At 45.5% G+C, this 134,934-nt stretch overlaps 6 protein-coding genes across 8 annotated transcripts; 5 read left to right on the top strand and 1 right to left on the bottom strand.

Moving 5' to 3' along the window:
* Positions 1 to 31,799: 31,799 nt before the first annotated feature.
* Positions 31,800 to 33,597, top strand: Nupr1 (nuclear protein 1, transcriptional regulator). The gene is made up of 3 exons (XM_004670186.2): positions 31,800 to 32,010; positions 32,329 to 32,468; positions 33,282 to 33,597. The coding sequence occupies exons 1-2, from the start codon at positions 31,899 to 31,901 to the stop codon at positions 32,457 to 32,459; spliced, it is 243 nt and encodes an 80-aa protein (XP_004670243.1). The 5' UTR covers positions 31,800 to 31,898; the 3' UTR covers positions 32,460 to 32,468; positions 33,282 to 33,597.
* A 17,675-nt stretch (positions 33,598 to 51,272) lies between these two features.
* Positions 51,273 to 51,576, top strand: LOC123453626 (TP53-regulated inhibitor of apoptosis 1-like). The gene has a single exon (XM_045130656.1). The coding sequence runs from the start codon at positions 51,273 to 51,275 to the stop codon at positions 51,501 to 51,503; it is 231 nt and encodes a 76-aa protein (XP_044986591.1). The 3' UTR covers positions 51,504 to 51,576.
* Positions 51,577 to 62,712: 11,136 nt separating this feature from the next.
* On the top strand, positions 62,713 to 68,600 carry Il27 (interleukin 27). The gene is made up of 5 exons (XM_004670185.2): positions 62,713 to 62,743; positions 64,613 to 64,776; positions 64,861 to 64,959; positions 66,419 to 66,577; positions 68,334 to 68,600. The coding sequence occupies exons 1-5, from the start codon at positions 62,713 to 62,715 to the stop codon at positions 68,598 to 68,600; spliced, it is 720 nt and encodes a 239-aa protein (XP_004670242.2).
* Positions 68,601 to 68,750: 150 nt separating this feature from the next.
* Apobr (apolipoprotein B receptor) lies at positions 68,751 to 72,957 on the bottom strand. The gene is made up of 4 exons (XM_004670184.2): positions 72,851 to 72,957; positions 70,031 to 72,427; positions 69,677 to 69,945; positions 68,751 to 69,585 (listed from the first exon to the last, which is right to left on the bottom strand). The coding sequence occupies exons 1-4, from the start codon at positions 72,905 to 72,907 to the stop codon at positions 69,516 to 69,518; spliced, it is 2,793 nt and encodes a 930-aa protein (XP_004670241.2). The 5' UTR covers positions 72,908 to 72,957; the 3' UTR covers positions 68,751 to 69,515.
* A 1,878-nt stretch (positions 72,958 to 74,835) lies between these two features.
* Cln3 (CLN3 lysosomal/endosomal transmembrane protein, battenin) lies at positions 74,836 to 92,861 on the top strand. Of its 2 annotated transcripts, none has more exons than XM_045131104.1 (16): positions 74,836 to 75,059; positions 75,230 to 75,347; positions 75,475 to 75,565; positions 78,638 to 78,734; positions 79,784 to 79,855; positions 80,739 to 80,818; positions 80,954 to 81,039; positions 82,538 to 82,610; positions 82,692 to 82,835; positions 84,566 to 84,678; positions 86,125 to 86,171; positions 86,254 to 86,322; positions 86,415 to 86,470; positions 86,598 to 86,691; positions 92,276 to 92,416; positions 92,513 to 92,861. In XM_045131104.1, exons 1-16 carry the CDS (start codon positions 74,982 to 74,984, stop codon positions 92,630 to 92,632), a joined length of 1,479 nt encoding a protein of 492 aa, XP_044987039.1. In that variant the 5' UTR covers positions 74,836 to 74,981; the 3' UTR covers positions 92,633 to 92,861. The 2 variants fall into 2 exon arrangements, with proteins under 2 accessions (XP_044987039.1, XP_004670295.1); XM_004670238.2 differs by having other exon boundaries at positions 74,899 to 75,059; positions 75,230 to 75,343.
* A 13,918-nt stretch (positions 92,862 to 106,779) lies between these two features.
* On the top strand, positions 106,780 to 129,889 carry LOC101612135 (eukaryotic translation initiation factor 3 subunit C). 2 transcript variants are annotated; one of them, XM_045131216.1, is made up of 21 exons: positions 106,780 to 106,855; positions 106,990 to 107,130; positions 108,301 to 108,366; positions 108,465 to 108,654; positions 109,271 to 109,396; positions 109,575 to 109,629; positions 109,755 to 109,864; positions 110,396 to 110,523; positions 114,877 to 115,036; positions 115,551 to 115,651; positions 117,188 to 117,329; positions 117,478 to 117,603; positions 117,737 to 117,830; positions 120,354 to 120,544; positions 120,787 to 121,011; positions 125,048 to 125,411; positions 128,879 to 129,038; positions 129,131 to 129,196; positions 129,281 to 129,368; positions 129,467 to 129,629; positions 129,726 to 129,889. In XM_045131216.1, exons 2-21 carry the CDS (start codon positions 107,030 to 107,032, stop codon positions 129,806 to 129,808), a joined length of 2,739 nt encoding a protein of 912 aa, XP_044987151.1. In that variant the 5' UTR covers positions 106,780 to 106,855; positions 106,990 to 107,029; the 3' UTR covers positions 129,809 to 129,889. The 2 variants fall into 2 exon arrangements, with proteins under 2 accessions (XP_044987151.1, XP_004670293.1); XM_004670236.3 differs by having other exon boundaries at positions 115,548 to 115,651.
* The last annotated feature ends 5,045 nt before the right edge of the window (positions 129,890 to 134,934 follow it).

The following is a 134,934-nucleotide window of genomic DNA, read 5'->3' as shown; positions in this document are numbered from 1 at the left end:
TGCTTTAGTTGTGTTTAACAGATGGATCCTCTAATGGCAAAGCAGCATATGTTATTCAAGAACAGTCTTATTCATTTTCTACTCCCCCAACATCAGCTCAAGTAATGGAACTTAGAGCTGTAGCTACAGTATTTAATGTTTTAGCTGCAACTCCATTTAATTTGTATACTGATAGTCAATATATTGCTAGAGCTTTACAGGTGCTTGAGACCGTGTCTTATATTGAAACTGCTAATAGTCAAGTGCAAGATTTGCTTAGTCAAATACAAAGATGCATGCATGCTCGCTCCCTTCCTTGTTTTGTAGGTCACATACGAGCTCATTCAGGCTTGCCATGTCCTTTAGCATTGGGAAATGATATGGCAGATAAAGCCACACAGATCATAAGTATATCTCAATTGGAATTAGCTCAAAGATCTCATAATTTACATTATCAAAATAGTCAGTTTAAGAAAATAGTTTCAAATTACTAGAGAAGCTGCTAGGCAAATTGTGCGACAATGTAATACCTGTCCTGAATATCACTCAATTCCTCAGTGTGGAATAAACACTAGAAGATTAAAACCAAATCATCTGTGGCAGATGGATGTAACTCATATTCCTGAATTTGGAAAATTAAAATATGTTCATGCATCCATTGATACTCAGGATTTCTGATGGCTACAGCACAGACTGGGGAAGCTACTATAGCACATTGCATCAAATGTTTTGCTGTAGCAGGTATGCCATTAATTATAAAGACAGATGATGGTACAGGTTACACTAGTCAATCTTTTCAATGCTTTTGTGCTCAATTATCAATTGTTCATAAAACAGGCATACCTTATAACCCTCAGGGAAAAGGAATTGTTGAACGTGCTCATGGAGCTTTAAAGAATCAATTACAAAAAATAAAAAGGGGGAGTTATATCCTTGGTCACCACAAAATGCTTTAAATCATGGACTCTTATTTTAACTTTTAAATGTGGATGCATCCAGTCATTCTGCTGCAGACAGATTATGGCATCCTAGGACATTGGACACTTATGCTCAGGTTAAATGGAAGGACCCCATTGATGGACAATGGCATGGCCCTGACATGGCATTAATATGGGGACGAGGGCATGTTTGTGTTTTCCCACAGGACACTGACAATGCCAGGTGGCTGCCAGAGAGGTTGGCCTGGTTCGCAGGGACTGAACATCAGAAGAATGATGTCTCTGCTCCTGATGATGTGGATTCAACTCCCAATGATCCACAGTGAGCTGTATTGGGCTTATGTTCCTGACCCACCCATCTTACACCCAGCAACTTGGGAAGATAGAGAAATTATAGTCTTGGTATGAGGGACTTCTTACATCATGTGTAACATCTCTGGAACTAAAAGGCACATTAAGGACTGGTCAGGAAATCCTGGAGCAGAAGGGAGTGGTAAATAGAACAATGACTGGACTGGTGGACTCTCTGCTGGACTTTGGTGGTCTGATGAGGGCTTCCAACAGACTTACTTATGGAAAGTTGCTGCAGCCATGGGAGGAGTGAGCGTCACCTCCCCCAGGAGCAACAGTTCTTCCCTCCCAAAGGGAAGGGTCATGGCTTGTGTTACTCCACCCTATGCAATGTTAATGGAAGATACAAATATTACATGGACTGAGGAAATGTTCAATGTTACATGTAACAATTGTACTTTGTCTAATTGTGTTTCAGAATTGTCCTTGATAGAGTTATGATTTTTAAGCAACCAACATTTGTTATGATTCTTGTTAATGTAATGAGGCCTTGGTATTCTGACAAGAGAATACAAGTGTTACAGGAAGTAAAGAATACTTTAAGTAGACCAAAAAGAGTGATAGGATTAGCAATTGCAGGCACCCTAGCTTTTATTACATTATTAGCTACTGCTACTACTGCAGCTGCTGCTTTGTCACAAGAAGTTCAAACTGCACATTTTGTTAATGATTTATCCAAAAATGTTTCTATTTCTCTAGGAACTCAAGTAGATATAGATAGAAAATTGGAAGAAAAAATACATGCTCTGTATGATGAGGTTATGTATTTGGGCGAAGAGATACTAAGGTTGAAAGTTAGAGCTCGTTTGGAGTGTCATGTAGATTTTCAATGGATTTGTGTTACTTCTAAAAAAATATAATGACAGTCAACAGCATTGGGAAAAGATAAAAATGTGTTTCAGAGGTGTTTGGCATAATGATAATATTTCCTTGGGTCTGATTCAGTTGCATTCAGAGATTTTGCCTTTGCAAAATAATCATCTTACTTTTGATGCCACTAAAGCTGCTGATGACTTAATATCTGTTTTTAAGTTGGCCTTGCCTGGATGGAATTCTCTCACTTCTTGGATAGGAAGCTTTGCTGCTACAGGTGTTTGTCTTTTGTTCACTCTATGTCTGCTGCCCATACTTGTTAAATGCCTTTTGAGAGCCATTATGGATATCCATGCAGAAATACATGGGATATAGCTACGGACCTGACCTCAGCTCCCTGAGACATTATCTTAAAGCCCCTGTGCCCCAGTCAGTGGGGAGTTGAACGAGGACTCAAGGAGAAGCTAACCTGGGTGAAAGACAAACAGACACAAGAAGGAGACCATGCTAGGTGTTTGTCACGGCCTCGAGAGTTTATTCTTACATGTAGGTTTATATAGGGTTGTAGGAGGAAGAGGACATGGTCAGGGCAAGGAGTTGTAGGGGGAAGGGGATGTGGTCAGGGCAAGGAGTTGTAGGGGGAAGGGTACATAGTTAGGGCAAAGATCACAGAGTTACTGGTTAAACCGCAATGCCTTTGTTTCTTCATTAGCTACTGGCAGGATGGGGGAATGTTTGGCCAGGTGTACAATCCCATTGTTTCTGGTAGTTGAATATTAGGTGAGGAAGTAGAAACTTAACTTGCTATATAGCAGTCTTTGTTTGTGGTAGTTGAGTATTAGGTGAGGAAGTAAAAACTTAACTTGCTATATGGCAGTCTCTGTTAACATGGCTGAGGCTTGGTTCATAGCTCCTAACACTCCTGAAGAGTCTGGTAGTCAAAGATGGGTAAGATTCGCTTGAGTTAGGTCAACCTAAGACATGGCATGAATGATGGAATTCATGTACTGATGAAAGGTAAGGCCTAAATATTGTAGAGGACAACCTAAGACAGGCACAGTCTTTCTGCATGGAGGCCCAGAGGGGCCCAGTTCATAAAAATAATAAATAAAAAAGGGGGAATTGTTGGGAGCCATTTTGCCTGGACTTGTATGCATAGCTCTGGGCCTTTGGCAACAACACTTTAGCAAAACTATAGCAGCCTACATATAAGCAAGATTATGTATATTCAGTGTTGGGAAGCTGTTTGGAAGCAAGACATTAGCACCTACATGTAAGCAAGATTATGTATATTCAGTGTCGGAAGCCATTTGGCTGGCCTTAATAGTCTTTTGTACTGAGAAGTGATTGAAGTGCAAAAACTCTGTAACAGGAAGGTTTTCTTTGATAGAAACTTGTGTGAGACTCATGGAACTTTTGTCCATGGAAAAACTGTTTGTAGGAAGATATAAAAAGGAATGCTGTGAAATAAACCTTGCTTCAGTCCTTGCTTCAGTCCTGGACTGGAGTCCTTGCTTTCAGTCTTTCTCCTGTCTTTCTTTTATCGTCACTCCCATCAGGCTCAAACCCTTTCATCCGGCAGGCTCCGGCAATGGATGGATGGATGGATGGCCAGGCATGTTGATGCACACCTTTAACCCCAGCACTCGGGAGGCAGAGGTAGGAGGATCGCCATGAGTTTGAGGCCACCCTGAGACTACATAGTGAGTTCCAGGCCTGGGCTAGTGTGAAACCCTATCTCGGGGGGAAAAAAAAAAAAAAAAGAAAGAAAGAAAGAAGGAAAGAAAGAAAGAAAGAAAGAAAGAAAGAAAGAAAGAAAGAAAGAAAGAAAGAAAGAAAGAAAGAAAGATAAAAGATAAAATAAAAGGTTAAAAAGTTGAGGAGCATAGTTTCCTGAAATCTTTCAAATCCATCTCTGCTGGATTCCACTGCCAAGGGCAAAACTCACAGTTCTTCCTCTGCTTTTTTCCCCCTCAAGGTCTTATGTCTGGGGACTGCAGGCACCTTCTAGGTAAAAGCCAGCTGCTCATCTCTTGGTCTATGCCTGTTCATGACACCCCAATACCCACTTTAGCAAAACAAAAGGCTGCATCCTGTGACAGGCAGATGGGGTAAATTCTCTTAACTGTTCCTGAGTTAAAGAGTTTGGGATGGAGATGATTGCTCAGTGGTTAAAGTGCTTGCCTACATGTTGGGAGCTGTAGCTGCTCTTTGACCATAGGAACTGCAGCTGGTCTTAGATCTCTGGGCACAGAGGCCTTATCATATGATCTTGATCAAGCAGACTTCAGACACAGAGGCTCTGATGGCCTTGGTGGAGCAGACTTTAGGCATGTAGGCATTTGTTGAGAAAGTTTTATTTTCTGTATATAAGCTTGTGCTTGCTTGAATAAGTTTGAGACCTTGATCAGACTCTAGACTTGGTCTCCTTCTTTGTGTCTGTCTTGTCTCTCATCCAGGTTAATTTCCCCTCGGGTCCTTGTTTAACTCCCCGCTGGCCGGGGCAAGTGGCTCCCAAACATGGGGCTCGAGGTACGAAGTGTGACCTGGATATCGCTTGAGTGGACAGCCATCCCCCCACGCCATTGGGTAGCCACCTCACTGGTGAGTGAAGATCCACAAGCAGATTGCCGCAGGAGTGCCTACCTGTGATACAGATCCGGAAAGGTAATAAAAGCAACACAATTATAGGACAAGCATTAAGTAAGCATAAATTGTTTGTTGAAGGGCTTAAAACTTCTCTCAAGACACAAGGACCACAGGTTAAGAAAAAAGATTTAGTGAAATTATTTGTCTTTTTAGAACATATCTGTCCTTGGTTCCCCCAGGAAAGTACTATAGATGAGAAGTGGTGGTGCTGTGTTGGTGACTGCCTAAATGATTACTACCACTCTCTTGGTCCTGAAAAGGTTCCAGTGCAGGCATTTTCTTATTGGAATCTCATAAATGATGTATTACAGGTCTGCCACTATCACCCTGATGTTTCAAAAGTAGTTACAGATAGTGAGAAATTCCTTAAAAATAAATTCACCAGCAGTCAGACCTCCCTCCATAAGAAGGAGGTCCCAGAGAAACTCCTTAAAGATAAGTTCACTGGCAGTCAGACCTCCCTCCATAAGAATGAAGTCCCAGAGAATCCCTACCCCGCCTGCCCCAGCTCTCGCTCCAGCTGCACTACGGGCCAACAACCTGCCCCTTCTCCCCAGGTTCTAATTGTCCCCCTATGCCAGAAAATGCTGATAATCCGCCACCTAGTAGCCCACCCCCGCCTAGTAACCCTCTCCCGCAATCTACCTATCCAGTTCTGTCTGACTTAAAAACCACCAATCCTGATGATGACTCCTTTTCCCCTGAGGAAGAGGCTAAATTGGAGGACAAAGCTACCATATATCATAACCCTGATTGGCCCCCCCAGGCACTTTTGAGTACATGGTCACCACCCTATAACATAGCACCCCCTTTTTGTGCCCCAGCGCTTGACACTCCCTCTGATTTAGAAGAAATAGCTAGACAAGCCACTATTAAACTTTCCCAGGAGGCACAGTCTCTTAAGACTCTCCTCCAAGCCAAAAAGGAAAAGACACAACTGCTCAAGCAGTTATGTGACCTTGATTTAGAAATACACTCCCCCTCTACTCACCCTGTTCAGAAAACTAAAACCAAAAGTAAAACTCTCCACACCTTTCCTGTAACTCACTCCCAAGTTAAACCTATCGAAGGAAAATCTAATGAGGCTGAGCCACAGGATCCAGAAAGCCCAGAAGAGGGGGAGGGAGAATCTGAAACAAAGGAACCTGCTGGGTCAGAAAGCACTGAGAATGAGGAAGGGGATGAAACTTTACTTATTAAAGCCCAGTGATATCACCATATTAAATTTAAACATATAAAAGTGTTAAAAGATGCAGTTTCTTCATATGATCCTATTGTTCCTTTCACTAGCTCACTGTTAGAATCTCTAAATGAAGACTTATTTACTGTTAATGATTGGGTTATGTTAACTAAAGCTACTTTAATTAGGGGTGACTTTCTTCTATGGAAAGCTGATTACACTGAGAGGTGCCAGGATGCTGCCCACTGTAATTTGGCCACTGATGGCTCCTCCAAATCCTGGACACTAGATAAACTTTTGGGCAACCATCCCTAAACTACGAACAAAAAACAAACCAAATTTCCTCCAGGATTACTTACACAAATTCAACATGCAGGTCTCAAAGCCTGGAAGAGCCTTCCCTCTAAAGGGTCAGCTGTCACCTCTCTTGCTAAACTCAGACAGAGTCCACAAGAGCTTTATAGTGATTTTATCAGCCGCCTTACAGAGGCCATTGAATGCCTCATGGGAAAGGAGAAAACAGACAATAAATTTGTTAAACATCTTGCCTTTGAGAATGCTAACTCAGCCTGCCAAGCAGCTATACGCCCCCATCACCGTGGCAAAAAATATTTCTGACTTTATCAAACTCTGTGCTGATGTAGACCCTATGTCCCACAGCATTGGATTAGCCATAGGAGTGGCCCTTAAAGATTTTACCCAGGGGGACAAGCTCAGAACTTGTTTTAATTGCAAACAACCAGGTCATTTTTCCAGAGGATGCATAGCCCCTAAGGCTGAGTGGCCACTCCCATCCTCTCTGTGCCCATGATGCAAGCCGGGCAAGCATTGGGCCTCTGAATGCCACTCCAAAACTGATATACAGGGCAATCCTCTACCCCAGAGGCAGAGAAACTTCTTACGGGGCCCACCCCAGGGCCGCAAGACCCATACCAGACAAAACCCTGGGGTTGTCAGGTTCATCCCTCAATAGGCCCAAAATGTGACATCACTGCCCTCTCCCAGGCAACCACCAGTAGTACAGGATTGGGCCTCTGTTCCACCTCCCAATCAATATTAACACCAGAGATGGGAACTCAAATCCTCTCTATGGGAGTCTTTGGCCTCCTACATCAGGGCACTTTTGGCCTTATCTTGGTACATGCCAGTTCAACCATTCAGGGCCTCACCATTTCTCCAGGGGTCATTGATAATGACTATACTAGAGAAATTAAACTCATGGCTACTGCCCTGCAGGGGCCTATTACCATTATTCCTGGCCAACAATTTGCTCAGTTAATACTAGTGCCCTCCAATGATAAGGTGCCTTGACAGAAACAAAAGAGAGGCCCCCATGGATTTGGGTCATCAGATATTTATTGGGCACAAGAGGTCACTCAAACAAGACCCCTTCTTAAATTAAAATTTAACAAAAAACTTTTAAAGGTCTTATAGATACTGCAGATGCCACAATTATTTCCAGTAAAGACTGGCCTACATCTTGGCCTCTCACCACTTCCATGACCCATCTCAAGGAAATTGTACAGGCCTCTAACCACTTACAAAGTTCTAAAGTTATTCAATGGAAAAATGAGGAGGGGGAGGTAATATGATGGAGAATGGAATTTCAAAGGGGAAAGTGTGGGGGGAGGGAGGGAATTACCATGGGATTTTTTTTATAATCATGGAAAACGCTAATAAAAATTTAAAAAAGAAAAATGAGGAGGGCCATCAAGGCACCGTTCAAACTTATGAGGTCACAGGTCTGCCCATTAATCTCTGGGGCCAAGACAACCTCTCTCAAATAAAACTCATTATGTGCAGCCCTAATGAGTTGGTAGCTCACTAAATGCTTAATCAAGGCTTCTGCCCAGGACAAGGATTGGGCAGACATTCTCAGGGAGCAAAGGAGCCAATCCCAGTTACTATAAAGACTGATCGTTGGGCTGGAGAGATGGCTTAGGAGTTAAGCGCTTGCCTGTGAAGCCTAAGGACCTCGGTTCGAGGCTTGGTTCCCCAGGTCCCACGTTAGCCAGATGCACAAGGGGGTGCACGCATCTGGAGTTCGTTTGCAGAGGCTGGAAGCCCTGGCGCACCCATGCTCTCTCTCTCCCTCTATCTGTCTTTCTCTCTGTGTCTGTTGCTCTCAAATAAATAAATAAATAAATAAATAATTTAAAAAAAAAAAAAAGACTGATTGTGCTGAACTAGGCTACAAAAATTTATCCTAATGGCTGTTGACATGCCTGTACCCCATGCAGATAAGATATCCTGGAAAACAACAAAACCTGTGTGGGTTGATCAGTGGCCCTTAACTTCTGAAAAATTAGCTGCAGCCACGATGTTAGTGCAGGAACAACTTGCTGCAGTCCATATTGAACCTACCACCTCTCCTTGGAATACTCCTATCTTTGTTATAAAGAAAAGGTCTGGAAAATGGAGATTGTTCCAGGACCTTAGAGAAATTAATAAGGCCATGGTACCTATGGCAGCCCGACAACCAGGCCTCCCCACCCCAGTAGCAATTCCTGCAGGATATTGTAAAATCATTATTGACCTAATGGATTGCTTTTTTTAAAATTCCCTTGCACCCTGAGGATCATCAACATTTTGCATTTAGTTTACCTGTGGTAAATTTTAGAGGCCCTATGCCAAGATTCCAATGGAAAATCTTGCCCCAAGGGATGGCCAACAGCCCTACGCTGTGTCAAAAATTTGTGGCCCAAGTTATACATCCATTTAGACATAGATGGCCTTCCTTGTATATCATTCATTATATGGATGACATGCTCTTGGCCAGACCTGATCCCACTGAACTCCTTACTTGCTCTCAAGAGCTTTCTAGGGCCCTTACCAGAGCTAGTCTTCAGATAGCTCCTGATAAAATTCAATTAAAACCCCCTTACTTATTCTTAGGCTTTAAACTTTTTCATAACAAAATTCTTTCACAAATGATTCAACTTAGAACTGATCATCTAAAAACTTTAAATAATTTTCAAAAACTCATTGGAGATATCAATTGGCTCAGGCTTATCTCAAGCTAACTACTAGAGAGCTTAAACCCTTGTTTGATATCCTCAAAGGAGACCCATACCCTGCCTCTGGCCACTCACTAATGGCCCTCACCCTAGAGGCTCTGAAGATAGTGGAGGCCACAGTTCTGAGCCAAAGGGTCACTTTCATCTGTTATGAGGAGTCTCTTTTCCTGGTCATTTGTGCCACTGACTTTACACCCACCGGGTGTTCTGGCAGGAGGGACCCCTCTTCTGGGTCCATTTACCCACCTTACCACCCAAAGTCCTTACCCCTTACACCTCATGGGTGGCAGAATTAATAAAAATTAGACGTAACCAAAGCAAAAAAAAAATTTGGTAAGGACCCTAATAAAATCATTCTACTCTATTCCATTACCCAAATCTAGTGGTCAATACAGAATAATGATGACTACGCAATATCTTACACCTCTTTTCAGGGATTCCCTTGATAATCATTACCTTGCTAACAAGCTTCTCCACTTTCTGAGAATTCAACCATTTGTTTTTCCTACATTGACCTCTCCCCGACCCCTTCCCCATGTCCCCCTAGTTTTCACTGATGGTTCCTCTAACAAAATGACAGCCTTCACTGTAGACAATCAAACCACTTCCCTTCAATCCCCATTCCACTCTGCTCAACTGGTAGAGCTTTTTGCTGTTTTACAGATTTTTCAACAACTTCCAAATACTTCCTTTAATCTGTATACTGATAGTGCTTATATTGCTCAATCTATCCCCCTGTTAGAAACTGTGCCATACATAAAACCCACTACAAACGCCACCCCTCTGTTTTTCTCCATTCAGCAATGCATACATTCTAGGCAACACCCTTTTTATATAGGCCACATTTGTGCTCATTCTGGACTCCCTGGGCCTCTAGCCACAGGCAATGCCATGACTAATAGAGCCACCCAGTTTCCCTTCCTTGTTGAGCTCGATCCTGTGGACCAGGCTAACGCAGCTCACTCTGTACATCACCTTAACACTCAAACCTTGTGTCTTCTTTTTAAAATCACTAGGGGACAAGCCCACCAGATAGTCAAACAATGCAAAACTGTGTCACCCTCCTACCTGTCCTCCACTTGGGCATAAACCCTAGGGGTCTGATTCCCAATGAGATCTGGAAAATGGATGTAACACACATTCCCTCATTTGGTAATCTTAAGTACCTCCATGTCACTGTGGATACCTTTAGTGGACTCATCTTTGCCAGCCTACATGCTGGAAAAGCTTCAAAAAATGTCATTACTCATATATTCGATTGCCTTGGTGTCATGGAAAAGCCCCAAATTATTAAAACTAATAATGGTCCTAGATATACTAAAAAAAATTCCAAAATTTCTGCCATCAACTACAAATTAAACATATTACAAGCATACCATGTAATCCCCAGGGTCAAGAAATTGTTGAGCAAGCCCATCAAACTATTAAACATACCCTACAAAAATTAAAAGTGGGGGATTTATATCCCATAAAAGGCTGCCCCCCAAAATATCCTTCATCATGCCCTGTTTGTCCTAAACTTTTTAACCCTTGATGCTCAAGGAAAGTCAGCTGCTGATCGCTTTTGGCACACAAATACAAAAAACACCTTTGCTAAAGTAATGTGGAAAGATCCATTGACTAACAAATGGAGTGGACCCGACCCTGTGTTAATATGGGGATGAGGATCTGTTTGTATTTTTTCACAGAAAGAAAATGGAGCCAGATGGTTGCCAGAACGTTTGGTGCAGCATGCAGGCCACAAGATCAAACAAGAGGGCACTGCTGACCCTGATAATATGGAGTCATCTACATCTTGCTTACAGTGACCTTTACGGGACCTATGTTCCTGATCCTCCTATATTACATCCAGTGACTTGGGAGAAAAAAGAAATCATAGTTCCAGTCAATAACACTTGGTTGCTAAGTACACCATCTAGTAAAAAATTAGAATTACATCAAATAATTATGAGTTCATATTCAGGGCATGGTCTAGGTATTCCACTATGCTTTTCTAAGACTAGCATAGTGGGATGATTTGAAATAAAGGAAAGAAACATTACTGCAAAGCATGTACAAGAGCATGTACAAGGTACGAAGAAGATAAAACAGGTTCAAACAAGCAGAATTTCTATTTGGCTTCCCTATGGAAATCAAGTTACAGGGGATAGTCCACCAGAGTACTTTATTCCTTGTGAAGGAAATACACTTTGGTTCAATAAATCTATACATTTGAGCAAATGTGTAGGGGAAAAATTTATCAGGTATAATGTTTCTGGATCTACTAGATATGTTAAGGATTGGTCAGGATCAGCAGGCTCTATAGAGAGTAAAACTGAATGGGTTAATGATTGGGCTACTGGACTGTCCTCAGGATTGTGGTGGTCAGACAATGGACATCAGCAAACTTACATGTGGAAAATTTCTGCTGCTATGGGAGGTATCAAGGTTACATCTGACAGCAATGATTCAAATAGCCTTCTGAAGGGAACTGTTATGGCCTGTGTTACACCACCTTATGCCCTGATGTTAGGGAATATAAATATTACTTGGTATCACGGGTCTGAGGAAATGTTTATTGTTACCTGTGATAATTATAGTCTGTCCATTTGTATTTCTCATGATTCTGGAACTGTAATGATTGTCAAACAACCTGCATTTGTTACAATTCCTGTTAATCTTTCAAAGCCTTGGTATTCTGACAAGGGTATTCAAATTCTAGAGGAGGTTAAAAATAGTTTAAGTAGACAAAGGAGAGTTGTAGGTTTAGTTATTGCTGGGATTGTTGTATTCATTACATTACTAGCTTCTATTACTACTGCTGCAGTTGCTCTTACACAAGAAGTTCATACTGCACACTTTGTCAATAATCTAGTTAAGAATATTTCTGCTGCTCTGCGGGAACTCAAGTTACCATAGTGTTGCGAGCACTCTCTAGATTATCACTACACAGAGAGGATTCCGCCGATGAAGGCACAAGAGACGCTGGTAAATTTGCAAGAGAGTTTACTGATGTTGTTATAACACACAAGCAAGACCATATCATGCAAAAGGCAACTAAAGCCAAAAACACATAAATCCAAATACTCATCCTAACATAACAATATCTTGATTAGGTCTAACATCATACGACCTGATTCCGAGTGAGGTTCGAGCTGCGATGTTCACTTTCGATTTCACCGTAGTGATGCCTCCGGTGACTGGATCAGCTGTGGTCTTGATCCGCCGGCGTAAGTCTTTGGATTGACTTACGGACGATCTGGAGTTTGCGTTGGTGAGCATTCCGGATTGGCTCGCTGATGTTGTTCTCAGTCTCGGACTAATGAGCTGCATGTCTCAGTCAGTCATCGTGGCGAGAGAGAGAGAATGCTTTCGGTTCTTCAGGTCTCTTTTTATACACTTTAAGACTTATCAATCTTAATGCACACATGTCTGTTTATCTATCATTACGTCACTGCAAATCGTCACTCTTAATTTCTAACTTATCTACTCTGGACAGGCAAGCCTGTCCTTACATGCTCATGACACATAGACAAGGAGTTAGAAGAAAAAATAGATGCTTTGTTTGATGTAGTGACCTATTTAGGAGAGCAAATTCAAGGAATGAAGATTAGAGCTCGATTGGAATGCCATGCAGATTATCAATGGATCTGCATCACCTCTAAAACTTACAATGCTAGTTATGAAGATTGGGTAAAGGCCAAACTGCACTTAGAAGGAATTTGGCACCATGATAACATTTCGTTAGGTTTGGTTAGTTTACATTCAGAAATTCTAGCTATACAGAACAGTCATCTTGATTTTGATGCCACTAAGGCTGCTAATGATTTACTTGCTGCAATTAAGTCTGTGTTTCCTGGTTGGGACTCTCTAAGTTCCTGGATAGTCAGCTTTGCAGCTGTGGGAGTTTGTCTTCTGCTTCTCTTATGCCTATTGCCTATTTTCTTCAAGTGTCTAATGAAGTCTATTGTGAATGTTCACGCAGAGGTCCAAGGTATGCACTATAGAACACGTCCTTGGCTCCCTCAGACTTTATCCTAATTCTCCCTGAATTTTGTCCGGCTGGTAGCCAGAGATGGGTAAGATCAGGGGAGGAGGCATCCAACCTAAGACAGGGCATGTATTGAAGGATAATACGTTTGTCCAGTGACAGGTAAGGATGTTCTGCCTCTGACAACTTAAGACAGGCACAGTTGCTTCTTTTAATAAATAAAAAAGGGGGAGATGTTGGGAGCTGTAGCTGCTCTTTGACCATGGGAACTGCAGCTGATCTTGGATCTCTGGGCACAGAGGCCTTATCATAAGGCCTTGATAAAGCAGAGGCATTGATGGCCTTGGTGGAGCAGACTTTAGTCACATAGGCATTGTCGAGAAAGTTTTATTTTTTGTATATAAGCTTGTGCTTGCCTGAATAAATTTGAGACCTTGGTCAGACTCTAGACTTGGTCTCCTTCTTTGTGTCTGTCTTGTCTTTCATCCAGGTTAATTTTCCCTAGGGTCCTTGTTTAACTCCCCGCTGGCCAGGGCACCTGCAAAGCCTAAAGACTTGAGTTCAATTCCCCAGTACCCACATAAAGCCAGATGCACAAAAAGATGCATGCATGTGGAATCCATTTGCAGTGGCTGGAGGCTGTACAGCACCCATTCTTTCTGTCTGTCTCTCTTCTATCTCTGTCTCCTTGCAAATAAATAAATAATTACTTTTTTTTTAGGGCTGGAGGAATGGCTTAGTGGTTAAGGCATTTGCCTGCAAAGCCAAAAGACCCAGGACCCACGTTAGCCAGATGCAAAAGGGGGTGCACGCATCTGGAGTTTGTTTGCAGTGGCTGGTGGCCCTGGTGCACCCATTCTCTCTCTCTCCCTCTTTCTCTGTCAAATAAATAATTTTTTTTCAAGGTTGGGTCTCATGCTGGTCCAGGCTGACCTGGAATTAACTCTTTAGTCTCAGGGTAACCTTGAACTTTCAGTGATCCTCCTACCTCTGCCTCCCAAGTGCTGGGATTAAAGACATACGCCACCATGCCTGGTAAAAATAAAATATTTTTTTAAAAAGAGCTTGTGCCAGGCATGGTGGCACATGCCTTTAATCCCAGCACTTGGGAGGCAAAGGAAGGAGGATTGTCATGAGTTTGAGGCCACCCTGAGACTACAGAGTGAATTCTAGGTCATTCTGGGCTAGAATGAGACCCTCCCTCGAAAAACCAAAAAGAAAAAAGATCTTGTACTTGGTGCATATACAAAAAGCCACATTGTGGCCAGAAGGTGGCGTAGTATGCATAGAATTCAATAAAGCAAGCATGGGAAATACACTCACTCATAAAAATTGACTTTATGTTTGCTTATAAATTACACAAAGTGAATGAGTCTGGAATCTACACTCTATAATGAAGAATAAAATTCTTTTTTTTTCAAATTTTTATTAACAACTTCCATGATTATAAAAACATGGTTGGGGCTGGAGAGATGGCTTAGCAGTTAAGCGCTTGCCTGTGAAACCTAAGGACCTCGGTTCGAGGCTCGCTTTCCCAGGACCCACGTTAGCCGGATACACAAGGGAGCGCATGTGTCCAGTTCGTTTGCAGTGGCTGGAAGCCCTGGCGCGCCCATTCTTTCCCTCCCCCCCCCCCCCCCCGCTCTCTCTCTCTCTCTCTCTCTGCCTTTCTCTCTCGGTCTGTTGCTCTCAAATAAATAAATAAAAATAAAAAACAAAAGTTAAAAAAAATATATATCCCATGGTAATACCCTCCCTCCCCCACTTTCCTCTTTGAAACTCCATTCTCCATCATATCCCTTCCCCATCTCAGTCTCTCATTTATTTTTATGTCATGATCTTTTCCTCCTCTTCTGATGGTCTTATATAGGTAGTGTCGGGCACTGTGAGGTCACGGATATCCAGGCCATTTTGTGTGCCCATTCTCTCTCTCTCTCTCTCTCTCTCTCTCTCTCTCTCTGCCTCTTTCTCTGTCTGTCACTTTCAAATAAATAAACAAAAACAAATAAATGGCATTACATATGCATGTAAGTGTGCCACAGAGATATGCTGGGGTCAAGAGTGCCCTTAGCGAAAAAATCTTCGCCAGCTATATATCTGATAGAGGATTAATATCTAGGATATACAAAGAACTCAAAAAGTTAACTAATAAGGAATCAAACAGGCCAATCAAAAAATGGGCTAAGGAGCTAAATAGAGAGTTCTCAAAGGAAGAAATACGAATGGCATATAAGCACCTAAAAAAATGTTCTACGTCACTAGTCATCAGGGAAATGCAGATTAAAACTACATTGAGATTCCATCTCACTCCTGTCAGATTGGCCACCATCATGAAAACAAATGATCATAAATGTTGGCGGGGATGTGGAAAAAAAGGAACCCTTCTGCACTGCTGGTGGGAATGCAATCTGGTCCAGCCATTGTGGAAAACAGTGTGGAGGTTCCTAAAGCAGCTAGAGATTGATCTACCATATGACCCAGCTATAGCACTCCTAGGCATATATCCAAAGGACTCATCTCATTTCCTTAGAAGTACATGCTCAACCATGTTTATTGCTGCTCAATTTATAATAGCTGGGAAATGGAACCAGCCTAGATGTCCCTCAACAGATGAGTGGATAATGAAGATGTGGTACATTTATACAATGGAGTTCTACTCAGCGGTAAAGAAAAATGAAGTTATGAAATTTGCAGAAAAATGGATGGACCTGGAAAGTATTATACTAAGTCAGGTAACCCAGGCCCAGAAAGCCAAGCGCCACATGTTCTCCCTCATATGGGGATCCTAGCTACAGATGACTGGGCTTCTGTGTGAGAATGAAAATACTTAGTAGCAGAGGCCAGTAAGTTGAAAAGGAGACATAAAGGGTGGAGAAAGGAAGGGAGGAGGATACTTAATAGGTTGATATTGTATATATGTAATTACAATGATTGTAATGGGGAGGTAATATGATTGAGAATGGAATTTCAAACGGGAAAGTGTGGGGGTGGGGAGGGTGGGAATTACCATGGGATATATTTTATAATCATGGAAAATGTTAATAAAAATTAAAAAAAAAAACAAATAAATGGCATTACATATGCATGTAAGTGTGCCACAGAGATATGCTGGGGTCAAGAGTGCCCTTAGCGAAAAAATCTTCGCCAGCTATATATCTGATAGAGGATTAATATCTAGGATATACAAAGAACTCAAAAAGTTAAATAATAAGGAATCAAACAAGCCAATCAAAAAATGGGCTATGGAGCTAAATAGAGAGTTCTCAAAGGAAGAAATATGAATGGCATATAAGCATCTAAAAGAATGTTCTACGTCACTAGTCATCAGGGAAATGCAGATTAAAACTACATTGAGATTCCATCTCACTCCTGTCAGATTGGCCACCATCATGAAAACAAATGATCATAAATGTTGGCGGGGATGTGGAAAAAAAGGAACCCTTCTACACTGCTGGTGGGAATGCAATCTGGTCCAGCCATTGTGGAAAACAGTGTGGAGGTTCCTAAAACAGCTAAACATTGATCTACCATATGACCCAGCTATAGCACTCCTAGGCATATATCCAAAGGACTCATCTCATTTCCTTAGAAGTACGTACTCAACCATGTTTATTGCTGCTCAATTTATAATAGCTGGGAAATGGAACCAGCCTAGATGTCCCTCAACTGATGAGTGGATAATGAAGATGTGGCACATTTATACAATGGAGTTCTACTCAACGGTAAAGAAAAATGAAGTTATGAAATTTGCAGAAAAATGGATGGACCTGGAAAGTATTATACTAAGTGAGGTAACCCAGGCCCAGAAAGCCAAGCGCCACATGTTCTCTCTCATATGTGGATCCTAGCTACAGATGATTGGGCTTCTGCGAGAGAATGAAAATACTTAGTAGCAGAGGCCAGTAAGGTAAAAAGGAGACATAAAGGGTAGAGAAAGGAAGGGAGGAGGATACTTAATAGGTTGATATTGTATATATGTAATTACAATGATTGTAATGGGGAGGTAATATGATGGAGAATGGAATTTAAAATGGGAAAGTGTGGGGGTGGGGAGGGAGGGAATTACCATGGGATATATTTTATAGTCATGGAAAATGTTAATAAAAATTAAAAAAAAAAAAGAGTGCCCTTAGCGGTATCAGGGTACACATACTCTTCTCCATGTCCTGAGGTGACCAGGCACAGTAGCAGTGACCCCAGAAGATTCTGCAGCACAGCATTGGGAAGCACTAACCTACAACCGTGGGCACTAGCCTATTGCCCATTCACCCTGTGTGTTGGGCTCTGAAAGGCCCAGGCGTGAGGTCTAGTGGAACTTCCTGAGCTAAAGTTTGGCGACCTGTCTCTGGCCAGCTAGGACTCAGCAAGACCCTAATGGCTTCTGGCCTGCCACCTCCACATGGCAATTGTAATTACCATTTCAATAGTTACAGTTTACTATTGGTTCTTACCTCTTCCCCCATCCTAAAATCCCCGCCTTCGTCCCCAACATTATATAGGCAATGGCTCATAGCAATAAAGTGAGTTCCCGCGAGTTCCTGCTTCGAAAAGACTCCCGACTCAGTGTGGTTTTTCTCGGTGGCCAGGAGAGGTTCTGAGTCGTCCGACGCTCATCTTCCTCCTCAACCCTTTGGGAACAACCAGCAGGCCTGGTCCTTCCTCAGCACTATCTGCCCGGGGAGGAGCCCAGCACCTGTGCAAGCAGGAGTGATCTTAGGAGCTTATAATTATACCTGAATAATTATCCTATTCAAGAAGCCTTCACCAAAAATTACAATTACAGTGTCATGTCACCCACATGCTTCCCTCCCCACACAGCCGGGCGTCACGGAGCCCTCTAGATGGACAGCAAGCAAAGGACTGTAATCACATTACTCAGGAGGCCAAGGCTTGGTCTACACAGTGAGTTCAAGGCAGCCTGGGCTAGAATGAGCCCCTGCTTAATAAAAATAAAATTTAAAAAAAGCTGGGTGTGGTAGTTCATGCCTGCAATTCTAATCCCAGCATTCCCAGAGGCTAAGAGCAGGCAGACAGTGAGTTTGAGGCCAGACTGGACTACAAAATAAATTCAAGTCAGCCTGGGCTAGACTAAGACCTGTTGTAAAAAGAAAGAAAAGCTGGCTATGGTGGTGCACGTCTTTAATCCCAGCACTTTTACTTGGGTACTGGGGCATTGAACCAGGTCCTTAGGTTTTGCAGGTAAGTGCCTTGACTGCTAAGCCATTTCTCCAGACCTACTTTCTTATTAAAAAAAAAAAATTATCACCCATTCTCTCTTTCCCTCTCTCTCTCTCTCTCTGTCTCTGCCTCCTTCTCTCTGTCTGTCACTTTCAAATAAATAAATAAAAATAAACAGAAATACATTTTTTAAAAAGGGCTGGAGTGATGGCTTAGTGGTTAAGCGCTTGCCTGTGAAGTCTAAGGACCCAGGTTCAAGGCTTGATTCCCCAGGACTCACATTAGCCACATGCACAAGAGGGGCGCACTCCTCTGGAGTTTGTTTGCAGTGGCTGGAAGCCCTGGTGCGCCCGTTTTCTCTCTCTCTGCCTCCTTCTCTCTGTCTGTCACTCTCAAATAAATAAATAAAAATAAACAAAAAACATTTTAAAAAATTATGCCAAGCATGGTGGCACCCAGAGTTCGAAGCCTCCCTAACACTACATAGTGAATTCTAGGTCAGCCTGGGCTAGAATAAGACCCCACCTCAAAAAACAAAAACAGCGGGTTGAAGAAATGGCTCAGTGGTTAAGGTGCTTGCCTGTGAAGCCCAATGACCTGAGTTTAATTCCCCAGTTCCCATGTAAAGCAGCTGCACAAAGTGACGCATGCATCTGGAGTCTGTTTGCAAAGGCTGGAGGCCCTGGAGCGCCCATTCTCTCTGTCTCTCTTCTATCTCTCTCTGCAAATAAATAAACAAAAATACTTAAAAATAACACAGGAGTGGAGAGATAGTTTAGTGGTTAAGGCACTTGCCTGCAAAGCCTAAAGAACCCAAGTTCAATTCCCCACTTAAGCCAGACACACAAGGTGATGCAAAGGTGCAAAGTCGCACATGCACACAAGATGGCACATGTGTCTGGAGTTCAATTGCAGTGACTGGTGGCCCTGGCACGCCAATTCTCTCTTTCTCTTGCTTTTGCTCTATCACTCACTCTCTCATAAAAAATTGTGTGGGGGGGGGCATGCAAGTGTGCACTTGTATTGCACATATGTGCAGATGCATGCACCACTGTGTGCATGCATCTTATGTGAGTGACTTATATTCCTGAGCCAAGGCTGGCAAGCTTTTCAAGCAAGCACCTTTATGCACAGAGCTATGTTCCCAGCTCTATTATTTGTTTATTTATTTTTGTGTTTTGCTTTTTGAGGTAGGGTCTTGCTCTAGCCCAGACTAAGCTGGAATTCACTGTGTAGTCTCAGAGTGGTCTTGAACTCACAGAAATCCTCCTACCCTTCTTCCCAAATGCTGGGATTAAAGACCTGCACCACCACGCCCAGCCTCTGTTTTCTTATTTTGTCTTCTTCTTCTTCTTTTTATAATCTTCAGCACCAAAGCAAGTGCCTGGCACATGGCTAGTGCCCAAGCAATTTGAGAATGGAGAGTGATAGTCTTTGGTCCTCAGTCTCTTTCTCTCTTTTTGTATTGTCTTTCCTTGCAGTGCTGGTGATACACCCTACTTTTTTCATGTGCTAAGTACATGCTGTACCACTGGGCTGCACCCCAGACCTGCTCCTTACTGTCTATTGTTAAATGGGTTTTCTCATCTGTTAAGTGGGGTTGGGATTGCCGAGCTCTGAGGAAATGTCCAGTACTAGAACTTGTCATTCTAGATTCTTCCATGATGACGTTTTTGGTTTTTTTTGTTTTTTTTTTTTTTATTTTTAGAGAGAATGAAATAGAGACAGGAGAAACAGAGAATTGGGGGGCCAGGGCCTCAACCTCTAGGATGGAACTCCAGACGCTTGCGATGATGGTACAGCCTTGCGCTTGCCTCACCTTTGTGCATCTGGCTAATGTGGGATCTGCAGAGTAGAACATGGGTCCTTAGGCTTCACAGACAAGTAGCTTAACCACTAAGCCATCTCTCCAGACTTTTTTTTTTTTTTTTTTTTTTGGAGTTAGGGTCTCACTCTATCCCAGGCTAATCTGGAATTCACTATGTAGTCTCAGGGTAGCCTTGAATTCATGGCTATCCTCCTACCTCTGCCTCCTGAGTGCTGGGATTAAAGGCATGTGCCACCACACCCAGTTTAACTATGACATTCTTTTTTAATATTTTTTGTTTATTTTTATTTATTTATTTGAAAGTGACAGACAGGCAGAGAAAGAAAGAGGCAGAGAGAGAGAGAGAAAAAAAATGGGCGGCCTTCAGCCACTGCAAACGAACTCCAGATGCATGTCCACCTTGTATATCTGGCTTACGTAGGTCCTGAGGAATCAAGCCTCAAACCAGGGTCCTTAGGCTTCACAGGCAAGCACTTAACTGCTAAACCATCTCTCAAGCCTGACATTCTTTTTTTAATTTTTATTTATTTTTGAGAGAGAGAGAGAGAGAGAATGGATGCACCAGGGCCCTCAGCCACTGCAAATAAACTCCAGACATGTGCCACCTTGGGCATCTGCCTTATGTGGATCCTGGTGAATGGAACCTGGGTCCTTAGGCTTTACAGGCAAGTGCCTTAACTGCTAAGCCATTTCTCCAGCCCCAACTATGACATTCTAGCCTATCTTTTTCAGTTATCAGGAAAAATGTGTGACACATATATTACACTAAACACAATGTATTACTCATAAACAGCTATGTCATTACAACAAATTATTTGCCAAAACTAGGATTATTATGTACATAACATTCTGCAACTTGCTTTTTTCATTTAACAATGTATTAAGACATCTTTCTATAAAATGCCCACAGAGTACCTCACAGGTTACCTGTACCTCACCTACAAATACACACTGAGATAATAGACAAGGATCTATGCAGTAAACTTCCTTGTTCCCACCTCCCTCTCCCTCCCTCCCTCCCTCCCCCCCCCCTTTCTTTTTTTGTTTGTTTGGTTGGTTGGTTTTTCAAGGTAGGGTCTCACTCTAGCTCAGGATGACCTGGAATTCACTACGCAGTCTCAGGGTGGCCTCCAACTCACAGTGATCCTCCTACCTCTGCTTCCCAAGGGCTTGGATTAAAGGCATGTGCCACAATGCCTGGCCTGTTTGTTTTTTGAGGTAGGGTTTCACTCTAGCCTAGGCTGACCTGGAATTAATTTTGTTGTCTCTGGATGGCCTTGAATTCATGGCAGTTCTCCTACGTCTGCCTCCCAAGAGCTGGCTTGCCCTCTCTCTTTCTCCAGATAGATAGATAGACAGATTTTTTTTTTTTTGCTTTTCGAGGTCCGGTTTCACTCTAGTCAAGGCTGACCGCCTCCCGAGTGCTGGGATTAAAGGTGTGCCCCACCGCACCTGGTTTATAAAATGTTTTTGAGGTAGGGTCTTGCTCTAGCTCAGACTCTCTTTGAATAGATGCTCTCCTACTTCAGCCTCCAAGTGCTGGGATTAAAGGTGTATACCAACATGCCCTGCCCCAAAAGATACATCTTTCACTTCATTTAGGCTTCTTTTTTTTTTAAAGGTTTGATAGACTTTATTAGGTTAAGAGGAGGAAAGAGAAAAGAAAGTACAGAGCTCCTGGTGTGGAAGGCAGGAAAGGGTAGAGAGCACTCGTGGGGTAGGCCCCCTCTAAATCCAAGCGGGCTGAGTCCAGGGGCTTACCAGAGCAGAGACCTGGAAGTTCAAGAAAAGCCAAAAAGGGCTCATTTAGGCTTCTTGCACCCCTTGGTACACAGTGATATCACCATCCATCATGCTGAACACATCGTGCCTTCTAGCCAGGGAAGTTTCTGGATGCTTTGGGCCAGTGACTTCTGCTCAGTCCTCAGGGCTTTTCTGATTTGGATGGTTAAGTTTCTGGAAACTGGTGGGCCTGCTGCCTTTCTCACATCACATCCCCGGCTCCTCAGTACCCCCAGATTTGCCCCAGACTGACTCTACTGGGTTATAATGGGTGTTCCTGGCAACTTGCTAGAAAAATCATGAAGGTAAAATGAGAAAGAACAAAAATAATAACAACAATAACAGACTTCCTGTGGTTGACTATGCATACTGCCTGGGGGCTGCAGGATGAGAAAACAGACCTCTTGACTTTTCCCAATGAGTCACAGAGAGCAACTTTGTGGGCATTTCTCAGAAGTTCCTTCAGTCTTAGCTACCCTCCCTTTACCCAGCCTTCTCCCAGGCAGGGTTCAGGTTTCTTTTCTCCCCACCCTTGCAAGATCTCGCAGCCAGGAGAATCTACCTTGGCTACATCATAGATGATCACTAGGATGAGGCCACTGGGATCCTTCACAGCAGTGAATCTGGAGACACACCAGTCCTCTGCTGAGCTCTGTGTGCTCCATATGGAGGAAACCACTGGAGAGGCAAAACACCTGCCCCAGTGAATAATGCCACTGACAGGGAAAACATTTAAGGAACAATTAAGCCAGGCGTCCTTATCTTTTTTAAAAAATATTCTATTTACTTATTTATTTGAGAGAGAGAAAAGGAGGCAGAGAGAGAGAGAATGGGCATGCCAGGGCCTTTCTAGTCACTGTGACTCCATATGCATGCGCCACATTGTACATATGGTTTATACAGACACAGGGGAATCAAAGCTGGGTCCTTAGGCTTCGTAGGCAAGCACCTTAACCACTAGGCAATCTCTCTAGTCCTCCTCCCCACCCCTCTTTTATTTTTTTTGGAACAAAGTCTCACTATGTGATCCAGGCTGGCCTCAAACTTGAGATTGTTCTGCCTTGGCTTCCCAGGATTATAAACCTATACCACCAAGCCTAACGTACACGTGTTATCTGTCTATCTGAGAGAGAGAAAAGAGAGAGAGAATGGGTGTGTCAGGACTTCCTACCACTGCAAACCAACTCAAGACACATGCACCACTTCATGTATCTGGCTTTGCATGGCTAATGGGAAATTGAACCTGGAGCCATTAGCCTTTGCAAGCAAGAGCCTTTAACAGTTGAATCATTTTTCTAGCCCACATGTGGTATTTTGATAATAGTATGCAATGATGTGCTGAAAACCCAATTCCTCCATTGCACCAAGATTTTTTAAATTTATTTTTAATATATTTTATTTATTTATTTATTTAATAGAGAGGCAGAGAGAGAGAGGGAGGGAGGAAAAGAATGGGCACGCCAGGGCCTCCAGCCACTGGAAACAAGCTCCAGATGCATGCACTGCCCCCTCACCCCACCTGTGGATCTGGCTTATGTGGGTCCTGGAGAATCAAATCCTTTGACTTTGCAGGCAAATGCCTTAACTGCTAAGCTATCTCTCTAGCCTCCAAATTAAAAAAAATATATTTTATTTATTTATTTGAGAGAGAAAGAGGAAGATAGAGAAAGAATGGGCATGCCAAGGCATCCAACCACTGCAAATGAACTCCAGATGCATGTGCCACCTTGCACAACTGGCTTACATGGGTACTAGGGAATTGAACTTGGGTCCTTTTTGGGCAAACACTTTAACCACTAAACTACCTCTTTAGTCCCTAATTTATTTTATTTTATTTTTTTAAATTTCTATTAGCATTTTCCATGATTATTAAAAAAATTCCGTGTTAATTCCCTCCCTCCCCCCCCCACTATCTCCTTCGAAATTCCATTCTCCATCATATTACTTTCCCATAACAATCATTGTACTTACATATATACAATATCAACCTATTAAGTACCCTCCTCCCTTCCTTTCTCTTCCCTTTATGTCTCCTTTTTAACTTACTGGCCTCTGCTACTAAGTATTTTCCTTCTCACGCATAAGCCCAGTCATCTGTAGCTAGGATCCACATATGAGAGAGAACATGTGGCGTTTGGCTTTCTGGGCCTGGGTTACCTCACTAATTTATTTTTTATTGACAATTTCCATAATTATAGCCAATAACCCATGGTAATTCCCTCCCCCCACTTTCCCTTTTGCAACTCCACTCTCCATCATAACCCTTCCCCCTCTCAATCAGTCTTTCTTTTATTTTGATATCATTATCTTTTCCTCCTATTATGATGGTCTTGTCAGGCACTGTGAGGTCATGGATGTCCAGGCTATTTTGTGTCTGGAGGAGCACATTGTAAGGAGTCCTACCCTTCCTTTGGCTCTTACATTCTTTTTGCCACCTCTTCTGCAATGAAGCCTGAGCCCTGGAAGGTGTGATAGAGATGTTTCAGTGATGATCACACCTCTGTCACTTCTTCTCAGCACCGTGGTGCTTTCTGAATCATCCCAAGGTCACTGCCATGTAAAAAGAGAAGGTTCTCTAACCAAAAGTGAGAGTAGCATTAATATATGGGTATGAACATTAAGAGAAGTGCTTACTTGGGCAGTTTGGGAAGCATACTATATACATTTAGCCAGACTCCAGCAGACACTACACCCCTAGAGCTCATGACTACCCCTGTTGTAGGTTTTCAGTATCAGGGATGTATTCCCTCCCATGGAGTAGGCCTCCATTCCAATTAGAGAGCAGTTGGTTTTTCCCGTAACAGGCATGCCACTATTGCACCCATTCATTCATTTGCCCTGGCTGGTCAAATTTAAGGCTCACAGTGTCCACTGTTGTTTATCACCACTGGGGATTTCTCTCTCTCCAATTGAACTGCATGCAGCATAGCTTTTTCCCACTTTCTGGCAGCTGGTCTACATCGGGGAGGTTTTCAGCTCAGCCCCAGCAGGATTTCTCAGTGGCCTTGCAGCCCAAGTATGTGGAGTCTTCATCAATAGGGTCTGGCCATCTATTTCCTGGTGGGAAACCAAGAGCCTTGACAATGGCCTGTAATGTTTTGAGAGCATCAGGGACCTCCCTGGCCAACAAGTCACTGGAAGGTATTTCATCCCTGGCACTGAAAGTTTTCTAGTAACAATCTATGGATTTTGGGTACACCATTGTCCAAAAAGTAGGTTTCCATATGACTTATTCATACCCTGTTGGATTTTGATTAGCCCTCCCTCCACCTTTCCCTCACTCAATCTCTTCCCCTGACCTCAGTTAGGCCTTTTCACCCCCATTAATCTGTTCTACTTAGATATATACAATACCATCCTATTTAGTCACCCCTCCCTTCCTTTCTATTCCTTTTATATTGCTTTTCTAGCTTACTGGCCTCTGCTACTGAGTTTTATTCCTACTCACATAGACATCCAATCATTTGTACATAGGATCCACATATGACAGAGAACATGTGAAGTTTGGCTTTCTGGCCTGGGTTACCTCACTAAGTATAATCCTTTCCAGATCCATCCATTTTTCTGCAAGTTTCATTTTTCTTTATCACTGAGTAGAACTCCATTGTATAAATGTGCCACATATTCATTATCCAGTCATCAGTTGAGGGACATCTAGGCTGGTTCTATTTCCCAGCTATTGTGAATAGAGTGGCAATCAACATGGTTGAGCAAGTATCTCTAAGGTAGTGAGATGAGTCCTTAGGATATATGGCTAGGAGTGCTATAGCTGGCTCATATGGTAGATCTATTTTTAACTGTCTCAGGAACCTCCACACTGATTTCCACAATTGCTGGACCAGATTGCATTCCCACCAATAAGGTAGAAAAGTTCCTCTTTTTTCCACATCCTCGCCAGCATTTATTGTCATTTATTTTCATGATGGTAGCCATTCTGACAGGAGTGATATGGAATCTCAAAGTAGTTTTAATTTTCACTTCCCTGATGGGCACCATACTTTTAGAAGACAGCTGAAGTAAAACTGAGCCCTACGCCTGCTTTGAGGCACACAAATAACTGTTTAGTATGGAAGAGAAGAGGGAGAGAGAAAACCAACAGGTGGCTCCACACATACAGTACAAGCCCTTGCTAACGTATGCCCAGCTGGGGTCAGCAGGGAGACTGTGGGTGGAACCACTCACCAGCAGTATGACCTTGAGCAAGTCCCCATCAGAGCCCCAGTTTTCCTCCTTTAAACAATGGGTTTGAGTCTGGGCATGGTGGCGCACACCATTAATCCCAGCACTCGGGAGGCAGACGTAGGAGGATCACCGTGAGTTTGAGGCCACCCTGAGATTACATAGTGAATTCCAGGTCAGCCTGAGCTAGAGCAAGACCCTGCCTCAAAAAAAAAAAGAAAGAAAGAAAGAAAGAAAGAAAGAAAGAAAGAAAGAAAGAAAGAAAGAAAGAGAAAGAAAGAAGGGTTTGAGGACTGGAGGGATGGCTTAGCTGTTAAGGCATTTGCCTGCAAAGCTAAAAGATCATCATGGTTTGACTCTCCAGGGCCCATGTAAGCCAGATGCACTAGGGGGTGCACGCATCTGGAGTTTCTTTTCAGTGGCTGGAGGCCCTGGGGCACCCATTCTCTCTCCCTCCCTCTCTCTCTATCTCTCAAATATTAAATAAAATATACTTTTAAAAGTTTTTAAAGTGGGTTTGAGCACTACAGCCTCATGCACCACCTTGTCCATATGGCTTATGTGGGTCCTTTGGCTTTGCAGGCAAGATCCTTAACCGCTAAACCATCTCTCCAGCCCATGGGTTTAATCCTAGCACTTGGGAGGCCAAAATAGGAGGATCACTGTGAGTTTGAGGCCACCCTGAGACTACAAAGAATACCAGGTCAGCCTGGGCAAGAGGAAGACCCCACCTTGAAAAGACAAAAAAAAAAAAAAAAAGAAAAAAAGAAAAAGAAAAGAAAGAAGGGAAAAAAAGGATGGGAACTAGGGCACATGCATCTGGAGTTCATTTTCAGTGGCTGCGGGACCCTGGTGCACCCATTCTCTTTCTCTCCCCTCTCTGTCTCACTGCTTGCAAGTAAATAAATAAAAATATGAAAAAGAGCAGGGTGTGGTGGTGGTGCATGCCTTCCTTTAATCCCAGCACTCAGGAGGCAGAGGTAGGAGGATTGCTGAGAGTTCGAGGCCACATAGTGAATTCCAGGTCAGCCTGGGCTAGAGTGAGACCCTACCTCGAAAAAAAGAAGAAGGAGAAGAAAGAAAGAAAAATATGAAAAAGAATAGGAATAATAATAATAATAAAAGCTGGGCATGGTGACATATGCCTTTAATCCCAGCATGTTGGAGGCAGAGGTAGGAGGAGGATCATTGTGAGTTTGAGGTCACCCTGAGACTACATAGTGAATGCCAGGTCAGCCTGGGCTAGAGCAAGACCCTACCTTGAAAAAAACAAAAACAAAAACAAAACAAGGAAAAAGAATTGGGAAATAAAACTGGAGAGATGGCTCAGCCGCTAAGGCACTTGCTTGCAATGCCTAATGACCCAGGTCTGATTCCCCAGTAAAGCCAGGTGCATAAAGTGGTGCATGCATCTGGAGCTTGTTTACAGTGGATAGAAACCTGGCTCTCTTCCTCCCCCCACCCCTTGCAAATAAATATTAAGACAAAAAGAAAGGAGAAATCACAGTGCGTCACGTGCTGGCTCCTGTTAAGGGGTGGCATGCGTGCTCAGGTGTTCTCAATGTCCTCGTTTCACAGAGGAACAAGTTGAAACCGGAAGCGCGCTGGTGGGGAGCCCAGTGGTAAAGATGCCTGGCTGCTCAGAGACCATGGGCTTGGTGCCCACAGGATCCTGCTAGTCTCGAGGGAGGCTGGTAGCAGAAGTCAAGTGAAACATCTGCCTCCCAGGGGGATTCCTAGGACCCTATGGGGTGATTTGGGTTGTCATAAAAAAGGGAGACACAAGAAAACTGCAAAGGGGTTGTTGCAGTCAGGTTCTCATTGCTGGCAGAAAACACTCAACCAAGGGCAACTTGTGGGGGGAAGAAGAGGTTTATTTTGGTTTGCAGATGCAAGGATAAGCTTCATGATTCAGAGGAAAATGATGGCATGAGCAGAGGGTGGAGATCACCTCCTGGCCAGCATCAGGTAGACAACAGCAACAGGAGAGTGTGCCAAACACTGGCAAGAAGCTGGCTGTAACACCCATAAGCACACCCCAACAATACACTGCCTCCAGGCTTTAATTCCCAAATTGCCATCAGCTGAGGACCTAGCAGTCAGAACGCCTAAGTTTATGGGGGGCACCTGAATCAAACCACCACAGGGGTCTAGCTCAGTGGTAGAGTGTTTGCCTAGTATGTACAAAGCCCCATGTTCCACCCCTAACACCATAAAGAAAGGGCGGACAGGGCTGGGGGAGGAGCTGGAGAGATGGTTTAGCAGTTGAGGCACATGCCTACGAAGTCTAAGGTTTGATTCCCCAGGACCCATATAAGCCAGATGCACATGGTGCATGAGTCTGGAGTTTGTTTGCAGTGGCTAGAGGCCCTGGCTCCCATTCTCTCTCTCTAACACACACACACACACAAAAAAAAAGAAAAAAAAAAGAAAAAAGAAAAAAGAAAGAAGGAAAAGAAAAGAAAGAAAGGGATAATGGATGCCTTTAATCCCAGCACTTTGGAGGCAGAGGTAAGAGGATCACCAGAGGTAAGAGGCCACCCTGAGACTACATAGTAAATTCCAGTCAGCCTAGGCTAGAGTGAGACCCTCCCTCGAGAAAAGAAAAGGGCAGAAGAGGAAGAAGAAAACAACAGTAGTGTGCCCAATACCCTGATCAGCGTTTAGCTGCTCTGCTAGACATTCATGAAAGCAATAAGATTATTATTTCTAATAACCTGCCCCATGCCGTACTGCTACCACTGTGATCAAGCCCACCACGCTCCAAGAACACTGCTTTCTACACTGCCCTTTATCTCAGAACAATTAGCTTTAAAGGTGGTTTTTGTTGTTGTTGTCTGCTTGCTCCTTTTATGTTTTGTTTTATCGTTGCTCTTGAGACAGAGACTCACTACATAACACAGGCTGACCTTGTCCTTGACCTTGAAAACCTTCAGCCCCAGTTTTCCAAAGTGCTGGGATTATAGGCATGCATCAACATGCCCGGCAGCTTTGTTTAAAATTCATTTTTTTTAAATTCATTTTTTATTTATTTATTTGAGAGTGACAGACACAGGGAGAAAGACAGATAGAGGGAGAGAGAGAGAATGGGCGCGCCAGGGCTTCCAGCCTCTGCAAACAAACTCCAGACGTGTGCGCCCCTTGTGCATCTGGCTAACGTGGAACCTGGGTAACCGAGACTCGAACCGGGGTCCTTAGGCTTCACAGGCAAGCACTTAACCGCTAAGCCATCTCTCCAGCCCATGCTTTGTTTAAATTATTGTTTTGTTTTTTCCATATGGCAGATTGAACTCCAGGTCTTGAGTGTACTAGGTAAGCTCTCTCTCTCTTTTGCTTTCTTTTTTCTTTGTTTATTTGTTTGTTTTTCAAGGTAGTTTCGCTCTAGCCCAGGCTGATCTGGAATGTAGTAGGGTGGCCTTGGACCCAGGGCAATCCTACCTTTGCTTTCTGAATGCTGGGATTAAAGGTGTGTGCCACCAAGCCCAGCTCTCTTTTTCTTTTTCTTTTTTCAAGATAGGATCTCTCTCTAGCTCAGGATGATCTGGAAGTCAGTGATCTATCTACCTCTGCCTCCCAAGTGCTGGGATTAAAGACATGTGCCACTATGCCTGGCTCTTAAACTTTATTTTGCAATAAGCATTTACTAAGTTACCCAGGCTGATCTTGAACTCGCTCTGTAGTTCACACAGGTCTTAAATTTACCATCCTCCTGCCTCAGCTACAGAATAGCTGAAATTATAGAACTGAGCCAACAGACATGGTGGCTCCTTCTTCCTTCTGATGTGGTCTGTTCCCATGCCAGCTCTGTGACTCACGCGCTATCTTTACTTTTGTATCCTGGGCTTCAAAGAACACACATCACCCAGATCTGGTAAACAAAAGCTCATTTTAATTTTTTTTTTTTTTTTTTTTTTTTTAGGTAAGATCTAACTCTAGCCCAGGCACACCTGGCGCTCACTCTGTGGTGAACCTCCTCCCCCTGTCTCCTGAGTGCTGTGATCGAAGATGTATGCCACCACCTCACACAGTTTTATTTTAATTTGTTTGTTTGTTTGTTTTAAACAAACTCCAGATGCATGTACCACCCTGTGCATCTGGCTTATGTGGGTCCTAGGGAATCGAACCTGGGTCCTTTGGCTTTGCAGGCAAACACCTTAACCGCTAAGTCATCTCTCCAGCCCATCGTTTTAATTTTTGTCTAGGCAGGAGGCAGAAGCAGGAGCCCTGCCTCTTGTGAGACTGGTGACTCAGGTAACACAAATGAGGCGGCGGTCAAAATGTTCACAGATGAGAGAAACGTGGACAGAACATGTACATCTGGTCTGGGTTGAGAAGTTCATGTTTTGTTGGAAGCCAGTGTTTTTTGTTTTGTTTTGTTTTGTTTTTAATGTGGAATGTTTTGCCTGCCCACTCCCTACCATAGATAAAATTGGTCTGGGCACACTCTCTTTGGCCCAACATGACTCACAGGTTTGGATTTTTCAGGCAAGAGTGGAAAATTTCATTTCCACATTTTTCCTGTTTTGTTTTGTTTTGTTTTGTTTTTAAGGCAGGGTCTCACTTTAGCCCAGGCTGGCCTCAAATTCATGGTAAACCTCTTATCTTAGCCTCTCAAGTGCTGGGATTGAAGACATGTGCTACTATGCCCAACTATAAATGAGCTTTCTTTTCTGAGTCCTTTATATTACAGTAAGGGCTTGGAAACTATTGAAGCCTGTGCAATTTAACTTTTTTGTTTGTTTGTTTTTTCAAGGTAGAGTCTCACTCTAGACCTGGCTGACCTGGTATTTACTATGTAGTTTCAGAGTGGCCTGTAACCCTGGCAATCCACCTACCTCTGCCTCCGGAGTGCTGGGGTTAAAGGTGTGTGCCACCATGCCCGGCTGCAATTAACTCTTATACTGCTTCTAGCACTGCTGAAAGGGTCTTTCCATGCTGGATCCCTGTTATCATCTTCTTCTTACAGAGGAGGAAACTGAGGTAAAGTGACAGGTCCAAGGTCACATGGGAAATGGTGGATCAGTGCCAACATTGATGAGTTTATAACCTAGCAGGCAGGGTGCTGAGGCTGGAGAGTTGCAAGTTCAAGGCCAGGCCAGGCTACATCTCAAGAGTGAGCAAGAAAGAGAAACAGAATGAAAAAATGTCTACCAGAGGGCTGGAGGGATGGCTTAGCGGTTAAGGTGTTTGCGTGCAAAGCCAAAGGACCAAGGTTTGATTCCCCAGGACCCACGTTAGCCAGATGCACAAGGGGGCTCAGGCATCTGGAGTTCATTTGCAGTGGCTGCAGGTCCTGGGATACCCATTCATTCTCTCTCTCTCCCTCTTTGTCACATAAATAAATAAATATATATTTTTTAAATGTCTACCAGAGATGGGAGACACGGGTTGAACCCTGCCCACCTCTGTCTAGGTAAGGGGGCGTCTCTGGGCATTCTGTTGCTGGATATTAGGAAGACGTTCCATAAACACAGAAGTGGCCCTAGGTGGGCAAGGGTGGGAACCACAGACCTTGCCCAGTGCATTTGCGTCCATATTCTGCCACTCTGTTCTGAGTTGGAGCCAGACAAGGGTGCAGGGTAGGAGCAACTGCGTGGCTATGACCCAGGCCCAGGAGGGACATGTGGCAGAGGGCGGAGAAGGAAGAACAAGGAGTGGCCTGAGGCCCTCTGGTCACCCTGGCCAAGATCCCAAGGACAGTTTGTGACCAAACCCTGCTGTTCCACCGCCCTCCCCCCAGCCCCAGGTGGGAGTCTTCTGTGTGGAAAAACACCGCTGAGCTCGGGTGGGTCAGTGAGGGAGGAGGTAAGACAGGGCTCTCGGCTGGCATCGAAGGGCTGAGTTTCTGGGGACAAGCCAGATTGCATCAGACAGCCTGCAGGGCGGGAGCCAGCCTGTGGTCTGGGGAGGAGACTCAGCCTTATAAGTAAGGGGAGGGAATTGGGAGAGGAGAGGCAGAGACGCCTGGTCTGGAGACCAGACACAAACAAAACTGGAAGAAGACGGGAGAGCCAGCACGAGCAGGCCGCGCACGATGGCCGCCTTGCCACGAGCAGCCAGCCCCTCCCAGCAGCCCCCAGGCCCAGAGGAGGAAGACGCCAGCCTGGATGAGTGCGACCTGTACAGCCTGGCCCATCCTTGCCTGGGTAATGCCCTTCTCCGGCCAGCCCTGCCATTTTCCACTCTCCAAGACTCCTGCCACGGGCTTCTCCAGCCAACCTGTTCCCCTGGTCCCTCAAGTTGCCCCCTTCTAGTCCTTCGTTCCCCGGAGCTGTCTCACTCAGCACTGGGGCTTCACCCATCTGGGCACCCTCCATTCTATACGCCGGGAAACAGCTGGCAGGGGTTGTGAGGACCCCCAAATGTACACGGTGACTAGCCACCGTGCCCCCTGAGCCCCACTATCTGTTCTCTGAAGCCTCATGTCACTGCTCAGCCCCATTCTCTAACTCCTGCTCTGCCAGGCGGAGGAGGCAGGAAAGGTCGCAGCAAGAGAGAAGCTGCTGCCAACACCAACCGTCCAAGCCCTGCTGGGCATGAGAGGAAGCTGCTGACCAAGTTCCAGAACTCCGAGAGGAAAAAGGCCGGGCGCTGAGCCATGGAGGTAAGGAATCCAGAGCCAGAGAGCCATGGAGGTGGCTCTGCCCCACGATGCAGTTGAGTGGTGGGGCGGGGGGTGAAAATTGGTGTCTAAACTGGGCGTGGTGGTGCACGCCTTTAATCCCAGCACTTGGGAGGCAGAGGTAGGAGGATCTCCGAGAGTTCGAGGCCACCCTGAGACTACATAGTGAATTCCAGGTCAGCCTGAGCCAGAGTGAGACCCTACCTCGGAAAAAAAAAAAAAAAAGCACATAAGCAAAAGTTGTTGTCTGCACCTAGAATAAAATGAGACACACATTTGACACTGAGTTCCCAGTGACCAGACCAGAAAGGGAACATAGAGCTCTTCCAATTACAGGGAAATTTGGCTTACAGGGGCATTTGCTTGCAGAAAGGGAAACTGAGGCCAAAGAATTTGGTACTTCTTGGGAGCTATAGAAAGAGTAACAGAACCAAAATTTGAGCTCAGGTCTTTATCCCTTTCTTTAAAAAAAAAATATTTTATTTATTTATTTGAGAGAGAGAGAGAAAGAGAGAGAGAGAGAGAGACACACACAGAAGCAAATAGAGAGAGGGAGGGAAAGAATTGGCATACCAGGGCCTCCAGCTACTGCAAACAAACTCCAGACACATGCACCATCTTTTGTATCTGGCTTATCTTGGGCCTGGGGAATAGAACCTGGCTCCTTTGGCTTTGCAGGCAAGCACCTTAACCACTAAGCCATCTCTCCAGCCTTTAAAAAAAAAAAAAACTATTTTATTTTATTTTAGTTTAGTTTTTTTTATCTCTTTTACCATCTTCTTTCCTCCCTCCCAGATGAGGCCAGACCACACCCAGCAATGGAGACAGGACACCACACCCAACAATGAAGACAGGCCTCAGAGGAACCAGGACCTGGAGACAGAATCCAGTCCTGTTTGCCTCCCACCCCACCCCCAGGACATACCCCGACTGAGTGAGGCTCTGGAGGGGGGCACCAAAGAAGACCCTCCAGGCCCAGCAAAGGACAAGATAGGAGCAAGAGGCAGGGGGGTTGGACAATAAAGGCAGCCAGGCCCCTCAAAAAGAGAAATGCTGAAGAAACAAGCCTCCCACCCAAGTGGTGGCAACAATAAACAGTACGGGAGCCTCAGCTTCTGTGTGTGCCTTTCATGCTGGCTTGGGGGGTGTTTTTGCTTGGGCGTCTTCCTGCATGTGCCCGCACTGGGTGTGTGCATCTGGAGCAGGGAGTCTTGTTCCTGTCTCAGCCTAGGCTGTGAGCAGGTCTTTCATTGCTGCTTTTTTATTTTTATTTTTCATTTTTTAATATTTATTTATTTACTTGTTTATTTATTTGAGAGAGAGAATGGATGTGTCAGGGCATCTAGCTGCTGCAAACAAACTCTAGACACATGTGCCACCTTGTAAATCTGGCTTTACGTGGGTTCTGGGGAATTGAACCTGGGTCGTTAGGTTTTGCAGGTAAGTGCCATAACCACGAAGCCATCTCTCCAGACCCATTAAAAAAAAAAAAAAAATATATATATATATATATATATATATATATATATGAGAGAGAGAGAGATGGCAAGAGAGAATTGGCATGCCAGGGCCTCCAGCTACTGCAGTTGAATTCCAGATGCATGTGCGACCTTGTGTCACCTTGTGCATCTGGCTCACATGGGACCTGGATTGATGAACATGGGTCTTTAGGCTTTTTAGGCAAGCACCCTAATCATTAAGCCATCTCTCTAGCCCTGAAAAAGAAAATTTGGAAGCTGGGCTGGGGGTGCATGCCTTTAATCCAGCACTTGAGAGGCAGAGAGAGATAGGAGGATTGTCAAGAGTTCAAGACCACCTGAGACTACATAGTGAATTCCAGGTCAGCCTGAGCTACAACAAAACTCTATTTCAAGGGGTTCTTGGCTCCCTTTCTTCCCTGGGAAAGAGGCCCACCTGGCTTCCTTCTCTCATGTTCTAGGCTTAACCCCCGTACCTTTGTCTTCCTAAAGCTTTTAACCTATAATAAAATCTTTCTGAATATTACCCTCTGGTCCGTGGATTTGATTCTTCAAATTCATAGGACAAGGATCTAGGAACACCCCAAATTACTGGCTCATTGGCATACAAGGAACCCAAATTCCTGTATCATTTTTATTCACCCCATATAACCCTCTCTTATTGTTGCAGTCCGGTTCGCATTGCTGGTAGAAATCCCCCAACCAAGAGTAGCTTCTGGGAAAAAGATTTATTTTGGCTTACAGGCTCGAGGGGAAGCTCCACGATGGCAGGGGAAAATGATGGCATGAGCAGAGGGTGGACATCACCCCTTGGCCAACATAAGGTAGACCACAGCAACAGGAGGGTGTGCCAAACACTGGCATGGGAAAACTGGCTATAATACCCATAAGCCCGCCCCCAACAATACACTCCCTCCAGGAGGCACTAATCCCCAAATATCCATCAGCTGGGAACCTAGCATTCAGAACATCTAAGTTTATGGGGGACACCCGAATCAAACCACCACACTTATCTACATCCTACTTCCACGGATCCCCTTTCTCTTCCCAACAATCCCTTCATTGTGATTTCCTTCCTTCCTTCATTCTTTTCTTTTTTTAAATATTTTTTATTTTTATTTATTTGACAGAGAAGGAGAGAGAGAGAGACAGAGAGAGAAGGACCTCCAGCCATTGCAAACAAACTCCAGACACATGCACCACCTTGTGCATCTGACTAACGTGGGTCCTGGGGAATTGAACCTGGGTCCTTTGGCTTTGCAGGCAAATGCCTTAACAGCTAAGCCATCCTCCCAGCCCCCTTCTTTTCTTTTTTATTTTTTGGTGACCCAGTAAGTTTTAAGGTTGCTTACAGGAACATGAGTGAGGGGCTGCTTAATTTATATGCACATGGACACCTTGCCAGAGGCTATGCCACTGAAGAAAGTGTCTCTCGCTTCCCCGGCCCCCAGCAACCATTAACTGCCTATAGATCCTCAGGGAGGGTTGTAATCTTGTATGACCCACCTCTTCCCACTATCCTAACCTGCCTATAAATTCTCTGGGAGGAATAGGACCTTATGAGCCCTTCCCCTCTAGTACAGAATCGTTTTTAAATATTTTTTTTTAATTTTTTTGAGGTAGCATTTCACTCAAGCCCAGGCTGACCTGGTATTCACTAAGTAGTCTCAGGGTGGCCTTGAACTCACAGTGATCCTCCTACATTTGCCACCTAAGTGCTAGGATTAAAGGTGTGCATCACCACAACTGGCTCCAACTCCTCTTTCCATGCAAATTTCCCTTTTTAAAAACTTATTTATTCATGACAGAGAGAAATAATGGGCACACTAGGGCCTCTAGCCACTGCAAATGAACTCCAGATGCATGTGCATCTATCTGGTTTACATGGGTTCTGGGGAATTGAACCTGGGTCCTTAGGCTCTGCAGGCACATGCCTTAACTGCTAAGCCATCTCTCCATCCCCCAAATTTGCCCTTGTTGAAAAAATTTTAGGCCAGGTGTGATGGTGCACACCCTTAATCCCAGCACTCAGGAGGCAGAGGTAGGTGAATCACAGAGTTGGAGGCCACCCTGAGAATACATAGTGAATTCCAGGTCAGCCTGGGCTAGAGTGAGACCCTACCTTGAAAAAAAAAATTAATATATTTTATTTATTTATTTGAGAGAGAGAAAGGGGGGAGAGAGAGAGAATGGGTGTGCCAGGGCCTTTAGCCACTGCAAATGAACTCCAGATGCATGTGCCCTCTTGTGCATCTGGCTTACATGGGTCCAGGAGAGTTGAACCAGGATCCTTTGGTTTTGCAGGCTATTCACCAGTACCCAGCTAAAGCCAGATGAACATGGTGGGATATATATCTGGAGTCTGTTGACAGCAGCTAGAGGCCCTGGCATGCCCATTCTCTCTACCTGTCTCTCTTCTATCTCTCTCTGCTTGAAAATAAATCAATAATAAATAAGTTTTATTTGGGGCTGGTGAGATGGCTTAACAGTTAAATGTGCTTTTTAAAAAAATATTTTATTCTTGTTATTGTTTTTTGTTATTTCAAGATAGGGTCTCACTCTAGCCCAGGCTGACCTGGAATTCACTATGTAGTCTCAGGGTGGCCTCAAACTCACAGTGATCCACCTACCTCTGCCTCCCGATGCTGGGATTAAATGGGTGTGCCACCATGCCTGGCTTTAACTGTGCTTCTTGTGAAAACATGAAGGCCTGAAAATGATCAGTTTATATCTACAGATCTCTTGTAAAACAGGTAGGTGTGACCATGCACACCTATAACCCCAGTCCTACAAGGGAACACAGACCTCAAGCTTTGGAAACAGTAAAAGAAGACTCTGGCTCAATACCAAGACTAGGTGGAAGAGCAATGGAAAGGTTCACCCCACAAGCAGGAGAGCATTTGGAGTGCACAAGGGCACATACATGTGCAAACATCCCACCACACACACCCCATCTCTCTCACACACAAACACACACACACAAACAAAAGTATTGGTTGGGCAGGGTGGCACACACCTTAATCCCAGTCATCGTGAGCCCAAAGCCAATCCTGGAACTACAGAGTGAGTTGTTCCAGGTCAGCCTGAGCTGAAGTGAGACCCTACCTTGAAAAAATGAAATCATGTACACACACTTGTGTGCACACGCACATATATTTGGATGCACCAGGGTTTCTTGCTGCTGCAAATAAATGCCAGACACGTGTGCCACTTTGCCTGACTTTACACGAATGCTGAGGAATCGAACTGCAGGCTGGCAGGCTATATAAACTAGTGCTTATAATTTAATTGCTGAGCCATCTCTTCAGCCCCAGCAGTTTTCAATGCTTCAGGGTTTGCTGGTTGCCTACTATCTTACCACGGTAGAGCTGAAGTGAGGAAGGACTACGAGGTGGGACAAATGGTGCTCTTCTTGTCAGCTCTAGACCCAGGGGCATAATAGTAGCCACACTGCTCAGCAGTGTGCTCCCAGCCCTACAAACCTACCTGGGTGTCAGCTTGAGGAGATCACAGCAATAGCCCCCAGGTTTGGGGTTCTTGCCCTGATTGTTTTTTTTAATCTTTGGAGGTAGGGTATTACACTAGCCCAGGCTTACCTGGAATGTACTCTGTGGTCCCAGGCTGCCCTCGAACTCACAACAATCCTCCAACCTCTGCCTCCCCCATGCTGGGATTAAAAGCATGTGCCACCATGCCCAGCCCCTGTGACTTTTTATTATTTATATTTATTTATCTTGGCGCTAGGGATTAAACTGACATTCCCTCAGCCTTGTAGCAGATGGTTCACAGGAGTTATTTAATTTAATCTTTACAGTAACACAGTAGGGTTTGTTATTGTTCTCATTTTTCGGGCCCGAAAACCAAGGTTTGGTGAAGTTGTACTTAATTTTGTAAATACCTATTGTATTATAATAAGTTATAATATCCTTTGCAATTTTCCCAAAGTCACGCAACCTCAACCTGTAGGACATGGGACTAAGAACTCAGGTCTGCCTGGTTTTTCACTTTCAGTACAGGGCCGAGGAAAAGGACAGGTCCCAGACTGGTCATTTGCTAGGCACTGACTACTCTGGGCCGTGGGGGGAACAGCATCCCACCTGACAAAGGAGAACACAATGTGTCCCTGGCTTTTTTGATCACTCCCAGCTACTGGGTCCAATGACACTTGTTTGGAGGTTCCATACACCATTCCTCACTCTTGGCTTCTGATTGGCCATCCCCAACCTCACCCATTCCTGGCACAGCCTCTGCCTGGGAGGCCTTTCTAAGCTGTTCCGGGAGCTGTTGCAACAGCTGTTGGAATCACAGGACTTTTGGATCAGGAAGGACCCTGTGCAGAATCTCATCTTTTGTCTCAGCCTCTCTCTCTCTCTCTCTCTTTTTTTTTTTTTTTTTTTTTTTCGGTGGTGGTGGGTGGATTTGAGGTAGGGTCTCATTCTAGCCCAGGCTGACATGGAATTCACTCTGTAGTCTCAGGGTGGCCTTGAACTCACAGTGATCCTCCTACCTCTGCCTCCCGAGTGTCAGAGTTTAGCCTCTCTTTTCTACTCCTGTTGCAGTCCTGTTCGCATTGCTGGTAGAAATCACCCAACCAAGAGCAGCTTGTGGGAAAAAAGGCTCGAAGGAGAAGCTCCACAATGGCAGGGAAAACAATGACATGAGCAGAGGATGGACATCACCCCCTGGCCAACATAAGGTAGACCATAGCAACAGGAGAGTGTACCAAATACTGGCACGGGGAAACTGAAGATGTTAATTCTCAAATCTCCATCATCTGGGAACCTAGCATTCAGAACACCTAAATTTATAGGGGGGACGCCTGAATCAAACCACCACAACTCCCTTTTTTTCCCCTCTGCTGATTACATAGAATGTCTGTTTCCTCTTTTTTTTTTTTTTTTTTGCTTTTTCAAGTGTAGGGTCTCACTCTAGCCCAGGCTACCCTAGAACTCACTCTGTAGTCCTAGGCTGGCCTCAAATTCACAGTGATCCTCCCACCTCTGCCTCCTGAGTGCTGGGATTAAAGTCCACCACACCTGGCTCATGCTTTGACTTTTGTTGACCACCATAGTCACCACAGCCAATTTTTGGGCTGAGAGAGAGGCAGGAGGATTGCTGTGAGTCCAAGGCCACCCTGAAACTATATAGTGAATTCCAGCTCAGCCTTGGCTAGAGCAAGTCCTTATCTCAAAGAACTAAACAAATAAATAAGTAACAAATAAATAAAATAGCCAGGCATGGTGGTGCACGTCTTTAATGCCAGCACTCTGGAGCCAGAGATAAGAAGATTGCTATGAGTTCCAGGTCAGCCTGGGCTAGTGTGAGACCCTACCTCAAAATAATAATAATAATAATAATAATAATAATAATAATAATCAAAATAAAATTTTAAAAAAAAGAAGGGCAACCGGGATTGGTGGTGCACACTTTTAATCCCAGCACTCAGGAGGCAGAGGTAGGAGGATTGCCATGCATTCAGGGACACCTTGAGACTCCATAGTGAATTTCAGGTCACTCTGAGGTAGAGTAAGACCCTACCTAGAAAAACCAAAATATATATTTGTTTTGTTTTAAATTTTTTTGTTTATTTTTATTTATTTATTTGAGAGTGACAGAGAGAGAAAGAGGCAGAGAGAGAGAGAGAAAGTGTGTGTGTGTGTTATGGCCTTACATGTGCTAGGTGTGATAGTTGATATTGTCACTATGACAGGACCTAGGATCCCCTGTGAGGTATTATTTGGATTAGGTTAATTCACATTGGAATACCTACCTTAACCCTGGGTGGCACCATCCCATAGGCTTGGGTCCTGTATTTCATTAAAAAAAAAAAAAAAGAAGAAGAACAAGAAAAGAGAGAGAGAAGCTGGGTGTGGTGGCGCACACCTTTAATCCCAGCACTTGGGAAGCAGAGGTAGGAGGATCACCCTGAGTTCAAGGCCTCTCTGAGACAACATAGTGAATCCCATGTCAGCCTGGGCAAGAGTGAGGTCCTACCTCAAAAGGCCCAGAGAGAGAGAGGGAGAGGGAGCTGATTAAGCAGCAGCATTCATTCTCTCCTTCCTCAGTGTGGGTTTAATGTGACCAGCTGTTTCAAGCTTCTGCCACCATGCCTTTTCCACCATGATGAACAGTAACCTACTCTAAGCTGAAATAAACACCTCCTCCCTTAAACTAATTTTCTTCTTTTATTAATTTTTTTTATTAACAACTTCCATGATTGTAAACTATATCCCATGGTAATTCCTTCCCTCCCCCCAACTTTCCCCTTTGAAACTCCACTCTCCATTATATCCCCTCCTCTGCTCAATCAGTCTCTCTTTTATTTTGATGTCTTTATCTTTTCCTCCTATTATGATGGTCTTATGTAGGTAGTGTCAGGCACTGTGAGGTCATGGATATCCAGGCCATTTTGTGTCTGGAGGAGCACGTTGTAAGAAGTCCTACCATTTCTTTGGCTCTTACATTCTTTCTGCTACCTCTTCGGCAGTGGAACCTGAGCCGTGGAAGGTGTGATAGAGATATTGCAGTGTTGAGCACTCCTGTCACTTCTTCCCATGATGCCTTCTGAGTCCTCCCAAGGTCACTGCCATCTGAAAAGAGGTTTTCTACCAAAAGTGAGAGTAACATTAATATATAGGTATGAATATTAAGAGAAGTGCTTACTGGACAGTTTGATAAGTATAGTATATACATTTAGCCAGACAGCAGCAGATGTTACACCCCTAAGGCTCATGACTACCCCTGTTTTAGGTTTTCAGTAACAGGGATATATTCTCTCCCATGGAGTAGGCCTGTAGTCCAATTAGAGGAAAGTTGGTTTCCAACATGACAAACATGCCACTATTGCACCCATTGGCTCATTTGGCCTGGCTGGCAAAATAGATTTGCAATGTCCACTGTTGAGTATCTTCACTGGTGATTTTTCTCTCTTCCATTGAACTGCATGCAGAATGGTTTCTTCCAGCTTTCTATCAGCTGGTCTACATGGAGGAGCTTATCAGCTCAGTTCCAGCAAGATTTCTCAGTGACCTTCCAGCCCAAGAATGTGGAGTCTTCAGCAGTAGGGTCTTACCATGTATTCCTGGTGGGAAACCAAAGGCCTTGGCAATGGCCTGTAATGTTTTGGAGGCATCAGAGAGCTTCCTGGCCAACAACTCACTGGAAGGTGTTCCATCCCTGACACTGAAAATTTTCTAGTAACAATCTATGGCTCCTGAGTGTTCCATTGTCCAAAAAGTTTGGTTTCCATATGATTTATTTATATCCTCTTAGATTTTGATTAGTCCTCCTTCCACCTTTCCTTTATTCAATCTCTTCCCCTGACCTCACTTGGGCCTTTTCACCCCCATTAATCTATTTTTCTACTTACATATATGCAATACCATCCTATTAAGTAACCCCCCTTCCTTTCTCTTCCATTTATATCTCTTTTCTAGGTTACTGGCCTTTGCTACTGAGTTTTCTTCCTACACACACAGAAGTCCAATCATCTGTAGCTAGGATCCACATATGAGGGAGAACATGTGGCGCTTGACTTTCTGGGCCTGGGCTACCTCACTTAATATAATCCTGTCCAGATCCATCCATTTTCCTGCAAATTTCATAACTTCATTTTCCTTTACTGCTGAGTAGAACTCCATTGTGTAAATGTGCCACATCTTCATTATCCACTCATCAGTTGAGGGACATCTAGGCTATTTCCATTTCCCAGCTATTGTGAATTGAGTGGCAATAAACATGGTTGAGCAAGTATCTCTAAGGTAAAGAGATGACTCTTTAGGATATATGCCTAGGAGTGCTATAGCTGGGTCATGTGGTAGATCTATTTTTAGCTGTCTTAGGAACCTCCACACTGATTTCCACAATGGCTGAACCAGAGTGCATTCCCACCAACAGTGTAGAAGGGTTCCTCTTTTTCTGCATCCTCGCCAGAATTTATGGTCATTTGTTTTCATGATTTTTTTTATTGGTTTTTCTGAGGTAAGGTTTCACTCTAGCTCAGGCTGACCTGGAATTCACTCTCAAGGTGGCCTTGAACTCATGGCAATCCTCTTACCTCTGCCTCCTGAGTGCTGGGATTAAAGGTGTGAGCCACTAGGCCTGGCTTCTTAAACTAATTTTTGTCATGTGTTTTGTCCTAGCAATGAGAAGGTAACTAGTACACTAAGCCTATATCACTGAGCCATACTACAGGTCCAATTCTAAATGTTTTGAGTGCTGACATGATGCCACAGTGGAAAATTCCACACATGACTTCATGTGACTCCAAGCAAAACACAGAAGCATTAAAATTTTATCACATTACCATTGGGCTACATGTATAAAGTATTTATGAAGCACAAATGAATTTTGTATTTACACCAGGATCCAATGCCCAAGATAGTTCATATATATGTGGAAAGATTCCAAAATCTGAAGAAAAAATAATCACAAACATTTCTGCCCCCCCCAACCAAACATTTTATATAAGGGACATGCAGTTCATGCCAATAGCCATTTCTAGAGGAGCAGATTCCATGCCTCTGTACTCTCTTCTCCTATGGGAAGGAGGTGTTGCTGAGCCTTGTTCTCTAGGGGAAGAAATGAGACCAGAAAGTGACTTTAAAGGGTCTCTCTGAAAGCTACAAACCACATGCTTTGCCTTGCTCTTTCTGGTTTCAAATTAATGGTGACTAATATTTCTTGAGAATTTCCTTTTGTTCAGGTATGAACAACTAAAAACAATTAACCCCAGTCTCACCGCATGCTGGGTCTGTGCTAAGTGCTTCACACACAGCAGTGTGGTGGACCTCCAAACAGTCTTATTTTCTTATTAATTTAAAGAGAAAGAGACAGACAGACAGACACACACACACACACACACACACACACACACACACACACACAATGAGAGGGAGTCAGGTAGCTTTGTTAAGCAGTTAGGATGACTGGGACCCTGAAAGTAAAATGCAGGAATATCTTTGGTCTTTGCTAGAGATCAGAAAGGAAACTGGCTTCTCTTGCCTAAAGGAGTTCTCTAGATTTGTTTTTCCACAATCAGAGCCCATCCTGCGAGAGAGGTCCCCTTTCCTAGAAATGAAATACTTTTTCATTTATTTATTTTTGTTTATTTTTATTTATTTATTTAAAGCAACAGATAGAGAAGGAAAGAGGCAGAGAGAGAGAGAATGGGTGAACCAGGGCCTCCAACCACTGCAAATGAAATCCAGACACGTGCGCCCCCTTCTGCATCTGGCTAACTTGGGTCCTGGGGAATCAAGCTTTGAACCGGGGTCCTTAGGGTTCACAGGCAAGCACTTAACCACTAAGCCATCTCTCCAGCCCTATTTATTTATTTTTAAATATTTTATTTTTTTTAAACAGAGAATGGGCATACTAGGGCTGCTGCAAATGAACTGCAAATGCATGTGTCACCTTGTGCATCTGGCTTACATAGGTTCTGGGGAATCAAACCTGGGTCCTTTGAGTTTGCAGGCAAATGCCTTAACTGCTAAGTCATCTCTCCAGCCCCTTTCCTTTTTTCGAGGTAGAGTCTCACCGTAGCCCAGGCTGACCTGAAATTCACTGTATAGTCTCACAGTAGCCTTGAACTCACAGTGATCCTCCTACCTCTGCCTCCTGAGTGCTGGGATTAAAGGTGTGCCACAGCATGCCTGGCCTTCCCTAGAATTTAAATCTAGTCCTGACATTATGGTTGGTCAATTTCAGCGTCCAGAATTTGGCATCATGGCTAACCTCTTCCTGAGCCAGCTTCTAGCCCAGCTGTCTCTTTGGCTCACCTGAGCCAGAAAGTAGGGCCCACCACCATAAGGTTATAAATATGTTTACAAGGGAAGGGAAAGTTCTCCTAGTGGCCCGTTCATCACTTGTGAACCTCCAGGTTCTGGTGAATTGAGGGGAAAACCCCTTGACCCTTACTCCCACATGGGTTGTTTCTTAATTTTCTCCTGCCCTGCACATGGAAGGAGCTCTTTGTTCCTTCTTTCTTTTCTTTCTTTCTTTTTTTTTTTTTTTCATTTTATGAGTTAAGAGTCTTGCTCTAACCAGGCTGACCTGGAATTCACTATTTAGTCTCAGGCTGGCCTCTAACTCACTGTGATCCTCCTAGCTCTGCCTCCTAAGTGCTAGAATTTGTGCCACCATACCTGGCTGCAATTTCTTTTTAAAATTTGTTCATTGACAACTTCCATAATTACAGACAATAAACCATGATAATTCCCTCCCCTCCCCCACTTTCCCCTTTGCAACTCCATCATATCCCCTCCCTCTCTCTGTTAGTCTCTCTTTTATTTTTATTTTATTTTTGTTTTCCAAGGTAGACTCTTGCTCTAACCCAGGCTGACCTGGAATTCACTATGTAGTCTCAGGATGGCCTCGAACTCATGGTGATCCACCTACCTCTGACTGGGATTAAAAGCATGTGTCATCATGCCTGGCTCACTATGGTGCCTTTTGGGTCATACCAGTGGTCACCACCATCTGAAAAGAGAAACTTCTCTAACCAAAAGTGAGAGTGGTGTTAATATATGGGTATGAACCTTAAGTAAAGTGCTTACTGGACAGTTTGGTAAGCATAATATATAAGCATTTAGCCAGACAACAGCAGACATTGCATTCCCAGGGCTCATGACCTCCCTGGCCATAGGCTTTTGTTTTGTTTTGTTTTGTTTTGTTTTGTTTTGTTTTGTTTTGTTTTGTCAAGCAGAAAAAAAAAAAAAATAGAGAGAGACAATGGGCACACCAGGGCCTCTAGCCACTGCAAACAAACTCCAGATATGTGTGCCCCTTATTGTGCATCTGCCTTTATGTGGGTACTGGGGAATCGAACTCCGGTCCTTAGGTTTTGCAGACAAGCACCTTAACTGCTGAGCCATCTCTCCAGCCCTTCAATAGGCTTTTGATTAGGTTTTCAGTATCAGGCATGTATTCCCTGCCATGGAGTAGGCCTCTAGTCCAACTATAGAGCAGTTGGTTTCCCCCAATAACAGACATGCCACTATTGTACCTGTTCAGTCATTTGGCCTGGCTGGACAAACTTAAGGCTTGCAGTGTCCACTGTTTTCACCACAGAAAATTTCTGTCTCCCTTAGGGCTGCATGCAGTGCAGCTTTTTCCAGCTTTCTGTCAGCTGGTCTACACAGAGGTTTTCAGCTAGCTCCAGCTTGATTTCTCAGTGGCCTTGCAGCTCAGGCATGTGAAGTCTTCAGCAATAGGGTCTTACCACCTATTTCTGGTGGGAAACCAAGAGTCTTGGCAATGGTCTGTAATGTTTGGGGGTGTCAGGGACCTTCCTGGCCAACATCTCACTAGAAGGTATCCCATCCCTGATACTGAATTTTTTCTAGTAACAGTCTGTGCTCCTGAGTGCCATTATCCAAAACAGTAGGTATCCATATAGCTTATTCACAACATCTTGAATTTTGAGTGGCCCTCCCTGTACCCTCCTTAGACTCAGTCTCCTCCCATGACCTCACTTAGGCCTTTCCACCCCCAGAATTCTGTTCATCATATGCAATTCCATCCCCTTAAGTCCTCCCTTTTCTTCCCTCCCTTATTGCCCTTTCCTAGCTTACTGGCCTCTGTTACCTTTTCTTTTCTTTTCTTTTTCTTTTTTTTTTTGAGAGCAAGAGAGAGAGAGACAGAGGGAGAGAAGAGAATTGGCACACCTCGGGGCCTCAGCCACTCAAATCAAACTCCAGACGCTTGCACCACTTAGTGGGCATGTGCGGTCTTGTGTCTGCCTCACTTTTGTGTGACTGGCTTAAGCAGGATCTGGAGAGAGATCAAACATGGGTCCTTAGGCTTCACAGGCAAGCACCTTAACCGCTAAGCCATCTCTCCCACCCTGCTACCAAGTTTTACTCCAATTCACATACAAGTCTAAACATTTGTAGCTAGAATCCGCATATGAGAGAGAACAGGTGCCATTTGGCTTTCTGGGCCTGGATTACCTCACTTAATTCATTATCCATTCATCAGTAGGAGGGCATCTAGGCTGGGTCCATTTCCTAACTACTGCAAATAGAGAAAACTTTTTTCCTTTCCTCTCCAACTCTTTTTTTACATGTCTTCCAGGCCCACCATGTGGGATCTCAGATCCCATGGGTGTATCTATTTTCCTTCTCTTGGTTTTGTACTTCATAAAATAAATATAGTTTAATAATTATCCTTTTCAGTCTTATTTTATCCAATTCTTTGTTTAAAAACAAACATGCAGTAGGCTAAAAAGGAGATATAAAGGGAATAGAAGGGGAGGGAGGGGGCAGACCTAATAGGATGATATTGTATATATGTAAGTATAAGAACAGATTAATGGGGATGAAAAGACCTAAGTGAGGTCAGGAGAAGTGATTGAATAAGGAAAGCGTTATGTCAGACAAAATGGAGTCACTGAGGACAGCAGAAGGGCAACAGAGACACAAGGAAGTGGGTCATCCACACTCCTCAGGGAGCCACCCAGCCTTCCTTGCCTAACAATGCCCCCGGTCTAGATTTCCTGCCTCCTTATCTCTCAGGTCACCTGGTTACTGTTCTGGTGTCACCTCCTGGCTATCTTACATCTCCCCTAAAGAAAAGCTTTCTTAGCCAAGCGCCACATGTTCTCTCTCATATGTGGATCCTAGCTACAGATGATTGGGCTTCTGCGTGAGAAGGAGAATACTTAGTAGGAGAGGCCAGTAAGGTAAAAAGGAGACATAAAGGGAAGAGAAAGGAAGGGAGGAGGATACTTAATAGGTTGATATTGTATATATGTAATTACAATGATTGTAATGGGGAGGTAATATGATGGAGAATGGAATTTCAAATAGGAAAGTGTGGGGGTGGGGAGGGAGAGAATTACCATGGTATATATTTTATAATCATGGAAAATGTTAATAAAAATTAAAAAAAGAAAAAAGAAAAAAATAAAAATAAAATAAAATAATTAAAAAAAGAATTCTGATCAATTCAATCTTACATGGTTAAAATTAAGCAGGGGAAAGTGTTTGGTACATTTATAGATGTAAAAATTGTATATCATACATTTTGAATAAAGAATGCAATGATGGAACTTAAAAAAAAAAATGCTTTCTTTTCTTCCCCCTTCTTCACCTTCTCCCAACTGAAGAGCTCTATACAGCCCACTATCTGTAATCCCAAATTGATTGATCAGCTCTTTTTTTAAAAAAGTTTTACTTATTTATTTATTTGACAGACAAAGAGGGAGAGGGAAAGAGAGAGAATGGGTGCACCAGGGCTCCAGCCACTAAAACAAATTCCGTACATGTGCACCCTCTTGTGCATCTGGCTAATGTGGGTCCTGGAAAAATCAAACCTGGCTCCTTTGTCTTTATAGACAAATGCCTTAACCGCAAGCAAACCCTCCAGCCCTCACTGCTCCACTCTTGAGAGTCAGTCCTGGCATCTCGTGTTTTTCCCTTCACATATTCATTCATTCATTTATTCAGAAGTTATGCATTCCCATTTTAAATTTCTATTTCTTTTTTACAACTGCAGAGATTAAAATCAAACCTTGTTGCCAGGCAGGGTGTCAGGAGAAGTTGAGGGAGCTGGAGGAGCTGTTGGGGTATGATTGCTAGAAGGACCTAGTGAGAAAAGCAGGGAGAGCAGAGAGAAGGCCAGGCATACAGAGTGAAAAAACTGTTTTAATATAGGGTATTTCAGACCATTTGCCTACACATTGGCAGAAGTTTTTTTTTTTTTTTTTTTTTTTTTTAAATCAGTGAGACTTTGAAAATCGAAAGTATCATTACCAGGCCATTTGGACCCATTGTCCAGCTTATAGATGTGGCCAAGCACAGAATTGCAGAGAAAGATAAGATGTTGTCCAAGAGTCATAGAGGCTTTAAGTTCTTAAGGAGACAGGGAAAGAACAAAACAAGAGTGATTAAAAAAATAAATCAGATGGCTTAGCGGTTAAGCGCTTGCCTGTGAAGCCTAAGGACCCCGGTTCAAGGCTCGGTTCCCCAGGTCCCACGTTAGCCAGATGCACAAGGGGGCGCACGCGTCTGGAGTTCGTTTGCAGAGGCTGGAAGCCCTGGCGCGCCCATTCTCTCTCTCCCTCTTATCTGTCTTTCTCTCTGTGTCTGTCACTCTCAAATAAATAAATAAATAAAATTTAAAAAAATATATATATATTTAAAAAAATAAATCAGAGCTCAAGCTGGGTTTACACAGAACACCAATATGACCCCCTGGCCCGTTAGGGTGCATGGGGCCTGCACCTTCCATGTGGGCAGAGGCCATACAGGTCACAAGTGTCGGCTTTTTAGCCTGTTAGTGGGCAGTAAGGGCGACTGTGCTCCTGATGATGAGAGCTGCTGGATGTGGAAGATGAAGGTGGCTGGCAGTGGAAGATGAGAGCTCAGAAGGGAGAGGGAGAAGAGGGAGGGAGAGGGGGTGTCCCAAGATGGTGCAACAGAACCACAAGGCACCCCTTAGTGTATGGTAGACCAGAGAGTGAGAGACCCAAGGTTTCGAGAGTGCGTCTTTCTCAAGACCTGGGGTTGGGGCCTAGGGTCTGAGGAGTGTAGCCTGGCATGCCGGTGTGGCTTCCACCAGGAGGGATGAAACCCAAGACAGGCCAACCCAAAAGAGAGGGCCACTTACCGAGATGGAGGGAGGAGATGGGAAGAACAGTGAGGCTGAATAGTGGTGGATGTGAGAGCCTGTATCAGACAGAGATGGTCCAAGGCCTTTAGAGGGTCAAATGGCAGCTCGGTGGTCTGGTCAGGGTAAAGGAGGACTGGCCACCCAAGAGGGCAACTAAGAGCTTCATCTGTGTCATGGCACCAGATGTAAGGTTCAGGAGTGTCCAAGACCACGAAGACCACTCTGAGGCAGAGGTGGAAGCTTTTATTCAGGAAAAACACGAGCTGCCAGGACTGACTCTCAAGAGCAGAGCAGTCAACTTGGAGTTAGATAGGGGGCTATATAGAGCTTTTCAGTTGGGGGAAGGTGAAGAAGAGGGAAGTAAAGAAAGGGTTTATTTAGGGGAGATCTAAGATAGCCAGGGGGTAATACCAGGACAGTATCCTGGTGTCCTGAGAGATAAGGGGCAGGAAATCTAGACCTGGGGCATTGTTAGGCAAGGAAGGGATGATGGCTGGGTGGTTCCCTGAGGAATGTGGATGACCCACTTCCTTGTGTCTCTGTTGCCCTCCTACTATCTTCTGTGACTCCATTTTGTCCTCACCTAACAGGAAGGTGGAGGGAGGACTAATCAAAATCTAAGCCATATGGAAACCTACTTTCTTGGACAATGAAACACACAGGAGCCATAGATTGTTACTAGAAAGTTTTCAGTGCCAGGGATGGGATACCTTTCAGTGAGTTGTTGGCCAGGGAGGTCCTTGATGCCCCCAAAACATTACAGGCCATTGCCAGGGCACTTGGTTTCCCACCAGGAATAGGTGGTAAGACCTTATTGGTGAAGATTCCACATACTTGGGCTGCAAGGCCACTGAGAAACCCTGCTATTGCTGAACTGAAAACCTCCTCCATGTAGACCAGCTGACAGAAAGCTGGAAAAAGCCACGCTGCATACAGTTCAATGGGAAAGAGAGAAATTACCAGTGAAGATACCCCACAGTGGACACTGCAAGCCTTATATTTGGCCTACCAGGTCAGATGAGCCAGCTGGCGCAATAGTGGCACATCTGTTATGGGGGAAACCAACTGCCCTCTACTTTAACTGGAAACCCACTCCATGGGAAGTAATATATCCCTGATACTGAAAACCTACAACAGGGGTAGTCATGAGCCCTGGGAGTGTAATGTCTGCTGCTGTCTGGCTAAATGTATATACTATGCTCACCAAACTGCCCAGTAAGCACTTCTCTTAATGTTCATACCCATATATTAATGCTACTCTCACTTTTGTTAGAGAACCTTCTCTTTTTAGGTGGCAGTGACCTTGGGATAACTCAGAAGGCACCATGGTGCTGAGAAGAAAGTGACAGAGGAGTGCTCAGTACTGAAATATCTCTATCACACCTTCCATGGCTCAGGGTCTACTGAGGAAGAGGTGGCAGAAAGAATTTAAAAGCCAAAGGAAGGGTGGGACTCTTTACAACAGGCTCCTCCAGACACAAAATGGCCTGGATATTCATGACCTCACAGTGCCTGACACTATACCTACACAAGACCATCATATCAGGAGGAAAAGATGATGACATCAAAATAAAAAAGAGCCTGATTGAGAGAGGGAGGGGATACAATGGAGAGTAGAATTTCAAAGGGGAAAGTGGAGGGAGGGAATTACCACGGGATATTGTTTACAATTATGGAAGTTATCAATAAAAAATATTTTTAAAAAGCAGACATGAACTAAGGGTTTGGGGTTCAAGGACTCTAATCCCTCTGAACCCCTACCACTCCATATCAAGAAGAATAGAGTAGTGATGGTGAGATGGCTTAGAGTTTAAGGCACTTGTCTACAAAGCCAAAGGACCCAGGTTTGATTCCTCTGGACCCACCTCAGCCAGTTGCACAAGGTCATACATGTATTTGGAGTTCATTTGCAGCAGCTAAAGGCTGTGGTGTGCCCATTCTCTCCATCATTCTCTATCTACCTCTCTCTTTTTCTCTCTCTCTCAAATAAATTTTGAAAAAACTCAAAAACAAGCCAGACGTGATGGTGCACACCTTTAATCCCAGCACTCAGAAGGCACAGATAGGAGGATTGCCATGAGTTTGAGGCCACCCTAAGACTACCTAGTGAATTCCAGCTCAGCCTGAGCTAGAGTGAAACCCTACCTTGAAAAACAAAAAAGGAAGAAAGAAAAAGAAAAAGCTCAAAAACTAAATAAATAAAAATTGTTGTTTGAGTTGCTAACTTAAGTTGCACTAAAAAAATTAAAATAAAATAAAACCAGGCATGGTGGTGTATGCTTTTAATCCCAGCACCTGGGAGGCAGAAGTAGTAAGACTGCTGTGAGTTCGAGGCCACCCTGGGTCTACATAGTGAATTCCAGGTCAGTCTGAACTAGAGTGAGACCCTACCTTGAAAAAAAGGTGTGTGGGGGGGGGTCAGTGCTGGAGAGATTGCTTAGTGGTTAAGGTGCTTGCTTGTAAAGCCTAAGATGCATGTTTGAATCTCCAGGTCCCACATAGCCAGACACAGTGATGCAAGCATGCAATGTCTCACGTGTACACAATGGGGCATATGCATCTGGAGTCACAGTGGCTGAAAGGCCCTGGTGTGCCTATTCTCTCTCTCTCTCTCTCTCTCTCTCTCTCTCTCTCTCTTTCTCTGCTTCTTTTTCTCCCTCTCTGTCTCTCAAAAAAATTGAAAAAGGCCCTCACCATGAACAGCGTCGGGGAGGCTTGCACGGATATGAAGCGCGAGTACGACCAGTGTTTCAATCGCTGGTTTGCCGAGAAGTTCCTGAAAGGGGACGGCTCTGGGGACCTGCGCACCGACCTCTTCGAGCGCTACCAGCAGTGTGTTCAGAAAGCAATAAAGGAGAAAGAGATTCCTATTGAAGGACTGGAGTTCAGGGGCCATGGCAAAGATAAGCCTGAAAACTCTTCTTGACCCTGAAGCTGGATTCCTCACGTTAGGAACAGAAAGGAGTCTGGATTTTGTCAACAAAGGCTATGAAGATAGACATGGGTTTTGATGAGTTTGGGATTTTTATTTCTGCCTCCTGGATTTTCCTTCTTCTAACAAATGATGAACTGTCATTCTTGCTTTGAGATGATTTCTCACTTGCAGAAATGTGCTAAAACTGAACAATTTCTTGGGATTACAGTTGCAATACATGGTCTGTAATCAGCTTTAAACACGCCTTGTATGTAAGTAATGATGAACTGGCCAAGGTGATCTTGATTTTTGCTGCAAAGGACCTTAGGTACACTCTACGAGGGTCATCGTCCATGAAAGCAGTCGGTTAGGACCTCTTTTTCCTCTCAGGGAGCTAATGCTCTTAAAAGGGGCCCAGGCACTAAGGTTCCAATCAATGGGGAGCACGGTTTTATTTTTATGTGGTAATAGTTGATTGCTGGTGGCCTGTGTTAGTGAAGGGGAGGAAGCTTTTAACAATGCCTGCCTTAACCCGAGTTGGATGACCACTTCAGCGTTCACAGCATGGCTCACACTTACCATGCTTGGTTGCCAGTGAAGAAGCACCTTCATTACAAAGACCCGCTGCTGCCAGTTTTCAACTCAAGCTAATCTGCACATCATTCAAAAGAAAAAATGCTGCCTGTGGTCAAATGCAGATGTGGGAAAGGTGCTTGCTTTTAGCTGTCTACTGTGCCCTATATAATGTCTGTAATCATGAAAATGAAATAAATTGTAACATGAGCTTTTATTGAAAAAAAAAAGTAGAGTATGGACACTCCAGAGCATTTTACCACTGTGCATCTGGCTTTGTGTGGGTTCAGGAGAATCAAGCCTGGGCCAGTAAGCTTTGTAAGCAAGCCTTTTCCATTGATCTCTCTTGCCAGCCTCAGTCTTAACAGTTCTCATTCTTTGCCTCACATACAAATGGTGAAATTGAGGCACAGACAGGTTAAGTAACTTACCTAAGAGTACCTGGCTACTCAATGGCAGTACTGATTTACTTATACGCATAATTGATGTAAGAGTCCTGTCCCGCTAGTATTGAGTGTCCTCCTCGCCTGGCAGATGTGCCAAGCACAGAGCAGGTACATGCCTAGAGCAAGTTCACAAACTAAAAGGTGCTGCAAGGGGAAGTGTGGGTCTGTTGGACCCCAAACTGGGATTAAAGGTGTGAGCCACCACATCTGTCCTCATCTATTAATCTTTTTTTTTATAATTTCTTTTTAGTTCCCTTGTTTTTTTTTTTTGGTCTTTTTTTTATGATTTTGTCTTTTTTTTTTTTTTTTTTTTCGGTGCTGAGGACCAAACCCAGGGCCTTGCGCTTGCTAGGCAAGCGCTCATCCACTGAGCTAAATCCCCAACCCCTATAATTTTTTTTTTTAAACGGAGATCAGCTATTACTTTTTTAAAAATTATTTATTTATTTATTTGCGAGCGACAGGCACAGAGAGAAAGACAGATAGAGGGAGAGAGAGAGAATGGGCGCGCCAGGGCTTCCAGCCTCTGCAAACGAACTCCAGACGCGTGCGCCCCCTTGTGCATCTGGCTAACGTGGGACCTGGGGAACCGAGCCTCAAACCGGGGTCCTTAGGCTTCACAGGCAAGCGCTTAACCGCTAAGCCATCTCTCCAGCCCTTATTAATTTTTTTTTTTTTTTTTTTTGGTTTTTCGAGGTAGGGTCTCACTCTGGTCCAGGCTGACCTGGAATTCACTCTGTCATCTCAGGGTGGCCTTGAACTCATGGTGATCCTCCTACCTCTGCCTCCCGAGTGCTGGGATTAAAGGCGTGCGCCACCACGCCCGGCTTCTTATTAATATTTTTTAAAATGTATTTTTTAAATTTTATTTTATTTATTTAGAGGAGAGAGAGAGTGAATGGGTGGGGCAGGGCCTCCCGCAGCACTGCAAATGGACTGTCGTTGCATGTGCCCCCATGTGCATCTGGCTTACCAGGGTTCTGGGAAATGGAACCTGGGTCCTTAGGCTCCAGGGGCAAGTGCCTTAACTGCTAAACCATCTCCCCAGCCCTTATACATAATCTTTTTTTTTCTTTTGGTTTATTTTTAAACCAGGGCCTCTAGTTACTGCAAATGAATTCCAGACACATTCACCACCTTGTGCATTTGGCTTATGTGGGACCTGGAGAATCTAACTTAAGCCCTTAGGCTTTGCAGGCAAGCACCTTAACCACTAAGCCATCTCTCCATCCATCTTTTGGGTTCTTATACATAATCTTGATGTGTCCCTACTCTCCTGACACAGCCCTAACATCATCAAGTTCACCTTCACGTCAGCCTGAGAGTTTGCATGTTTGGGAGCATGGGCCTTGTTTGGCAGATGGAAAAGTAAAGCAGACCTGGTGATGGTCTTGACCAAGAGGGCACACACAGGAAAAGGAAGAGTGGTGTGGGACTCAATCTGGGACTTTTCTTTTTTTTTTTTCGTAATCTGGGACTTTTCACTCCCTGCGTTTTCCTCTGCGGCCCCTGCCTCCTGCACGTCCTTCCACACTCAGCCGATTTGGCCACCACCTTCTCATGGCCCTCATAGCAATGCAGAAATTTTGGTCCAAGGAGGGATTAAATTCCATAAAGATACAGAATATCCCAGGCCTGTGGACCCCAGACTTTTATGTCCTTGTCCAAGGTTGCCAAAAATTAAAAATGCAGACTCAAACCAGGCATGGTGGCGCAAGCCTTTAATCCCAGCTCTTGGGAGGCTGAGATAGGAGGATCACTGTGAGTTCAAGGCCACCCTGAGACTACATAGTGAATTCCAGGTCAGCTTGGGCTAGAGTGAAACCCTATCTCAAAAAAAAAAAAAAAATATATATATATATATATATATATATATATGTGTGTGTGTGTGTGTGTGTGTGTGTGTGTGTGTGTGTGTATGGTGTGTGTGTGTGTGTGTATTTATTTAAGATGAGCATGGTGGCACATGCCTTTAATCCCAGCACTTGGGAGGCAGAGATATGAGGATTGCCTTGAGTTTGAGGCCAGCCTGGGCTAGAACAAGACCCTACCTCAAAAAAAAAAAAAAATAGGCAGGAGAGATGGCTTTGCAGTTAAGGCACTTGCCTGTGAAACCTTAGGACCCAGGTTCAATTCTGCAGAACCCATGTAAACCAGATAACAGAAGGTAGTTCATGTGTCTGGAGTTCATTTGCAGTGGCTAGAGGCCCTGGTGTTCTCTTTCTCTTTCTCTCTCTCTCTCTCTGTCTAATAAATAAATTAAATATTTTAATGATGTTATTTCCACAGGTTTGTTTATTTCTTTATTTATGACAGAGAGTAAGAGAGAGAGAGAGAATGGGCACTCCAGGGCCTCTAGCCACTGCAAACGAACTCCAGACGCATGCACCACCATGTGCATCTGGCTTATGTAGGACCTGGAGAATTGAACCTAGGTCCTTAGGCTTTGTAGGCATGTACTTTAACTGCTAAGCCAGCTTTCCAGCCTTAAATAAAATATTTGTTTTAATTTTAAAACATTAATTTAAAAGCTGGGCATGGTGGCACGTGCCTTTAATTCCAGCACTTGGGAGGCAGAGGTAGGAAGATCACTGTGAGTTCAAGACTAGCTTGAGACTACAGAGTGAATTCTAAGTCAGCCTAAGCTACAGTGAGATCTTACCTCAAAAACCCAAAAATAGGCCGGGTGTGGTGTCTCACACCTTTAATCCCAGCACTCAAGTGGCAGAGGTTGAAGGATTACCCTGTGTTCGAGGCCACCCTGAGACTACAGGGTGAATTCCAGATCAGCCTGAGCTAGAGTGAGACCCGACCTTGCAAAACAAGAAACAACAACAAAAATAAAAACATAAAATAAAAAACAAAAGATATATATAGAGGCAGAAGTAGGAGGATTGCCTTGAGTTCAAGGCCACCCTGAAACTACATAATGAATGCAAGCGGGGTGGGGGGGGCGGGGGGCGGGGAGGGGAAGGAGGACAGGGATGGAGCGAGGAAGGGAATGGGTATGCCAGGCTCTCCTCCCACTGCAAATAAACTCCAGGCACATGTGCAACTTTGTGCATATAGTTTTACATGGTTACTTGAGAATTGAACCCAGGACATCAGGTTTTTGCAAGGAAGAGCCTTTAATTGCTGAGCCATCTCTCCAACCCGAATTATAAGATTTATTCTGGGGAGAGTTAGGATTCAGAGAGAAGGCTAGCAGGAAGCCCAAGGCAGGGAAGGGGCTATGGAGAAAATCTCCCTTATACAGTGACAAGTCGGCCAACACACACACACTTAGAAATCACATATGTTCCAAAGCAGGAAAGTACCCAAAAACAAGGCAGAAAATTGCCTGGTTTAAAAAGAAATCCAAGGTAGGACAGACAAATGAAAACCTATATCCCTCCTAAAGGGGAAACAAAAAAGAAATTCAAGGATCCCAATGCACCCAAGAGGCCTCCTTCGGCCTTGTTCTTGTACTGTTCTGAATATCACCCCAAAATCAAAGGAGAACACCCCGGCCTATCCACTGATGATGTTGCAAAGAAACTGGGAGAGATGTGGAACAACACTGCTGCAGATGACAAGCAGCCTTACGAAAAGAAAGCTGCCACGATGAGGAAAAGTATGAAAAGGACATGGCTGCCTACCGAGCTAAAGGGAAACCTGATGCAGCAAAGAAAAGGAGTTGTAAGGCTGAAAAGAGCAAGAACAAGGAAGATGAGGAAGATGAAAAGGATGGGGAAGAGGAGGAAGATGAAGAAGATGAGGAGGAAGATGATGATGAAGAATAAATTGGTTCTAGTGCAGTTTTTTTTTCTTGTCTATAAAGCATTTAACCCTCCTCTACACAACTCACTCCTTCTAAAGAAAAAAAATTGAAATGTAAAAAAAACAAAAAAAGGGCTGGAGAGATGGCTTAGTGGTTAAGCGCTTGCCTGTGAAGCCTAAGGACCCCGGTTCGAGACTCGGTTCCCCAGGTCCCACGTTAGCCAGATGCACAAGGGGGCGCACGCGTCTGGAGTTCGTTTGCAGAGGCTGGAGGCCCTGGCGTGCCCATTCTCTCCCTCTCCCTCTATCTGTCTTTCTCTCTGTGTCTGTCGCTCTCAAATAAATAAATTAATTAATTTTAAAAAAAGCTTTAAAAAAAAAATGAAATGTAAGGCTGTGTAAGATTTGTTTTTAAACTGTACAATGTCTTTTTTTGTATAGTTAACACACTACTGAATGTGTCTTTAGATAGACCTGTCCTGGTGGTATTTTCAATAGCCACTAACCTTGCTTGGTACAGTATGGGGGTTGTAAATTGGCATGGAAATTTAAAGCAGATTCTTGTTGATGCACAGCACAAATTAATTATATATGCGGACAGTAGCTTTTTTTTTTTCATCTTCAGTTGTCTCTGATGCAGCTTATATGAAATAATTGTTGTTCTATTAACTGAATATCACCCTGTAATTGCAAAAAAAAAAAAAAAATGCAGCTGTTTTGTTGACATTCTGAATGCTTCTAAGTAAATACAATTTTTTTTTATTAAAAAAAAAAAAAAAAAAGAAAGAAATCCAAGGGCTGGAGAGATGGCTTAGCAGTTAAGCGCTTGCCTGTGAAGCCTAAGGACCCCAGTTGGAGGCTCAATTCCCCAGGACTCACATTAGCCAGATGCACAAGGGTGGCGCACATGTCTGGAGTTCGTTTGCAGTGGCTAGAAGGCCTGGCACACCCATTCTCTCTCTCTCTCTTTCTGCCTCTTTCTTTTTCTGTCAGTCTCAAATAAATTAAAAAGAAAGAAAAAAGAAATCCAAGTCAGGCGTGGTGGCACACACCTTCAAACCCAGCACCCAGAGGTAGAGGCAGAAGTAGGAGGATTGCCTTGAGTTCAAGGCCACCCTGAAACTACATAATGAATTCCAAGTCAGCCTGAGCTAGAGTGACACCCTACCTCAGAAAAAAAAAAAAAGAGAAAATAGAGGGCTGGAGAGGTGGCTTAGTGGTTAAGTGCTTGCCTGTGAAGCCTAAGGACCCCAGTTCGAGGCTCGGTTCCCCAGGTCCCACGTTAGCCAGATGCACGAGGGGGCCGCACGCGTCTGGAGTTCGTTTGCAGAGGCTGGAAGCCCTGGCGCGCCCATTCTCTCTCTCTCCCTCTATCTGTCTTTCTCTCTCTCTGTCGCTCTCAAAATAAATAAATTAATTAATTAATTAATTAATTTAAAAAAGAAAGAAAGAAAGGCTCACACACATGCCAAGAGGGATCCAGAGAAACAAGAGATTTATACACACAAGCCAGTCCCATTTATGGATCAAACATCCAATTATGATGAGCCTCGTCATCAGCCTCAGGTATGCAAGGGAGAGAGAGACCTGATTGGTTGGTGGACTGAAGAAGCTGACTCAGGGCTGGAGAGATGGCTCAGCAGTTAAGACTTGCCTGCAAAGCCTAAAGACCTGAGTTCAATTCCCCAGGACCCATGTAAAGCCAGATGCACAAGGTGGCACATTCATCTGGGGTTCATTTGCAGCAGCAGATGTCCTGTCTCTCTCTCTCTCTCTCAAATTAATAAAAATTACACACACACACACACATATATATATATGGCTGATTCAGAAGGGGCCAGCCCACATGTATGCTAAGCCCAAGAAAACTGGAATGAGGAGGAGGAAGTTGCCACGAGTTGCTGCTTGCAGCCATCTTGAGTCAGACAGGGGTTCTACTGGCTGACTGCCTGTAAGAAAAGCTACCTTGGTCCTATTCTGTACCAATAGGTCAGTTCTCCTACCCCTGCATTCATGTGTGACGTCCATCACACCAGTCCTGAGACTACAGACATGTCCCACCATACCAAGTTTGTGCTGGGGATGGAACCCAGGGTTTCGTTTATGCTAGGCAAGCACTTTACTAACAACTATATACCTGCCAAAATCTTGTCAAAAGGAGGGTTGGAGAAATGGCTTAGTGGTTACAGCACTTGCTTGCAAAGTTCAAGAACCCAAGCTCAAATCCCCAGGATCCACATAAGCCAGATATATAAGGCAACCCATGTGTCTGGAGTTTGCTTGCAGCAGCTACAGGCCCTGGTCCATTCTCTCTATCTGCCTCTCTTCTCTCTCTCTCTTTCTTTCAAATAAATAACTATAAAAAATAATAAATAAATAAAAATCTCCTGATGGGGGCTAGAGAGGTGGCTCAGCAATTAAAGGTGCTTGATTACAAACCCTGACAGCCTGAGTTTGATTCCCCAGTGTCCACATAAGCCAGATGCTAAAGGTAGTGGCACATGCATCTGAAGTTCTGTTTGTAGTGGCAGGAGGCCCTGGAATGCACATCCCCCCTTCTTGAAAATAAATAATAAATAAAGTATTAAAAGAAGAAAAGAAAAAGAAAGCCTGACGGAGTCGGATCCAGGATAGCTATCCACCTGGCCTTGGAAGCCTTCAGGTGGGGTCTAGCTCCAGTACCTTCCCTGCTGCTGCCTGCCTGCCTTCCCTATGGGTCATCTTGGTTTCACCCTGAGGTTGGTTCTGAGCCTTGGTGCTGACATCTCAGAGCCCAGGGATTCCCCTGCTGCCTAAACTGGAAACCCAGGACCTGAGTTCCAGTCTTCCTTCTGTCTCCAGTCTCTGTGCCCCTCCAACAAGACTTCCCCTCCCGGAAGCTTCTCTGAAGTCACATCTGAAACGGCTATTGCTTCTCTGAGCTCAGGGTTCCCCCAAGCCCCTGGAGTGCCCCACAGGACTTAGAGAAGAATCAGAAACTCAGAAAGTGGTTCTTTTCTTTGATTTATTCTCAAGTTTCTCTATGTAATAGTTGTGGCTACCATTGAAAGTTGCTGTCATGTGTCAAAGAGGAAACTGAGATCCTGAACAGGCCAGTGACTCACCTGAATCACACAGTGGAGGCCACACCCAGGCTTCCAGATCTTTTAATAGCTCTCACCCATTACCACGTTCCTTCCTTTTCCTCCTGGCTCCAGCTAAACCATAGCTCTGAGGACAATGAGGCAGGAAAATCCAGAGTCCAAGGCAAGCCTTGGCTATACAGTAAGACCCTGATTCACAAAACCAAAAGAGATCGATAAGACAACAAGAGAAACAATAGCAAGGGCCAGGCATGATGGCGCATGCCTTTAATCCCAGCACTCGGGAGGCATCGCTGTGGTTCGCTGTGAATTCGAGGCCATCCTGAGACTACATAGTGAATTCCAGGTCAGCCTGAGCTAGAGAGTGAGACCCTACCTTGAATAACTAAAATAAATAAATAAAAATAATACAATAAAGGCTAGGCATAAAACAAAGCAGGGACTTGTGAGGCTGACCAGTTGGGACCTTGCTGTGAGACAGAAGCCAAGGGAGCTTCTGCCCCTGCCTTCTGGTCTTCCCTACAGGCCATCTTGGTTTCCTCTAGGGAACGAGGTTTGATTTATTTTATTTTATGTTGTGGCATGGCCATTTGGAAAGCTGACATGAGAGAAGACATGTTAAGGACAAGCGAACTCTCCAGAAGAAAGAAGTGCACAAGCCTGGAGGCAGGGAGGAGTGGACCTGATGTTCTAAGGGCAAAGAGGAGGCCTGCATAGCAGGAGCCTGGTAGAAAGAGGAGCATGAGCAAGACAAAAACCTGAAAAGGGTTTTGAGACAAGACGTGTAGCAGGGAGGGTAACCAGTCAGCAGAGAAACTGGAAACAAAGGGAATGTGAACAGGGAAGGGTGGTGAAGGCTACTGGAGCATTCTAGAAGATGAAACTGAACGTCTTGCACAATGGCAAGAAAGCCTGAGGTGGGCCCTCACTTTCAACATGAGTGTAAAACTGCTGTGGCCAGAACAGAGTGCGGGTGCCTTCGGGTGAAGGGCACAGGAAGCGGGGCCCGGGGTAGCGGGGGAGAAGGTCGTGCAGTCCAAGAGGCTGTGGTCGTTCATGAAGGATACAGCAGGTCAGACAGCGGCAGGGTAGGAGGGACAGTGGAGGAAGCTGAGGGAGGACATTGCTCTCTATGGGCACAGTAGGGACAAGCAGGGTATCTGCACTTCCAAGGTGACAGCAGTGTGGAACGTGCTGAAGATGGCAGATTAGCTAGGCTCTGTCTGAGCTCACCATTAGTCCTTTTTTTTTTTTTTTTCTTTCATTTTTCAAGGTAGGGTCTCACTCTAGCCCAGGCTGATCTGGAATTTACTATGTAGTCTCAGGGTGGCCTTGAACTCATGGTGATCTTCCTACCTCTGCCTCCCAAGTGCTGGGATTAAAGGCATGTGCCAAGCTTGGCATCATTTTTTAATATTTGTATTTTTATTTATTTGACAGAGAGAGAAAGAAAGGGATAGAGAGAATGGGTGCACCAAGGCATCCAGACACTGCAAACAAATTCCAGATGCATGTGCTATCCTGTGCATCTGGCTTACATGGGTCCTGGGGAATCACACCTGGGTCCTTTGGCTTTGCAGGCAAGTGCCTTAACTGCTAAGCCATCCCTCCAGCCCAAGTCTTGTTTTTCTTTCCTTTTATTTTTCAAGTTAGGGTCTCACTCTAGCCAAGGCTGACCTGGAATTAGTCTCAGGCTGGCCTCAAACTCACAGCGATCCTCCCCTCAGCCTCCTGAGTGCTGGGATTGAAGGCAGAGAGAGATAATGGACACACCATGGCCTCTGGCCACTGCAAACCAAATCCAGACGCATGAGTCACTGTGCATCTCACTTTACATGGGTGCTGGGGAATTGGACTCCAGTCGTTAGGCTTTACAGGCAAGCATCTTAACTGCTGAGCCATCTCTCCAGCCCTCACCATTAGTCCTGAGATGCTTGGGACACTGGTTGCTCTGAGGGGAGCACCTGCAATGCCCAAAGTGAAGGAAGGAGCTGCTACCACTTGGGGGTGCTTCAGGGACCCCTTCCCGGGCCCCCAGCACTCCAGCCTGGGCTCCTTTACCTTCTTTTCTATCCCTCCCTGACAGCTCCCAAGGACAGGTTGATGTTTCTCCAGCACAGCATCCCAGGCAGCCTTGGATAGATAGGCAGTGCCTAGGCCTGGCTGAGGAGGTGGAGTGCAGGAAGGGGAAGCCCCCTTGGTTTCTGTCTCACAGCAGGGACCCAGCAGGGAAACCCCACAAGTCCCAAAAGGAAAGTGGGAGCTCGGGGAAGACCAAGAATCCCCCATGCTCTCTGAAGATGGGAAATCCAGGGTGTGGCTGAAGGCAGGGCTGTTCTGGAAGGGACCAGAGGTGGTGGAAGGGTCCAGCCCTGTCACATGGTCTCTGTGGAGCAAAAACACCTGGATTGTTGTGGGTTCTGGCTGAGCCTCTATCCTGACCTCATACAATCCCAGCCTAGCCACAGGCTGAGACCTGATCCTGGTCATTGACTGAGCCCTTATCCCAGCCTAAGCCTGAGCCTTCACCTTAGTCAGAGTCTCAGCAGAGGCCACACCAAGCTCTGTCGCTGAGGAAGCTCTAAGCCCAATGCTGACCAACCACAGAGAGGCTCATGGATAGCCCTGGCCCCCAAAACAGACAGAGGCAGAACGTTGAAGGGTACACCCTTTGAATCCAGCCTTTAGAACAAACTCTGACACTGAATTACAACAAATTTAGCCCTAATCCTACATATGACTAGCCAAAAACCTGAGCCATTATGCATGGAGCTGACCATGATCATGTGGCCTTGGGCTGAGTTTTACCCAATCCTGATGGCTACAAACAGTTTGAATACATGTCCTCAGCGCATCAAAGTGAGCCCCAGCCAGACCCACACAGACTCATCCAGCCACCGTGCAGCTCTGACTTCCCGTACATGGCACTGGGTAAGGATGAGTCAAACCGCAGTCCCCCTCTAGTGGGCAATCCCCTTACCTGGCCATCCGTCTTTCGCAGGACAGTGGGCCGGCGAGAGTCTTTGGATGCCAGTGGCAGCAGAGAAGCATGAAGGGGTTGGGTCTCTGAGACCCACTCGTGGCAAGTGGGTGAAAGGACAGAGCCCAGGAGCGAGAAATAGAGGGAGGGGCTGGGCCCTGGAGCTCAGATGGGTTGGAACAGAGCTTCCTGCCATCCTCATAGCTCCCCCTCTGGGAAGGGAAACTACATTTCCCCATTTTAGTAAGGGTAATAAAGAAGGAAGACTGAGTGAACCAAAGCTGAAAGTACAAGCAGGACAGAAAGTGAAACCGGGAGTAGCCCCCAGTATAAGACCCCCCTACCCAGGAGATGGCTGCATAGACAGGCTGGGCCCTGACATGGGCCAAGTGGCAGGAGACCTTGGCTGGCGTGAGTTGGAGGCTGGGGCTGAGCAAAAGGGGGGGAGGAGCCGGGCGTGGTGGCGCACGCCTTTAATCCCAGCGCTTGGGAGGCAGAGGTAGGAGGATCGCTATGTGTTCGAGGCCACCTTGAGATTTACATAGTGAATTCCAGGTCAGCCTGAGCTAGAGTGAGACCCTACCTCAAAAAAAGGGGGGGATGGGCGGCTTGGTGGAGTCTGGCAGAGGATGGGAGAGCTTGACAGGTGGGTTGGACTGCAGGCTGAGAGGTAACCGCTCAGGGGAGCCTACAGGCACAGTTGGCTGTGGATAGCAGTGAAACTGGTGTGGGTGGGTAGAGGCTGTGACAGTGGAGCCATGTTTCCAACCAGGCTGGGCAGGGGAGGCCACAGTTTGGCTGGCATGAGTGGAAAGGGCTGGACAGGTGTTGGCTGGCCAGAAGGACTAGGCACATAAGTGAGGAGAGAGGCCGAGAGCTGAAGTCAGCTGGAGGAAGATGGTACAAGGGGCTCACAGCCTCACTGGGTCAGCTCGGAGCTTGGAAGGAGGCTCAATCTGCAGCTGGTGGCTAACGGGCAACAACCAGAGCTGTAGACGGAGGAGCAGATGACAAGCCTGGGTAGGCTCAAGGACTGTATGATGAGGGCAGGGCCCTTAAAGCTCAGGGCCCAAAACCCAGGTTTGGCTACTAAGAGGGATGGCTGGGGCCTCCAGGTGGTAGGTGGGAATGAGGTAACATTGCTCAATCTGGTTGTGCACTGCCTGCCAGGACCCAGGAATACCCACTCAGTTAGCAACCTAGAACTAGGAACCATCCTATTCTGCTTAGGTCTCCAGGATTCCAGGGGGTTGAAGTGGCCCCCAAGCCAAGAGGCCCAAATGCCAGAGTTCTGTTCCTTCTGAAAGACCACGAGGTAGTGCACGGCTCAAGAAGCTCCACTTAGCCTCTCCTGAGGGTGCTTTGAAGAGAAGAGCTCAGGGTTAGGGATAAAGAAGGACAGGGCAGGGGCCAGGAGAGGAGTGAGAGTGGGAATGGACTTGTGGATGGTTTGGGTTTGGGGTTTCCAGGGGAATTGCATAACTACCATGACTGCTCCATTTCCTCACCCCAAGAGTGAAACTGCTGAACACTGCCTTCTTTCCAGAGCCTTCACTTCACAGCCCTACCTCCCTCTTTCCAAGAAAAGCCCTCCTAAGGCAGCCATTTCACAGATGGGGGCCTAGGGCACAGGGAGAAGAGTGACTTGCTAAAGGGAAGACCAGGATGAAAGACAGCCCCTTCCCCTCCCATCTGTATGCCCTGTCTCTTCCGGTCCCAGGTGGGCAAAACCAGTACAGAGTGACCCATCTGTCTAGAGGAACTGGACCAACCTGTCCCTGTGACTTCACAGGATAGAGCCACTGGCCTGGCCAGGCCACCCCTTCTGCCCTGGGGCCAGTTGAAAGCACCCAAGCCTCCTGGCTGAACTTAAGGAATCCTTGGCAGAACAGAGTGTCTGTTTCCCTTGAGTTCCCTGGGGGACAGCATACCGCTTGTGTTTGGACAGATCCAGCCCTGACTCCCTTAAGGTCTTGCCTCAGACCTTGGACCTTGCTGTCTCACTTTCCTCCTCTGCAGAATGGAAAGAATATTGGCCACCAGGCTGCCACCTGAAGTGCAAAATGCAAAAGGCACTTGGCCAAAGGAATTAGTGGGCAGTCAAGATATTTGGTCTGCTTGCAAAACAGCGGGCACTTGTGCAGAGATGGCATAGGGTCTGTACTGTGGTTCTGAGGATGCCCATGAAAGTGGCCACACAGCGCTTATATGTACACTGGTTCTCTTCCTTCAGGATTCTTCTCTAGCTCTTGTCTTACCCACTCCCTCCCCTCTATGCAGGGCTCAGCCTGCTGCTGCTGTTCTCCTTGCTTCTCGTGGGAGCCGGTGCCTGGGGGCTTCCAAGGACCACTCTAGGCTTGCAGGAACTACGAAAGGAGTTCACAGTCAGTCTGCACCTCGCCAAGAAGCTGCTCTCCGAGGTTCAGGGTCATGTCCGTCGCTTTGTGAGTCTTCCTAGTGCTGCTGGCTCGAGGAATGGGGAGACTCCCTAGTCCCACCAACCCCCTCTAACAGACATTGCTCCTCAGGCTGAGTCTCACCTCCCCGGAGTGAGCCTGGACCTCCTGCCACTGGGACAGCAGCTCCCCAACGTGTCCTTGACCTTCCAGGCCTGGCGCCACCTCTCTGTGAGTGAGCATGGTGCATGAACGTAGGTTGGGGTTGAGTGAAAGATGGGTCAGGAGGTAGACGAAGGTGTCTTTGGATATAAAGATAAAGCTGGGAGCCAAGTGTGGTGGAACACATCTCTGATCTCAGAGCTCAGGAGGCACAGAGATGATGATCCTGAGTTTGAGGCCAGCCTAGACTACACAGTAAGACCCTGTTTCTGGGGGGCTGGGGAGATGGCTCAGTGTTCTAGGGCACTTGCTCTGCAAACCTGATGACTGGAGTTCAAATCTCCAGCATCCACATAAAGCCAGACACAAAATGATACAGGTATTTGTAATCCCAGTGTGCCTACTGCAGTGGGAGGCAGAGTCAAGAAAATCCTGAAGCTCACAGGGGCTTCCCAACAGCCAAACAGGAAAGAGCCTGTTTCAAACAAGGTGGAAGAAAAGGACTAGCACCCCTAGATTGCCCTCTCATCTCCACACACGTGCCATCAAACACATGCCAACACACATCTTACACAACACATACACACAAGACTCTATTTCTTCTTCATATTATATATATATATATATATATATATATATATATAGAGAGAGAGAGAGAGAGAGAGAGAGAGAGAGAGAGAGAGAGAGAGAGACACACACATGGGAGAGAGATTGAGTCAGGGCCTCATGTGGCCCAGGTTGGCCACAGATTCATTTCATAGTTGAGGATGACCATGAACTTCGGATTCTCTGCCTCCACCTCCTGAGTGGAGGGCTGGGATTACAGGCATGTGCCATCACATACAGTTGTTTTTTTAATGTGTTGCTGGATATCAAAGCCAGGCTTCATTCATGCTAGGCATGCACCCTAACTGAGCCAGCCTATTTCACCCTATTTCAAAAAAGGAGAGGGGGAGAAAAGAAGGAGAAGGAAATGGAGTGCATTGGAATTTAGAAACGGGGTAAGGAAGAGAGTGAGAATGGAGCGGGAAGGGATGGAATTGGGGATGTGAAAGAGAGAAGGGGTTTGGGATTGGGGGAAAGAGTGAAAACAGTGGAGAATGGAGAAGAGAAGGGGATGGGGTGGGAGGTGGAATGGGTAGATGGTGAGGCAGAGACTGTTTAGAGGACGGATGGAGGGGCGATTAGGATTGGGAATGAGATGGGTAAGTGTTTGGAGATGTTAGAGACACGACATGATCAGGAGACTGGGTGAGGTGGACCAGGAAGGAATAGGGTGGGGTTTCAGATGGAGAGGATGGGGGTAGTTACAGACGGGTGTGGGCATGGTCTGGGGAGATGGGGTACAGGTCAAAGACAATGGAGTGGGAGTAGTGATGGCCACGGGCCAGGGACTGAGAGTAAGAACGCATATGAGGATGGAATAGAGGTTAGAATGAAAATGAGAACCAGACAGAGCTGGGCCTGGGTTTGATGGGGGTTTCTTGACCTGCAGGCCTCTCCTGACCCTTCCCCTCCCCTTCAATAGGACCCAGAGCGACTCTGCTTCCTCTCCAGAGCACTTTGGCCCTTCCATGCCCTGTTGGGAGGTCTGGGGAGGCAGGGGGCCTGGTCCCACTCAGAGAGGGCGCAGCTGTGGATCACAAGGCTGGATCTCCGGGACTTGCAACGGCATCTTCACTTCCAGGTAGAGTGACTGCTTCTGTCCCTCAACTCCAAGAGACCCACGTGCAAAATGGAGACTCACTAGCTCTCTTTTGAAACACCCCAGCAATAGGGTTGGGGAAGCCTAGAGACACTCCAGATCCTTTGATGAGTAGTTATACCAGGGCCCAGCTCTATCCTCTAAATCTATACCTGCTTTTGGGGCTGGACGCCAATGAGGGAAGATCCCTAAGGCACCCAAGACAGCCTCTGGCATAGGCAGGCCCATCTGTTTCCTTTTCCCTCCAATCGTCTGACATCACTCAGATTCTCTTGGACATCTCAAAGGGCAAGAGAAATTTTACCCTTAATAAAATGAGAATAGAAAATGTAAGCATGAAAACTAGCTACATCATCCCTCCGCCCCTTTCGATCCTGAAATAATCCTTAATTGCAGAGGAACTTCCTGAAGGCTGACCCTAGGGGCAATCCTTGGGGAGTAACCTTTACTCTGTTAGTACTCTCTTGCTGTACCATGTCCATTTCCTTCAAACAAAAAGATCAGATAGGGACGGAGAGATGGCTTAGTGGTTAAGGCACATGCCTATGAAGCCTAAGGACCCAGGTTTGATTCCCCAGGACCCACATAAGCCAGATGTGCAAGGGTCGCATGCACCTGTAGTTTGTTTGCAGTGGCTAGAGGCCCTGGTATACCCATTCTCTCCCTCTGTCTCTCTCTCTCTCTCTCTCTCCCCCTCCCTCTCCCTCTCCCTCTCCCCCTCCCTCCCTCCCTCTCTCTGTCTCAAATAAATAAATAATAATAAAATCTTTTTTTTAAAGTTATATAAAAAAATCAGATAAACTGGGCATGGTGGTACATTCCTGTAACCCCAGCACTTTTGAGGTTGAGGCAAGAGGACTTCAAATTCAAGGCCAACCTGAGCTACATGGCAAGACTGTCTTTGCCAGGTATAGTGGCTCATGCCTTTAATCGCAGCACTCGGAGGCAGACATAGGAGGATCGCTGTGAGTTCAAGGCCAGCCTAAGACTACCTAGTGAATTCCAGGTCAGTCTGGGCTGGAACAAGACCCTACCTTAAAAAACAAAATAAAAAAAACTTTCTTAAAAATAAAACAACAACAATTTTTTTAAAAAAACACAATAGGGGCTGGGAAGATAGTTCAAGGCTCATTGGGCAAGATTGCTTATTGTGCAAGCATGAGAACCTGAGTTCACATAAAAAAATCACATAAAAAATCAGGCGTGCCAGGCCTGTACTTGGGAGGCAGAGGTAGGAGAATCACTGTGAGTTCGAGGCCACCCTGAGACTACTCAGTGAATTCCAGGTCAGTCTGGGCTAGAGTGAGACCCTACCTCAAAAAAATAAATAAAAATAAAAACAAACAAAAAAAATCAGGCATGTCTGTGATACCAATGCTGAGGGGCCAGAGACAAGAGGATCCCTGGTCAGCCAGTCTAACTAAAAACCAGGGAGCTCCAGGTTCAGTGAGAGACTCTGTCCCAGGGAAATAACGTGGAAGAGTGACAGAGGAGGACACCTGACATCTTCCTTTGTCCTCAATTCACATATACACAGGGTGTATGCATCCATGCACAGCACCGCATACTACATATATATAAACTTGTCAGATGAAAGGTCTGAAGTAAATGCTGTCCAAAGAAACTATGGTCTTGTTTTCACTGGTGTCACTAGTTGCTGATGGGCACATATAAGGAATGAAGAATGGCTGAGGTTCTTGGCATGACCACTGTGTGACCTATGGGTTTCTCCTCACAGGTGCAGGCTGCAGGATTCAACTGTCTTGAGGAGGTAGAAGAGGAGGAGGGGAAGGGGCAGCTCCCAGAGGCTCTGGCTGACCCCACGCAGGGGTCAACCCCGGTGTCCTGGCCCCAGCTGATCTACACCCACCAGCTCCTACGCTCCTTGGAGCTGGTCCTGTCTCGGGCTGTGCGGGACCTGCTGCTTCTGTCTAAGGCTGGGCACCCAGGCTCATCTTGGGATTCCCAGCATTTGGCTCCCAGGCCCTATGGAGTGACCTTTTAGCCCTCCTTCCTCACCCTTTGGGACTCTACTTACTGGAGTTTGGCCTACATTGCCTCAGTCCAGGCAGGGATCTACCGGTCCCCAGCCCTGACCCAATAATTCACAACCCCTTCAGTCCTTACCAAATTATTTATTTCTTTGGGTATTTATTTATTTTTTTAGGAGATAATGGTTTATTTATTGCTTCATCCTTGGGCGAGGCCACCAGGCTGGGTACCTAATAAAGCCCTCCTGCCCCCTCTATGCCTCAGCATCTTTTCACAGATGAGGTGAGGTGCCTGACACCCAAGGACCAAGACAGGACAACCTGGGATGGAATGGGAAGCCTCTGGCTACTATGCTCCCATATTCTTGTAGTTCCTGGCCCATCTTCCCTCATGTTGACCTGCTCAACTGGAGGCTACCATAAAAAACAATAGCGTTCTGGGACTGGTCTACCACTTTGGAAACTCAAAGCAGCTGGCTTGTTGTGCACAGGCCACTGATTCTAAGTGTTGCCCCTCAGCCTTTGAAACCCCTTTCCCTTGGGTTGGTTTATACCCAATGGTGGGTTATCTTACACAGCACGGTATGGAGCTACAGCATGATGGGCAGTGGGAAGTCACAGAGGGAAGGCTTGGGAGAGACCAGTCTCTGCTCCTCAATCTTCCTTGCAGGCTTCTGGACAGCAGAGATAGGTTGGGGAGATGACCAGAGCAGCGACCCATGAGAAGGGCCCCAATGGGACCAGCCTGCACTGGGGAATTGGGCTCCTTAAATTCAAGGTCTTCACAGACATCTGTTTGTTTGATTTTCTTTCCCCGAGGCCCAGAGGGTGAAAAGGATGTGCTTCAGTGGCTGAGGGAGTCAGGGGTGAGCAGGGCCCATCCTTCTGACCCTCACTCAGGCCCTGGCTCACTGGTGCTCAAGACCCAGTCACTGGGGCTTTGGCTGGCCCAGCCGGGCTTGCAACTCCTGCATCATTCCTGGATGAGCAAGGCCAAACCTGTAGGAGGAAAACAAACCCATGGGATCTGGTTCTCAGGTGCCCAAAGCTGCCTCACACATGCCAGTGCAATCAATGCCCCTGTGCCTACCCATGTCCTGGGGGCCTTCTTCTGGCTGGCACTGGGGTCCCTCCAGGCCTTGGGGTACTTGGCTCTGGGACTTCCTCTGGCTGAAGAAGTGACTGCTCAGGGGCTGACAGCTCCTCCTGGGGCTGGGGACTAGGAGAGTTTGACTGCTGCTCAGGGACGGGTGTCCGATGGAAAGAGGGCCGCGAGCGTCGTCGCTGTGAGGAGCTTCGTGAGAGAAGCACTCGGCTCCGTGGGGCAGAGACGTCCAGAAGGGACCCGGGGAGCAGGGCCTGAAGGGCAGGGGACACAGGAGATGGTGGAGAGGTGGCTTCCAGATTCTGCTTGCCCCTCCCTCGACCCTGCTGGAATCCTCACCTCACTCCAGCTGCTGTGAGCATCCCCTGTGGCATTTCCTGCCCTTTCAGCAGTTTCAGAGGGGCCAAGCAGGACCTCTGCAGGGATCTGAGGTGTTGGCTGCCTTTCTTGTCCTGGGATGTCCTCCAGGCCTTCTGGATCAGTCTCCTGAATCTCTGTCCTCTGGCCTTCACTTGTGACATTCTCCACATCTTGCAGTGTTTGTGCCTTTCTCACTAGTTCTCCCCTAGCTGCTTCTTCTAATGCCATCTGCTCTTCTAGGAGGCCCTCAGTCTCCTCCGTGACTGTGGCCCCCTCTGTTCTCACTGCCTGAGAGCCTGAGGTCACATCACCCACCTTACTGCTTCCTCCTGCCAGTGCAGATCCTCCTACCTCTGCTTGTTCTTCCTCCCCGGTCTCACCAACTTCTGTTTCACCTCTGTTCTCCCCGTCAGCCACCTCCTCCAGCTCTGTGCCTCTCCAAGCATCCACTTGACCTTCAGAATGCCAGCTTCGCCTAAACTCCCCCTCCCAAGCCAACACAGCTTCTTGCTGTGGCCCTTCCCTAGCAGTCCTGATACCTGGGATGGCCTTGTCCTCCCCAGTATCAGGATTCAAAGACCTGCTCTGCATGTCCTCACTGACCTGGAGACTCAGAACTGCCTCCTCCAGCCTCCAGCCTCCTCTGGATGTTCTGTCTCCCTCCCAAGGCACAGCAGCCTCCTCCTCACTAGCTCTGCTTTCTCTGACCTCTAACTCTCCCAGTGATTGTCCTGTTGCTACCTCTGCTTCTTGACTTCCCTTCAGCTCCTGGTTTACAGCCTGAGATGCCAGTTCTTCATCTGTTCCCCACACTGGTACCACTGGAAGTTCAAGCTCCTGGCTTCCTTTAGCCTGGGCCTCCACTGCCTGGCCTAATGCAGCCCCTTCCTCTCCTGCTTCAGCATTTGTTTTTCCCTCCTGAGGATTTCTGCTCTCCCTTCTCTTCCAGTTTTCGCAGGCTTCTACCCCAACACTTGAAGTCTCCATGTACCTGCAATACGCCTTCAGATTTTGCAGTGTCTCCTCTTTGCTCAGATCTGGAATTCTCCCAGGCTCTTCCTGACTTTCCTCAGGTTGCCTGGTTGGAGTCTGAGGGTCTCCTGTAAGCTCAGGCTCCTGGCCTTCAGAGACCTTCACTTCCAATAATCCTTGTCTTATCTGAGCCTCTTCATTCCTCTCTCCCAAGAACAACTCCTCGTGCCTGGCTTCTGGGGCTGCTTCCAAATCCAGCTCACCTTCAGCCTCCTTATCCAGGGCCAGCATAGCCTCTGTGGCCCAGAGGCCACTCTCTTTCCCCCTGAGAGCCTTCTCTGCCTGCATCTCCTGTTCCAGACTTGTCTCATCAGCCCTGATGGCCAAGTCTCTCCTCCCCTCGCCTTCAAAGCAACCCCCTGTCTCCTGGCCTCCCACAGCCTCCCTCTCCGATGTCTGGCTTTCATCTGCCTCTGCTATTCTCTCTGTCTCCAGGGTCTGGGTCTCAAGCTTTGCTTCAGCCTTTCTCTTCTCACCCATCTCCTCTTCTAGGTCTCCCCTACAGGTTTTTTCTAGAATCCAGATTCTCCCACTAGCTTCTGGGATGCTTTCTCCCAAGACCGGCCCATGTTCTGTCTCCTTGACTCCTGGGAGGTCAGCCTCCTTGCCTGAGGATGCCTGGGCTTCCTCTCTGCCCCATGTTTCCCAGTCCACAGATTCTTCCCCTGGACCTTGTGTCCCCTGTGCCTTTGCACTTGGGCCACCCATCACCAGGACCCTCTCTTCTTCTCTGACAGCCCCTATAGCCCCAGGCCCTTTGGTTTCTGCAGCTGCGTCCTTGGTCACCCACTCACTGCCCTCTGTTACCTTCTGCCCACCAGTGCCAGCTTTCCCCTCAGGCTCTTCAGAGTGCCAAGTCAACTGTGACTCCACCCCGCTAGCTATCCCTGGCTCTGTTGCCCTGACCTCTTCCTCCTCCTCCTCCTCCTGTTCCCAGGTACTCAAAGGCTCCCCTCTGCTCACTTCCTCCTCATCCAGCTCCCGGCTCTCCTGGGCTCCACTGCTCCTGTCTCCGTGAGTCTCAGGCCCTGCTTCCAACCTTATCCCACCATCTAAGGGGACATTTGCCTCCTGACCCAGGGGAGCCATAGCTGCTTCCTTGGCTCTAGTGTCCTGCCCTGCTTTAGACCTTGGGGAGCTTTGTGCTCCCCACTCCCAGGTTTGTTTCCCAGCTAAGCTTCCCTCTTGGCATCTTCTGGCCTCTCTAGGCCCTCCCACCCTCTCACTTCGGCCACCTGGCTTTCCTATAGCCACTTCCCCCAGTTCCTCAGCTGCCTGCGTCTCCTTCTCTACTGTGGGGACTGCATCTCCTACGAGGTAGGACATGAAGGTGCTGAAGGAATCCTAGAAGAGAAGGGGAAGGGTTTCAGGAAGGCATTCAGTGGAAGTCCACGGTTCCTTGGGGGCCCAGACCTGAGAAGATCAGGTAAGGATCTTGACTCTGGGAATTTACAAAAGAAAGAAGAAAGGGTCTTGCCTAGAGCATGTGTACATGATCTTATGGAAGTAGATTCAACCCAGGAAGAGTACTTGGGAGGCAGAGGTAGGAGGAACACCAGGAGTTTGAGGCCACCCTGAGACTACATAGTGAATTCCAGGTCAGCCTGGGCTAGAGTAAGATCTTACCTCCAAAAAACAAAAAAAGAAAAAAAGGTTGGATAGCCCTGGGAAAGGGATCTTAAGCCCAAGGAGATGTTCAAAGGAAGAAAGGAAAGTGAGACCACAGGGAATGGATGGAAGTCTCTGGCATTTGTTAGCCCCTCTCACCAGTGCCCCCCTCAAGGCCTGATGCAGCCCAGGGAAGTGTAGCCGAAGGAAATCCATTCTGTAGGTCTCTGGGCGTCCAGAACTGCTCAAAATGACCGTCCCCACCAGCCAAGACAAGCCAGTCCTGCCCCCGGACCCAAGACACTTCCTCTTCCCCTGTCTGTCCCTGACGCATCCTCACTCCAGGCCCTGTGCACCTCCCCTGTGCTTAAGGCAGACTTCACCCCAGGCAGGGAATGGGTGCACGTCATCCAGGAGACACAGGTGTACCTTTGGAGCTAAAGGGCAGAGGGTCAGGCCAGAAAGAAAAAAGTGGGAACAGTAGACCTCAGAATTGGGTGTGGGGGAGGGGGCATGTGGCAACTGTAACCTAAGTGACCTAAGTGACTCAGGTCTTATATTCACACCTCAGCCATTTCCGTCTCCTTTAAGCCACAGCCACTCTGTGAGAGGAAGTTAGGGTTTGTGGTTCCTGTTTCTTGGGGACAAGGAGTGAGGAAGGGTCTAGTGGAAACTCTGGCTTCCCATTTCCATGTCATTAATATTTCTCTAAATAGGTGAAAGGGCCAGACTGGTGACTCCATAGCTCATCTGTGGTTATTTTGACAATAAAACTTGGTCAAAATGGGCTGAAAGCTGGGCATGGTGGCGAATGCTTTTAGTCCCAGCACTTGGTAGGCAGAGACTTAGGAGGATTGCTGTGAGTTCTAGACCACATTGAGACTACATATTGAACTCCAGATCAGCCTGGGCTAGAACAAGACCCTACCATAAAAAAATAAAAAATAAAAAGAGCCAACACAGGGAGCGGATGCTGAGGTAAGAGGATCACCTATGAGTTTCAGGTCAGCCTGGGCTGAAGTGAGACCGTGCTTCAGAAACCATCTCCTCTACCCCACTCCCAGAAGAAAAAAACAAATTATATTGTGGTTGTATATCTCTCACACCCTACTCTCGGTTCCTTAAGGCAGAGATGCTAAATGCTGTTACATTTGTAGAGTTCTGTGTGGGTAGTAGTAATAGAGTTCCATTTCTCATTGGTTGGACGATCTGGGAAGCGCAGCATAGCAGGTATATTTCAGACAGCAGTCTGCATTCTTGAGGGTTGGGTGGAAAGAGGAGTAGAGGTGAGCCCAGGCTTTTGGAGGCCCTAGAAGAGTTGAGCAGGAGAAAGACGTGAGAAGAGTGGTCCAGCCTTACCACCTAAAGAAACGTAAGGGAACTTCTTATTTGCTTATTTGGAATTTTCCATAATTTCCAACTAGGGCAATTGGTTGAGCTCATAAAAAGAGAATCTAAGAGTCATTTATTTGGTCTATTTGAAGACAGGATTCGTATGGTAGTTGTACAGTAACTCCCTGCCTCTGCTCTAATTTTTTTTTTTTCTTTCCGAGGAAGGGTTTCGCTGTAGCCCAGGCTGTCCTGGAATTCACTCTGTAGTCTCAGGGTGGCCTCAAACTCACACCGATCTTCCTACCTCTGCCTGCGGAGTGCTAGGATTAAAGGTGTGCACCACCACACCCGGCTTCTCGGTTCTATTTATTCCCCACTGTAGGTCTAATGTATGATTCCCAGGTAATATTGAAGCGGGGGGGGCAGTGCTTTGACTTTCTCATCTGTAAAAGCAGAGGCTGGACTACTTGGTATTTGTTGTTAAGTTTGCCCTAGGATAATTTGAGATAAGGAATGTCTTAACGTCTTGAATACTGATAATTCATAAACCCCTCAGGTAGATACATTATTTTTTAAATTTCTAGGCAAGTGTTCTACCACTGAACTACATCCAAGCCCCTTATTTGAGGTTTTTAAATGAATCTGTAAAGGCAACAGGTAGGAATCCGGGAGCTGGTAGTCTGCTTCTAGCCCAAGCCAGTCCGGTTGGGAGGGGTCAGGGTGGGGTGCGAGGAGGAGTAGGAAGGCAGCCATATTTGTTTCAGGCAAGTGAGGAAAGGAACTGAAGCCGCACACGCCATGACTAGTGCTGGCACAATGTGGGCTGTCTGAGGCGCTGCTAACCATGGCTGTGCTTCCTGCTCCCACTCGCTCCAGCTCGGAACCAGCAGATCCAAGCTGACTGTCCTCTCTTTCCTCACTGCCCAGGGGAAGGCAGAGGGAACCCTCCGAGCACGTGATGGAGGACGCCGGGGTACGATCACGTGAGCCTCGACGCAGCTGCCGCCCTGTGCACAAGCCTCAGCCGCTCTTAAAGGTACAGGCGTCAGGGTTGGGGACGGCCGGGGGCGGGTGGGCTCTGCTTTAAAGGGGCGGGGTGGGGCTGGGTGGGTGCAGCGTGGAGCCTAGGCTTGGCGGTGGATCGTCGGGAGCTAGTGCGGAGCTGGGACTGGGCAATAGGGCGTTGATCCTTGTCACCTGTCGCAGACTGCCATCCGAGCCAACTGTAAACACGCACTGACGTTGGGCCCTGCTGGGGACCCGAACTTGATGCCATGGAAAGCTCTGCGGGCTCGCAGCGGCGCCTTTCGGATTCCCAGAGTGAGTGAGTTCCTGGTGCCTGCAGTGCCCCTGTGCCCCGCCACCCACCTGAGAAGCCCATGAGCTGGCCGGGCTGGGATACACGCGCACCTGAGCCCGGGTGAGGTCGTCATCTCTTCTCTTACCCCCAGGGGAGGACACTGAGAATGACGCTGCCTCGGAGCCCCAGGCCCCTGTGTTGGATGGTCAGGATGCCCATTGGAGGAATGCGGTGGGTTTCTGGTAAGTGGACTTTAAGTGCTACAAAAGTAAAAGTACCACTGGAGTAAGGAGCCGGAAAAGGCTGCGAAGAGGGACTGGATTCACAAATATTTACTGAATCAACAGAACTGGTTTGCCTTCATTTAATTGCCACCGTCACCTACTGGCCACATCCACCTGTAGCATTATTTGCTTTTATCCAAACAACTCAGCCTCTTTCTTTTTTCCTTTTCTCTCTCTCTCTCTTTCTCATTCTTTTGTTGTTATTGTTTTCGAGGGTCTTGCTCAGGCTGACCTGGAATTCACTCTACAGTCTCAGGCTGACCTTGAACTCTCAGCGATCCTCCTACCTCTGCCTCTGCTGGTATTAAAGGAGGGGTGCGCCACCACCCCGGCTCTCTTTTGTTTTGTTTTAAGGCAGGGTCTCAAACTTTATGTAGTGACCTCAAATTATGTGGTAGAGCTGGCCTTGAACTTGTTCTGCCTCCACCTACCCAGTGCTGTGATTTCAGACATATGCCACCACACCTATCTCTCCTTTACATTTTTCAATGCATATATTTTTTTAAATATGTTGCTCAGAGGGGCGTGGTGGCACATGCCTTTAATCTCAGCACTCGGGAGGCAGGGGTAGGAGGATCACCATGAGTTTGAGGCCACCCTGAGACTCCATAGTGAATTCCAGGTCAGCCTGGGCTAGAGTGAGACCCTACCTCGATAAACCAAAAAAAAAAAAGTTTAGTTGCAAAATAAATGTTTTCTTTTTTTTAAAAAAAAATATATTATTAGAGAGAAAGGCAGATAGAGGAGAGAGAATGGGTACTCCAGGGCCTCTAGCCACTGCAAATGAACTCCAGGCACATGTGCCACTTTGTGCATCTGGCTTACATGGGTACTGGGGAGTCAAACCTGGGTCTGTAGGCTTTGCAGGCAAGCGCCTTAACCACTAAGCAGTCCGTCCAGTCCCAGTGTTTTCTTAATGTGTGTTGAAATAAATGTATCACTCACTACTAAAACTTTCTTTTTCTTTCCTTTTTTTTTTTCTTCGAGGTAGGGCTGCACTCTAGCTCAGGCTGTCCTGGAACTCATTCTGTAGTCTCAGGCTAGCCTTGAATTCACAGTGATCCTCCTCAGTCTCCCAAGTGCTGGGATTAAAAGCTTATGCCACCATGCCCAGCCAGGTGTTCCTTTTTTAATTATATTTATTTGCACATGTATGTGTGTATATGAGTGTGCTAGAGCCACTTGCCACACAAACTCCAGACATATGTACCATATTTTGTATCTGGCTTTACATGGGTGTTGGAGAATTAAACCCTGGTCAGCAGGCCTTGCAAACAAGTACCTTTAACCTCTGATCCATCTCCCCAAACTACCAGCCAAGCTCCCCCCCCCCCCGCCCAGTATTCCTGGGAATAGCTCTGGGAGATGAAAGTAAGTGTTTCATAAAAACTTGAGTCTTGAGCAGAGAGATTGCTTAGTGGTTAAGGTGACTGACTAAAAACCCTAAGGACTCAAATTTGATTCCCCAGTACCCACATAAGCCAGATACACAAGGTGTTGCATGTATCTAGAGTTCATTTGCAGTAGCTGGAGGCCCTGGCACACCCACTCTCTCTATCTGCCTCTTCCTTTCTCTCTTCCTTCCTCACTCCCTCTCTCAAATAAATAACTAAATAAAATATTTTAACAACCACTATTATTGGGCTGAAGAGATGGCTTAGTGATTAAGGCACTTGCTGGTGAAGCCTAAGGACCCATGTTCAATTCTCCAGATCCCACGTAAGCCAGACACATAAAGATGAGACAAGTGCGAGGTCGCATGTACCCACTAGGTAGGTCAAGTATCTGGAGTTCTATTGCAGTGGCTGAGGCCCTGGCACACCAATTCTTTCTCACTCTCTCTTAAAAAAAAAAAAAAAAAGCCAGGTGTGGTGGCATACACCTTTAGTCCCAGCACTTGGGAGACAGAAGTAGGAGGATCACCATGAGTTTGAGGCCACTCGGAGACTACATAGTGAATTCCAGGTCAGCCTGAGCTAGAGTAAGACCCTACCTTAAAAAAAAATAATTATTCCTAAGAACTTCAATTTTTTTTTCTTTTTTTCCAGGTAGGGTCTCCCCCTAGCCCAGGCTGACCTGGAATTCACTGTGTAGTCTCAGGTTAGCCTCAAGCTCACAGTAATCCAATGAGTGCTGAGAATAAGGTCATGGGCTACCACACCCAGCCCCAATCTTTGTATGGATATGTATGTATATACATGCACAGTGTCTTCCTCAATCCCTTTTTGCTTTGTTTACTGAAGCAGACAAATTTTCTAGTCTAGCTAGGCAGCTTGCTCTGGGGGGTCCCTGGGATTACAAGCAGGCTACCACATTTACATGGGCGCTGGGGATCTAAACTCTTATCCTGCTGCTTTTCTGGTGAGCACTCTACCCACTGAACCAGCTCCCCAGTCCCTTCAGCACTCTCAGAGGTAGTCAAGAGAGAACGTTATCCTCTTTAAAATACATAATTTATCCACTTGAGAGAGAGTGAGAGAAAGAGAGAGAGAATAGGTGTGCCAGGGCTTCTAGCCACTGAACCAAACTCCAGACACAAGTACCACCTTGTGCATCTGGCTTTATGTGGGTACTGGGAAATCGAACTCAGATCCTTAGACTTTGCAGGCATGCATCTTAACCACTGAACTATCTCTCCATCCCTATTCCCTGTTTTACATACTAGCAAACTAAGACCGCTGAAAGAGGAAGCAACTAATGGGAACTAAATGTAGTCCTTTGGTTTTCAAGCCCGGGGATGTTTTTATTGTGCCACAGTGTCATAGTGCATCAGTGGATGAGAAATGCTCCAGGAACTGAATCATAGTAGGAGCGCAAGAGTGGTCAAGGATATCTTCCTGAGAGATGTCTTGGAGCTGGGCCATGAACCCAAGTCCAATCCCAAAGCTTCAGTTGGTAACCCTGATGCTTGTGGAAGAAGAAAAAAAAAAGAGAGAGAGGTGACTAAAGGGAACAGGTACAGGAGAGAGAGCCACAGGGAGTGGATGGATCACACACCAGAAGGGAAATGAAGATCTGTCCTCATTTCAGGCTCCTGGGCCTTTGCAACAACTTCTCTTATGTGGTGATGCTCAGTGCTGCCCATGACATCCTTAGGCACGAGCAGGCATCTGGAAATCAGAGCCATGTAAGTGAGCCCCTCCCCCCACTGCATGGTTGGTCAGTCTCCATGGTACGATGAGGGGCCAGAGGTTCCTTTGAGAACCTCATACAGCGGCCAATGGGTGGGAGGAGGAAACTAAATTTCCTAATTTCTCGGACCCTTGGGGTATCAGGGGAGTGGTCCTTAAGAGTTGGGTACCAGGTTGGCAGAATCAAGTAATTGTGTCTGGATAAGACTTTGGTCCATACCAGGTTTCATTGTCTGGGCCCTATTGACATTTGGAGATGGGTGAGTCTTGTTGAGATGGTCTTGGGCATTGTACGGTATTTAGCACCAACCTCTCTTTCTACCCACTACAATGGGCCAGGCATGGTGACACATGCCCTTAAGGGAGGCTGATGTAGGCAGAATGCTGTTAGAGGCCAGCCTGGGCTAGAGTGAGACCCTGCTTCCACAAACCAAAGAGAAAGAAATTCTACCCACTGCATGCTCATAGCACACCCCTGACGACTAAGACTGTGTCTAGATGTGACATGTGTTTCCTGGGGTTAAAATTGCCCTAGTAGGGCCTGGCATGGTGGTGCATGCCTTTAATCCCAGCACTTGGGAGGCAGAGGTAGGAGGATCACCGAGAGTTCAAGGCCACCCTGAGACTCCATAGTGAATCCAGATCAGCCTTGACTAGAGTGAAACCTTACATCAGGAAAGAAAAGAAAAGAAAAAAATGCCCTGGTAGAGAACCACTTGTCTGTAGTGAGCTGGAAAGTACTTGCCCCAAGAGGAGTAGCCTCTACTTTACAGGTTCAACAGGGAATTTGGTCCAGGATGAAATTTTCTGGAAACTCAGTTTCCATATGAAAGCTCTGAAGGGTCTGGCTTTCATTTATGGGCTATCTTTGGCCTGTGGACCATTATTTTGAGACTTCATAAATATCCTCCTCCATTGCACATGTAGAAAAACTGGGGTTCCAAGAGACCAGTGCTAACCCAAAGCCTATCCTGCAAGTGAGAGCAGAGCTGGGACTGTGATCTTTGCTGTCCTCCTGGAGGAAAGACTTTCTTCTCTCCCACAGGCGGATCCAGGCCCAACACCCATATCCCCTAACAGCTCTTCACGATTTGATTGCAACTCTGTCTCCACAGCTGTGAGTAACTGTGTGGCCCCTGTCATCTAGGCCTTTGTGCCCCTAAAGACTCTGCACCTAGCTGGGACTGTCAGAATTATAACTGTTGTAGTTACCTTTGCGTTGCTGGAACAAAACACCCGACCAAAAGCAGCTGGTGGGAGGAGGATGTTATTTTGGCTTACAGTCTGGAGGGGAAGCTTCATGGTGGCAGGAAAGGAATGGTAGAGCAGAGGCTGGACTTCACCCTCCTCACAGCAGATGAAAAGTAACAGCAAGAAAAAAAAATAGCAGTGTGAGAGTGAGCTGAGCTGTGACAAAGGAAAGCTGGCTGTATCACCCCTAAGCCTGCTCCCAGAAACACACCTCCTCCAGCAAAGCTCCACCTCACAAATTGCCACCAGCTGGGGACCAGGCATTTAAAGCACCATCACAGCAGTTAACCAAGAATGCCAGTTAAGGAGCCGGGTGTGGTGGCGCACGCCTTTAATTCCAGCACTCGGGAGGCAGAGGTAGGAGGATCACCGTGAGTTCAAGGCCACCCTGAGACTCCATAGTGAATTCCAGGTCAGCCTGTGCTAGAGTGAGACCCTACCTCGAAAAAAAAAAAAAAAGAATGCCAGTTAAGAGACTCTTTCCATGACTGACATGTATTAGTTCAGATAACCCACGATAATTTCATGAACCAGATGCTACAAGCTTCCCAGTTTTCCAAGTGAAGAAACTGAGTCTCAGAGCATATAAATTCCTTAACATCCAGCACAGGTACGCCAGAGTTGAAGGCGAACCCAGATCTGACTACAGAGCCTGAATTTACAGCAAATCTCACTGGGTGGCTCTGCTGGCTATTTGGGAAGGTAATCCCTAGAAGGGTCTAGGGTCTTACTCTGTTCTCCTGTCCCAGGCGGTGCTTCTGGCAGACATCCTCCCCACCCTCGTCATCAAATTCCTGGCTCCTCTTGGCCTTCATTTGCTGCCCTACAGGTGTGGATCACAGTGATGGAGAAAGGCAGGCGGGATCAGAGCATGAGGGAAGGCAGGAGAGTGAGAAAGTGGCTGGAGGCTGGGAAGGCCAGCATGGAGGCTAACTTCCTGAGTATCTCTCTCTCCCTCCATCAGCCCTCGGGTCCTTGTCAGTGGGATTTGTTCTGCTGGAAGCTTCATCCTGGTGGCCTTCTCTCAGTCAGTGGTGACCAGCCTATGTGGTGAGTATGTACTTCCTTGTCCCAGGTGGCCCAAAGAAGCCTCAAGAGTGTCTGTGGTGGTGGCTGGTCTCCTCAGCTTCTCTTTCTCCCCCCCTAAGACAGAGTCTCACTCTAGCTCAGGCTGACCTGGAACTCATTCTGTACTCCCAGGCTGGCTTTGAACTCATGACAGTCCTTCTACCTCAGCCTCCCAAGTGCTTGAACTAAAAGTGAGTGCCACCAAGCCCATCTTGAAAGGGATTATAGCCTCCTTGGCAGGAGACTGCTAGGACTTGGGATAGTGGCACACACCTGTAATTCCAGCACTCAGGAGACTGAGACAGGAGGATCGTGACTTTGAGGCCAGCCTGGGCCATATAGTTTAAGGCTAGCCTGAGCTGCACAGCAAGACCCTGTCTCAAAAAGAAAAAGGAAGGGCTGCAGAAAGCCATCTGCCACATGTTCTCTCTCATATGTGGATCCTAGCTACAGATGATTGGGCTTCTGCGTGAGAATGAAAATACTTAGTAGCAGAGGCCAGTAAGTTAAAAAGGAGACATAAAGGGAAGAGAAAGGAAGGGAGGAGGGTACTTAATAGGTTGATATTGTATATATGTAAGTACAACGATTGTGATGGGGAGGTAATATGATGAAGAATGGAATTTCAAAGGGGAAAGTGTCGGGGGGGAGGGAGGGAATTACCATGGGATTTTTTTTTATAATCATGGAAAATGCTAATAAAAATTTAAAAAATTAAAAAGAAAAAGGAAGGGCTGGAGGGACAGCTTAGCAATTAAGGTGTTTGCCTGCAAAGCCAAAGGACCCAGGTTTGATTCCCCAGGACCCATGTTAGCCAGATACACAAGGTGGCACATATGTCTGGAGTTCTTTTGCAGCGGCCAGGAGGCCCTGGCATGCCCATTCTCTCCCTCTCTCCCTCCCTCCTTCTCTCTCTCTCTCTCTCTCTCTCCTTCTTTCTCTGTCAAATAAATAAATAAAATAATTAAAAGAAAAAAAAAGGAAGTCAGGTGTGGTGGTGCATGCCTTTAATCCCAGCACTCAGGAGGCAGAGGTAGGAGGATCAGTGTGATTTTGAGGCCACCCGGAGACTACAGAGTGAGTTCCAGGTCCACCTAGGCTAGAGTGAGACCCTACCTGGAAAAACAAAAAGAAAAGGAAAAAGGAGAAGATAACAGCAACAAACAGAACCCTAGAGTTTCCCCAAGCAAGAAATGGGATCTGGGAGCAATTTGGAAAGGTCAGTAGGAAGAAATGGGTGGACTGAGTGGAGATTGGGCTGAGCAGGGTCAATAAATTCTGCCGTGGGGGGTAGAAGGAACACAGCAGGTGAGTCCTTGCTGTGGCTTAAGTAAATGGGAGAGTGGAGGTACCGATCTCAGACTTCAATAACTTGTTCTCCTTCACACCTGTCCTGTGTTTCCATCACTCTGCCCTGATGCAGATGAGGCTGGGGGATGGCTGAGAGGAGAAGACCACCTCATGCTTTCTGTCCTTTCAGGTGTGGTGTTGGCCAGCATCTCATCAGGTCTGGGAGAGGTCACCTTCCTCTCACTCACTGCCTTCTACCCCAGGTAAGACAGGGAGGAGGGGGAGGTCACCCCACAGTTGCTTTCAGTTCCTCCTGAGTGTACCCCTGTGTTTGTTCTTCTCAGGGCTGTGATCTCCTGGTGGTCATCTGGCACTGGGGGTGCAGGACTGTTGGGGGCTTTGTCTTACCTGGGTCTTACCCAGGCTGGCCTCTCCCCCCAGCACACCCTGCTTTCTATGTTGGGGATCCCTGCCCTTCTGCTGGTCAGGTAAGCATCCCTGGGTAAGAAGGAACTTGATCATGATCTTAGTCTAGATCCCATCAGCCTTGTTGTAGGAGTTGTGGATTCTGGACTCTTTTTTAAAGTTTGGTCTTTTGAAGTAGGGTCTTGCCTAGCCCAGGCTGACCTGGAATTCACTCTGTAGTCTCAGGCTGGCCTCAAACTCATGGCGATCCTCCTACCTCTGCCTCCTGAGTGCTGGGATTAAAGGCGTGCACACGGCCAGCTGCTGTTGCTGCTGCTGCTACTATGATTATTATTATTATGGTTAGAAAACAGTGTCAACCAGCTAATCAGGCCTATAACTGTAACTTCACACATTGTGGCTTAGGATAGGCCAGGTACAAAAAAGGTTTCAGACCCAGTATAGTGCTGAGCATCTGTTATCCCTGCTCTCTGGAGGCTGAAGCAGGGTGGGGGGCAGTCAGTCACAAATTCAAGGTCTGCCTGGGCTACATATCAAGACAAAAAGCAAACATGTAAAGAGGTAACTAGAGGGTTAGGGAGAGGGCTTAGCAAGTAAGAGCGCTTCTTGCACAAGCACAAGGACTGAGACTAATGGAATTAGATTCCTTAGCACCTATGTGAGGAAAAAAAAAACAAAACAGGTATGGTCATGTACTTGTGTAACCCCAGTGTTGGCTGGGACTAGCACAAACCAGGACCTGGAGAATCGTTGGGGCTCACTGGTCAGCCATTCTCACCAAAAATGGTAGCTCCAGGTTGAGGGAGAAACTTCTCACAGGGAAATACTGGATGCACTATGGAAGACACCTGACACCATCTTGGCCTCTCTGTACGCAAGAGTGCATCTGCGCGCACACACACACACACACACACACACACACACACACACACACGGGCACACTTCACACCACACCACACAGAAAGTGGTAACAAGGGCAATTGTTGATTAAAAAGGCGGTGGAGGAACTGGAGAGATTGCTCAGTGGTTAAGACTGTTGCCTGTGAGGCCTAAGGACCCAGGTTCAATTCCCCAGTACCCACATAAAACCAGATGCACAAGGTAGTGCATGCTTCTGGAGTTCGTTTGCAGTGGCTACAGGCCCTGGCATGCCCATTCTCAACCTGCCTTTCTCTTTCTCCCCTCCCCCCAGTAAGTAAATAAATAAAGTTTAAAACAAAAAAAAAAAAGGACTGATCTGGGTGTGGTGGTGCATGCCCTTAATCCCAGCATTGGGGAGGCAGAGGTAGGACGATTGCAGTGAGTTCAAGGCCACCCTGAGATGACATAGTGAACTCCAGGTCAGCCTGTGCTAGATTAAGACCCTACCTAAAAAAAAAAGGTGTGGTGGGGCATGCCTTTAATCCCAGCACTCAGGAGGCAGAGGTAGGAGGATTGCTGTGATTTTGAGGCCACACTAGACTATATAGTGAATTCCAGGTCAGCCTGAGCTAGAATGAGACCCTACCTTAAACAAACAAACAAAAAAAAGGACTGACTCACTTGCTGTGACCTAACAGTCAGATGAGAGTTCTGTGAAGGAATCAAACCAGAAAGTTATGTTCCAAAGAAGGAAGCATTTGTCTGCATTGGAGCCTCTGCAACACGGGTTAGGATGCCTTAAAGGCAGTGAGTGTGCCATCCTTGGGAGCGAGGAGAGGTATCCTGGAAGGGAGTGACCTGTGGGATCTCCAGGGGCCTTGTCAGCCCAACAAGGGCTCATTGACTGTCATTTTTCTGTGCTCCATCCCAGCTATTTCTTGTTGCTCACATCTCCTGAGCCCCAGGACCCTGGAGAGGAAGATGAAGCTGAGACTGCTGCCCGGCAGCCTCTCATAGCCACTGAGGCCCCCGAGTCAAAGCCAGGTAGGAGGCACAAGCCCTCCAAGGAGTCACTTTTCCTCTGTGGGTGTTAACCTTCCCAACAGTGGAAGGGTAGATGCACAGAGTAGTCTCCCCCACCCCCGAGGTAGAGTCTCTCAGTAGCCCAGGCTGATCTGGAACTCACTCTGCAGTCCCAGATTGGCCTGAACTCTCTCTGATCCTCCTACCTCTGCCTCCTGAGTGTTGGAGTTAAAAGCTTCAAAGCATTCTTGTGTCCCAAATGCGCACTGAGTACTGACCACACCCCAGATCTTCCAATAGTTGGGAAAAACAGTGCTTGAGCTGAAGAAATGAGACAGGTTCATACAAAATCAGTGAGGCTGAGACAAGCTATTTTCACATACTGATAAATGCTAGGGAATGTAAAACAGCAATATGATAGAAAATGATAGTTCACGGGAACAGAGAAGGCTTGGGCTCTCTCTGCTTTCAAGAAGTTTCTACTTCAGAAAGAAGGCATATTGGAAGACTTGATGTTTGAGCTGAAGCTTAACTGATAAGGCATCAGTCCTATAGATGTCTGGGTGAATGGGTTCCAGCCAGACAAACTAGCTCAGGCTAAGGCTCAATGATAGGAAATAGCTTGGGCATTCTAGAAACAGAGTGAGGAGCCAGTGAGACTGGGATGGAGTGGGCAGACTGCCATCTCTTCTATATTGTTAAATTTATTTGGTTTTTGTTTTGTTTTGTTTTTTTCAAGGTAGGGTCTCATTGTATAGTCTCAGGGTGGCCTTGAACTCAAGGTGATCCTCCTACCTTGACCTCCCAGGTGTGTGGGATTAAAGACAGGTGCCACCGCACCCGGTTTCCAGTCCTTTCCTTTTCTTTTTTGTTTTTTTTAAAGAGCCTTCTTTTTTTTTTTTAATTTTTTTATTTATTTATTTGAGAGCGACAGACACAGAGAAAAAGACAGATAGAGGGAGAGAGAGAGAATGGGTGCGCCAGGGCTTCCAGCCTCTGCAAACGAACTCCAGACGCGTGCACCCCCTTGTGCATCTGGCTAATGTGGGACCTGGGGAACCGAGCCTTGAACCAGGGTCCTTAGGCTTCATAGGCAAGCGCTTAACCGCTAAGCCATCTCTCCAGCCCTCCCGTCCTTTTCTTAATTTTTAATTTTTTTTTCTTTTTGCATAGCTGGGATAAAATGCAGGGAGTCACACATGCTAGACAAAAGATCTACCACTAAGTTACCCCTTGCCTTTTTTGTTTTAAAAATCATGATAAATGTGTGTGTGTGTGTATGTGTATACATCCCTGTGTGCATACATTATATATATGTACACATGTATATATTGTGATAGTTACCATTTTAGCCACTGTTGCATGTAACACCCAGTGGTGTTTAAATATGTTCACATTGTTGCTTCTTGCATGGTTGAGTGTTCAATATGCCAACTTCCTCCACCCGCTCCCCCTGCTCCCCTGCAGGCTCCAGTTGGGACCTCTCTATCCAGGAACGGTGGACAGTGTTCAAGGTTTGGACAGTGGTCTGGGTGGAGTGTGCCCTGCAGATGGTCCTTGGGCCTGGTCTTGCTCTCACATCTTCTGACTCTTCAGGGCCTGCTGCATTACATCATCCCACTGGTGCTCGTCTACTTTGCGGAGTATTTCATCAACCAGGGACTTGTGAGTGAGGGGTTCCAGGAAGTGGGTATGAAGTAGCAATTGGGCTAGCACCCCACGGTCCCCACCGTCTCTCTTGTCTGGTCTTGTTGCAGTTTGAGCTCCTGTTCTTCCGGAACACGTCCCTGAGTCATGCTCAGCAGTACCGCTGGTGAGCGGGTGGCAGATGAACGGTGCGGGGAGGGTCCTTTGATGATGGATGGAGACCTGAGATGATGGGCCGCCTAGCCCAGTGGGCCCCCAAAGGAGCCTTCTCATACTCTCTGCCCCCATCTCAGGTACCAGATGCTGTACCAGGCTGGTGTCTTTGCCTCACGCTCTTCCCTCCACTGCTGTCACATCCGCTTTACCTGGGCCCTGGCTGTGCTACAGGTACTGAGCCCCTGCCCCTTATTCTGCTCCCATTTTAGCATCTAGCTTCTCTGGATCTTGCTGGTTTCTTCTCTCAGTGGAAGGTGTTACTATAGCATTTCCAAGTGCAGTACTGAAGGCCATGAGGGCTGCATATAAAATATGGGGCCTCCGGAGCTAGGCAGAGTTGTGATCATGTCCCAGTTTCTGTACTCACTAGCTGTATGATTCAGGGCAGGTCTCAACCTCTCTGAGCCTCATTTTCTCTCTCTCCTTCTGTCTGTCTCTGTCTCTCTCTATACAGACACACACACATTTATTTTCAAGGTAGGATCTCATTCTAGCCATGGCTAACCTGGACTTCACTCTGTAGTCTCAGAGTGGCCTTGAATTCACAGCAATTCTCCTACCTCTGTCTTCTGAGTGCTGGATTAAAAGCATGTGCCACCATGCCTAGCCCAGCTCAAAAATTTTTTTTCTGCCGGACGTGGAGTCGCATGCCGTTAATCCCAGCACTTGGGAGGCAGAGGTAGGAGGATCGCCATGAGTTCGAGGCCACCCTGAGACTCTATAGTGAATTCTAGGTCAGCCTGAGCTATAGTGAGACACTACCTCGAAAAAGAAAAAAAAAATTCTACCAGGTGTTGTGGTACAGGCCTTTAATCCTAGCCCTCAGAAGGCAGAGATAGGAGGATTACCATGAGTTCAAGGTCACCCTGAGACTACGTAGTGAATTCCAGGTCAGCCTGAGCTAGGGTGAGACCCTATCTCAGAAAAAGATTTTTTTTCCCCCTGAGATAGGGTTTCACTGTAATTCAGGCTGACCTGGAGCTCATTGTGTAGTCCCAGGCTTACTTCAAATTCATGGTGATCCTCCTGCCTCTGCCTGCCGAGTGCTGAGATTAAAGTCATGCGCCACCACTCTCAGTTCAAACTTTTTAATGTTGAGACAAAGACTGAAAATAAATCTGGCATCAAACTAGTAGTATAGGGCTGGAGGGATGGCTTAGCAATTAAGGCGTTTGCCTGCAAAGCCAAAGAATCCAGGTTCGATTCCCTAGGACCCACATTAGCCAGATGCACAAGGGGGCACACATGTCTGGCGTTCATTTGCAGGGGCTGGGGGCCCTGGCGCAGCTATTCATCCACCCTGTCTCCCTCCCTCCCTCCCTCCCTCCCTCCCCACCTCTCTCTCTCCATTAAATAAATAAATAAATAAGAACTACCAGTATAGTGTAGTAGTATAGCCCAGACAGCCCCTAAATTTTAAAATATTTTATTTACTTACTTATTATTTAACAGACAGTGAAACAGAGAATGGGCACACCAGGGCCTTTAGTTAATGCAAACAAACTCCAGATGCATATGCCACCTTGTGCATCTGGCTTACAGGGGTACTGGGGAATCAAACCTGAGTCATAGGCTTCATAGGCTAATGCCTTAACTGCTAAGCCATCTCCCCAGCCAGCCCAGGCCCTAAACTTTTTTAATCCTTCTGTCGCAGTCTTCCCAACAACTGGGAATAGCCCTTGGTTTTGTTTGTTTGTTTGTTTGTTTTGTTTTGTTTTGTTTTTAATATGAGAGAGAGAATTGGTATGCCAGGGCCTCCAGCCACTGCAGTCAAACTCCAGACATGTGCGCCACCTTGTGCACATGTACAACCTTGTGCACATGCGTCACCTTGTGTGGCTGGCTTATATGAGATCTGGAGAGTTAAACATGTGTCCTTAGGCTTCACAGGCAAGTGCCATAACTGCTCGGCCATCTCTCCAGCCCTGCCCTTGGTTTTTGGAGACAAAGTCTTACTATTCTGACTGGGCTGGCCTTGAACTGTGATCCTCCTGCTGCCAATTTCTGAGTGCTGAGGTGACTGGTACCATCACATTCAACTTGTCCTGTATTTTAATCAGTTGAAAGCACTTGATCAATGTTTATTTGCCCATACCTTGTGCAAAGAGACATACTTTCAAATACTGCTTCTACGTAAGGAAATATATATATATGTATATACACTTTTTAATTTTTATTTTTTATTGACAACTTCCATAATTGTAAACAATATCCCATGGTAATTCTCTCCCTCCCCCCCCACTTTCCCCTTTGAAACTCCACTCTCCATCGTATCTCCTTCCCCTCTCAATCAGTCTCTCTTTTATTTTGATGTCATTATCTTTTCTTCCTATTATGATGGTCTTGTATAGGTAGTGTCAGACACTGTGAAGTCATGGATATCCAGGCCATTTTGTGTCTGGAGGACAAAATGTTAGAAGGAGTCCTACCCTTCCTTTGGCTCTTACATTCTTTCCACCACCTCTGAGCCTTGGAAGGTATGATAGAGATATTTCAGTGCTGAGCAATCCTCTGTCACGTCTCAGCACCATGGTGCCTTCTGAGTCCTCCCAAGGTCACTGCCATCTGAAAAAAGAAGGTTCTCTAACCAAAAATGACAGTAGCATTAATATATGGGTATGAACATTAAGAGAAGTGCTTACCAGGCAGTTTGGTGAGCATAGTATATACATTTAGCCAGACAGCAGCAGACATTACACCCGTAGAGCTCATGACTACCTCTGTTATAGGTTTTCACTGTCAGGGATATATTCCCTCCCATGGAGCAGGCCTCAGTCCGATTAGAGAGCAGTTGGTTTCCCCCATAACAGACATACCACTGTTGCACCCATTGGCTCATTTGGCCTAGCTGGCCAAATTTAAAGCTTGCAGTGTCCACTGTTGAGTATCTTCACTGGTGATTTCTCTCTCTTCCATTGAACTGCATCCAGCATAGCTTTTTCCAGCTTTCTGTCAGCTGGTCTACATGGAGGAGGTTTTCAGCTCAGCTCCAGCAGGATTTCTCAGTGACCTTGCAGTCCAAGTATGTGGAGTCTTCATCAATAGGGTCTTACCATCTATTCCTGGTAGGAAACTAAGGGCCTCAGCAATGGCCTGTAAACTTTTGGAGGTATCAGGGACCTACCTGGCCAACAACTCGCTGAAAGGTATCCCATCCCTGGCACTAAAAATTTTCTTTTTTATTTTTTCTTTTTTTTTCCTAAAAATTGTCTAGTAACAATCTATGGCTTCTGAATGTTCCATTGTCCAAAAAAGTAGATTACCATATGACTTATTTATATCCTTTTAGATTTTGATTATCCCTCCCTCTGCCTACTCAGTCTTTTCCCCTGAGCTCACCTATATGTATATATTTTTTGTTTTTGTTTTGTTTTGTTTTTTTCAGGCAGGGTCTCATTCAAGTCTACATAGACTGGCCTGGAATTCACTAAGTAGTCTCTCAGCCTGGCCTTGAACTCATGGCAATCCTCCTACCTCTGCCTCCCGAATGCTGGGAGGAAATTATATTTCTTTTTTAAAAAATATTTTATTTATATTTATTTATTTGAGAGAGGGAAATAGGCAGAGAGAGAGGGAGAGAGAGAGAGGTTAATGGGTATGCCAGGGCTTCCAGCCATTGCAAATGAACTCCAAATGCATGTGCCACCTTATGTATCTGGCTTTCATGGGTCCTGGGAAATCGAACCAAGGTCCCTTGGCTTTACAGGCAAATGCCTTAACCACTAAGCCATCTCTTCAGCTCTAGGAAATCATATTTCTATCTTAGTAGGTCTTTTTTTATACTAGCACCAGTAACATTGTGTGCAAAGTTTTGTTTTTCTCATTAAATAATTGCTAGTGAGCAAATTCAGCTACCCTTGGCAAACGAGTTCATGATTTTTTGTTTGTTTTGAGGCAGGGTCTCACTCTAGTCCAGGCTGACCTGGAATTCACTATGTAGACTCAGGCTGGCCTTGAATTCATGGCAATCCACCTACCTCTGCCTCCCAAGTGCTGGAATTAAAGACATGCACCACCATGCCCATCTGAAGTCCATAATTTTTAGTAAATATTCCCACAACAGTCTAAAAAAGAGACTTCCACGTGATCAGCATTCATTGTTTCAAGGTTGGAAGTCTATACCCCCTAAAGGTAACCATTAAAATAAACTTTCAGAACCAGTGGTGCATATCTTTAATCCCAGCATTTGGGAGGCAGAGGTAGGAGGATCACCATAAGTTCTAGGCTACCCTGACACTAAATAATAAATTCCAGGTCAGCCTGGGCTAAAGGTAAACCCTACTTCAAAAAAAAAAACACAAGCCTGACGTGGTGGTGCATGCCTATAATCCCAGTACTCGGGAGGCAGAGGTAGGATTGCCATAAATTCAAGGCTACCCTCAGACTACAGAATGAATTCCAGGTCAGCCTGAGCTAGAGTGAGACTCTACCTTGAATAACCAAAAAATAAATAAATTAAATAAATAAACCTTCAGGGATGGAGAGAGGGCCTAGCAGTTAAGGTGCTTGCCTGCAATACCAAAGGACCCAGGTTCAGTTCCCCAGCACCCATATAAGCCAGAAGAACATGGTGACGCATGTGTCTGGAGTTTGTTTGTGACAGCTGAAGGCCCTGGCATGCCCATTCTCTCACTTTCTATCTGCCTCTTTTTTTCTCTCTCTCAAATAAATAAATAGAAATAAAAAAATTTTAATCTTCATTTATAAGATGAACATCCCTAATCTGAAAATCTGAAACCTAAAATGCTTCAAAACTTGCAACTTTAGCAGTTCAGGGTAGGGTTTTGCCTAGGATACACAAGGCCCTGGGTTCAAGCCCAGTCACCATAAGCAAACAAAACAAGCAACTGTTTGAGCACCAACATGATTACACAAGAGGAAAGTTCTACACCATGAGACTGGTTTCATGCGCAGAGTGATTGCACATGCTCCAGGAGATTGCCCTTCAGGTATGTGTATAAGGTGCCTGTGACCATGAAGGAGCTTCACATTCAGATCTTGGTCCCAGCCCCAAGATGTGCATATATTCTAGAATCTGAATGCATCACCAAATCCAAAACACTGGAGATGAGAAGGATTGCCGTGTTAAAGTGAAATACTTTGCCCTTAAAATTTGTTTATTTACCCGGCTGTGGCCGAGCATGCCTTTGATCCTGTCAGCGGTAGGAGGATCGCTGTGATTCCAAGGCCAGCCTGAGGCTGCAGAGTGCTAGGTCATCCTGTGCTAGAGTGGAGCCCTGCCTCAAAACAATAACAACAAATTATCTATTTATTCTTGTTTTTTGTTTTGGTTTGGTTTGGTTTTTTGAGGTAGGGTTTCTCTCTAGCTTAGGCTAACCTGGAATTCCCTATGTAGTCTCAGGGTGGCCTCAAACTCACAGAGATCCTCCTCCCTCTGCCTCCCAAGTGCTGGGATTAAAGGTGTGTGCCACCATGTCCGGCTTTTTTCTATTTATTTATTTATTTATTTATTTATTTATTTTAGACAGGATCTTACTGTAGCCCAGGGTGACCTGAAACTTACTCTGTCACCCAGGCTGGCCTCCAACTCATGTTGAACTTCCTACCTCAGCCTTCCAAATGCATGTACCACCACACCCAGCCTATGCTTATAATTAAGAATTCTGTGTTAACAAAATACAGAAGTACAAATGATGACACTTTGAAGTTATGACAGTAGCTTCTACATATCCCTTGACCTTGCTTATGTATCTGATCAGTGCTCACACCTTCCTCTGCCTGTGCCCATCCATAGTGCCTCAACCTGGCCCTCCTGCTGGCAGATGTGTATTTGAGCTTCCTGTCCAGCATCTACCTCATCTTCCTCATCATTCTGTATGAAGGGCTCCTGGGAGGCGCTGCTTACGCGAACACCTTCCATAACATTGCTCTGGAGGTCAGCACCAGCAGGGGGAGGGCTGTGGGTATCCTTGGCAGTCCAGGGCAAGTGTCTTGAGAAAGCAATCCTAACTCTCTCTCTCCACCCTCCCAGACCAGTGACAAGCACCGAGAATTCGCCATGGCAGCTGCCTGTATCTCTGACACCTTGGGTATCTCCCTGTCAGGAATCCTGGCCTTGCCTCTGCATGACTTCCTCTGCCACCTCTCTTGACACTTAGTCTGCCTGGGCACAGCACACACCGACCTTCAAGCAGATGTGTGGATCACACACACGGGTCTGCCCAGAGCCCATCTTTGAGCTCTCACCAGGTTGAGGGGTGGAAAGAGCTAAAGGATGCCCTGCTACCCTCCAGCAGAGGGCAGCCATCCACCCCCAAGCTGGTCTTGGGGAGTTTCCTATCAACCTTGTGACCTTTTAATAAATACTGTTTTATCAGTTATCTTGTCTCTTTTTTTTGTTTGTTTGTTTTTGTTTTTGGAGACAGAGGCTCACTGTAGCCCAGGCTGACCTGGAATTCACTATGTAGTCTCAGGCTGGCCTCGTGGCCTTGAATTCACAGTGATCCTCCTACTTCTGCCTACCAAGTGCTGGGATTAAGGGCATGCACCACTATGCCTGGCTATCCTGTCTTTTTCTCTGAAAAGTACATTAACTTATATGAGCCCACTTTGGGATTTATGTGTATACATTTATAGTTGTGTGTGAGTGTATAAAGCACTTCAGGCTGTCATGCACATGTTTTTAATCCCAGCACTTGAGAAGCAGGAGAATCACAAATTCCATTACCAACTGAGGATACACAGTAAGATCCTGTGGGTTGAGGTTCACTGGATGACTGCTTGGCTAGCAGGCTCAAGACCCTGGATTTGATGCCCAACATTGGGTGCGGGGAGGGGAGCTGGGTATGGTGACGTAGTCAGCTCCATGCTGCTGGGATGAACCTCCAAGCCAGCAATAGTTTATGGGAGGAATGGGATTTATTTCAGGCTTACAGATCCAGGGGAAGTTCCATAATGGTGACAAAGGCTGGTCCCTACCCTAGATTCAAGCAGAGAAGAAACCACCACCAGTACCACCAAAAGCACACACCAAATCAATAGCAAAACAGCAGGGACTCAGAACTCACTCTGCCCACCTTAGGCTGGCAACACATCTGCCCTTAGTGACACCCTTTCCTGTAGCAGGAGTCTGCCTTCTAAGGGAAGAAGCTACAATCTCAATTTTTTCTTTTTTTTTGAGACAGAGAGGTAGAGAGAGAATGGGCATGCCACGCCTTCCAGCCACTGTGAACGAACTCCAGACTGTTGCATCTGGCTATACATAGGATCTAGAGGATTCGGACAGGAGTTCTTAGGCTTCGCAGGCAAGCACATTAACCAGTAAGCCCTCTCTCCAGCCCTACAAACTCAATTTTAATAACACCTGACTCTAAGTCAACTGGGGGACATAGATTCAAACTACCACAGGTGATAAGCCTGTAGTCTCAGTGGTTGAAATGTAGCAGCAAGAGGATCAAGAGTTCAATGTATACTAAGCTACATAAGGAATTCAAGATCAGCCTCAATGACATGAGACTCTGTCTCAAAAATAAAGCTGGAGTTGGAGAGATGTCTAAACAGTTAAGGTGTTTGCCTGCAAAGCCAAGGATTTTGAAGTGCCACTTGTATTTGTGGGCTCTGCTTGGCAGTGCTGGCATACATTGGTAAAACCTCATGGGTGAAGGCTGAGAGACCTGACTTTCAAGTCCCATCTCTGCCATTCACCAATAACGTGAGCTTAGATCATCATTTCACCACTCTTCATTCACATCAAGTTCATGATCTGTCAGATGGGGAACACTTGATATTTGTGGAAACTGAGCTCATGGAAACTCATCCTGTCTTTTTTGGTTGTTGTTATGTTTTGTTTTTCAAGGTAGGGTCTCACTGTAGCCCAGGCTAATTTAGAATTCACTGTGTAGTCTCAGACTGGCCTCAAACTCATGAAGATCCTCCTACCTCTGCTTCCCGAGTGCTGGGATTAAAGATGCATGCCACCACACCCGGCTGCACCCTGTCCTTTTATTTTTATTTATTATTATTATTATTTGAGAGAGAGAGAAACAGACAGAAAGAGAATGGGTGTGCCAGGGCCTCCAACTGCTGCAAACGAACTCCAGATGCATGCGCCACCTTGTGCATCTGGCTTACATGAGTCCTGGGAAATGCAGTCAAATGCCTTTACCTCTAAACCATCTCTCCAGCTCCCCCCCCCCACACTTTTAATACAAGACAGAGAGATAGGGAGGGAGAGAATTGGTGCATCAGGGCCTCCAGCCACTGCAGTCAAACTCTAGACACATGCACCACATGTCATGTGCAACCTTGCATGCTTGCAGTCACCTTGTGTATCTGGCTTACATGGGATCTGAAGAGTTAAACATGGGTCCTTAGGTTTTGCAGGCAAGTGCCTTAACCTCTAAGCCATCTCTCCAGCCCTGCACACTGTCTTTTAATCTTTTCTTTTGCATTGTGTACAGGTCCCACACTTCACTGTACTCCTGAGGGTTATTAAAATACAGGTGATCGCCGGGCGTGGTGGCACACGCCTTTAATCCCAGAACTCGGGAGGCAGAGGTAGGATCACTGTGAGTTCAAGGCCACCCTGAGACTACAGAGTTAATTCCAGGTCAGCCTGGACCAGAGTGAGACCCTACCTCGAAAAACCAAAAAAAAAATAAACAAACAGGTGTTAGTGACTCTGTGGCTTAGCTGGTTAAAGCGCCTGTCTAGTAAAACACAGGTGTTGAAAGCTGAGCGTGGTGGCACATGCCTTTAATCCCAGCACTTGGGAGGCAGAGGTCAGAGGATCATCGTGAGTTCGAGGCCACCCTGAGACTACATAGTGAATTCCAGGTCAGCCTGGACTACAGTGTAACCCTACTTTGAAAAAAAAAAAAAAAAAAACTGGGCTAGAGAGATGGTTTAGTGGTTAAGGCACTTAAAAGCCTAAGGACCCATGTTCAATCTCTCTCCAGATCCCACATAAGCCAGACACACAAAGGTGAGGCAAGCATAAGGTCATACATCCCCATTTAGGTGACACAAGCATCTGGAATATGATTGCAGTGGCTGGGGCCCTGACATGCCAATTTTCTCTTTCTTTCTCTCTCTTAAAAAAAAAAATACAGGTGTGGTGACTCACCTGTAGTACCAGCACTCCTGTACTGAGGCAGGAGAAGGCTCCTGGGCTGCATGGTAAAGCCCCGTCTCAACCAAGACCGAAGCTGAGCAAAAGGGCACACAAAACCACACACCCCACTTGTTTTTCTCCTGGGCTCACCCTAGGGTCTGCACTTACAGAAAATATGACAGGACACCTCTTGATAATGTTTTTTCTTTCACAAATTTAGTAAGGAACTTGAGTGATTATAGCCGGTGCTGGGAGCAGCGATGGGCTGTAAAATACATGTGCACACACTACACTTTGAGGACCGCTGGGTTATACTCTTGCTTTCTCAGAATGTCCTTAGTCTGGACATGGTGGCACATGCCTTTAATCCCAGCGCTAAGGAGACAGAGGTAGGAGGATCATTCTAAGTTTGAGGCTAGCTTGAGACTACACAGTGAATTCCAGGTCATCCTGGGCTAGAAAGAGACCCTACCCCAAAACACCTAAAAGAAAGTCCTTATGTATGCACATTTTTCCTACTTCAACAAGGATGAATATTCTCTTTAGGTCAAGAACTTTTTTTTTTTTTTTTTTTTTTTTACTGTTTTGTTTTGTCAAGGTCTCACTCTCTATAGCCCAGGTTGGCCTGGAACTCTTTTTCAATTTTTTTTTAAAATTTATTTGTATGTGTACATGTGGGCATTCCAGGGTCTCTTGCCATTGAAAATAAACACCAGATGTTTGTGCCACTTTTTGCATCTATCTTTTTTTTTTCTTTTTTTTTTTCCTGCTTTTTTTTTTTTAATATTTTTATTTATTTATTTATTTGAGAGCGACAGACAGAGAGAGAAAGACAGGTAGAGGGAGAGAGAGAGAATGGGCGCGCCAGGGCTTCCAGCCACTGCAACCGAACTCCAGACGCGTGCGCCCCCTTGTGCATCTGGCTAACGTGGGACCTGGGGAACCGAGCCTCGAACTGGGGTCCTTAGGCTTCACAGGCAAGCGCTTAACCTCTAAGCCATCTCTCCAGCCCTTTGCATCTATCTTTATGTGGTTGCTGGGGAATTGAACCTGGGATATAGGCTTTGCAAGCAAGCACCTTTAATCACTGTTTGTTTTTTTGTGGGGTTTTGTTTTTTGTTTTTTTGTTTTTGTTTTTGTTTTTCGAGGTAGGGTCTCACTCTAGCCCAGGCTACTTGGAATTCACTATGGAGTCTCATGTTGGCCTCAAACTCACAGCAATCCTCCTACCTCTGCCTCCCAAGTGCTGGGATTAAAGGCGTGCACCATCATGCCTGGCTCACTGTTTGTTTTTTCAGGTAGGGTCTCTCTCTAACTTGGGCTGACTTTAACCACTGAGTAATCTCCCCAGCTCCTGGCCTGGAACACTTAAAAAAAATTTTTTTTTATTGACAACTTCCATAATTACAGACAACAAACCACTTTCCCCTTCACAAATCCACTCTCCATCATATCCTCTTCCCCACTCAATTAGTCTCTTTTATTTTGATGTCATCATCTTTTCCTCCAATTATGAGGGTTTTGTGTAGGTAGTACCAGGCACTGCAAGGTCATGGATATGTAAGCCATTTTTGTGTCTGGAAGAGTGCATTGTAAGCAGTCCTTACCCTTCCTTTGGCTCTTACATTCTTTCCACCATCTCTTTGGCAATGGAATCTGAGCCTTGGAAGGCGTGATAGAGATGTTTCCACACTAAGCACTCCTCTGTCACTTCTTCTCAGCACCATGGCGCCTTTTAAATCATTCCAGTGATTACCGCCATCTAAAGAGAGAAGCTTCTGTAACCAGAAGAGAAAGTAGCACTAATGTGTGGGTATGAACATTAAGAAAAGTGCTTACAGAGCAGTTTGGTTAGTATAATATATGCATTTAGTCCAACAACAGCAGACATTACACTCCTAGGACTCATGACCTCCCCCGCCATAGGCTTTTTGTTTTGTTTTGTTTTTTTGTTTTTTCAAGGTAGGGTCTCACTCTAGCCCAGGCTGACCTGGAATTCACTATGGAGTTTCAGGGTGGCCTCGAACTCACGGCAATCCTCCTACCTCTGCCTCCCGAGTGCTGGGATTAAAGGCGTGCGCCACCATGCCCGGCAGCCATAGGCTTTTGACTAGGTTTTCAATATGAGGTATGTATTACCTCCTGTAGAGTAGGCCTCTGGTTCAATTAGAGAGCCATTGAATTTCTCCATAACAGACATGCTGCTGTTTTCACCTGTTGGCTCACCTGGCCTAACTGGCCAAACTTAAGGCTTGTAGTATCCACAGTTGTTTATCACCACTGATGACTTCTCTCTCCTATAGGGTTACATGCAGCATAGCTTTTTCCAGCTTTCTGTCAGCTGGTCTACAGGGAGGAGGTTTTCAGCTCAGCTCCAGTTTGACGTCATAGTGGTCTTGCATCCAAGCATATGGAGCCTTCAGCAATAGGGTTTTACCATTTATTCCTGGTGGGTGGGAAACCAAGAGCCTTAGCAATGGCCTATAATGTTTTAGGGGCATCAGGGACCTCCTTGGTCAACAACTCACTGGAAGGTATCCTATCCCTGGCACTGAAATTTTTTTAGTAACAAGCTATGATTTCTGAGTGTGCCATTATCCAAAAATAGTTTGTTTCCATACAGTTTATTCATAACATCTTAATTTTTTATTAGCCCTCCCCCCACCCTTCTTTTACTCAATCTTTTCTCCTGACCTCATTTAGGCCATTCCACCCCTAGTAATCTGTTCATCTACTTACATACATACAATACCCTCTCCTTAAGTCCTCACCTCTCCTCCCTCCATTATAGCCCCTTTCGACCTTACTGGCTTCTGCTACCAATTTTTACTCCAACTCACATATGAATCTAAACATTTGTAGTTTGGTTCCGAACTTTTTTTTTTCTATCACCAGCCCTTTTTTGTTCTTTTTTTTTCTCAATTTTTATTAACGTTTTCCATGATTATACAAATTATCCCATGGTAATACCCTCCCTCTCCCAGTTTCCCCTTTGAAATTCCATTCTCCATTATATCTCCTCCCCATCTCAATCAATCTGTCTTTTATTTTGGTGTCATGATCATTTCCTCCTCTTATGATGGTCTTGTGTAGGTAGTGTCAGACACTATGAGGTCATGGATATCCAGGCCATTAGACCCTGAGCCTTGGAAGGTGTGATCGAGATGTTACTCAGTACTCCAGTCACTTCTTTCCAGCACTATGATACCTTCTGAGTCATCCCAAGGTCACTGCCATCTGAAAAGAGAAGATTCTCTACCCAAAGTGAGAGTAGCATTAATATAAGGGTATGAATATTTAGAGAAGTGCTTACTGGGCAGTTTGATGAGCATAGTATATACACTTATCCAGACATCAGCAGATGTTACACCCCTAGGGCTCATGACTACCCCTGTTTTAAGTTTTCGGTATCAGGGATGTATTCCCTCCCATGGAGCAGGCCTCCAGTCCAATTGGAGGTCAGTTGGTTTCCACCATGACAGACGTGTTACTATTGTACCCATTGGCTCATTTGGCCTGGCTGGCCAATTATAAGGCTTGCAGTATCCACTGTTGAGTATCTTCACTGGTGGTATCTCTTTCTCCCATTGAACTACATGTAGAATGGCTTCTTCCAGCTTTCTGTCAGCTGGTCTACATGGAGGAGCTCAGTTCCAGCAGGATTTTTCAGTGGCCTTGCAGCCCAAGTATGTGGAGTCTTCAGCAATAGCGTCTTACCATCAATCCTGGTGGGAAACCAAGTGGCCCAGAACTCTTGACAGTCCTTTTGCCTCAACCTGCTGAATGCTGGGATTACAAGTGTGAGCTATCATACCTGGCATTAGGTTTCTTTTCTTTTTACTTTTTCTTTCCTTTTCTTCCTTTGTTTTTGTTTTTGTTTTCATTTTTCAGGGTAGGAGCTCACCCAGGCTGATCTGGAATTTACTATCTAGTCTCAGGGTGACCTTGCAATCACAGCAATCCTCCTACCTCTGCCTCCCAAGTGCTGTGATTAAAGGCATGTGCCCAGCTGGAAAGATGATTTAGCAATTAAGGCACTTACTTACACAGCCAAAGGACCCAGGTTTTATTCCCTAGGATCCACATAAGCCAGATGCACAAGGTAGCACGTGTCTGGAGTTCATTTGCAGTACCTAGTGGCCCTGGAGCACCCATTCTCTCTCTCAAATAAATAAATAATAAATAAAATAAAAGCTGGACATGTTGGCACATGCCATTAATCCCAGCACTTGGGAGACAGAATTAAGAGGATTGCAGAGTTCAAGGCCACCTTGAGACTACATAGTGATTCCAGGTCAGCATGTGCTACAGTGAAACCCTACCCCAAATAAATAAAAAAAATTAAAGGTGTGCACCACCATGCCTGGCTTGTTTGTGGTTTTATTTATCTATTTTAAATTTTATTTACTTGAGAGAGTCAGAGAGAGAGAATGGGCATACCAGAGCCTACAGCCACTACAAATGAACTCCAGACACATGTGCATCTGGCTTACATGGGTCCTGGGGAATCAAACCTGGGTCCTTTGGTTTTGCAGGCAAATGCCTTAACTGCTATGCCATCCCTCCAGCCCTTGTTTGTGGCTTTTTTAAACATTATTTATTTATTTATTTATTTACTTGTAAGCAGAGAGAGAGAAAAATAGAGAGACCTACAGAGAGAATGGATGATGCTCCACGCCTCCAGCCACTGCAAATGAATGCTAGATGCATGCTCCAGTTTGTGCATCTTACATGGGTAATGGAGAATTGAATCCTGCTTATTAGGCTTTGCAGTCAGGTGCCTTAACTACTGAGCCATCTCTCCAGCCCTTGTTTGTGTTTTTGAGGCAGTGTCTCACACTAGCTCAGGCTGACCTGGAACTCTCTCTGTAGCTACAGCTGGTCTTGAATTCACATCATCCTCCTGTATGCTGGGATTCATTTTATTCTTTTGACAGCTAAATATTATTTTACTGTTTGGATATGCAACCTTTTGTCCCTCTATTTGTTTGCTGATGGTTCCCAAACAATGAGTGACTCCTTTGCTTAATGTTGGCTGTTTACATTGAGCATCTGCTTCCTGACTAAGAGTCTGGAACGTGGGGCTTGCTAAGTGCAGGCCTGTGTAAGCAGCCCTCCATAAAAACCCTATTGGTATTGGGGCCAGGGAGATGGTTCAGAAGTTAATAGCACTTGGGGCTGGAGAGATGGTTTAGCGGTTAAGCACTTGCCTATGAAGCCTAAGGACCCTGGTTCGGGGCTTGATTCCCCAGGACCCACATAAGCCAAATGCACAAGGGGGTGCACACATCTGGAGTTTATTTGCATTGGCTGGAGGCCCTGGCACGCCCTCTCTCTCTCTCTCTCTCTCTCTCTCTCTCTCTCTTTGCCTTTTTCTCCCTCCGTCTATTGCTCTCAAATAAATAAATAAAAATTTTAAAAAAGAAGTTAAGAGTACTTGTAGCTTTAGCATGAGACACCATCAATTTCAACTTCTCAGAACCTATATAAAAAGCTGGGCAAGAGCCGGGCGTGGTGGCGCATGCCTTTAATCCCAGCACTCGGGAGGCAGAGGTAGGAGGATCTCCGAGAGTTCGAGGCCACCCTGAGACTACATAGTGAATTCCAGGTCAGCCTAAGCCAGAGTGAGACCCTACCTCAAAAAACCAAAAAAAAAAAAAAAAAAAGCTGTAACCCCAGTTGGGGGGGCAGTTGGAGGTGGAGACTGGATAATTGCTGGGGCTCACTGACAGCAGCTCCAGAGACAAGTCATGTATGGATGAGCAACAAGAGAAGGACTCCTAATAGAAAGGGAACCTAATAGGATGGTATTGTATATATGTAAGTAGAACAGATTAATGGGGGTGAAAAGGCCTAAGTGAGGTCAGGGGAAGAGATTGAGTAAAGGAAAGGTGGAGGAGGGCTAATCAAAATCTAAGAGGATATAAATAAGTCATATGGAAACCTACTTTTTTGAACAATGGAACACACACAAGCCATAGATTGTTACTAGAAATTTTTCAGTGCTAGGAATGGAATACCTTCCAGTGAGTTGTTGGCTAGGGAGGTGCCGGATGACCCCCAAATATTACAGGTCATTTCCAGGGCCCTTGTTTTCCCACCAGGAATAGAGGGTAAGATCCTATTGCTGATGACTCCACATATTTGGGCTGCAAGGTCACTGAGAAACCCTGTGGAGCTGAGCTGATAATCTCCTCCATGTAGACCAGCTGACAGAAAGCTGGAAAAAGCCATGCTGCATGCAGTTCAATGGGAGAGAGAGAAATCACCAGTGAAGATACTCAATAGTGGACACTGCAGGCCTTATATTTGGCCAGCCAGGCCAAATGATCCAACTGGAGCAATAGTGACACATCTGTTATGGTGAAAACAACCACCCTTTAATTGAACTAGAGGCCCACTCCATGGGAGGGACGATATCCCTGATACTGAAAACTACTATGCTCACCAAACTGCCCAGTAAGCACTTCTCTTAATGTTCATACCCATATATTAATGCTATTCTCACTTTTGGTTAGAGAACCTTCTCTTTTCAGATGGCAGTGACCTTGGGATGACTCAGAAGGCACCAAGGTGCTGAGAAGAAGTAACAGAGGAGTGTTCAGCACTGCAATATCTCAATCACACCTTCCATGGCTCAGGGCCCATTGCGAAAGAGGTGGCAGAAAGAATATAAGAAGAGCCAATGGAAGGGTAGAACTCCTTACAACATGCTCCTCCAGATACAAAATGGCCTGGATATCCATGACCTCACAGTGCCTGACACTACCTACACAAGACCACCATAATAGGAAGAAAAGTTCACAACATCAAAATAAAAGAGAGACTGATTGAGAGGGTGAGGGGATATGATGGAGAGTGGAGTTTCAAAGGGGAAAGTGGGAGAAAGGAGGGAATAACCATGGGATATTGTTTACAATTATGGAAGGTGTCAATAAAAAGAGAGAGAGAGAGAGAGAGGGAGAGGACTCCTGAAGTCCCCCTCTGGCCTCTGCATGCAAGTGCCTAGGATGCACATCTACACTCGCACATGAGCATACACCGCACCACACATGTAGTTTACACACATGCACTCACAGAAATAAACACACATGGTATTGAGGGCTGGAAAGATGGCTTAGTGGTTAAGGCATTTGCCTGTAAAGCCTAAGGATCCAGGTTTGATTCCCCAGTACCCACGTAAAGCTAGATACACAAGGTGGCGCATGCATCTGGAGTTCGTTTGCAGTGACTGGAGGCCCTGGCATGCCCATTCTTTCTATCTTCCCCTTTCTTTTCTTTTTTTTTTTTTTCTCTCTGTCTCCAATAAATAAATAGATAAAAATATTTTTAAATTTTTATTTACTTATTTGCAAGGGGAGAGAGAGAGAATATGAATGGGCACAGCTCTAGCCGCTGCAAATGAACTCCGGATACATGTGCCACTTTGTGCCTCTGGCTTTACATGAGTTCTGGGGAATCAAGCCCAGGTCTTTAGGCTTTGCCAGCAAGCCCTTAACTACTGAGCCATCTCTCCAGCCCATAACCAGGGGATTTTTGCAGTTGCCTGCCTAAGTATTTTGAAGCTGTTATAACAAAATACCTCAAATTAGGTAATTTATAAGTATGATAAACTTTTCATAGTTATGGAGCTTCAGAAAGCCGAAATCAAGATGCCAGCCCATCTGTAGTCTATTGAAGACCCTTTCCTTCTGGGTGGTACCTTCTGCAGTTATCACTTGGTGGAAACAGCTGACTAGTTCACTTGAACCTCTTCTGTAAGGGTACTGGTCTCATTCTTGAAGTCTGTACCCTTATGACCAAATCATATTGCAATGGCAATTAGGCTTGAGAAAGTTTCTTGATCTTTCTAATCAAGCCTCTGACCGCTGGGATTACAGCCATATGAGCCACAATGCTGGGTGGACCTGGCTGGAGCAGTGGGGTGTTACTGCCCCCTAGAGTCATTTGGAGAGTTTGTAACAGGGTTGGTTTTGTTTTTCTTAAATTATTTAATTTTTTTAAAGATTTATTTATTTATTCTTGTTTTTCAAGATAGGGTCTCACTCTAGCCCAGACTGACCTGGAATTCACTATGTAGTCTTAGGGTGGCCTTGAACTCTTGGCGATCCTTTTACCTCTGCCTTCTGAGTGCTGAGATTAAAGCCATGTGCCACCAGTTTAAGATTTTATTTATTTAGCCTGAGCCAGAGTGAGACCCTACCTCGGAAAAAAAAAAAAAAAAAGATTTTATTTATTTGTAAGGAGAGCGAAGACAGACAGAGTGAATGGGCATGCCAGAGCCTCCAGCTGCTGTAAACAGACTCCAGATGCATGCACCACTTTCTGCATTTGGCTTTATGTGGACATTGGGGAATCGAACTCAGTTCATTAGGCTTTGCATAATTGCGTCTCTCCAGTCCCCAAATTAAAGTGTTTTTATTTATTTACTAGAGAGAGAGAGAGAGAGAGAGAGAGAGAATGGCATCAGGGCTTCTTGCTGCTGTAAATGAACTCCAGCCTTGTGTGCCACTTTGACCCTCTGGCTGTATGTGAGACTCTGGGCTGGCAAGCTTTGCATGCAAGTGCCTTTAATCATTTAGCCACTTTCCCAGCCCCCAATTTCTCTTTCAAGGTAAGGTATCAATCTAGCCCAGGCTGGAATTTACTATGAAGTCTCAGGGGAGTCTTGAACTCACAATGATCTTCCAAGTACTGCCTCCAAGTACTGGGATTGAAGACGTGTGCTACCAGGCCCGGCTGATTTTTATTTATTTATTTATGGTTTTGTGAGGTATGGTCTCACTCTGGCCCAGGCTGACCTGGAATTCACTAGGTAGTCTCAGGGTGGTCTCAAATTCACTGCAATCCTACCTTTGCCTCACGAGTGCTGGGATTAAAGGCATGCACCACGACGCCCGGCCCTAACTTCATTTTTTAAAATTTATTTTATTTGAGAAAGAGAAAGAGAGCATGGGCATACCAGGGCTTTCAGCTGCTGTAAACGAACTCCAGACACATGTGCCACCTTGTGCATCTGGTTTATGTGGGTCCTGGGGTAGTGAACCTGGGTCCTTTGGCTTCTCAGGCAAATAGCTTAACTGCTTAGCCATCTCTCCAGCCCTCTAACTTCATTTTTTAAATATTTTTTTTATTAACAACTTCCATGATTATAGACAATATCCCATGCTAATGCTCTCCCCCCCCCACTTCCCCCTATGAAACTCCATTCTCCATCATATCCCCTCACCCTCTCAATCAGTCTCTCTTTTATTTTGATGTCATGATCTTTTCCTCCTATCATGATGGTCTTGTGTAGGTAGTGTCAGACTGTGAGGTCATGGATCTCCAGGCCATTTTGTGTCTGGAGGAGCACATTGTAAGGAGTCCTACCCTTCCTTTGGCTCTTACATTCTTTCTACCACCTCTTCCGCATTAGACCCTAAGCCTTGGAAAGTATGATAGAGATATTGCAGTGCTGAGCACTCCTCTGTCACTTCTTCTCAGCACCATGGTGCCTTCTGAGTCATCCCAAGGTCACTGCCATCTAAAAGAGAAGGTTCTCTAACCAAAAATGACAGTAGCATTAATATATGGGTATGAACATTAAAAGAAGTGCTTACTGGGCAGTTTGATGAGCATAGTATATACATTTAGCTAGACAGCAGCAGATGTTACACCCTTAGGGCTCATGACTACTCCTGTTTTAAGTTTTCAGTGTCAGGGATGTATTCCATCCCATGGAGCAGGCCTCCAGTCCAATTAGAGGGCAGTTGGTTTCCACCATGACAGACATGCTACTATTTCACCTGTTGGCTCATTTGGCCTGGCTGGCAAAATATAAGACTTGCAGTGTCCACTGTTGAGTATCTTCATGGTGATTTCTCTTTCTCCCATTGAACTGCATGCAGAATGGCTTCTTCCAGCTTTCTGTCAGCTGGTCTGCATGGAGGAGGTTATCAGCTCAGTTCCAGCAGGATTTCTCAGTGGCCTTGCAGACCAAGTATGTGGAGTCTTCATCAATAGGGTCTTACCATCTATTCCTGGAAACCAACGGCCTCGGCAATGGCCTATCTAACTTCTTTTTGTTGTTCTTGTTGTTTGGTTTTTATTTCTTGCTTTTTCAAGGTAGGGTTTCACTCTAGCTCAGGCTGACCTGGAATTCACTATGTAGTCTCAGGGTGGCCTCAAACTCATGGTGATCCTCCTATCTCTGCTTCCCAAGTGCTGGGATTAAAGGCGTGCACCACCATGCCCAGCTCTAACTTCAGTTTTTAAAAATATTTTTATTTGAGAGTAACAGAGAAAAAGAGGCAGAGATGGAGGGAGGCATGGGTATGGGCATGCTTGGGCCTCTTGCCACTGCAAACAAACTCTAGATACATGTGCCACTCTGTGCATCTGGCTTTACATGAGTACTGGGGAATTGAACCCAGGATGCCAGGCTTTGCAAGCAAGAACCTTAACCACTGAGACATCACTCCAGCTCCTAACTTCACCTTACATGTAGCTACTAAGCCAAGATATTCTCTGCTTGAGATGCCATGCATGAAGCATTGGTGGTATGGTGCTGAGCATAGCTGCCTTTCAAGACAGCATCAATTTATTCCTGGAGGGAAAAACGCCTATTTACAACAGAGATGGTGTTTCATGTAAACCAGACTGGCTTCACACTATGTAGCCAAGGCTGGCCTTGAACTCCTGATCTTCTTGCTTCTACCTCCCAAGTGCTGGGGTTACTGTCTTGAGATACAATAACACATCTTGACAAATAGTTAACAGCTTGGGCATCACCATGCATGCCTTTTTTTTTTTTTTTTTTGCTTTTTCGAGGTAGGGTTTCACTGTAGCCCAGACTGGCCTGGAATTCACTATGTAGTCTAAACTGGCAAGTTTTCCTTATACCTGCCGCCAGAAGCTAACAGACCATCAACTGTATTACATGGCTGCAGTTAGCGGGAGGCTAGGGTATTGTTTTGAATGATTTAAGGTATCATTATATGGTCCGCTCTGGCCTAGAACTCTAGATTCTCCAGCTTCAGTCTCCCTAGTTTGGAGACTACAAACATGAGGCACCACGTGTGCCACCGTGTATCTTGTGGTTTGTCTTGCTGCCAAAGAGAGAGGGATTTGGGAGGCAGCTGGTGTGACGAAAAGGTCACTGGGAGTTGTAGTTCTTCAGCGTTGTTCTTCGGAGCTTCCCGGAAGTGACGCTCCACCTCTTCCTTTCCGGCGTTTCCAGCGCCTTGCCTGTGCATCTTGACTTTCGAGCTCCGGGTGTTGGTATGTCTTTTGGCCTTGTGCTCGGAGGTGGGAGCCCCGAGTCGGGGTAGTGGCGGGGACGGCGAGGGCTCGGGGACTGGCTGGTGGACACCAGGGCCGCCCCTTGGGGCCCGTGACATTCTGCTCCTCCTCAGGTTCCGGCCGCGCACGCCGTAGTCCTTCGGCGCCGTCGCCATGTCGCGGTTTTTCACCACCGGATCGGACAGCGAGTCCGAGTCGTCCTTGTCCGGGGAGGAGCTCGTCACCAAACCCGTCGGGGGTAACTACGGCAAACAGTGAGTTGGCGGGGCGAGCGACGGAAGTGGAGTGGGCGGTGGACGCGGGCTCTGAGGATGGGGACTTCACACGCCCCGCGCTGTGAACTGAGAGTCGGTGCCCAGGGTACCAGGGATAGAGGGGCAGGAATTTCACACTGGCTGGGTCTCTTGCCTCACCTTTCTTCCTGGCCTTTTAAATCTACGTCTTCCCCAATCCCTGTCCAACGGCCTCCTCTTCCCATCTGTCTTCTGCATTAGACTGATTGTAGAAAAATGCAAAGTTGTAGCTCTTTTTCCCACCAAGAGATCTTCAACGACTTCAGTGTTAATGAAAGGAAGTCCTAAATACTTGGTTAGTATTGTCTGGGAGTTCTTTGATGTGGCTCTGAAGTCAAGCCACCTGCTCTGTTGACAGAATAACTCCTCTTAAATAACCTCTCCCCACCCTGAAAATTAACTTTATTTGAAACATTTGAATGTTTGTTCTCAAACCGGACATTCACATGTGCCTGATCAGTTTAAAATACATATGTGGGCTGGAGAAATGGCTTAGTGGTTAAAGCATCTGCCTGCAAAGCCAAAGGATCCTTGTTCAGTTCTCCAGGACCTACGTAAGCCAGATGTACAAGGGGGCTCATGCATCTGGAGTTTATTTGCAGTGGCTGGAGGCCCTGGCACACCCATATTCTCTCTCTCTCTCCCTCCCTCCCTCTCCCTCTTTCTGTCTCTCAAATAAATAAATAAAATATATTTTAAAATAAGAGACGTATGTGTTTGTGTGTGCATATGTACATAAGAGTCCACATCACTGGTCTCATCTCAGTAAAGAAAAATATTAACTCCTGGAAGCCTTTTCCAATTGTTACAGCTAAAGTGGACTTTTATTCTAATTTTTAAAAATTACTTCTAGTTATTTATTTGCAAGGAGAGAGAGACTGGGCATGCCTCTTGCCACTGCAAACAAGCTCCAGGTCATCTGGCTTTACATGGGTATTGGGGAATTAAACCCAGACCAACAGGCTTAGCAAAGCAAGGGTCTTTAACCACTGAGCCATCTCCTGTACCATCTTTCAGTACTTCAGTAGTAATTTGTACCATGTTGTAATGAGTTGTCTCACATAGTAAACTAGCACCCTCAATCGTGATAATTAGGAATGGAGGTTATTGGTCTCTGTTCTTTCCAAATAGGCCGTTGTTACTGAGTGAGGATGAGGAAGATACCAAAAGAGTTGTCCGAAGTGCAAAGGACAAGAGGTGAGGCTCCAGGGAGGCTGGGTGGAAGGAGTTGCCTGGAGCAATGGTACTTTCTCCATCATGGATATGTCCCATGTGGTATTGGGTTCCCAACCCAGGTTTGAGGAGCTGACTAACCTTATCCGGACCATTCGTAATGCTATGAAGATTCGGGATGTCACCAAGTGTCTAGAAGAATTTGAGCTCCTGGGAAAAGCATATGGAAAAGCCAAAAGTATTGTGGACAAGGAAGGTGTCCCTCGGTTCTATATCCGAATCCTTGCTGACCTGGAGGACTATCTTAATGAGGTATGATGCCTGGAGGAGGCCAGAGGGGCATGGGCAGGCCATACTCCTTATTTTCTGCCTTTATGTAAAATGTTCCCTAGAACATAGGAAATAACATAAAACAAGGAGAGAAAAAATTTTTAAGGCCAAGAACTTGTTGGTATCTATATTTATTATAACCATGCGCTCATGGTTTTGTATTTTAATGATGATATTTATTTTTTAAAGACATTTTTATTTATTTATTAGAGAGAGTGAGATTGGGCGCACCAGGGCCTCTAGGCACTACAAATGAACTCCAGACACATGCACCACCACGTGCATCTGGCTTACATGGGACCTGGAGAATTGAACCTGGCTCATTAGGCTTCGCAGGCAAATGCCTTAACCACTAAGCCATCTCTCCAGCCATAATGGTGATATTTAAAGACTCCTTGGAAGCTAAGTTAATTGGGACCAGGGGTAAAAGTCAGTATTAAAGTATATGTGTGAGGCCCTGCAAAAAAGAATAGTTAATGGACTCAATAATAAGTAGTACACATGGTATGTATATATCAAGGTCCAAAAAATGGTGATAAAGCCTGTGGTTTAGGAAATACTACTTAGCGTCAAGTCACAGTCTTTCTTGCCTTGTTAGCTGTGGGAAGACAAAGAAGGGAAGAAGAAGATGAACAAGAACAATGCCAAGGCTCTGAGCACCTTGCGACAGAAGATCCGAAAATACAACCGAGATTTTGAGTCCCATATTACAAACTACAAGCAGGTGGGTCTGCTAGAGATCTACTTTGAACAGTGGGAACAATGAGTATATGACTAAGACTGAAAAGAGCATCAGCAAATGAATGGTGACTGGAGAAAGAATCATGATAAAACTGGAGTGGAGGGGCAGAGTGGACTGTGTTTGGTGGACATCCTTCACTATTCCCTCTTGTCTCTGTCAGAACCCTGAGCAGTCTGCTGATGAAGATGCAGAGAAGAATGAGGAGGATTCAGAAGGTGAGGGAGGCCACATTTGTTAACTGATGGTTAGGAAGCCCAAAGTTAGGGATTCCTTGACCTGGCTTCTTTGTTCAGTCTTGCCTTTCAATAGTAAAAGCTTTTTTGTCCCTGCTTTCTTCCAGGCTCTTCAGATGAGGATGAAGATGAAGATGGAGTCAGTGCTGCAGCTTTCTTGAAGAAAAAATCAGAAGTTCCTTCTGGGGATAGTCGGAAGTTCTCCAAAAAGATGGAAGTAAGGGCTGAGAGATGGCTCTATGACTAAAGGCTCTTGCTTGCAAAGCCTACTGGCTTGGTTTTCAATTCCCCAGTACCCATGTAAAGCCAGAGGCACAAAGTGCTGCTGTGTCTGCATTAACAGCAACAAGAGGTACTGGTGTGCCAGTTCTCTCTCTCTGGCAAATGAGTAAAAATGAAAAAGATGGAAGTAAGAGCCAGTTTTAGCTTGAGTGATGTGCCACCAAACACTTGCATCCTAGGAAGAAAAGTCTCATAGAATCCTATGGTTGGGAGGGGTGGGACTTGGTCTGGTGTAATTACAGGTTTTTCTCTAGTATTAGAGAACCAAGTGCATTGGCACCTAACTGCTTTGCCCAACACTGTCCTGGAGAGATGAGCAAGGTGAAACTCCCAGGGTTTTGGTGGTCCATTCCAGAGCTTAATACCCTGATTCCATGTTCTGTTTGTGAAAATACTGGGAATGTTTGTCAGCAGGAGAAGCAGAGACCAGTCTCCTGTCTTCCACTGATCCTCTCTTTCCTCTAAGGATGAAGATGAGGACTCTGAAGATTCTGAAGATGATGAAGAATGGGACACAGGTTCCACATCTTCTGATTCAGACTCAGAAGAGGAGGAAGGAAAGCAAACTGTTCTGGCCTCAAAATTCCTTAAAAAGTAAGAAAACTCAGAGGACCTAGGTTATTTCCTTGCCTGGAATCTTTAGAGGTAGAAGTTAACTGCTTCCATTTTATAGTAGGATTTCAGAGTCAAGTATTTTGAATATTTTATTTATTTGCAGAAGGAGGGCAGAGAATGGGCAAGTCAGGGCCTCTTGCTGTTGCAAATGAATTCAGACACATGTGTTATTTTGGTTTTATGTGGGTAATGGGCAACTGAACCAGGCCATTAGGCTTTGCAAGCAAGTGCTTTTAACTGCTGCTGAGCCATCTCTCCCACCCAGGTGTTCATTTCCCAGTATCTCACAGCTAATGTGACATGAATATGGGCCTTGAAGACACTAGAGTCCAATATTTCATGGCTTGTAGAGAAGGGTTTAATCTGTTTTTCTTCTAGTAGTAGCTGTGTGATTTGGGCAGATTGTTTAGCTTCTTTTCTTTTTTTTTTTTTTTTTTTTTTTTTTTTTTTGGTTTTTCGAGGTAGAGTCATGCTCTAGTCCAGGCTGACCTGGAATTCACTATGTAGTCTGTAGTCTCAGGGTGGCCTCAAACTCTCAGCGATCCTACCTCCCCCTCCCAGTACTGGGATTAAAGGCGTGTGCCACCCCACCCCCGGCAGTTGTTCAGCTTTCTAACCTTCAGTTTTCACATCTGTGACATGGGTCAAGAACAGTTCCTCCCAGGAACCCTATCAGAATACAGAGAGGTGATGCAGGGAGGTAGCTTACGCCAGGACTGGCATGTGAGGAGCCCTCAGTAGTAGTACATACTGTAGAACACAGCAAGCCTTCATGAGTTTAGCTGCATAGTCTTAGAGTGAAAGGATCCTCCTGAGAGGGATTCCAGCTCTGGCCTTTAATCCTCAGTCCTGTCCAACTTGGTTGAATGACTTAACCCTCTCTGTTCTAGTCTATTTGAAGCTAAGGTGACTCCTACTTGTATCTGTGTGTACATACTAGTGAAAGTTCAAGCTCTATGAAGACAGTGCCCTTAAATGGAAAGAGCTATTGTCCTTAACTGCTTTTAGAAGTTGGGTTTACATTGGTTCAGAAGGTAGTAAATTCCCTTGACACTCGACAGGGCTAAACATGGGTGAAACAGGCATTTGGTGGGCATTTTGTCCCAACAGTTTTCACCAAGTGCTTCAGAGAACACTGGTCAAGGTGTAGGAAGCATTGTCTATCCTGTTCCCTTGGAGAGTTCACAGCTATATGCCATTAGTGCATTAGAATTCAACTTCCACCAAAATAGATGTGTTAAACTTTGTTTAGTTACCCATCTCAGACTTGTTTAGTCAAACTTGTTTTCTTTTCTTTTTTGGTTTTTTGAGGTAGAGTCTCATTCTGGCCCAGGCTGACCTGGAATTCACTATGTAGTCTCAGGGTGGCCTCAACTCATGGCAATCCTCCTACCTCTGCCTCCTGAGTGCTGGAATTAAAGGCATGCGCCACCACGCCCAGTTGTCAAACACTTTTTTTTTTTTTTGCTCATTTTTATTTATTTATTTGAGAGCAACAGAGAGAGAGAAAGAGGCAGAGAGAGATAGAGAGAATGGGCACACCAGAGCCTCCAGCCACTGCTAATGAACTCCAGACACGTGCACACCCTTGTGCATCTGGCTAACATGGGTCCTGGGGAATGGAGCCTCGAACCAGGGTTCTTAGGCTTCACAGGCAAGCACTTAACTGCTAAGCCATCTCCCAACCCAAACACTTTTTCTTAAGTATTTTTTTTCTTTTATTTATTTGAGAGAGAGAAAGAGACAGAATTGGTGCTCCAGGACCACTAGCCACTGTAAATGCTCTCCATACATGCGATACTTTGTGCTTCTGGCTCACATGGGCTCTGGCGAATCAAACCTGGGTCCTTAGGCTTTGCAAGCAAGCACCTTAACCGATATGCCATCTCTGCAGCCCTCAAATACATTTTTTATATATATTTTTTATTTATTTGAGAGAGAGAGAAAGAAGGAGCGAGAGAGCAAGAGAGAGAGAGAGCGAATGGATGCGCCAGGGCCTCCAGCCACAGCAAACGAACTACAGATGCATGCAACCCCTTGTGTATCTGGCTTACATGGGTCCTGGAGAGCCGAACTGGGATCCTTTGGCTTTGCATGCAAGTGCCTTAACCACTAAGCCATCTCTCCAGCCCCTCAAATACATTTTTTAAACCTATTGGTGTCCTACAGAACTATCAGTGTTAAGCCAGTTGGACATGATGACTTATGCCTTTAATACCTGTACTTCGGAGGCAGAGTTAGGAGGATTGTTGTGAGTTCTAACCACCCTGAGACTACATAGTGAATTCCAGGTCAGCCTGGGCTAGACTGAGGCCCTACCTCAAAAAATAAAGTTATTGCTGGTTCAGATATTTGTCCTTCAGTAATCATGCATTGAAGCCTCTCATTTGGGCCAGTGTATGCAGTATTCACTGCACATGTACATTGTACAAAGGCTGTTGTCTAAGGAAAAATGAAAGCTAAACTTTGGGACTCTAGATGTGGTATGCACCTATAATCTCAGTAGTCAAGAGGCTAAAGCAGGGTAGTATGAAGACCTTGCTTCAACTTTTTTTTCTTTGTATTTTCAAGGTAGGGACTTTAGCCCAAGCTGACTTGGAATTCCCTAAAGTCTTAGGGTAGCCTCGAACTCATGGCAACTTTCTTACCTCTGCCTCCCAGTGTTGGGATTAAAGGTTTGCACCACCACGTCTGGCTTCTTTATTTATTTTTTTATTATTTATTTTTGAGGTAGGGCTCTCTCTAGTCCAGGCTGACATGGAATTCACTATGTAGTCTTGGTGGCCTCAAACTCTCAGCAATCCTCCCATCTCTGCCTCTTGAATGCAAAAAGACATGTGCCACCATACCCTTTCCACCCCCCACCACTCAGGTAGGGTGTTAGTTGGTATTTATTGTATGGTGTGGTGGCAAGCACACAGTATGTTGTACATTTAGGATCAATGCTATAGTGAAGTCACATAAAGTAGCACAGGCTTCTTCCAGAAATACTTTGGGTTCATGTTCATTACACACACACACACACACACACACACACACACACACACGTTTTGTTTTGTTTTGTTTTTCAAGGTAGGGTTTCACACTAGCCTGGGCTGATCTTGAACTCACTATGTAGTATAGTCTCAGGATGGCCTTGAACTCACAGCGATCCTCCTACCTCTCTGCCTCCCGAGTGCTGGGATTAAAGGCATGCGCCACCACACCCAACTCATTACATATTTTTTTTAAAAGATTGTTTTATTTGTAAGCAGAGAGACATGTATATATATACAGAGAGAGAGAAAAGAAAGAGAATGGGCACACCAGGGCCTCCAGCCATTGCAGACAAACTCCAGGTGTATGCATCACTCTGCATCTGGCTTTATGTGGATACTAGGGAATCAAACTCAGGTTGTTCAGTTTTGCAGGCATGAACCATCTTTCCGGCTGTCATTCCGTTGTTTGTGTGTGTCTGTCTCTCTCCCTCTCCACACACATGCACACGGCCACAGTTTGAGTGTGGATGTCTGAGGACAGACACCCTTTGGGGTGCTGGTCCTCTCCTCACATCTGTTCAGAGACAGTCTCTTCTGCCATGGGAAAGACCAGATGAACTGGCCCATGAGTTTTGCAATTCTTCAGATTGTACCTTGCATAGAGGTGGATGCACTGGGGTTACAGATGAGTGCACCTGTGTACATCCAGCTTTGTATGGGTCTTGGGGATTCTCACAGGCTTGTAGAAACAAGCACCTTTTAGTCACTGAGCTATCTTCCCAGTCTCTTCATGTTTTATGTATGCATTTATTTATTTATTGGTTTATTTTTGTTTGTTTGTTTTTTATTTTTCGAGGTAGGGTCTCACTCTAGCCCAGGCTGACCTGGAATTCACTATGGAGTCTCAGGGTGGCCTTGAACTCATGGCAATCCTCCTACCTCTGCCTCCCGAGTGCTGGAATTAAAGGCATGCGCCACCATGCCTGGGTATTTTTGTTTTTTGGTTTGTTTTGTTTTTTTTTTTTTTTTTTTTTTTGAGGGAAAATCTTGCTCTAGCCCAAGCTGACCTGAAATTCACTCTGTTGTCTCGGGGTGGCCTTGAGCTCAAAAATCCTTCTACCTCTACTTCCCAAGTGCTGGGATTAAAGGCATGTGCCACCATGCCCGGCTTTAAAAAGTTTCTTTATAGTTGGTTAGTTTAGCAGACTCAAAATGTTTAATATTAAAGTCCTGGCTTTTGGTTGACTTTGCTCCTTAGCTTAGGTCCTTAGTGAAAGATAGGAAGTCTGAGAGAAGAAAGCCTCAGAGGTCAGGAGGAGACTGCTATTTTATCTTGTCCCATTTCTTCTGACAGAGCACCCACCACAGAGGAGGACAAAAAGGCAGCTGAGAAGAAACGGGAAGACAAAGCTAAGAAGAAGCACGATAGGAAAATAAAGCGCCTAGATGAGGAAGAGGAGGACAATGAAGGCGGGGAGTGGGAAAGGGTCCGTGGTGGTGCACCACTTGTTAAGGTGAGATTCTTGGAGTGAAAATGAACTGGTGGTTGGGAGACTAGAGAGAAGGCTAAGTGGTTAAGAACACTTGCCACTTAAGTGGGCGGGCTTGAAACCTCCTGAGTTTGACTTCCTAGAGCCCCATAAGAAAGTTGGGTGTGGCCACACGTCTAACACTTGTGAGTACCCACAAGTACTCACAGCGGATAGAATGGGATGAGACAGGACAGAATGGTACTGCAGAATCTAACTGAAGCATTCTGATTGAAAATGGCAGCCCTGGGTTGAGGGAGAGGCCTACGTAGGAAGTACATAGATGAGCAATAAAGAAGGGTACTTCCTGAAGTTCTCTGGCCTCCATATGCATGGCATTCATGCGTCACCCACATGCTTCCTAAAAAAGTATTTTAAAAATGAACTGGAGAATGATTTGAGAGCATACAGATGCTTACCTGGCCCAAGTGGGAAGGAGCCTGAGGCAAGAACAGGTTCCTATTGACATGACTTGATAGACTGTGTTTTGGCCCAGGAGAAGCCAAAAATGTTTGCCAAAGGAACTGAAATCACCCATGCTGTTGTCATCAAGAAACTCAATGAGATCCTACAGGCAAGAGGCAAGAAGGGTACAGATCGGTAAGCTTCATCGGCCTGGGCTAAGGGATTATAAAAATGAAATCTTTTTCTTTATAACAGAGTAGAAATTTATGGGGAACTTAACCCTATCCCGTGAGAAACCTATGTTTCATAGTAGAGAAACAATGAGTTGGAAGCATATGTATCCATTTTCTTTTACTATCTATATGACCCTGAGCTAATCCCTTAACTTCTTAAAAGAGTTTTATTTTATTATTATTTTTTTTTTTCAAGGTAGGGTCTCACTCTAGCCCAAGCTGACCTGGAGTTCACTTGGTAGTCTCAGGGTGGCCCTGGACTCATGGTGAGCCTCCTACCCTTGCCTCCCAAGTGCTGAGATTAAAGGCGTGTGCCACCAGGCCCTGCTATTAAGAGATTTTATTGTATTTTATTTTATTAATTTATTTATTTTGGCCGGGTGTGGTGGCGCACACCTTTAATCCCAGCACTCGGGAGGCAGAGGTAGGAGGATTGCCATGAGTTCAAGGCCACCCTAAGACTCCATAGTGAATTCCAGGTCAGCCTGGGCTAGAGTGAGACCCTACCTCGAAAAACAAAAAAAAAAAATTATTTATTTTGGTTTTTCAAGGTAGGCGCCACTCTAGCTCAGGGTGGCCTCGAACTCAGCAATCCAATCCTACCTCTGCCTACCAAGTGCTGGGATTATTTGAGAAAGGCAGATAGAGAATGGGTGTACCAGGACCTCCAGTTGCTGGAAATTAACTCCAGACACATGTGCCACCTTTTGCATCTGGCTTATATGGCTTCTGAGGAATCAGACATGGGTCCTTTGGCCTTATAGGCAAGCACCTTAATTGCTAAGGTATCTCTCCAGCCCTCTCTTAACTTTTTGAGCCTGTTCTACTGCCTGTCAAACGTGAATGATGCTCACCTTTATCAAATAACTGAATAGAATGGTGGAGATGAAGACATTGTTTGCTACTGCAGGCTGCTTAGCATTACTGTGGTTTCCATTTGGAGTTGAAAAGAGAAATAAAGGCTGAAAGTGTAGCTCAATGGGTAGATTGTTTACCTAGCATGAATGAATGAAACCCTGTATTCCATCCCCAATATTGCTTATGCCAGATGTAGTAGCACACAGCTATAATACCAGTGCTTGGGAAGTGGAGACCAGAGGATCAGAAATTCTAGGTCACCCACTGTCTAGTGAGTGTGGCCTGCCTGGGCTACATGAGACCCTAGTCCCCAAAAAAGCAAAAAATAGAAGAGAAGCACATAATACAAACAGTGAAATACCCTGGGCTAAGATATCTTAGCAGTTAAGGAGCATGCCTGCAAAGTCTTAAGGACCCCGGTTTGATTCTCCAGGTCCTACATAAGCCAGATGCACATGGTAGTGCATGCATCTGAAGTTTATTTGCAGTGGCTAGAGGCCCTGACACACCCATTCTCACTCTCCTCTTTCTCAAATAAATAAAAAATAATAATAATTTAAAAAAAAAGAAAACAACTCCTGTGGCAGGAGAGACTTTGTGATTTCTCTCCAAAGCCTCACCTAGCTTTGTACCTTTCCAGTGCCATCCAGATTGAGCTGCTACAACTGCTGGTTCAGATTGCTTCTGAAAACACCCTGGGGGAGGGTGTCATTGTCAAGATCAAGTTCAATATTGTTGCTTCTCTCTATGACTACAACCCCAACCTGGCCACATACATGAAGGTGAGGACAAAAGTATATCAGGGTTGAGTTGGTGGGTCAGAAGAAGGTACCTGCTATCTTAAAACCCATGGCCTCCACACAGTATTTGAAGTTATTGGGAAGCACTGCCATCCCTATACTTTGGCTTTGTCATTTAATCTCTTGGCAGCCAGAAATGTGGCAGATGTGCCTGGATAGCATTAATGAACTGATGGACATATTGGTTGCACATCCCAACATCTATGTTGGAGAGAACATTCTGGAAGAGAGTGAGAACCTACACAATTTTGACCAGGTAAGGGAGGAATTGGCAGAATAACTGGAAGTATATGTTTTTTTGCTTTGGAACAGCACAATGGAGACATAAGGGTTGACATTTAGACCTAAATCTGGGTTAATTTTTACTCCCATTTTGCTTTCCTCTTCAGCCACTGCGTGTACGTGGCTGTATCCTAACTCTGGTGGAACGAATGGATGAAGAATTTACTAAAATAATGCAAAATACTGATCCTCACTCCCAAGGTGAGCCTAAGTGAGTGTGGACTTTGGTGAGAGAAAAAGTGTAACTTTAGGTTTTTGTCAGGAGTATACCAAATCAGAGTGAAAATCCACCCCTTCCTTACCAAGCTTTTATCCTAGAGGACCTGTGGAGATGCTAGTCCTCACTCCCATTGGAAAAGGGGCCAAATAATCACATGTCTAATGTGCTCTCAGGTGATACTGCTGGTCTGAAGACTGAGACCTATCTGGACTAAGACATCTGTTTAATTTGGCTCAGAGGCATTGGGAGTGGCAGTGTAGGACTGTATACTCAGTAAGAAAGTAAATATGAGGGCTGGAGAAATGGCTTAGCGATTAAAGGTACTTGCTTGCAAAGTTTGATGGCCTGGGTTCAATTCCCCAATACTCACAAAAGCCAACTGCACAAAGTGGCACATGCAGCTGGAGCTCCTTTGCAGCAGCTAGAGGTCCTGGAGCACTCATTCTCTTTCTTCTAATTTTGTTGATTTTTCAAGGTAGGGTTTCACTCTAGCCCAAACTGTCCTGGAATTCACTATGAAATCATGTAGTCCTAAGCTGGCCTCAAACTCACAGTGATCCTTGTACCTCTGCCTAAGTGCTGGGATTGAAGGGGTGTGCCAAATTTCAGAATGTGCATGCCAGGGCCTCCATCCACAGCAAACTAAAGGGCCCTGAGATAGGAGCTGGGTGTGATGGCTTATGCTTTTAGTCCCAACACTTGGGAGGTTCACTGTTGATTTGGAGGCCAGCTTGGGCTATTAAGTAAGTTTCAGGTATTTATTTATTTGAGAGACATTGAGTGTGGATATGCCAGGTTGGGCCTTTTGTGGTTCCAAATGAACTCCAGATACGTTCTCCACTTTGTACATATGGCTTTACATGGGGACTGGGGAATTGAACCTGGTCTGGCAGGCTTTTATGCCTTATAACTACTAAGACAATTCCATAGCCCCCTTTGGGTGTTTCTGGTTTTTCAAGGTAGGGTCTCACTCAGGCTGACCTATTCTCAGGGTAGCCTTGAACTCTTGGGTATCCTCTTACCTCTGCTTCCATGACCAGCTTTTTTTTTTTTTTTTTTTTGGCTTTGGTTTTTAGTTTTTCGAGGTAGGGTCTTGCTCTGGCCTAGGCTGACCTGGGATTCACTATGGAGTCTCAGGGTGGCCTCAAACTCACGGCGATCCTCCTACCTCTGCCTCCCGAGTGCTGGGATTAAAGGCGTGTGCCACCACATCCAGCCTTTTTTTTTTTTTTTTTTTTTTGGCAGAATCTCAGGTTGTTCAGGCTGCCCTCTAACTTGCTGTGTAGCCAAAACTGACCTTAAATTCCTGTTGCCTCTGCCTCCACCTCCCGTGTACTGGAATTACAGATATACAGGTTCAGGCACCCTTTTAAAAACAAGATGAGAGTCAGGGGTGGTGGCGCACGCCTTTAATCCCAGCACTCGGGAGGTAGAGGTCGAAGGATCACTGTGAGTTTGAGGCCACCCTGAGACTCCATAGTGAATTCCAAGTCAGCCTGGACTTGAGCGAAACCCTGCCTCAAAAAAAAAAAAAAAAAATGAGGAATTGGACAAATTGGGCATGGTGGCGCAAACGTGCCTTTAATCACAGCACTTGGGAGGCAGATGTAAGAAGATCGCTTTGAGTTTGAGGCCACCATAGAGACTGCATAGACTAACATAATTAATTCCAGGTCAGCCTGGGATAAAAGAGAGACCCTGTCTCAAAAAAAGGGGGCCCCTGGAGAGATGCCTCAGCAGTTAAGGTGCTTGCCTGCAAAACCTTAAGGACATGGGTTTGATTCCCAAGTACCCATGTAAAGCCAGGTACATACGTGGCTCATGCATCTGGAGTTCTTTTGCAGCGGCTAGAGGCCCTGGTGTGCCCATTCTTTTGTCATTTTCTCCCTCCCTCCCCCCTCCCCCCTTCCCTTCCCTCTCTCTCTCTCTGCTTGCAAATAAATAAGAATATTAAAAATAAAGTGAGGGGCTGGAGAGATGGCTTAGCTGTTAAGGCACTTGCCTGAGAAGCCTAAGGACCCAGGTTCAATTCTCCAGGTCCCCCATTAGCCAGAGGCCCTGACGTGCCCATTCTTTCTCTATCTGTATGTATCTAATAAATAAAATGAGAAAAATAAATAAATAAAGCGAGGTTGGTACATTCTAGGAATAAAAGTAGCTTGAGTGTGAAGGGGTTGATAGAATGGTGGGAGGGGAAGCAAAAGTGTCAGATTTCATCAACCCTTGCTGACTAAGGTTAATACTGACTAAGGTCAATCCTTAGGATTTTTTTTATTTTTTAATTTTTATTAACATTTTCCATGATTATAAAAAAATATCCCATGGTAATTTCCCTCCCTCCCCCACCCCCAACACTTTCCCCTTTGAATACTTAGGATTTTTCGTAAGCTGTAGGATGGGATGATAAGCTTCTAGGAGAGGATGGTGTTTTGGGGCCACAGTGAGAACACAAATGGGAACACTATATGACTGGCTGACATAAGGGTGGGTGTTCTCCCTCCCAGAGTATGTGGAGCACCTGAAGGATGAGGCTCAGGTATGTGCCATCATTGAGCGTGTGCAGCGCTACCTGGAAGAGAAGGGTACCACTGATGAGATCTGCCGGATCTACCTGAGACGCATCCTGCACACCTATTACAAGTTTGATTACAAAGCTCATCAGCGGCAGCTTACGCCACCTGAAGGCGCCTCAAAGGTGAGAGTACTTGGCAGTCATGTCAGGAGTGCTAATTGTGTGACTCCGTCCTGGTTGTCTGTTAGGATTTGATGGCAAGTCATTATTCCTGTGGATCATCTGAGGTGGAGCAGAGAGGGAAGTAGGTTATACGGAAGATGAGTAGAGTCTAGTCTCGTCTTGTGTTGCTAAAGCCTAAGTTATTTAAAGTCTATCATCTTTGCTGGATATCCATCTCTTAACAGCTTTCCTTACCCCCCTAGTCTGAGCAAGATCAGGCAGAAAATGAGGGTGAGGACTCAGCTGTCTTGATGGAAAGACTATGTAAGTATATCTACGCCAAGGACCGTACAGACCGGATTCGCACGTGTGCCATCCTCTGCCACATCTACCATCATGCTCTACACTCCCGCTGGTATCAGGCCCGGGATCTCATGCTCATGAGCCACCTACAAGACAACATTCAACATGCAGACCCACCAGTGCAGGTAGGTGGAGGAGAGGCCAGGAGCATCCCTTGTCCTCCGTGTGAGTAAACTAGCTCTGCTAGAATGCTAATAGCGTAGATCTAAGCAAACACTTGATCTTTCCCCAGTGCCAGCATTCTTTGATCTACACTGACACAAATTTTATACTGTCCCACAGTGTTACAGTCCTCTTAGAGATTTAGGCTACCTATTCTGGTTCAGTTTATTAGGAAATGGATTTTTTACTTTTCAATGCAAAATTGATAATGTATTGAATTGAAATCATATTTTCTTTTTTTTTTTAATTGAAGTTTTTCCCCCTTTTTTTTTGGCTTTTTGAGGTAGGGTCTCACTCTAACTCAGGCTGACCTGGAATTCACTACGTAGTCTCAGGGTGGCCTCGAACTCACAGCAATCCTCCTACTTCTGCCTCCCAAGTGCTGGGATTAAAGGTGTGCGCCACCACGCCCGGCCTTTTTCTCAATTTTTTAAAACATTTTCCATGATTATAAAAAATATCCCATGGTGAGCTGGGGAAATGGCTTTGCGAGTGGTTAAGGTGTCTGCCTACAAAGCCTAAGGACCCAGGTTCAATTCCCCAGGACCCACATTAACCAGATGCACAAGGGGGTACATGCACCTGGAGTTCATTTGCAGTGACTGGAAGCCCTGCTGTGCCCAATTCCCTCTTTCTTTCTGCCTCTTCTCTCTCTCTCTCTCTCAAATAAATAAAGAAATAAAATACTAAAAAATTTATATCCCATGGTAATACCCCCCCTTTTCCCCTTTGAAATTCCATTCTCCATCATATCCCCTCCCCATCTCAATAAGTCTCTCCTTTATTTTGATGTCTGAAGTCATATTTTCAGTTTTTGTTTTGTTTTGTTTTTCAAGGTAGACTCTCACTTTAGCCCAGGCTGGCCTGGAATTCACTATGTAGTCTCAGGGTGGCCTTAAATTCACAATGATCTTCCTATCTTTGCCTCCCAAGGGCTGGGATTAAAGGCATGTGCCACCATAAGTAGGCTATATTTTCGATTTTATTTATTTATTTATTTTGGTTTTCCAAGGTGGAGTCCTACTCTGGCCCAGGCTGACCTGGAATTAACTATTTAGTCTCAGGGTAGCCATGAAAACATGGTGATCCTCCTACCTCTGCTTCCTGACTGAGTACTATGATTATAAGTGTGCACCACCATGTTTGACCTATTTTATTTATTTACTTATTTATATTTTTTGAGGTAGGACCTTACTCTAGTCCAAACTGACCCAGAACTCACTCTGTAGTCTCAGGCTGCCCTCATACTCACAGCTATCCTACTTCAGCCTCCCAAGTGCTGGGATTAAAGGTGCATACCACCACACCCAGTTAATTTTAAAAAAATTATTTATTTATTTGAGAGTAAGAATGGGTGTATCAGGGTCTCTTGCCACTGCAAAAGCATGTGCCACCTTGTGCATCTGGCTTACATGAGTATTAGGAAATCGAACCTGGGCTTTGCAGTCAAGCATCTTAACCACTATGCCATCTCTCTAGCCCTGTTTTTATTTATTTATTTACTTATTTATTTTATTTTTGTTTTGTTTTGTTTTGTTTTGTTTTTTAATTTATTTATTTGAGAGCGACAGACACAGAGAGAAAGACAGGTAGAGGGAGAGAGAGAAAATGGGCGCGCCAGGGCTTCCAGCCTCTGCAAACGAACTCCAGACGCATGCGCCCCCTTGTGCATCTAGCTAACGTGGGACCTGGGGAACCAAGCCTCGAACCGGGGTCCTTAGGCTTCACAGGCAAGCGCTTAACCGCTAAGCCATCTCTCCAGCCCTATTTTTATTTATTTATTTACTTATTTATTTTATTTTTGTTTTGTTTTGTTTTTCGAGGTAGGGTTTGACTGTAGCTCAGGCTGACCTGGAATTATACTATGTAATCTCAGGGGGGCCTTGAACTCATGGTGATCCTCCTACCTCTCCCTCCCAAGTTCTGGGATTAAAGGCATGTGCTACCACGCCCGGCTTATTTACTTTTTAAAAAATTTTTTGTGGGGCTGGAGAGATGGCTTAGCAGCAGCTGCCTGTGAAGCCAAAGGACCCAGATTCAGTTCCCCAGGACCCACGTAAGCCAGATGTACAAGGTGGCACATATGTTTGGAATTATTTACAGTGGCCAAAAGCCCTGATGTGCCCATTTTCTTTCTCTGTTTACCTCTTCCTCTCCATATCTCTTTCTCAAATAAAATAAATATTTTTGTGGGTCCTTTCTCTCAAATAAATAAGAAAAATGTTTTAAAAATATTTTTGTGATACTGGTGATGAATTAATATGAAGATGTTTTTAAACAAGGAGGAAAGGCATAGAACCAAATAGCAGTATATTGTAGTAAGACACTACAAACAGTGAACCTCAAACTTACTCCAGTAATAGTTTGTGTGTGGAAAATTTTCTATTCGCGTTCTTTATTTTTTTATTATTTTTTTTAATATTTTTTGTTCATTTTTATTTATTTATTTATTTGAGAGTAACAGAGAGAGAAAGAGGCAGATAGAGAGAGAGCAAGAGAGAATGGGCGCACCAGGGCCTCCAGCCACTGCAAGCGAACTCCAGACCAGACGCGTGCACCCCCTTGTGCATCTGGCTAACGTGGGTCCTGGAGTATCAAGCCTCGAACCAGGGTCCTTTGCCTTCACAGGCAAGCACTTAACTGCTAAGCCATCTCTCCAGCCCTATTTTTTATTTTTTAATTTTTATTATTTTGGTTTTTTGAGGTAGGATCTCACTCTAGCCCAGGCCGACGTGGAATTCGCTATGTAGTCTCAGGCTTGCCTCGAACTCACAACAATCCACCTACTTCTGCCTCCCAAGTGCTGGGATTAAAGGTGTGCACCACCATACCCGACATATTTTTATTTATCTATTTAAGAGAGAGAGAAAAAATGGACATGTCAGGGCCTCCACCCATTGCAAATGAACTCCAGACATGTGCCACCTTGTGATCTGGCTTACATGGGTCCTGGAGAATCTAACCTGGGTCCTTTAGCTTTGCAGGCAAGCACCTTAACTGCTAAGCCATCTCTCCAGCCCTTTTTTTTTTTTTAGTTTAGTTTGTTTGTTTGGTTCTTTGTTTGTTTGTTTTTTTTTGTTTTTCAAGGTAGGGTCTCACACTAGTCCAAGCTGACTGTGTAGTCTCAGGGTGGCCTCAAACTCATGATGATCCTCCTACCTCTGCATTCCAAGTGCTGAGATTAATGACATGCACCACCATACCCGGCTTGGTTTTTATTTGTTCTTGGAGGGGGCTTGAGGGGGTGCACCAGTGTCTTTCTGCTGTAACACCAGGAGGCTGGGGAATTAAACCTGGGCTGGCAGGTTTGCAAATAAGGGGCTTTAGACCTGTTGGGCCATCTGTCCAGTACCCTGAATGTGGCATTATTTTGAGGAAGTAGTGAAGCTGTGTTTGGGGTGCAGCGAGATCCTTCTTGTGTCTAAGATGTCTGGAAAATATTCATATGTAGAACATTTGGTGAACCTATTTGTGACAGTGGGTGTTTTTGTTGTTGTTGTTGTTGTTGGTTTTGATTGTTTTGAGGTAGAGTCTTACTCTAGGCCAGGTTGGCCTCAACCCACAGTGATCCTTCTACCTCTGCTTCCCAAGTGGTAGCATTAAAGGCTTGTGCCACCACACCCAACTGGCTTATATCATTTTTGAGGCAGGGTCTCACTGTATAGCCCAGGCTTGCCTGAAACTCAACACTGATCCTCCAACCTCAACTTTCCAGGTGCTAAGAGTCAAGGTGTGAGCCATCACGTCCGCCTTATTTTCTTTTCCCCTCATGGTCTCTAATTGTTGCCAGCTATCATCACCGCATTCTTACTTCCAAACTCCCTTTGCTGTTTAATTTCCCTCCTAAGCATGAGTCACCATTTTTCTGTGGTTATTTTGCCCTGCGTGTCTGTAGAACCACAGGAGGCAGGGCTTATCTGCTTTGTTCTCTGTGACCATCCTGTCTCTGAATAAGTGCACAGCTTGCCTGTGGCTTTCACTTTTCCCCTTTGCCCTCAGATCCTGTACAACCGCACCATGGTACAGCTGGGCATCTGTGCCTTCCGCCAAGGCCTGACAAAGGATGCTCACAATGCTCTCCTGGACATACAGTCAAGTGGTCGTGCCAAGGAGCTTCTGGGTCAGGGTCTTCTGCTGCGCAGCCTGCAAGAGCGCAACCAGGAGCAGGAGAAGGTAGAGCGACGCCGGCAGGTGCCCTTCCACCTGCACATCAACCTGGAACTGCTGGAGTGTGTATACCTGGTGTCTGCCATGCTTCTGGAGATACCTTATATGGCTGCCCATGAGAGTGATGCCCGTCGACGCATGATCAGCAAGCAGTTCCATCACCAGCTGCGGGTGGGTGAGCGGCAACCCTTGCTGGGTAAGTATAAGACTGTGTAGCCCAGTACATCTCCTTGATGTTTGCTTACACATAAGCATTAAGAGAATTTAATGGGGGCTGGCAAGATGGCCCATCTTGAGTTAGTTAGTTAGTTATTATATATAGAGAGAGGCAGATAGAGAGAATGGGTGTGCTAGGGCCTCCAAACACTGTAAACAAACTTCAGACATATGCACCACCTTGTGTATCTGGCTTATGTGAGTACTGGGGAATCAAGCCTGGGTCCTTAAGCTTCACAGGCAAGCACATTAACCACTAAGCCATAATCCTGACAGCTTGAGTTCAGTTCCCCAATATTCATCTGTTGTAGACAGTTCCAACATTGCTAGGACAAAACATCCAACCAAACATGGTTTATGGGAGGGGGTTTGTTCCAAGTTTACAGATCCAGGGTAAGTTCCATCAGTGGTAGAAGAAACTGGCTCCCATTCATAAATCCAGAGAGAAACCCACCCCCAGCCAGCAAACACCAAAAATCAAGCAGAGACTTTGCCAGAGCTCAGACCTCTCTGCATACCTTTGGCCTGGATTCAGATCCACCCCAGTGATAAGAGCACCTCCTGTGGCAGGAGTCTGCCTGCTAGGAGCTGAAGCTGCAAACTCAGTTTTAATTTTTAAAAAAAAAGGGGGGGGCTGGGGAGATGGCTTAGTGGTTAAGCTCTCGCCTGTGAAGCCTCAGGACCCCGGTTCGAGGCTCAATTCTCCAGGACCCATGTTAGCCAGATGCACAAGGGGGCACACGTGTCTGGAGTTGGTTTATAGTGGCTGGAGGCCCTGGCATGCCCATTCTCTCTCAGTCTCTCTATACCTCTTTCTCTATCTGTCACTTTCAAATATTAATAAATATAAAACAAAAAAAATTAAAAAAAAAAAGGCAGGGCTGGAGAGATGGCTTAGTGGTTAAGTGCTTGCCTGTCAAGCCTAAGGACCCCATTGGAGGCTCAATTCCCCAGGACCCACATTAGCCAGATGCACAAGGGGCGCACGCGTCTGGAGGTCCTTTGCAGTGGCTAGAGGCCCTGGCGTGCCCATTCTCTTATCTATCTATCTGCCCCTCCCCCCCTCCCCCTCCCCCCCCCCCTGTCGCTCTCAAATAAATAAATAAAAACGAAAAGAATTAAAAATTTAAAAAAAAACAGGGCTGGGGAAATGGCGTAGCAGTTAAGGCATTTGCCTGCTAAGTCTAAGGACCCCAGCAGGACCCATGTAAGCCAGATACGCAAGGGGGCACACGCATCTGGAATTGATTTGCACTGGCTGGAGGCCGTGGTGCGCTCATTCTCTCTCTGCCTCTTCTCTCTCTTTCTCAAATACATAAATAAGTAAAATAATTAAAATAAAACAGCCGGGTGTGGTGGTGTATGCCTTTAATCCCAGCACTCAGGAGGCAGAGGTAGGAGGATCACTATGAGTTCGAGGCCACCCTGAGAATACATAGTGAGTTCCAGGTCAGCCTGAGCTAGAGTGAGACCCTGCCTCGAAAAACAAAATAAATAAATAAATAAAACAAAAAAATCTTGAGTCTGTAGAGCCATACATTCAAATTATTATACCACGTGGAGTCAGATGCAAAGTGGCACATCCATCTGGAGTTCATTTTTAGTAGCAGGAGGTCCTGGGCATGTCTTTTGTTGTTTTGAGGTAGGGTTTCACCCTAGCCCAGGCTGACCTGAATTCACCATGTGGCCTGAGGGTGATCTTGAATTCTCCGCAGTCCTCCTACTTCTGCCTCCCGAGTGCTAGAATTAAAGGCATGTGCTATCACACATGGCTTCTCTGCAGCACCCCCCCTTTTTTTTAATTTTTTAATTTATTTATTTGAGAGCAACAGACACAGAGAGAAAGACAGATAGAGGGAGAGAGAGAGAATGGGCGTGCCAGGGCTTCCAGCCTCTGCAAACGAACTCCAGACGCGTGCGCCCCCTTGTGCATCTGGCTAATGTGGGACCTGGGGAACCGAGCCTTGAACCAGAGTCCTTTAGGCTTCACAGGCAAGTGCTTAACCACTAAGCCATCTCTCCAGGCCCCTTTGCTCCTTTTTAAAAAATAAAGAAGAAAAGGGCTGAAAGAGATGGCTTAGTGGTTAAGGCACATGGCTTGCAAAGCCTAACCACTCTGGTTTAGTTCCCCATGTAAAACCAGATGCAGAAAATGGCACATGCTGCTGGGCCTGGTGGTCCATGTCTTTAATTCCAGCACTTGGGTGGCAAAGGTTATGTGGATCGCTGTGAGTCAAGGCCACCCTGAGACTACACAGTGAATTCCAAGTCAGCCTGGGCTAGAGTGAGACCCTACCTAGAAAAGAAAAGGGAAGAAAAGAAAGGTTGGAGAGATAGCTTAGCAGTTAAGGTGCTTGCCTGCAAAGCCAAAGGACCCAGATTCAGTTCCCCAGGACCCACGTAAACCAGATGAACAAGGGGCGCATGCATCTAGAGTTTGTAGTGGCTACAGGTCCTGGCACACCCATTCTCTCTGTGTCTTCTCTCTTTCTTTCCCCCTCCCTCCCTCCCTCCCTCTCTCTCTCTCTCTCTGTTTGAAAACTTAAAAAAAAAGAAAAAAAAGGTGGCACGTGTATCTGGAGTCCATTGGCAACAGGTCAAAGTCCTCCCATTCACTCTTTCTTTCTAAATTTAAAAAAAATTTATTTTTGTTTATTTAATTTGTGATATAAGTACTGTAGTTACCCTCTTTCTGTGTGATGAAAAAACTGAATTTTGTGACTAGTCCCAAGTTTTGGGTTGTTTTGTTTTATAAGTTCTTCCTCCATTCTTTAAAAATTTGTGTTAATATTTTATTTTTATTTAAGAGAGAGAGATACAGAAATAGGAAAGTAGAGAGAGAGAATGGGTACTCCAGGGCCTCCAGCCTCTGCAAACAAACTCCAGATGTATATGCCTCCTTGTGCATCTGGCTTATGTGGGTCTTGGGGAGTCGAACCTGGGTCTTTTGGCTTTGCAGGCAAGTGCCTTAACTGCTGAGCCATCTCCCCAGCCCAGAGTTTTAAAATTTCAGTTTAGAAGCCGGGCCTGGTGGTGCACGCCTTTAATCCCCGCATTTGGGAGGCAGAGGTAGGAGAATCACCGCAAGTTCGAGGCCACCTTGAGACTACATAGTGAATTCCAAGTCAGCGTGAGCTAGACTGAAACCCTACCTCAATACAAACAAAAAAAAAAAAAAAAAAAAATCAGCTTAGGCAAGGAACTTAATAGAATTTGATGAAAATTAGGACCCTTTTTCCTAGGAAGGTACACATGAGGCATGCACACATGTCAGCATTTCCTAGGGACTCAGTGATCTCTTGGAGCATGAGACTTGTACAGTCATGTAGCTGTTTAGTGAAGAGCTGGAAGAGTTCAGGTGTTTGGTCTTCTGCCCTCCTCCTTCTTAGAGTATTTGTGGGGGTAGGAACCCTGCCTTGTTTCACTAGGTCATTCTCAATCTTTCAGGTCCTCCTGAGTCAATGAGAGAACATGTGGTTGCTGCCTCCAAGGCCATGAAGATGGGTGACTGGAAGACCTGTCACAGCTTCATCATTAATGAAAAGATGAATGGGAAAGTGTGGGACCTTTTCCCCGAGGCTGACAAAGTCCGCACCATGCTAGTTAGGTGAGAAGAAAAGGTGATCATGATGGATGGTGAAGAAAAGATGCTTGGTCTCCTTCCTTTAGGACCTCTATTCCTTTTCTTGTTCTCCACAGGAAGATCCAAGAAGAGTCACTGAGGACCTACCTCTTCACCTACAGCAGTGTGTATGACTCTATCAGGTAACATTGGTTTTGGAAGTACATGAGGGCCACACTTTCCAGTTAAGGGTCCTAATTGCCCCATTGCCTACTTTTTTTCCGTAGCATGGAAACACTGTCAGACATGTTCGAGCTGGATCTACCCACTGTGCACTCCATCATCAGCAAAATGATCATTAATGAAGAGTTGATGGTGAGCCAAGGTGGTGGCTGAGGCAGGTGGGGTCATGGAGAAACCAGTGGAGCAGTTCAACCTAAGTCATATTCCTTTTTCTGCCTCTTGCCTGTCAGGCCTCCCTGGACCAGCCAACTCAGACAGTGGTGATGCACCGCACTGAGCCCACTGCCCAGCAAAACCTGGCCCTGCAGCTGGCAGAGAAACTTGGCAGTCTGGTAGAGAATAATGAGCGAGTGTTTGACCATAAGCAAGGAACCTATGGAGGCTACTTCAGAGGTGAGTGGTTCTGTCCCTGCACTCTCCCAGGATCCTTGTCCTTATGCTTCTCTGTTCTGACACTTGTGCCCTCCCTTTCTCATCTTTTGCCTGCAGACCAGAAGGATGGCTACCGCAAAAACGAGGGCTACATGCGCCGTGGTGGCTACCGCCAGCAACAGTCTCAGACAGCCTATTGAGCTTCCTTTTCTGTCCCTGTGGCCTAGGCCATTCAGCCTTGCAGTCCTAAACCCACCCTGGTCATTAAAGGTCTGATTAGAGTTTTATAGTTCTTCATTGTCTTGCTGCAGAGATGTGTTGGGACCTTTATTTGATTGCTATTTATATTTCTGAGATTATACCACATGACAGGTACAAGGCTCAAGATACAAGGTGAATTGTATATATCTCTGACTTCAAAGAATTTGCTACTCTTTTTGATATTTAGTAGAAAAATGTAACATGTGGTTCCAGTATGAATAAAGAAGATAGGCATATTGAACAGGATCTGCTTATGGGTTATAGTGTCAGGGGACATATAATGGAGGCAGTAGGGATAGTTGGATATGGAAGGGTGATTAATGGCTCACCAGGCAAGGAGAAGGGAGAGTTAGTTCAGACCAGTCTGAAATGCCGTCTATCCATAGTTCAGGTACCCTGTCGCAAGATAAGACCCAGAATTAAAGTAAATTTGAGGGCTGAAGAGATGGCTCAACAGTTAAAATCACTTTCTTAAAAAGCCTAATGGTCCAGGTTGAAACCCTCATACCCATTTCAAAGCCAAATGCACAAAGTGAGGCATGAGTTTGTTTGCAGTGGCAGGAGGACCTGTCTTTCTATATCAAATAAATAAACACAAACAAAAAAGTAAAATAAACACAAACAAAAATATTTTTAACTTCTTTATTGACAGCTTCAAAAAATAAACACTAAATAAAAATAGGTAATAAACCATGATCATTCCCACCCACCACCCCATAGTTCCTTATTCACAAATCTACCCTCCATTGAAACACTTCTTTTGTCCAATTAGTCTCCTATTTTGATATAATCATGTTTTGAAGGTCTTATGTAGGTAGTCTCAGACACTGTGAATTCATGATTATCAAAGTAATTTTGCGTCTGGACAAGTGTATAAGCAGTCTTACCCTTCCTTTGGTTCTTACATTCTTTCCACCTTCTCTTCTGCAGTAGACCCTAAGTCTTAGAGGGTGTGATGGATGTCTCACTTAGTGCTAAACACTCACTTATCACTTCTCTGCACTGTAGTGACTTTTGAGTTATCCCAGTGGTCATCACCATCTGAAAAGAGAAACTTCTTTAGCCCAAAATCAGAGTACACAGCCAGATGTGGTGGCACACACCTTTAATCCCAGCACTTGGGAGGCAGAGGTAAGAGGATCTCTGTGAGTTCAAAGCCACCCTAAAACTACATAGTAAGTTCCAGGTCATCCTGGACTAGAGTGAGACCCTGCCTTTGGGGGAGAAGGGGGTGAGAGTAGCATTAGTATTTGGCTTAAACATAAGTGGCATAAGACATAAGAGGGCAGTGTGGTGAGCATAATATATCCATTTGGTCAGACAACAGTTGTAACTCCCCTAGGGCTTATGATCTCCCTGGTCATAGGCTTTTCATTAGCTTTTTAGTACCAGGCATCTATTCCCTTCCATAGAGCTGGCCCGCAGTCCAGTCAGAGCAGTTGGGTTTCCCCATGACAGACATGCTACTGTTGTACCAGTTGGCACATTTGGCCTAGCTACCCAATCTTCATGCTTGCAGGATCCACTGCTGTTGACCATTGATGAATTCCCTTTCCCAAAGGGCTACATTCAGGAAGGCTCTTTCTAGCTATCTGACAGGAAGTCAACAAGAAGGTATCCAGCTCAGCTCCAGCTTGATTTCTCAGTGACCTGTAGCCCAAGCATGTGGAATCTTCAGCAATAGGATCTTACCATCTAGTTCTGGTGGGAAACCAAGAGCCTTGGCAATGGTCTATAATGTTGTTTGGGTATCAGAAACCACGAATTTTTTCTAATAAGAATCTGGTTTTGTCTTCTGCGCATACCATTATCCATGTCCATAGGATACTTCTACCCATACTCATTTTTTTTTTTTTCTTTTTTTCCTGAGGTAGGGTTTCACTGTAGCCCAGGCTGACCTGGAATTCACTATGTAGTCTCAGGCTGGCCTCAGTCATCCTCCTACGTTAGCCTTCCAAGTGCTACAGTTAAAGGCATGCACCACCACACCTACCGGTATCTTACTTTTTTTTTTAATTTCTTAAATTTTATTTATTTATTTGAGAGAAAGACAAAGAGAATGGGCATGCCAGGACCTCAGCCACTATAAACAAACTCCAGACCCATGTGCCACTTTGTGTATCTGGTTTTACATGGGTCCTAGGGAATTGAATGTGAGTCCCTTGGCTTTTCAGGCAAGTGCCTTAAATGCTAAGCAATCCCTCCAGCCCTATATTTTGTTTTAAATATTAAATTTCACTGGATATAACATGGATGGATGGGTGATAGCTGGATAGATGATAGATCAATAAATGATACAATGGTTCTTGCTACTGAAGTCTATTTAAGATATGATGTTAGGGGCTGGAGAGATGACTCTGTTGTTAAGTCACTTGCCTGCAAAGCCTAAGAACCCAAGTTCAATTCCCCAGTGTCCATGCAAAGCCAGATACACAAGGTGACATATGCATCTGGAGTTCTTCTGCAGTGGCTAGAGACCCTGGCAGGCCCGTTCTTCCTGTCTGCCCCTCCCTCCCTCCCTCCCTCCTTCCCTCCCTCCTTCCCTCCCTCCCTCCTCCCTCCCTCCCTCCCTCTCTCCCTCTCTCTCTCTCTCTCTCTCTCTCTCTCTCAAATAAAGTATTCAGTAAATTCCCTTTAAAAAAAAAAAAAGGGAAGAGCCTGCAAACAAACTCTATATGCTCATCTGGCTTATGTCAGTCCTGGAGAATCAAACCTAGGTCTTTTGACTTTGCAGGCTCACACCCTTGCTGGTAAACCATCTATCTATCCAGCCCCAGTCAAATCTTTTCTTTTTTTAATAATCTATTTTTTATTGACATCTGCCATAATTGTAGATAATCCTTGGTAATTCCCTCCCTCCCCCATTTTTCCCTTTGAAACTTCACTCTCCATCATACCCCTTCCCCCTCTTAATCAGTCTCCTTTGTTTTGATGTCATCATCTTTTCCTCATATTATGATGGTCTTGCATAAATAGTACCAAGTACTGTCAGGTCATGGATATCCAGGCCATTTTGTGTCTGGAGGAGCATGTTGTAAGGAGTCCTATCCTTCCTTTGGCTCTTACATTCTTTCTGCCACCTCTTCCACAATAGACCCTGAGCCTTGGGAAGGTGTGATAGAGATATTTCAGTGCTGAGTACTCCTCTGTCACTTCTTAGCACCATGATGCCTTCTGAGTCCTCCCAAGATCACTGCCATCTGAAAAGAGAAGTTTCTCTAACCAAAAGTGCAGTTTGGTGAGCATAGTATACACATTTAGCCAGACAGCAGCAGACGTTACACCCCTATGGCTCATGACCACCCCTCTTGGAGGTTTTCAGTATCAGGGATGTATTCCCTCCCATGGAGTGGGCCTCCAGTCCAGTTAAAGAGCGGTTGGTTTCCCTCATAACAGACATGCCACTATTGCACCCATTAGCTCATTTGGCCTGGCTGGCCAAAATTTCAGGCTTGTAGTGTCCACAGTTGAGTATCTCCACTGATGATTTCTCTTCTCCCATTGAACTGCATGCAGCATAGCTTTTTCCAGCTTTCTGTCAGCTGGTCTACATGGAGGTTTTCAGCTCAGCTCCAGCAGTATTTCTCATTGACCTTGCAGCCCAAGTATGTGGAGTCTTCAGCAATAGGGTCTATTCCTGGTGGTAAACCAAGAGCTTCGGCAATGGCCTGTAATGTTTTGGAGATATCAGTGACCTCCCTGGCCAACAACTCACTGGAAGATATCCCATTCCTGGCACTGAAAATTTTCTTGTAGCAATGTGTGGCTTCTGAGCATTCCATTGTCCAAAAAAAAATAGGTTTCCATATGATATATCCTCTTAGGTTTTGATTAGCCCTCCCTTCACCTTTTCTTTACTCAGTCTCTTCCTCTGACCTCACTTAGGTCTTCTCACCCCCATTAATCTGTTCTTCTAATTACATATATACAATACCATTCTATTAAGTTCCCCTCTCTCCCTTTCTATTCCCTTTATATCTCCTTTCTAGCTTACTGGCCTCTGCTACTGATTTTTCTTCCTAATCACACAGAAGTCTAACCATTTGTAGCTAGGATCCACATATGAGAGAGAACATGTGACATTTGGCTTTCTGGGCCTGGGTTACCTCACTTAGTATAATCCTTACCAGATCCATCCGTTTTACTGCAAATTTCATAATTTCATTTTTATTTACCTCTGAGTAGAACTCCATTGTGTAAATGTGCCACATCTTCATTATCCCCTAATCAGTTGAGGGATATCTAGGCTAGTTCCATTTCCCAGCTATTGTGAATTGAGCGGCAGTAAACATGGGTGAGCAAGTATCTCTAAGGTAGTGAGATGGGTCCTTAGGATATATGCCTAGGAGTGCTATAGCTGGGTCATATGGTTGATCTGTTTTTAGCTGTCTCAGAAACCTCCACACTGATTTCCATAATAGCTGGACCAGATTGCATCACACAAACAGTGTAGAAGGGTTCCTCTTTTTCCGCATCCTCGCCAGCATTTATGGTCATTTGTTTTCATGATGGTAGCCATTCTGACAGGAGTGAGATGGAATCTCAACATAGTTTTAATCTGCATTTCCCTGATGTCTAGGGATGTAGAACATGTTTTTAGATGTTTGCATGCCATCCATATTTCTTTTGAGAACTCTGTTCAATTCCATAGCCCGTTTTTTAATTGGGTTGCTTGATTTCTTATTTAATTTTTTGAGTTCTTTGTATATCCTAGATATTAATCCTCTGTCAGATGTGTAGCTGGCAAAGATTTTTTCCCATTCTGTAGGTTACCTCTTTGCTGTATTCACAGTGTCCTTTGCTGTACAAAAGCTTTGTAATTTCATAAGGTCCCAGAAGTTGATCCATGGCTTTATTTCATGAACAATTGGGGTTATATTCAGAAAGTCTTCAGTAGACGAATATGTTGAAGGATTTCCCCTACTTTTTCTTCTAGCAGTATCAGTTTCAGGTCTGATGTTAAGGTCTTCAATCCATTTGGACTTAATTCTTGTGCATGGGGAGAGAGAAGAGTCTGTTTTCATCCTTCTACAGATACACATCCAGTTTTCCCAGCACCATTTGT

Source organism: Jaculus jaculus, chromosome 12 (genome assembly GCF_020740685.1).
Source record: "Jaculus jaculus isolate mJacJac1 chromosome 12, mJacJac1.mat.Y.cur, whole genome shotgun sequence".
Classification (NCBI taxonomy): Eukaryota; Metazoa; Chordata; class Mammalia; order Rodentia; family Dipodidae; genus Jaculus; species Jaculus jaculus.
The sequence above is the reverse complement of the archived record's forward strand: the minus strand, read 5'-3'. Positions and strand labels throughout refer to the sequence as shown.

Coding starts and splice junctions, on each gene's coding strand:
- LOC123453626 (XM_045130656.1), top strand. CDS start 51,273: ATGAACAGCGTCGGGGAGGCTTGCACGGATATGAAGCGCGAGTACGAC.
- Cln3 (XM_045131104.1), top strand. CDS start 74,982: ATGGAGGACGCCGGGGTACGATCACGTGAGCCTCGACGCAGCTGCCGC. Junction 80,819..80,953: donor CTTCATTTGCTGCCCTACAG/GTGTGGATCACA, acceptor TCCCTCCATCAG/CCCTCGGGTCCTTGTCAGTG. Junction 81,040..82,537: donor AGTGGTGACCAGCCTATGTG/GTGAGTATGTAC, acceptor CTGTCCTTTCAG/GTGTGGTGTTGGCCAGCATC.
- LOC101612135 (XM_004670236.3), top strand. CDS start 107,030: ATGTCGCGGTTTTTCACCACCGGATCGGACAGCGAGTCCGAGTCGTCC. Junction 115,652..117,187: donor GGCAAGAAGGGTACAGATCG/GTAAGCTTCATC, acceptor GTACCTTTCCAG/TGCCATCCAGATTGAGCTGC. Junction 125,412..128,878: donor TGAGCGGCAACCCTTGCTGG/GTAAGTATAAGA, acceptor TCAATCTTTCAG/GTCCTCCTGAGTCAATGAGA.
- Il27 (XM_004670185.2), top strand. CDS start 62,713: ATGGGCCAAGTGGCAGGAGACCTTGGCTGGC. Junction 62,744..64,612: donor GGCAGGAGACCTTGGCTGGC/GTGAGTTGGAGG, acceptor CCCTCTATGCAG/GGCTCAGCCTGCTGCTGCTG. Junction 66,578..68,333: donor AACGGCATCTTCACTTCCAG/GTAGAGTGACTG, acceptor TTCTCCTCACAG/GTGCAGGCTGCAGGATTCAA.
- Nupr1 (XM_004670186.2), top strand. CDS start 31,899: ATGGCCGCCTTGCCACGAGCAGCCAGCCCCTCCCAGCAGCCCCCAGGC. Junction 32,011..32,328: donor CCTGGCCCATCCTTGCCTGG/GTAATGCCCTTC, acceptor CTGCTCTGCCAG/GCGGAGGAGGCAGGAAAGGT.
- Apobr (XM_004670184.2), bottom strand. CDS start 72,907: ATGGATTTCCTTCGGCTACACTTCCCTGGGCTGCATCAGGCCTTGAGG. Junction 72,428..72,850: donor AGGCCTTGAGGGGGGCACTG/GTGAGAGGGGCT, acceptor CTTCTCTTCTAG/GATTCCTTCAGCACCTTCAT. Junction 69,586..69,676: donor AGAAGGCCCCCAGGACATGG/GTAGGCACAGGG, acceptor TTCCTCCTACAG/GTTTGGCCTTGCTCATCCAG.